General features: G+C 45.5%; 3 protein-coding genes across 13 annotated transcripts in view; all 3 read right to left on the bottom strand.

Annotated features, from left to right (window-relative positions):
- Synrg (synergin gamma) overlaps positions 1–10,106 on the bottom strand; it is a 76,706-nt gene extending 66,600 nt beyond the window's left edge. For all 7 annotated transcript variants that reach the window (XM_036195182.1, XM_036195184.1, XM_036195188.1 and 4 more), the window contains exons 1-2: positions 10,080–10,106; positions 1,357–1,397 (exon numbers count right to left, since the gene is read on the bottom strand). In XM_036195182.1, the coding sequence (XP_036051075.1) occupies positions 1,357–1,393 (37 nt within the window). In that variant the 5' untranslated portion in view covers positions 1,394–1,397; positions 10,080–10,106. The remainder of the gene's footprint in view (positions 1–1,356; positions 1,398–10,079) is intronic.
- A 2,320-nt stretch (positions 10,107–12,426) lies between these two features.
- Positions 12,427–36,228, bottom strand: Ddx52 (DExD-box helicase 52). Of its 2 annotated transcripts, none has more exons than XM_036197691.1 (15): positions 36,096–36,228; positions 35,048–35,237; positions 31,092–31,228; positions 29,525–29,710; positions 27,340–27,483; positions 26,173–26,284; positions 24,735–24,807; positions 23,751–23,954; positions 22,784–22,874; positions 19,856–19,978; positions 19,615–19,765; positions 18,996–19,071; positions 17,297–17,368; positions 15,243–15,329; positions 12,427–12,858 (listed from the first exon to the last, which is right to left on the bottom strand). In XM_036197691.1, the coding sequence occupies exons 1-15, from the start codon at positions 36,180–36,182 to the stop codon at positions 12,801–12,803; spliced, it is 1,791 nt and encodes a 596-aa protein (XP_036053584.1). In that variant the 5' UTR covers positions 36,183–36,228; the 3' UTR covers positions 12,427–12,800. The 2 variants fall into 2 exon arrangements, with proteins under 2 accessions (XP_036053584.1, XP_036053585.1); XM_036197692.1 differs by lacking the exon at positions 35,048–35,237 and adding an exon at positions 34,934–35,005 and having other exon boundaries at positions 36,096–36,111.
- A 35,107-nt stretch (positions 36,229–71,335) lies between these two features.
- Hnf1b (HNF1 homeobox B) lies at positions 71,336–125,824 on the bottom strand. Of its 4 annotated transcripts, none has more exons than XM_036197182.1 (9): positions 125,313–125,824; positions 120,480–120,679; positions 115,002–115,266; positions 112,824–113,059; positions 94,424–94,584; positions 87,951–88,083; positions 83,801–83,995; positions 81,233–81,351; positions 71,336–72,297 (listed from the first exon to the last, which is right to left on the bottom strand). In XM_036197182.1, exons 1-9 carry the CDS (start codon positions 125,654–125,656, stop codon positions 72,277–72,279), a joined length of 1,674 nt encoding a protein of 557 aa, XP_036053075.1. In that variant the 5' UTR covers positions 125,657–125,824; the 3' UTR covers positions 71,336–72,276. The 4 variants fall into 4 exon arrangements, with proteins under 4 accessions (XP_036053075.1, XP_036053077.1, XP_036053074.1 ...); XM_036197184.1 differs by having other exon boundaries at positions 115,002–115,188; XM_036197181.1 differs by having other exon boundaries at positions 87,951–88,086; positions 125,313–125,656.
- Between the last annotated feature and the right edge of the window lie 18,355 nt (positions 125,825–144,179).

Here is a 144,179-nt window from a genome sequence, read left to right as displayed (position 1 = left end):
GGACACCTGAGCAGAGCTCGCTTAGGAAACACATACACATGTGCACAATGAAAAGAATACAAGTGACCCTTGGAAAGTTGGCCTGCAACTCAACCTCTCCCCCTGATGGAGACAAAGTCAGAGTGAGCTAATTCCCACTGCTCTGAGCGCCCTTTATCTTTCATCTCTCCCGGTGACCTAGGAGTTTCTGTTCCCCCAGTGGGTCTACCCTAGCCAACCAGCACCGGCTCTGTGAGAAGGGCCACTTTTCAAAAGCAGCTGGGGACTGAGAGGAGTGGAGGGGAAGACGGTGGAGCTGACGAAGGAACAGAAAGAAGCAAGACAAGTGTAGGCAATTCTTCCCTCAATTTTCATTTGTAGCAGAATGATCAAATTTTATCCCCAACTCTAGGTGCCTTTGAGGTATGGCTAGAATTGATAACCAGTGGGCTCCAGTTCTCTAACCAAGAGATGGGGTGTACTAAATAGAGACATTTCCAGGGATATAACTGAGACTCAAATCTTTTCTTTTTTATTGATAGGGTTTTGCTATAAAGTTCAGTCTGGCTCAAACTCACAACCCTGCCTCAGCCTCCCAAATGCTAGAATTATAGACTTGTCTTTCTTGAGACAGGGTCTCACTATGTAGTCCTGGCTGGCCTGGAACTCAATTTGCAGACTAGCCTCAAACTTAAGAGATTGGCTTAGCTCTACTTCCCAAATCCTGGGATTAAAGGCATATATTCCCACTAGCTTGAGACTTAAAGACTTCTAAATTGAAATTTCAGATCTCTTTCACATGCATCGTTATAATAAGACTGTGACGTACAGAAAAAGCATGCACGAGATACTAAAGAGGTTTGTTTATTCATTCAACAAACAGCACATGGAATCTACCACACATGCAGGCAGGGTGCTGGAGACATTGGGGAGCACAAGGTAACAGCTCCTGCCTTTGGCACAAACAAGGTGGAAGAAGACCAAACAGGAAGACAAAAGAATTAGAGTGTCATCACTTGCTCTTAATATTCTTGCCCTGAAAAGTTTGCTTCATCTCCGAGGTTAAATAATAACCTACTGATATAATGGGTGAGTAAGTCTGGGAAACATGAAGAGCGATCCTTTTCACTCCCCAAATTAAACATTTTTTTAAAGAAATTTTGAGGTGTCATATAGAGTTAAGACTAGGATAATTTGACTTCATTGGGCAGCAACATAACTTATCTTCTATTTATCCATTTAATTTCTAAGTTCAGAAACAGAAAAACAGCCTCAGTTTGGGGGCTGAGGATGTGGCTTAGGGGCAGGGTGCTTGCCTAGAGTTGCGAGACACTGGGTTCCATTCCAGTACTGACAGAAATAAAAGCTCTCACATACCTTGAGGGGGTCTCATTCCACCTGCCACAGGAAACATGAAGCTGAAACAAGAACAGGAATACATCAGTATCTTCATCTGTATAAGATTTCAAACAGAGCCTGATTCTCACCGAATGAAAGAATCAGACAGAGTCTGGTGTCAGGTCAGAAGTACAATGCTGACTTATATTTATACATTTTTACATGTGTGCTTTGCCTCCGTGTTTGCCTTTGCATTGCATGCGTGCCTGGTGCCCACAGAGGCCGGAAGAGGGTGGTGAATCTCTTAGAACTGGAGTTTCAAAAAGTTGTGAGCTGCCATGTGGGAGCTGGGAACTAAATCCAGGTCCTTTGCAAGAGCAGCCAATGTTCTTAACTGCTGAGCCATCTTTCTAGGCCCAGAATTATTAACATTAATAAAGACTAAATTTCCCTGATACAAAGTATGAGCTTGCTAATGTAGAGGGAACTTTGGGGGGGGGGGTTAGACAGAAAACAGAAGGCCCTGACACTATTCTTGGACCTCCCTGGAGTCAAAATTCTCCATCTATGAAATGGGAAGGCTGGGTTCATGTCCATTCAGTGAACATTTAATGAGCATCTACTATATGGAAGGACCGAAACAGCCTGCAATCTTGAATACACAGGTGCAGACAAACAAGCAATTACACAGCAAGGTAAGTGTGCTATTTTAAGCAAGGTCCAAACACTAAGAGGTCAGAAGAGCAAGGTTAATTTTTAGGTTATACCTTGGGAGGATTTACGGAGGTAGCTTTAAGCTTGTTAAAAGGAAAAAGAAGAGTTGTACAATATACAGTTTTGGAAAAAGTTCTGAGGTTGGAGATGCAGGACATCAATCAAGATGATCTGTGGGGGCTGGAGAGATGGCTCAGAGGTTAAGAGCACTGACTGCTCTTTCAAAGGACCCAGGTTCAATTCCCAGCACCCACATGGCAGCTAACAACTGTCTGTAACTCTAAGATCTGATACTCTCACACAGACATACATGCAGGCAAAACACCAATGCACATAAAATAAAAATAAATAAATAATTTAGAAAAAATAGATGATCCGTGGCTAAATATATGATTTAAAAACAATCAAGGGGTTGGGGATTTAGCTCAGTGGTAGAGCGCTTGCCTAGCAAGCGTAAGGCCCGGGGTTCAATCCTCAGCTCAAAAACAAAACAAAACAAAACAAAAAAAAAACCCACCAAAACAAAACACCAATCAAGACTGCCAGGGTGCAGCTCAGTTGCAGAACACTAGCTTGGGCAAAGCCTGGGGCTCAGTCCCCAGTAGAGGAAGAAAGGACAGACAGATGGATCTTAAGCCTGGTGGTGCACACCTTTATTCCCAGCAGTTGAAAGGCAGGGAAGGTGGGTATCTGTGAGTTCAAGGCAAGCCAAGGCTACACAGTGAGATCTCATCTCAAAAAAATATTTTTTTTTAAAAAGAAAGAAAGATTATACAGTCTATTTATTCTTTAAATAGGGTAGGGTCTCATGTGTCTCAAGTTATAGTATAGGCTAGCCTAGAACTATGTAGTTCAGGTTGGCCTTGAACTCACAACAATCCTCCTGCCTCCATTTCCTCAGAGCTAGAACTACAAGCATGAGTCATAACACCTAGCCATAGGTCTTTAAAATGTTTTTTTTTTATTTTGAATATTTTATGTCAGAAGCTGGTATGTATATTCAATATATATTATGTGTATATATTATATGCGTATGTGTATATGTATATCGCAAAATGTTACCATTTGAATACTTTCAAGTACAAAGTTCAGTGATAACGGGAACATTCACAATGTTGAAACCATTACCACCATCCGTGCCCAGAACCTTTCCTTCCACACAAACTCTGGCACCATTAATGGTAGACCACCACACCCCAGCCCTGCTATTCCTCTTTTTGTCATTTATGAATTTGTCTATTCCAAGTCTAAGTGTTAAGTAGAACCAGCAGCATCCAAATTATTTCACGTAGGCAAACTTGTTCCAGGTTCATCCACACTATAGCATGCATTACATCTCAGTCCCTTCCACAACTTTGATCCAACTCAATGTGCACATCATGCTGCTTACCCTCCCATCTCTACACGGGTACTTGGGATCCTTCTACCTTTTGGCTGATGTGAATAGTGCCATAAGCACTGCTGTGTGAGTGCCCGAGTCTTCCTTCCGATCTTTGTGATAAGTACCTATGAGTGAAACTGCTAGGTCATACGATAATTCTATGTGTACTTGAGAAACTGCCCAAACTGTTTTCCATGATGGCTGCACCAGTACACATTCCTACCAGCAATGCACAGGACTCTGTTTTCACATCCCACACAATACTCCCCACCCCCACCCCGTGTGTGTGTGTGTGTGTGTGTGTGTGTGTGTGTGTGTGTGTGTGTGTAGTATATTGGTCTCTTGCCTGCATGTATGTCTGTGTACTATATGCACACCTAGTACCTGCAAAGGCAAGAGGAGGGAGTCTGATCCTCTGAAAAACTAGAGTTACAGATGGTTGTGAGCTACCACGTGGGCCTGGGAATCAAACCTGGGACCTTTGGAAGTGCTGCCAGTGCTCTTAACCACAGAGCCATCTGTCAGCCCCATATAAACATACACACATACAGATATACATATATGGACACATACACATTATGTAAAGCCGGCTACTCGAAAGGGCATGAAGTGGTATGCCACTGTGGTTTGGATGTGCCATCTGTGCCGTGACTGGGAGGTTACTTTAATGATGACAGCACAGGGAAAGACTTGAAGAAAAAGAACTGGCCAAGAAATTACCTCAAGGTTCCTAATGAGTGATTTAAAAAGAGCGATAAAAGAGGCAGGCAGGATGGAAAAGTGGGCAAAAGCCAGGGAGAAGGAAGACTCAGGAGAACCTGGCAGCTGCCAGGGTGGGGACCAGCGTAGGCAAGCAGAGAACGCTGAAGGGGATGCTGAGCTGGGACAACTGCAGGGGTATGAGAGCCCGGAGTACAGGCCTGCGGAGCGAGATGCTGGGGAAGAGATGGCCAGGACCACCCATTAAGCAATTAGAAATGTTCTCAAGCTGAACCTAGTGGCACAAGGCTTTAATTCCAGCACTCAGGAGGCAGAGGCAGGTGGATCTCTCCGAGATCTGAGAACTCTGTGAGATCTTGAGACCAGCCTGGTCTACAGAGCGAGCTCCAGGACAGCCAGGGCTACACAGAGAACCCTGTCTCAGAGAAAGACCTGGAAAAATCCAGAGATCCAGATAAATCTTTTAAATAAAGATTTTTTTTTTAAAAAGCACAAAATGCAGTACATCAGCAAGGAAGTGGGCACAGGCAGCGAGATGACACCCCAGGCAACCCTGGAGTCTTCCACTGGAACCTGAGCAAAGAGTGGTCACTGAGAGGCAAGGGAGCAGCTCAGAACCAAGGATGGAGTTCACGACAGCAGCTCCAGTGTCCACTGCTGCAGAGAAGCTTGTCCTGATGAAGACTGAGAAGAAAGCCACGACCCTGAGAAGGACGGTCTTCCGGTGAGGGGAGCACCGGCAGCAGAATGGTCCAGGGGGTACACATGGTATCCTTACTGCCTGGGAAACACGGTTTCTGAAGGACGGGGGCTAATGAGCAAGCGGGATCTGCTTTGAGAAACTAGTCCATTCGCTGAGGCTGGGAAGAGGACAAGTCAAGAAAGGCTTTTTTTTTTTTTTTTTTAATTAAAGACATTATGTGTAGGGGTGCACATGACTTTTTTTTTTTTCAAGCAATGGCCACAAAGGCCAGAAGAGGGCGTCAGATCCTGTACACTCCCTTACAACTGCTTACAAGCCAACAAGTGGGTGCCGGGAATCAAACCTGAGCCTTCTGCAAGAGCAGCCAGTGCTCTTAGCCACTGAGCCAACTCACCAGATCAAGAAAGAACACTGGGACAGTCTCTCAATTTCAGAGTCAAAGACTTGAGAGTTCCTGTGTAGCTTAGTGAGCACCAGAAACTCTGTGTCAAATTCAGGAGCTCTTACATTTTTGAAATTTACTGCACAGGTCCTCCCACTTCCAAGAAAAAGTCTGAAACTCAACTTTATAGGGTCCATGGTTTTAAAGCGTTTTAGTGTTTTGTTTTGTTTCCTTTTAACTGCAAAGTGGATTAGCATTCTAGTTGGACATCTATCTGGCTGCATGTTACTTATGGCTTTTGTAGAGGGGCTGGGGTCACTGAGAATCTTGCTGCTGACAAGCAGGCCCCAAGAGTAAGCAAGCCCTCTTCCTTAAAGGCATACAAGAGGCAATAATAGCTGAGCTGTGTGTTAACTGGCTTATGTCTGACCATTTAAGATGGAACTCCAGGCTCAAGCGATCCTCCTGCCTCGTCTCCTGCGTAGCTAAAACTATAGATGTGTGCCGCCATGCTAGGCTCTGTCCACTGGAGAACATGGTTGAGTTGAAAGAGTGTTTCTGGTTGTCATCTGTTTTAGAAGGCATCACATACTCACCGGGATGGGTAAACTCAGTAGAAGGAATGCAGGTAAGTAGTCACCTGTCAACTTTGCCAAACCAGCTGTAAAAATTCAAGTAACCAGTATGGCAGAGCGGCTGGGTAAAAACTTGGTGTAGGGCTGGAGAGATGGCTCAGTGGTTAAGAGCACTGACTGCTCTTCCAGAGATTCTGAGTTCAATTCCCAGCAACCACATGGTGGCTCAGAACCATCTACAATGAGATGTGATGACCTCTTCTGTCATGAAGATGTACAGGAAGACAGAACACTCACACACATAAATAAATAAATAAATAAATAAATCTTTTAAAAAACCTTGGAGTAAGTTGTATTCTTTTATCCAGTTTCAGTCCCCTTATCACCCCACCTGTCTGCTTTCTCCTCTGTCAAGTGAGGACACAGAACCCAGCGTTTGTCAAGGTCCCAACTAAGTCAACCACAGAGACAAGATGTATCACAGGGTGGGAGAGATTATTAGTGAGCTGCTCTTGTGCAGGACGTGGGTTCAGTTCCCAGCATCCACATGGTGGCTCAAAGCCACCTGTAACTACATTCCCAAGGGATATGTCACCCTCTTCTGACCTTTGAGGGCTCCAGGTATATGTGTGGTGTACACATGTAGGCAAGAACCCATACACATTAATAATTTTTTTAAAATGATTTTAAAAGAATACATATTATAAATAAATAAAAACTACTTGAAAAATTAAACACACATAACAATGAAACTGTATTGATGACTTCTTCTAGTAAAAATTTAACAATCTAAAGTTGCTTAGTGACCCCAGTATTTTTATGAATGAAATATTTAGATCACTAAACTAACACTTTTTGTTGTTGTTGTGTTTCTGCCTGAGGATACTCGAGGAGCCCAAAAGAGGGCATCAGATCCCTGGAGCTAGAGTTACAGGCAATTATGAGCCTCCTCCCCCAAGTGAGAGCTGGGAATAGGATTCGGGGACTTCTGGAGGAGCAGTGAGTGCTCATAACAGAGCCATCTCTCCAGCCCCCTAACATTCTTTTTTTGTTGTTACATTTTTTTATTGTGTGTGTGTGGGGACGGGTGGGGAGGTGTTCATGTGGAGGTCAGAGGACAACTTGGGGGAGTCAGTTCTTGGATCCTTGTACCATGGGAATCCCTGGGAATGGACTGAGGTCATGAGGCTTGGCAGCCGGTCCCAAGCCCCACCCCCCAGGCAGACCCTGACAACTAATTCTAAGACTGGCTAGACAAGCAGCTAAGTAAGATGCTGATAAGACAGCAAAGCTCGAGGGAAGCACAGGCACGGGCTGAGGTATGGGGTGTGAATGACAGCAAAGCTTCCAAGAACTTGACTTGAAGGGACAAACACTAACTGAGCTGCCAAGTCTTTGACCTGGAGCTCTTACTTGTCACAAGCCTTTGCTACTAACCTACATTTGCTACCAGCTTTCAGGTCTCAGGCCTGGCCTCCTAAATAATAGTCTTCTCAGCCTCAGGCTCTGGTTTCTAACAGTCAAATACAACACTGATGAGAGGCATCTTCTAATGGGCTATTCAGTAAAGATCCCGTGAGAAGATGCATACAGCATTTACCTTAGTTCACCTTCATGGCGTTCTCTGACTGGGCATACCTTTCCCTTCCTTTTTATCGCACCAAACTCTTCTTTGCGTCCAATAGCAGCCTATTTGGCACTGCAGATGTGTTGTTGCTCCCATAATGCTTGCTACCCCCACCCCCACATGACAATCTCAACTCCTTCCTCCCATCCCACTTGGTGCAGCCGAAAATCAACTTCACTATTGTCCATTTTGGTGGAATCCACAAATATTTACATTAAAAAAAATATTCTAGCCGGGTAGTGGTGGCTCACGCCTTTAATCCCAGCACTGGGGAGGCAGGGTCAGGCGGATCTCTGTGAGTTCAAGGCCAGCCTGGTCTACAGAGTGAGTTCCAGGAAAGGTGCAAAGCTACACAGAGAAACTCTGTTTCGAAAAACAAAACAAACAAACAAAACTCTAGACACTGCAGAAGATGGAGAGACAAAACACTTGCAGAGCTTATAAGAGTGCAGGGAGACAGGAGTGCTAAGGTTTTTTGTGCACACTGTGAGTACTGGAACATGACTCGAGTCTTTTGAACCCATTAGAGCATTAAGAATAATAACACTCAGCTGAGTGTGGTGTTGCCCACAATCCCAGCACTAGTGAGATGGAGGTAGACAGATCACAAGTTTGAGGCTACCCTGGGCTATATGTTGAGTTCAATACCAGCCTGAGCTATAAGACATTGTCTCAAAGAACATTTTCAAAACAGTACTTTACACATACAGGCATTTAATGACCACACGCAGGGTCACTAAAGATTTTTTTCAACTTTGCGGCTTTACTTGGTTAAAGGCAAATTTTGTCATTTGTATGTCATTTGTAGTCTCAACTATTTACTCAAGGATAGGCCCTTCAGTGTATTGGTCAAAAGCCTCTGTTTGCATATGGCTGCCTTTGACTAGCCTTTAGAAAACTAAGTAGCTTAAAGAAAGTACTCAAGTAGTAGTTATCTCAGGCAGAAGAAAGGCTACAAAGTCATTTGTGGTTTGTAATTTTTTCCCTGAAGGCTTAGAGAGAGTGTGCTGGGTTTTCCTTCAAGTATACTATACTACGTTAGTTTTCTTATCAGATAACTTTAGCCTTCAGTATTGCTTTCCCAAAACCAAAATATGCCTGACTGAATATACAGTTTTTCAGCCTAATTATCTAATAAACATAACAACACAGCCTTTCAAAGGACCATTGTAACCACTTCTCTGTCCTTATATATTTGGTACCTGTTGGAGTGCACACACGTTTGCTGTCCTTGTTTTTTTCCTAAGACAGGATCTCAGGGTGCCCAGGCTGACCTCAAATTCTCCAGATAGCTGAGGATGTCTTTGTACTCCTGATCCTCTTGCCTGCTCTCCTTACAGCTGGTATTATAGGCATGCATCAGCACACCTGGTTGGACTGGTGACATTAAAATACTATAAACCAAACCGAAGGATGCACTTAACTAACCGAGGGATGCACTTGACTTCCTGTACCTGTGGTTCTTCCTTTTTAAAATAAAAATAAAAATAAAGAAAACACTTGTACCTAAAATATAAATTTCTTTCAAAATTCTTATAACTGGTCCCATTATTAATCATACATTTGATTAGACTAATGCCATTTAGGAACATTTTAGGAATTGTCATATGTATATATTTATATTCTGCAGGCAAAAATGATTTATAATGACCACTAATGAAAAACCCTAATGAAACAGTAACAAAAACAAAGGAGGAACCAAAACATTTTAAATTAAAGTCAAAGATTCACAGAGGAAGTGAAAAACCCCGTCACACACAGTTGGTTTATTCAAGTGACTGCTTTTTTGCTAGTGCGCATGTGTGTGTATATATATCACATATATGCACCTGTAAGAGGTGGTAACTTTAAAATCCTTTACACATTTAAGAGTGTGATTCTAAAATTAAACTACACGTGAAAAATAACCCCAAACACTTCACTTTCCAAAGATAACTTAGGATATTTAAAAATTAAAAGCTAATTTTAACTCAGAATGTGTGTGCTGTACATGTTAGCTAATTAAACAAACTCAGACCGAGTCATGATAGAAGTGGGGTGCAGACTTTCTGGAATTAAAACAGTTCATTAAATGATAATGACCTTAAGTTACAAATGCTCCTTTACCATTCTGGATTCAGGAAACACTGGCTAATAATTATCTGAAATATAACAAAGGGCAGATTTTTTTTTTAAGAGCTCAATAAAGTCGGGAAGCTTTTGTTGTTAACAGGAGCATAACCGCTTTTGCTCAGTGAATTCTTTGTTTCAAAATGTCTTTTTAAAAAGGTGACAGACAAGTGTTGAGTTAATCTACAAGACAAGCTCTATCTCAAGACAATTGCTGACTCGAAGATCTTCAGATTTTCCTATCTGTACGTGAAGAAAAGAAAAAGGACAGGACGCTCTAGAAGAGGAAAGACAATACTCTACAGACTCTCTCAGGACGGTTCCTCCAGCTTTGTGACCAGATTGTCACAGCCTTGGCTTCAAGTGCAGCTCAAGCGCCCGAGGCCCCGCGACAGGTGCGGCGGTGCCTGCACAGGAGCGCGCTCCCCGCGGGTCCCCAGGACGCCCGCGCCCCGCAACCGCCGCCCCTGAGCCCGGCCCCACCCGCCCATCCCGCCGACCCGCCTGCGGGTCCCGCCGGCCCCGCGCCCCGCCCCGCCCCGCCGACCCACCTGCCTGCCCCGACAGGCCCCGCGCCCGCGCCCGGCGCGCCGCCGGCTCCTGCTCCCGGCCGCAGCGCCATCTTGGTCGGGCCGCCGCCGTGCCAGCAGCTGTCAGCCGAAGACAGGCACTTCCGGGGCAGACACCGCCCCGCCACACCGGGGCCGAGGACGGGGCGGGGCCGCGCGCCCACGTGACTCCAGAGCCCTCGGGCACGAGCGGCGCGCCCCCGCCTCACGCTGCGGGATTCAAGCACAGACCTTTGCAAACGCGGGTCGGCGTTAGCGGAGCTAAGTACTGACTTCTGAACTGGATGACGGAACACAAGTGCCCCTTTGCTGATCGTTTACACAACAGACGGCTTCTGGCGGCTTTACAGCTGTTTGCCCTGGCACTTTTCAGTATCCATCACGGGCACTCACAGTATTTAAAATCTACTTTAGTAAGCCAACCGAGAGCACACGAACCCAATACACTCCAAGGTGCACTACTCTTGTTTGATGCTGCTACCGTGTCGGGTAGTGTTTTCTCTTCCCTGGCAAGGCGCAACACGCACAATTCTGCAGAACCTATGCAGGGTATGTTTTCACTTTGACACCTTAGGCCCTAATCAAGTTACCTGAAAGTAAAATGTATTCAGAGTAAACTTTGCCAAGCTCCTAGATAATGGATTAATTAGTCAGCCCCTGCCACGGCTTGCCTTACAGCTTTCACTGGCAAATTTTTAGTATGTTATTAGTTACTAGACATAAACCACCAGACAGGAATTTTTTATGCATTTAAGTCTGGTGTCCCTATGAGTTATTGCTGCTATTTTAGAAATCAGAAAAATCAATCTTGAAAGAACTTCATGTAATATGCCTAGATCTTAGAGCTACAAGCTGCAAGACCAGGCAGGATTCAAATCCAGGCCAGTCTGACTCCAAAGTCCTTGCTCCTTTACCTAGCACCATGCCAAATACTTGTAGGATCTTTTTTCTTCTTATTGTTTGGTTTTGACTCTTCACCATTTTCAGTCTTCCTCCTCCTTGGACAAAGCTAACATTTATGTAGCAGAGCCCTGACTGACAGACAGGAACAGGAGTTCAAAGTCATCACTGACCCTTTGACCATCTAAGCTGATACATGTTTTGCAGCTACTGCATGGATTAGGTGGTTGCTCGGCAGAGAATAAAGAGAAAATAAGGAAGTAGATTAGGGATTATCAAGAGGATCCATTAGCATCCCTATCTGCAGCCTTCCATGACATGCCCCATCTGAGTTAGTACTGCTCAGATACTTCAAGATCATGGCCTTACACACTCTAGTCCTGCACTTTACTTCTGCTGCTGAATTGCAGGAGAGGTGCTGTTAGCAAGCCCCGTGTTCCTAAAAATAATAATGATGACCTCAATGTCTGTTGAAGACATTTGTTGTGAGTTTACAAAGCTTCAGACACAGGAGTCACTGAAGCTCTAAGAAACAGCAGGTGAACAGTCCCAACAGTTGACCCGCTTCCAGGAGACACACTGACTGGGAGATCTGCAAGAATAAAAACCTATGGGCTTTTATTTTTTACTGCCTGGAGCAATCAGTCTATTTAAATAAATTTTGATGAAAAAAAAAAATCTTTGTTCCATCTATTCAAGATAGTCTCCCCTCACGTCTGTATTCTCAGTAGTAAAGGGGTTGAAACAGGAGAATTGCTGTGAGTTCCAGGCCAGTCTGGGCTAGAGAGCCCTTCTCAAAACAAAGCCACATTAAAAAGGTCTCCTGTGCCGATTTTAGAAGTGAGGCATCGACCACTGAGAGAAAAGGAAACGGATTTAACCCAGACGCGGGCAGTCATCTGCACTGCAGTCGCTGTGGCAGCAAGGATCCCAGACAACTCTAGGGACCAGCTCTAACTACTGCAGCTTGTATCAAGTCTCTGAATTCTACTGCACAAAACCTGTGCATCGTGCATTGCCTTGATCCGAATATGATCGCACTCCTTTGGCAGAGGGTGGATGAAGGCTATCAAGCCTCAGCAAAGATAAACATCTGAGAAAATGAAGCCAGGGGTATCATGTAACAGGACCGTTCTTCCTTATCAAGATAAAAGACTGTTATCAGATTTCATCATGAATGGAAAGAGACAGGAAAGAACATGGTTAAATGATGGAGAATGAAGTCAGAGAGGGAGAGGCTGATCAGACTGAAGTTTCCAATCCTCAGAAACTTGGATAACCATAGATAAAAGCACCTCCTGATTGTGGCTCATACCATAAAGGCCATTAACAAATAAACACTAAAGGGAGTGCTAGGCTTCTTCCGAGTGGATGGCCTGTGATGCTCTTATCTGCCTCCCACACACACACTCCATGCACACAAGTGTGGATGGTGCATTCAAGCTCAAGATTTTATTTTAAAATTCTGTTCCAGATGCCTCTCCACAGCATGCAACACACTTGAAGGGCAAAATCCTTAAGAGTTCACCACATTCGGGTGTTATTTTAACATCAACTCTTGTTCTTCTATAAGAAGCATCTCTCCGGGTTCAGGCAGCAATGTCAATGCATGCTATTTCCATTGTATAAGTTTCACCTACAAGGTGAAGCTTGTCCTGATGCATCAGTAAATTAGGACCATTGTCTTTTCTCATGTCCTTGTTGATTTAGTATGTTTGGTAAAGATGGTTGTTAAGTATCCATGAGAATTCATGCTGAGCTCATAAATTACACTGCGGGGATAGCCTTCTAAGGTGTCTGTTTTTAACTTTTCTCTTCAAGAGTTTCTTTCTTCTTGCTGTTTTGGCCAGCAACCTTTCTCCTGTAAAAAGGAAGACACATCAAATCAGCAAATCTATATATATTACTTTTATAACTAAGGGTGTAAATGAACATGTGCTGAAAGTTAGTGTACAGCAAAGCAAATGAGGCACTGAAACAAAGATGTTAACTAGTTCTCTGCGCAAGCATAAAAATCACTGTCCGTATGAAAAACATCACAAGCAACTACACTGTTACACAGCACAAAGGACAGTCTGGTCTTGACCCTCTGGTTCAGTGTTAAGTACTAGACACTGCTGCTAAGTGTTATCTGTACATGCATTAACTCAAGGGACCTTCCTAACAACCCACCACTCTCATTTTACAAATGAAGTCAATGAGGCAGAATGGATAAAAACTGCCAGTCATCACACATTAGTAATACATGTTGGGCAAGAACACTGACAGTCTGATTCTATAGCCCAGAGAATGGTGAATGCCTTAACTAGTGTCACCCAAAGTCACCCAAGAAAGTTCCTATTACAATCGATTTTTAGGCTCCAAATTTAAATCTGCCTCTCATCATACCAGGCTGGGTCTATAGGTCCTGAAGTGAGGCCCTCTAGACAACAGAGAATCAGGTTCCAAGTCTGATGTGGAAGCTGAGCTGAAGACATGAACTTCTATGCCCCAAAGCAACCCATATCTGCAATGGAGGAGGAGCAGGAACTAGATCGTGATGTATCCTGTTCTTATGCTAAGGACAGTCTTTAAATTAGAAGAAAACAGAGAAAGCCAAAGCACCCTAACTGTGTGGCTGGTACCACAAGACTGATACCAGTAACCCCAAAGTCCTCTTATAGCTAAGTTAATTATCCCAGAAGAAGGCTACAAACACAAAACATTTAAAGTGCAGTTAACTCAAAACAGTGTTTTATCTAAATAAAAAAAAAAAATACTGCTGCATCCTATTAAAATTCAACAGCCCCCATCTTCTGCCCCAGCTGACTTTCGCCTCTAGAAAAACCTCCACCGGCTTCTACACAGTGCCAGAGGCAGCATGTGTTATCTTAGCTCTCAGTTCTCAGCTCCCCCAAGGAGTAAGACTAATGATGCCTAATAGTCCTCACGACACTCTAGACAAAGTCTATGCACCACAAAAACTGTACACACACACACACACACACACACACACACACACACACACACACGCACGCACACACGCGCGCCCTACAAAATTACATTAAGAATTCACAAAACTGAGAAGTACCAATGGAATTTAAACTATTAAGCTTCCAAATCTTTATAAGTTTGTGATGCTTATTCCTCCTTGTTAAATCTTGAGAATACACCCAAACTCTGGGACACTGCACTTTCAACACTTGGAGTGAATATCATTTCCACAGTACTATTACGTTGCGCAAGACTCTTCTGCTTACAAGGGTGGTACACACAGCTTCATACCTTTGCATACCTTGTTCTTTCTAAAGACCTACATCTCATCTGTCCAAAGACACATCTACCTCCTTGAAGCTTCCTGTAACTGTACCAGCCCTTTGTTTAAGATACTCTGATGTTCTCACATGACCAGTTTTATAGTCTATCATACTGGCATCAAGTGTTCTATAGTGAATGGTGCTGGTCTATGGAACAGTTTGTCTAATGGCTTTCCCCACCTGGTTTAAGGTAATGGAAAGAAGCATTAGCTTAGTTCACCACAGCATCCTGGGACACTAACAACACCCTCAGGAACACACACATAAGAAATCATTAGAACTGAGCAATTATGTTAGAGCAATTCTGTTAGTTACTCTAGTACTGAGAAATTTGTGAAAAGTACCATATTCTTTAACTAGGGTAATGGAACTCAGAATCTTCTGGCAAACTCCTACTAAAACATGTAGCTTCCTAGTATTAATAGACGAAACATACCTGTATGTATCCTACAAGACCTATACTAACACCTCCTACTCCCCCTAAAAACCCTGATGTTTTAAGCTAAGCAGTACTTTTTAAGTGGTGCAGTACACCTCAGTGTAAGAGAGGATTATAGGAAACCCTGCTCAGAAGATGGAGGAAGCATCAAGAAATGCTCAATCAATGTCACAGATCCTAACTACTGGCTCAGTAGCATGGCCTAATGCAGATGGTGCAGAGAGTGTACAGTACAATTCTAATTCACAGCAAACTGTAATCTATTTTTAAACATGGGGGGGAAACCCAGATGATTAACATATAGATACAGAAAAAATCCAACACTGAAAAATGCAAATTCCTAAATCAGAGGCAATCTGAAATACATTACTATTATTTCCTATAATGGATCACCTATCTATTAATTTTACTTCTAAAAATGTATCTTAAGGAAAAACAATGTCCACCTTGATTATGAAGTACTTTTCTTACCATACACACACACACACACACACACACACATATACTTACTGTTTAGCTTGCTCTAAGAAATACTTCGGAGTTGTATTAATGCTCTCCCTTTTCAAGGGTTTCTTAATCATCTTTTTCTTTTGTTTGCTGGACGTTAGGAAGTAAGAGAGGAAATTAATTAAACACAAGTTCATTTAGAGGGTAAAGTTAGGTGAGGCTATACTCATTTCAATGGACCAGATTAGCTGATAGCACTTACAACTATTTCATAAGGATACAGGAAATCAACCTTTAAAAACACACTGGCTGTGATTAAAAAACACTCTGGGACAACCTCATATCCTATGTCCATAGCCATTAACAGCCTGACTCTAGTTTTTTAAGAAATCTGAATTTCAAAGACAAAAAAGCCGACAAGGAAATAATATATTCTAAAGCAAAATGTTTAATAGCATCACTCACAATAGATGTACCATGGAGCAACCTAAATGACAGACAGACAGATGACCAAGGCAAAATGTAGTTGGCGCTTTGAGGGAGGAAATTCTGACTAAAACACATTGTGCAAAGTGAAATAGTCTACCACAAAAAGAAAAATACTGTGTGATTCTCTTATATGAGGCACCCAAACAGTTAAAACCAGAAACAGGAAACAGAACAGTGGTTGCTAGGACCTAGGAAAAGGTTAAAACTGTTTAAAGGGTGCTGCTTTTTTCTTTGAGGGGGGGGTTTAGAGACAGGATTTCTCTGTGTAGTTTTGGTGCCTGTCTTGGATCTTGTTCTTTATCCCAGGCTGACCTTGAACTCATAGAGTTCCAGCTGCCTCTGCCTCCCGAGTGCTGGGATTAAAGGCATGTGCCACCATCATGAGGCCAATGGGTGCTGTTTAATGGGTACAGAGGTGCAGGTTCTGCAAGAGGAAGAGTCCTGGAGACAGGTGGCGAGTACACAGGGCTGTGAATGCAATGCGTGCCACTCAGCACACCCAAGGGAAACTAAACGGGCGAGAACAGAGCTCAGCAGCACATCTAGATGTTGCTGCTACAGAAGCCACACTACAGAAAAGAGGGTGACAGATACTCTAGCAAGGCGTGGTGATCTACGACTGTAATCTCAGTAATTAGGACAGTCAAGGCAGGAGGATTGCTGTGAGTTTCAGGCAAGCCTGAGTACAGAGTGAGACTCTGTCTCAAAAAATCAAACAAAATTACATAAACCCCAAAACCCTGCAGTACACTGGGTTACTACATTAAGATGTTTGGTATAGTAGATGCATTTAAATCCATTTTCTACTTATAATATCTTCAATTTACAATGGGCTTAGTGAACCATAACCCTGTTTTAAGTCAAGGACCATCTGTATGTAAAATTAAAAACATGTAAAATTTGTCAGGCATAGTGGCATATGTCTTTAATTCCAGTCCAGGACAGCCAGAGCTACACAGTGAAACCCAGTCTCAAAAACAAAAAACAAACAAACAAAAACATGTAAAATTCAACAATGCACCATTCTGGGATATACACACTTAAAACAATGATGAACTAAATAAAGGCAAGAGGTGTAGTAGAGTATTGTTTGAAGGTGTGCTACTCTTGTTTATGTTGCATTTGTTGAACTCTGTGAAATGTGTTACTGTGCTGTCTAAAACACCTGATGGTCTAATAAAGAACTGAACGGCCAGTAGCAAGGCAGGACAAAGGACAGGCGGGGCTGGCAGGCAGAGAGAATAAATAGAAGGGAAATCTGGGAGAAGAGGAGCTGGAAGCCAGAGAAGGAGGAGGAAGACTCCAGGGGCCAGCCACCCAGCTACACAGCAAGCCACAGAGTAAGAAACAAAAAAAGGTAAACGGGAATAGAGAAAGATAAAAGTCTAGAGGCAAAGGATAGATGGGATAATTTAAAGTTAAGAAATGCTTGCAAGAAACTAAGCCAAGCTAAGGCTGGGCATTCATAAGTAACAATAATCCTCCGTGTGTAAATTTGTTTGGGAGCTGGGTGGTGGGCCCCCAAAGAGCAGCAACAACAACATAGAGGGAAGAAACGAATAAGCAAAAAGCAAGAATGCATGTGTAAAAACCCAAAGAGAAGGCTTCAAGGAAGTTTAAATGCATACCTTAGCAGTTTCTGGAAACCTTTTATGTATTCAGGCACAGGACAACCAGCCTGCTGGATAACATTGGCAACACTGAAAAAGGAGCCCATAAACAGGAATGTGTCTTATTAAACTAATGTATAAAATTAGTCATGTTCAAAGCCTTCTGTACAATATAAGAGGAACCAAAACTATTCTAGCACAGTCTCAGCGAATACCAATTACCGCCAAATGAACCATACTGGATTCCTGAGAGAAGCATTCACGGGACTGAAATCAATATATCGATAGTAACTTTAGGTAGCAGCTATTTCAAATCCTAAAGGAAACTAGAGGTAAGCCTCAAGTCATTAAGTGACAGTGCTTACCAAAGGACCGGTACTGCAAGGCTTCTACATATAATAACCTAGCCAATCATCACAACACTCTATGTGAAAGTCTACAATCCAGTCTCAGGGTGGAAAACTAAAGGTCACAGTTACACTGATGCTGGGGTCATCAGGCACATCCTTGTGGTTGTGAAGACCTTAGACCCATTGAGGCTCTTGAACACACTCCTCCTTATAGACATGGAAAAGACAAATGGGACAGAGTGGAGGCTTTGAAGGTACACATCACACTCATCAGAACTCACAAACAGACAAGAGTACAACCCCTCTGCCCTAACTGCATTTCATTTGTTAGAAATGTGAGGTGCTATCGGTTATCCTTTAACCAAAAATTACTGTAGGCAGTGAAAATGTAGAGAACCTGTACCTTTATAGCTGGGAGTGTGGCACAAAGCCTGTAATACTAGCACTTAGGACAGGTAGACTGTGAGTTTCAGACCAGCCTAAGCTATATAGTGAAATCCCATCTCAAAAATAAAAAATAAAAAAAAAAAAAAGAAATCTGCATAAAAATCTATAATGACAGGCTAAATTAAGACCCGAGAGTCTAAAAGTGTATAATACCCAGACTTCAAAGGGCTACAACTGACTAAAAATAAAATGTGTCATTAAAATACTTTTTCCTCTATGGCAAGTGATTCTGGGACTAAATATAAAACTCCATCTGGCCCCAAAGAAAGAGAAAGGATGCATCATGGTAAAAGAGAGTGTTGATTGGTCCGAAAAGACACGTATAGTATTTGATAACTCAAAAACTTTACTAATGAAGCCAAGTGTGGTGGGACACTCCTGTAATCCCAGGATTTGAGAGGCTCAGGCTCTAAGTCTGAGGATAGCCCATGCTACTCAGAGACTAAAGCCTGGGGTACACAGTAAGGCCGTGACACGCGCACACGCACACGCACGTGCGCACATGCACACACATACTCATTTTCTCTCACCCTTAAGATCCTGCAGTAAGAAGCACTGTTCAACTGCTGCTCTCCAGTGAGTCCTGTTACTCTGAAACCTAAAACTGAATATTTCACTGTCAACGCTCCCAAGTTCTAAAAGAGGAAGGGCAAAAACAAAGCCCCTGGATCTCTCCCATGATTCTTGGGACAGAGTTTCACTATAGAGCCTCTTACAGAATTTGGGACACAGCCATTCTGTATTGTCTAGTAATAAAGTCCACATACAAAAATAATGAAGCAAGTTTATCAACTGCAACTAAAATACTAAGTTATGTTTCATAACATACATGTTCTTAAGTTTGGGAGAGGAGTGATGCTGGGATCAGAATATGCCAGACCAGAGCTCTACACTGAGCTGCATCCCAGCCCCTAATTTACCTTCTTAGCAATGGTTTATCATCTTCAGTGAAAAATGTAACAGCCTTTCCCCTATTCCCTGCTCTTCCAGTTCGACCTAGGAGAAAGCAGACCACAAGTTCTTGATTTTTGTTTAGTGGAAAGAAACTCTCAAGGTTCACATCATGGTCACTGAGGGTTGAAGAGATTGCTCAGTGGATATATCATTTGCTGCACAAACATGACAACAGGCGTTCAAGTCCCCAGAATCCATAGCAAAGCCAGAAGCCCTAAGATATGTCTATAATCCCTATGACCCTATGTTAAGATGGGATGTAGAGAGCAGGGGATCCATCCATGGAAATTCACAGGCAGCTACCCCGTTGCATACAATAAGGACAAGGAAGTCCCTGCCTCAAACATACTGGAAAGTTGAGGACCAACACCTGATGTTTTCCTCCAACTCCCACACCATGAGCATGCTCACATACATCGTTAAATTAGAAAAATGTACACACACACACACACACACACACACACACACACTCACACGCCACTGAATTTTCACAGAACCAAAACCCAAATAGTGAGTATGTCTAAAGGGAACAGCAGAGTGCTGAGAAAGCTGAGTGGGCAACAGGCATGAAGACGAAAGGCTCACCTATCCTATGGATGTACTCCACTGAGCTGGTTGGGAAATCGTAATTGATGACCAGGTTTACTCCTTTAAAGTCAATCCCTCTTGCGAGCAAGGCTGTACAAATAAGAACCCAGATTTTACCTGCTCTGAAGCTGTGGACTGTGTTATCTCTCTGGTAAAAGAAGACACATTAAATGCTTTAGTACCATTCTAGAATGGAAAAAGGCAGTGCATGATGTTTGTAGTACAGTAGACTTTCTACCTGCTGCTGTGTTCTTTCTGCATGAATGACGTCCACATTAATACCTTCATATATGAGCTCATGAAAAAGTTCTTTAGCCCTTTCAATGGACTGAACAAAAACAAGAACAGGTGGATTGAAACCCTAGGAGAAAGAACCAAAAATTAACACATATAACTTGTAAGAAAGAATACAATCAGCATCTCATAATGTGTCTTCAGTTCACAAATAACCCCTTCAATTTAGTGCACCGTCCTGGAAAGTTTTATGTCAACCTGACGTAAAACCTGAGTCATCTGGGAAGAGGGACTATCACCTGAAAAAACCACCTCCATAAGATTTGCCTGTAGGCAAATGTGTAGTGCATTTTCTTAACTAATGATTGATAGGCCAACCCACTGTGGGTGGTGCCATCTCTAGGCAGGTGGTCCCAGAGTGCTATAAGAAAGTACGCTGAACAAGCTAGTGAGTAGCAAGCCATTAAGCAGCACTCTTCCATCACATCTACATCAGTTCCTGCCTCCAGGTGCCTGTTCTGACTTTCCTCAATGATGGATTCTGATGTGGAACTGTAAGCTGAAATAAACCCTCCCTTCTCAAGTTGCTTTCTTTCTTTCTTTCTTTCTTTCTTTCTTTTTTTTTTTTAGATTTATTTATTTATTATGTATACAGAAGAGAGTGGTAGATCTCATTGCAGATGGTCATAAGCCAACATGTGGGTGCTGGAAATTGAATTCAGGACCTCTGGAAGAACATTCAGTGCTCTTAACCTCTGAGCCATCTCTCCAGCCCCAAGTTGCTTTATTTTTGGTCATAGTGGGGTTTTTTTGGGGGGGGGTGAGGAGGTTTCAAGACAGGGTTTCTCTGCAGTTTTGGTGCCTATCCTGGATGTTGCTCTGTAGACCAGGCTGGCCTCGAACTCACAGAGATCTGCCTGGCTCTGACCACCAAGTGCTGGGATTAAAGGTGTGCACCCCCCCCCCCCAAAAGCTGGTCACAGTGTTGTATCACAGCAATAGAAATTCTGAGACATGCACTTTCATTGCCAGTGGCTAAATCTGCCTCCATCTCCCTCATCATCTGCCCTCTACAATGGGTTCTTTTCATTGTCCTTGGACTATATTCTTTATCTACTAATTCCAATATACCTGCCTTCCTACAATAATGTATACCAATGTTAAAACCACCAACTCTTAGCCCCAGAACTTTGATTCTGCTCATAATGTAAAAATCACTTCTTTATTTCAGAGCTTACCCTAATTTTAGAATTTCCCTTTATCTTAATCTTTAGTTCTAGTTGTCTCAATGTAAACAAATAAAATTGCCAATTTCCAACAGAATCAAGTAATACCTGAGCATTAACTACCAGCTCTCAGCACACTGCTTCTACGTCTGCTGTCATCCAACACTGCCGGGCCTACCCCACCTCATCTTTCCAGATGTTCCTACCAGGGATTCTTCCTTTTTGCTTTGCTTTATATTCTCTTCTGGGATCCAATGAAAGAACGAAGTGTTTTAACTGCAAGTACTTATTTACAAAAACTTTTACATATCATTTCATGGATTTCAAGACTTTCCAGAGATCATATATGGCTAAAAATCTCTGATCTAATTTCACCATATGAATACCTTCAAAAACCTTAAATTTCCTAGAGGTAAAAAGATATCCTTAAGAATATCAATAAAGGTTTAGAGAGATGACTCAGAGGTTAAGAGCACTGGCTGCTCTTCCAGAGATCCTAAGTTCAATTCCTAGCAACTACATGATGGCTCACAACCATCTATAATGAGATCTGGTGCCCTCTTCTGGAATGCAGACTTACATGCAGGCAGAACACGGTATACAGTAAATAAATCAATAAATCTTTGGGGGGAAAAATCAATAAAATGAGGGTGTACATGGTAGCACACACCTATAACCCAGAACTCAGGAGGCTGAGACGAGGATTCTGTTATCAAGGTCAGCCTGAGCTTTAGAGTGAGATCGTAACTCAATAAAATAAAAATAATCCCAAGTAGGAGTAAATATGCACAGGCAAACATTATTATAAGTACTGTGTATAACACATTAAATATTAGAATAGCTCTTTGAAATAGATATTACAATATTTTACCAACGTGAAAACTGCAGAGTTAGGGTGTATAGGAGGTGAGCTGTCCAAAGATAGAATGGTACAATACAGGTAGAATCCCCAGGTCGCTCAATTCAGAAGCCCATGTCCTAGCTCCTAAGGCCTGCCTCATGCACAGCCACCAGTGATGCACAAATGCCTTTCTTTTCCATCTTCTAACCATCCTAACTGCTCCCACTAAGGCAGTTGCCATATTGTGTTCACCTGTAAGAATAGATTCCAAAAAGCAGCCTTACAATTTATATTTCTTTTTTGCTCCTTTCCCTGAACCCACTAATAGTTGATTTATTTTTAAATTTTGAATTTTTATTTTACGTGTATCAGTGTTTTGTCTACATATATGTATGTGACCATGTGTGTGCCTGGTGCCCACAGAGGTCAGGAGAGAGTGTCAGATGCCCTGGAACTTGTTAGGGATGGTTGTAAGGCACTATATGGGTGCTGGGAATTTAACCCAGGTTCTCTGCAAGAGCAATAAGGGCTCTTAACCCCTAGGCAACTATCTTTTAAACTTTCTAACCAAGGCTTATATTCAGTACTTACTTTGGGATTAAAAAAGGAAACCAGACTCAAGGCATTATTCATTACTAAGTGCCCCAGATCATCTCGAGCAAACCAGCAAAGATGAGGGAACAAAGGGGATGTGGCTAGGCAGAGGGAGAATCAAGGCATCACCAGGTAGGTCTTCTACTCAAGCAAGGAACAGAAGACTCACCATCACTGGGTCACTATGAATGAACCAACACTAAATATAATGCTGGATGATGATAGAACATGAATGCCCTTTAACAAAAGTCAAGAATATAGTCCAATATACCTTTTTAACAAGTTCTCTCATGGCTAGAAGTTTTCCAGTCTCAGAACCAACAAAGAGAAGTTCTTGTTCAACAGTCTCAACTGCAGAATTCCTGAGAAGAAAATGCACCTTTTAAGAATCAACTTTTAGCTGGGCATGCTGCGAGGACCTGCAATCCCAGCGCCTGGAGGCTGGCCCAGGCTTCTGTGAATTTAAGGCTGATCTGCTGGGACATGGAGTAAAGCTTTGTCTCAAAAAAACAAACAGGCCAGGGGATGGCACAGAGGGTAAGGGGTCTGCTATGTAAACTGGTTAACCTGAGACTGATTCAATTCCTGACAGTGTCCTCTGAGCACCATGTATGCACCTGTGTGACACATCACTAACTTACCCCAAGGCTGGGATCTAACTCTGGTTGGCAGGCTTGGTGGAAAGCACCTTACTGTTGAGCCATCTTGCCAACCCATGTTTTTCCTTGGTCATTTTTTTAAAACTGTGATTTTGTATTTATTTAGCATGAAAGGCCTATTTACCTCAAACCCTTTTTTAGTGCTGAAGAATGAAACAGAGATCTCATGCTAAGTAACTGCTCTTTCTATCACTGAATTATACCTGGCACTTAACAGAATCATGTTTTGTACCAGAATTACTTATCAAGTGGTAAGTAACACCAGCTTTTTCCATGTGGTCCTACTTAAACAATCAAAGAAACTAAGTAGGAGTGGCCACAGAGCTTATGGCATGTTTTGTGAATGAAATAAAGGTATGATGATGGGAAGAATAACATGCAAACATGAGAATATTTCATTGTGCAATTCTGAAAATAAATCCTTAATTTTGACTTTAAAAAACACATTTCTATCAGTAAAACTTTTCTTGCTCATTGGTGTCACGCCAAACAAACCTCTCATTGAGTCAAAACAAACATACAAATCAAAACCTTACTTTAAGACAAGTGTGGGGATAATGTGAAAGAATAATTATTTACCTTGCTCCAATGGATACGGTAACGACATTGTCCAGGTTGAGTCTGCACCACTGCTCAACATCATATGCAAAAGTTGCACTGAACATTGCTCTTTTGACCTTGTGGGATGTGCAGGCCAGGAAAATGGAAGCCAGCTGGTCTCTAAACCCAGTTTTGCCATCTTCAAACAGTTTGTCTGACTCATCTACCACCAGCCATTCCACACTAAGAAACAGCAAAACAACCTGGGGTTACTGAACTTGAAGATCTGGGACACTTCACCAAACTGTCAGGATACATGGAAAACAAGTCCCATAATGATGCTGTTTTGATTCACTTTATCAAATGAGAAAAAATGCACAAGAAAAACTAGCACGAAAACATTATAAATGTAGCTTAGTCACCTATTTTAAATCCTCAAAGATAAGCTGTACTAGCCACGACAGAGATTCCATTGCTTTTGCTGAAAGACGTGAAAAGATCTGAGGTCATGTACTGTTTATCAAGAGTGTCATTTTCTTCCTGACCAGTTGTTTTTTCTACTAGTTAATTCAAGCTATCACATTCTCAGCACTACACCGACACAAGCTGGCAGACAGTATACGCCAAAGGACAATAATAAAAGCAACTGAGAACAAAACAGAACTGTGATGGATGATATTGACTGTCAACCTGACTGGATCCAGAATCACCAGAGACAAGCCTCTGGGCTCGTTTGTGAGAATTATCTAGACCAGGTTTACTGAGGTTGGAAGACCGACTGTACAAACCACACCCCTGGCTGAGGTCCAGCACTGAATAAAAAGGAGAAAGCAAGCTAGAAACCAACAGCCATCATTTCCCACTTCTTAACTGTGGCTGTGAGGAGACCTGGTGCCTCACCTTCTGCCCCAATAAATGAACTCTATCCCTTCCTCCTTAAATCACTGTTTGTCAAATGTTTAGTCACGGTAAAGAGAAAACTAATAAGATAAGCAGGTAAACGAAAGATACAAAATGCTGTACCTTGTCAGGTCTATCCCTGGTGGATCCTGCTTTAACAAGTAGATCAGTCGATTTGGAGTAGTCACAAGAATGTCTACAGGAAAAACAGATGGAGGAAATTGTAAAAATAAAATGCATTCCTTTGACACAGAATTAAGCCTTCAGAAATTAAGTGGGAAGGGAAGAGCAGTTAAATAACAAAATTCTTGCTTGTTAGTAAGCCAGTATACATTTTTTCCTCCACCACAGCATGAGACTCTCTATTTCTACTCCATTATACTTGAGCAGCTCCCCAACCTTTTCACACCTAAGACAATCTTGCCGTGAGGTTCAGACTCCCTCAAACTCATGACCATCTTATCCCCGCCGAGTGTCTGTTGGCGCTGCGCTCCTCCCCGCCCCAGAGCAAAAGCCAAGGCCTTCTATTCCACATGTCAGGCAAGAGCTGCACCACTGGACTATACTGCAGCCATTTCAACTTGCAACAGCCAACACTGTGTCATCCTAAGCCCAGGCTGCCCTAAAAACTCCTCTGATCCTCCTGCCTCAGTGCTAGGACTGCAGGTGTGTGCCACCATGCTTGGCTTGAAAAATTTTAAATGAAATCTTTCTCAGAGCTCAAGTTAAAAGCAAATTCTCTGGTTCAAAGAAGGGGAGACGTGTAATCCATTCTTACCTGCCATGGCATTTCCATGGCAGGTAAAAATCAAGGGCATGAGGTGGGATTTCCCAAGCCCAGCACTGCTGACATGTTGAGTTACACAACTTTCTATAGACAGCTGTCTAGGGCATTGCCTGCTTCATGGTATTTCCAGCCTCTATCCACAATGGGCTATTGGTTCCCCAGCTGCAACAACTACAAATACCCACATACAGCCAAATGTCACTGTGGTGACTGGTGGGGAGAGTCATCTGGGATGCAGGCAGAAGATGCAGTCTTCTGGGTGAAATGGGGAGGAAAATCTATGTTCAGCTTCTTCAAAAATAACTAATTAGCCTGGTGGCGGCGGCGAATGCCTTTAATCCCAGCACTGGGAGGCAGAGGCCGGAAGATCTCTGTGAGCTCAAGGCTACTTTGATCTACAGAGCTAGCTAGTTCTAGGACAGCCAGAGCTGTTACACAGAGAAACCCTGTTTAGAATAATAACAACAACAACAAAACAAAAACAAAAACAAACTAATTAAAGCCAGGCATGGTAGCCCACGCCTTTAACCCCAGCACTCAGGAGTTTGAGGCCACCTTGGTCTACAGAATAAGTTCCTGGACTGCAAGGAATACACAGATAAACCCTGTCTCAATAAAAGAAAATGACTAATTAAACCCTGACTTAAAAAAAAATTACACACACACACACACACACACACTCACCTGACTTGCACTGTAACAACTCTTATATATAACAATTAGGACCATTATTATTTCCAAATCCCTTAGACACACCAAGCAGGAGGTTCTTACCAAACTTCTTAGATGATTTTGGTCCAAATTTCTTAGCTGCTATTGCAGCTTTGTGGATCATGTGTATTCTGAATCCTGTACCCTCAGATATTTTAATTAATTCTCTGTGAATCTAAAACAAAAAAGTGAGGAAACAAAGTTGTTCAGATACTAGGCCAGAATGCACAGCTTCCCGTATGCCTTTGACACGTCTATAATCAACCCACAGTGCTCTGCAGGCCGACATGTAATGCTGAAAAGACTCGACAATTTCCTCAAGAGTAGTTCCATGAAGCAAAAGCAAACTCCTTTCCACTGCTGCAGTTCTCAGAGTGCAGCATGAGATGTCCTACTGCACAGCATGTGCTTACTCTACATATGGGACGGTGAACTCATCAATGGAAAGGTCTACTTTCTCAGAAAAATGAGGTAGTTTCTTTTATTTTCTTCTTTTCTTCAGACAAGAACAAAACATGTATTTTTCTTCTCATTATGTAGCTCTGGCTGGTCTAAAGCTCAGAGACCATCTGCCTCTGCTTCCAGAGTGCTGAGACTAAAGACATAGGCCACCACACTCAGCTGTTTTCAAAGACAGGGGTCTTGTGGGACTAAAGTTGAAGATGATTCTGAAATACTGACCCTCTTTCTTCCACCTCCCAGTGCTGGAATTATAGGCACGAGCCACCATGCCCAGCAATATTTCACTTTTTTAAATGAGAAAAACCAATCTCAGCAATGACTGTATCACTGGACCCTTTCCACCTCAAAGATCTTGAAGCTTTTACAAAAGAAGGATAATTGTAAAAATCATGTTATAGAAAATTACAGACATTCCAAAGAGCAGCCCATATGCTGTACAGAATACTCTCTACAGGACACTGAGCCATGATAGAAGACATTCTGAGAGCTTTACCCTTAAGCAAGAAAGTTATCAAAGCAAACATGAATGCCTTCTCTCAAAATTCTAAGTCAGCAGGGCAATGGTGGCGCATGCCTTTAATCCCAGCACTCAGGAGGCAGGCAGAGGCAGGCAGAGCTCTGTGAGTTCAAGGCCCACCTGGGCTACAGAGTGAGTTCCAAGACAGGCACCAAAACTACACAGAGAAACCCTGTCTCGAAAAACCAAAACCAAAACCAAAAACAAACAAACAAACAAACAAACAAACAAAAACCAACTCTGGGTCATACCTGGCTGGCAAGTTCTCGAGTTGGGGATATAACCAGGGCTCGAAAGCCTTTATTTTCGGGTTGTCTCAGCTGCATTAAAATGGGAATGCTAAAAGCCAGAGTCTTCCCGGATCCAGTAGGAGCAGAAGCCAGAAGTTCCCGACCCTAACAACAGAACACAGTAAGTACAGGACAAGTTCATCAAGTTTTCAGAGCCTGGTTAAACAATGTGAGCAGCCATGGAAACAACAAATAAACTGAATGAAATAAATCCAACTCACAACCTACCCACCTAAAACTGAGTAAAATAGATCCACCTGTTCACACCCTACCCACTTAAAACTGAATGAAATAAATCCAACTGTTCACACCCTACCCACCTCTCTACTTCCTCATCTCTTGTTTTCTAACACCTCAGCCTTGCCACTGCTGCCCCAACAGTGTTTCTGTGCACTTCCACTAATGTATATTTGGATGTAAGCAACACAGACAACTAAAACCCAAAGAGAATTCGAACTACTGTTTCAAGTTTTCTTTCCATTCAACTCTATTCCAAAGCACATACATCATTGACCTTTTTTTTTTTTTTAAAGATTTATTTATTTATTATGTATACAGAAGAGGGTGCCAGATCTCATTACAGATGGTTGTGAGCCACCATGTGGTTGCTGGAAATTGAACTCAGGACCTCTGGAAGAGCAGTCAGTGCTCTTAACCTCTGAGCCATCTCTCCAGACCCATCATTGACCTTTTATCCCAGTATGTGTACTGCTCAATCCCTTTGGGAAAAGTTTGTTAAATAACACAATGAGTGAAGATTAAAATTAAAAACTGGTAATGACCTAGGCGCCAAGAGTATTTACAGGTGACAATCTTCAAAGGAGTCACTATAATTCTTAAAGCTTTAAGCTGAAATAATTGTAGAAATAACCGAAGAGGAAATTAAGTGCAAATTCAATAAATGTGAGTCAATAATATCATTCAAATGAGTATATTCTCATTTCAATCCACAAAGCCAAGAACCAATATAATAGGTGAAAAGATGACTCCGATTTCCATCTACCTGAACTGAAGGCCAAGCTGGTGATTTTGTAAATGGGGAGAGGGAAGAAGGGAGAGAAAAGAAGAATGGAAAGGAGAAAAGGGGGGAGAGAAAAAGGGGAGGGAAGGAGAGAGGGAAGTAGGGGATTTTCCCCATCTATTGTTTGTTTGTTTACTTGGTTAGTTGGTTGGCTTTTTGAGACAGTCTTTCTGTGCTGCTTTGGCTGTCATGGAACTCGATCTGTAGACCAGGCTGGGCTTGAACTCAGAGATGCTCCTGCCTCTGCCTCCAAGTACTGGGATTAAAGGCGTGCGTCACCACTGCCCAGCTGTATCATTGTTATTTTTTAAAAGTCCTCAGAAAATTTTAGTTTCCAAAAATCTCAGCTAATTTACAGATCTATTAACAAGTGATTTGATAAATACATTGTTAATATATTCATACAATAGAATGCTATTTAGTAACAGATGTGTTATAAGTTTCAAAAACATTACGTAAAAGAAGTCAAGATTAGTGACAACCCTACCTGAAATCCTAGAAGTAAAACATAATATGGTAATCAAAATACTATTGTTGTTATTTTTCTGGGCAGGGTAGGGTATGGAATGAACAGCAGGGCACAACAGAATTTTCTGAGGTGTACAGAAATGTATGCCTCCATTGGAGAACAATTACATTACATAGATTACACACTGTTCAGAATCACTAAACTATGCTTAAAGTCAGTGTGCTTTATTGTATGTAAGGGATATTTCAATAATAAAGAGTATTGGGGAAAAACTAAGTTGGATTATGTATAAGAACTTTAAAAAAACTAAGAATGAAAAGACAAATACAATCTCTATGCTCAGAGGGTTTAAATGCTTCTTGAAAAAGAATACTTGAGCATCAGACACAGTAGCACATACCTAAAGTCCCAGCACTCAAGAGGTTAAGGCAGCAGGACAATGGATTCAAGGCTATGTCTACACACACAAGGTACTGATAAAGGAAATGATCACATCTTCTTGTAGTAAGCAGGTTTTATGGGCACAAGCACTTGAGACAGACTTACAAAGCAAATGAAGGATTTAAAGGGACCAAAGGTGGAAAGGCTTTCAGGGGACAGAGAAGAGAATGAGGACACAGGGCAATGTCACAGGCATCCGAGATCTTCACACTCACATGCAGCATAACTGGAATGGCTTGCATCTGAATTGGTGTGGGCACTTGAAAACCTGAGTCCAGAATGTTCTGGAGCAATCGAGAACTGATTTTATATTCTTGGTCAAGTTGCTGAAATGTTGCAATTGGGTCAGGAAGATCAGTTCCTTGTACATGTATCTTGTGTTTGTTCCGGAAGAAGTTGATCTGTAAATTGAGACACAGAAGCCACCATGGATATGGCCAAACAATAACAACAACAACCACCTTAGAGATTCTAAAACAGCCGTAACAACAGTTCTGGAATAAGCTATGATGACACATGAAACTTTCTGCTTAAATTCAAGACCCCAATCAGCACAGACACTAAGTACATTTTGTGGTATTCACAGCTGGAAGACCCTCACAGATGATGAGACCCACCTGTCTGTGCTTTCAAATTGAAGTTAAGAGATGTATCATGCACTGTAATGTGTTTCCGTCACACTTGTAACTTATATGACTTTACAGAAACTTTTAGAAGGCAAACACTGAAATTATGTTTTCAATCTTAGCATACAAATGCCAGTGCTCTTTAATATTTAAAAACAAAAACAAGCCAATCAGCCCTTGTGTTTCCTAAAACTGAGTGACAAGGGTAGAGTTTAGTGATACTGACTAGGCAACTTCATCCTCCAGTCCACAGAGAGCCACATTTTGGCTCCTGGGTTACTGAAGCACAGCACCACAGCCCCTGAAGAAACACTACAATCTCCACCAGCAAAGTGGAAGGGCACAGGAAGCGATGGTGCCAGTCACTGTTTTTTCATGACCTAGACCCTTATCACAAAGTGCCCTCCTTAAGAATTTTAACCCTCCACAGGTACAGTGGCACACACCTGTAATCCTGACAGTTGGGAGGTAGAGGCAGGAGAATCAGGAGATCCTATCTCAAACAAACAAACAAACAACAAAAGGAATTCTAACCCTAAAATCCCTGCAGGAGAAAATACTTTTAAATCAGTAAGTTTAACACCAAAGAGAAAGGGAGCCATATTTCATGTTTATCAAAAGGTGTTTAAATATTTGAATTAAAAAATTAATTTACCTTATGTATATGAATGTTTTTGCCTGTATGTATGTACGAACACGATCTGTTTGCCTGATGCCTGCAGAGGCCAGAACAGGGCATCAGATCTCCTGGAGCTGGAGTTACAGATGGTTGTGAGCTGCTATGTTGGGGCTGGGAACTGAACCTGGGTCCTCTGAAAGAGTAGCCAGTGCTCTTAACCATTGAGCCATCCCTTCAGCCCAAGAAACTTGAGAACTTTAATTCTAAGCACACCATTACTCTTGAAACTTGAGGAGGTCAAGAACTATGTACACACACTATGTACCTATGAACAACTAGAACTAAACTCTTTCCACCTGATCCACTTATAATCATAAGCAAACACTTTCAGCACCGCACAGATGGCTACAGAAAGACATCACTACAGTAAAACCTAAACAAATGTAGTTAGTCTTCCATCTTAACAAAGAAATCCACAAAACAAAGTCCAGGGAAAACTCTATGAATTCTTTTGGGAGGTCAAAATATTTTTCAAACCTTTTCCTTCCTGAGATGTTCCAACTTTCCTGACGTTAGCTTCTTTTCTCCTTTGGCTTTTTTCTCTTCTTGAATCTTTGCTTCCACAGAGGATGTCCACTGTATAGTAGTGTCAAAGTCTTCTTGAGCAGTAATTTCTATATTTTTAAAATCAAAAGTTACCAAGTGCAACAGTGTTAGGTGTGCCACACTGGCTACACGTCACACTAAAGCAGAAAAAGTATCAACAGATCCCACTGGGGAAGCAAGGTTAATAGTGCACACAAGGCTAGAAACAGGTGAGCCGTACTGGTGGTGCAGTCAGGGCTTGGAAGCTCGCTCTCTTCCTTTTGTTGGTTGTTTCGGTTGTCTTCAAACAAGAGATGAACTGAAAATTACAGAAGTAATACGGCAGCTTCTGTTTACCAAAAAACAAGCTAGAAAGAATGATGATGACAGGAAGACTTCATGTGCAACAGCAGTAAAACCATAATGCGTAGGGCTATCCAATATTATAAAGACGGCGATTCTCTCTGTATTTATAAAGAACACTGGCTCAATTAAAAGCAGACACAATTGTCTTAGAGACCAGATTAGCTATAATGTTTGCATGGTAGAACAAATATGTGAGAATAATCTAAAAAAAAACCTCTATGAGTAGTGAGCAAAGATCTTTATTGAATATTTTGTTTTTTATAGAGTGTCATTTAGCCCAGCCTGGCCTTAAACTTGCTATGTAGGTAAGACTCACCTTGAACTACTCAATTTCATACCTCCATCAAAGTGATGAGATTATAGGTGAGTATCACTACACCTGGGTTTCTAATTGATATATGTTTTTTAAATGTGTATGGCTGTTTTGTCTGTGTACCATGTATATGTCATGTATCGAGGGAATCAAAAAGAGGGCATCAGATCTCCTGGAATTGGATTTATGGGCAGTGTAAGGTGCCATGTGGGTGCTAGGAATTAAACCTGGATCCTCTAAAGAAAGCAGTCAGTGCTTTTAACTGCTAGGCCATCTCTCCAGCACCTCTATGGAATTTTAAAAACACATTTTTTAACTTCACTGAGACATAACTGACATTCAATAAAACTGCATATATTTTAAAGTATAGACTGGGAGATTGGGGATCAACGTATATGTATATGAGATGTAGCTCAGGGCAGAGTGCTCATCTAACTTATATGTGGTCCTAGGTGGTCTCTAGCACACTACATATGTGTGCGTGATAATATGCCTTGCCAGTCTGTCTGCTGTTTTGCTTTTTGTTTTATTTTTAGATAGAATGTCACAACAATTCAAACAAGTGATGCTTGTATGAGAACACAGGAATATAAGTCAATCGAATAGAACAGAGTCCACAGACAGTCTTGAATAAAAAGTGGAAAATAAGTTTACAATAAAAGTTATATTTGAGCTGTGTCTCTCCCAGCATAAGGGAGGGAGAGACAGGATCTAATAGGCAAAAAAAACAAAAAACAAACACAAAGCTATGGAAAAAGACTTTAGTTCCCTGTTCATTCTTTTTTCTTTTCTTTCTTTCTTTCTTTTTTTAAAGACAGGGTCTCACTATGTAGCCCTGGCTGACCCAGAACTTGATATACAGACCAGGCTGGCCACGAACTCAGAGATCTGCCTGCCTCTGCCTCCCAAGTACTGGGATTTAAAGGCATGTGCCACCACACCCATCCCATTCACTCTTTGTAACAAACAAACCAACAGAATTGAAGATATCAATGTTACAAAATGAAGCAACAGGTAGGAAAACGTAAGAGAATCTTTTACTCTGAGCTAATTTTTATAATATATGAAGTTTATTAAACTATGAAGAAATGGATGAATAACTTACTACAAAAAGAATGTGAAATATGAAGAGACAAATTTACAGAAAGAGAAAACTCCCTGTATTTCCAGTAGGTATCTCAAGGAAGAACAAGGGAGGGAGGGAGGGAGGGAGGGAGGGAGGGAGGGAGGGAGGGAGAGAGAGAGAAGGCAGTGGCAAAGGGATGGCCCTAAGTTTAAGTCCATCTTGGTCTATATAGCCAGTTCCATGCCAGCCAGGGCCACCATGCAAGACCTTCTCAAAACAGGGGAGGAAGTAGGAGTAGAGAGGAGGGGAAAGGTTCATAATAGAAAGTATATAGAGAATTTATAAAGTATATAAGCATATGAAAATAGCATACCCATGGTTTTTTGGGTTTTTTTGTTTGTTTGTTTGTTTGGTTTCTTGTTTTGTTTTTCGAGACAGGGTTTCTCTGTGTAGCTTTGCACCTTTCCTGGAACTCACTCTGTAGACCAGGCTGGCCTCGAACTCACAGAGATCCGCCTGGCTCTGCCTCCTGAGTGCTGGGATTAAAGGCATGTGCCACCACCGCCCGGCTTCATACCCATGTTTTTTGAAGAAAGATATAAGGGAGTGTGAATACAGTACCTCTAGAAAAATATAATAGAACTAGGGAACAAGAGATAAATATTGGAAAAGAAATTTACTCAGCATCATTGTATAATTTAGGTATTTATTTTATAAAAAAGGTAAATGGCTAGGAAACTTAATAGACATAACACATAAATGCTCCTACAAAGCATTTTCTATACAAGAGAAAAAAAAAGAAAGAAAAACTATGGGAAAGAAGAGATAACTCACAAAAGCTGAAATGAAGCATCCATAAAGCATATAAAAAGATGTTCAGAGCCAGGCGGTGGTGGCGCATGCCTTTAATCCCAGTACTCAGGAGGCAGAGCCAGGTGGATCTCTTTGAGTTCAAGGCTGGCCTGGTCTACAGAGCGAGATCCAGAACAGGCACCAAAAATACACAGAGAAACCTTGTCTCCAAAAAAAAAAGTGTTCAAAGCCAGATAAAGTGGCGTGGGTCTTCAATCTTAGCACTCAGAAGGCAGATACAGGCAGATCTCTGAATTCGAGGGCAGCCTAGTCTACATAGTAAGTTCCAAGACAGCCAGAGCTACAGAGAAACCCTGCCTCAAAACAAACAAACAAACAAACAGATGTTCAACTTCAATTATCAAGAAAACACAAACTTTAAAAGGGGGAGGGCTACAGCTCAGCGAGCAGAGTACTTGTCTAGTGTGCATGAAGCCTAGGTTCAATCCACAGCACAGCATGAAACCAGGTGATGGCGCATATCTAAAAAAATTACAGCACTTTGGAGGTGGCGACAAAATAAGCATGTGTTCAGGGTCACTCTTAACTATCAGACAAAGTTAAAGGGCAGCTGAGGGGACAGACTTTCTCAAAATAATAATAATAATAATAATAATAATAATAATAATAATAGTGATGATGATGATGATGCTAAAATCTACATTAAGATCTAAATTAATCAAAAGTTTCATTAAGTAGATTGGCAAAAAAGAAAAAAGAAAAATTAAGACCATAATAGTACTAGGCCAGATGTGGTAGCTCATGTCTGTAATCCCAGCATCTGGTTAACCCCAGGCCTTGGTTTAATGAAATGTATTATTAGTGACTGGGGTGGGGATGGGGGGACTGTGCCACAGCATGTGTGTAGAGGTCAGAGGAAAACATCGCGGAGTCAGTTCTATCCTTCCACCTTTATGTGGGTTCTGGGGATCAAACACAGGTCACCAGGCTTCTGTGGCAAAACTGTTATCTGCTATCCCATCCCACTGGTCCAATCCCAGCACTTGGGAATCCTTGTCTCAAATCAAAAACCCAGTACTGACCAAGGTTTGGGAAATCATTTTGTGGTACCTATTCAAAGCAATTGTGCATAACCTTTCACAGATTGCCTCTACTTCGGGATATTATTCTACAGAAATAGCAACCCCTGTACAAAAGGCTGTGTGAGTATTTATGGCAGCAATTAATAGCCAGTACCTAGATATAATCCAAATGTCATCAACAGAGGAATGCGTATGTGTCGTCTAATTTACCGGCTTGCACTTGCAACTGAAAAAAGAAAAAAAAATTAAACAGAAAGCCAGCACTAACCTGAAATCATCTTCTTTCTCTTTTTCTTCTTGGGCTCCTTACTCCTTTCCAACAGGCCCTCTTCTGTTTGCTCCTCATTTTGGAGTGTTGGTAATGCTCCAGACTCATCTGAGACAGACTTCTTGTTTCCGAAGAAGTCTAGTCCTTGCAGCCCCTCCGAAGAATTGCGATCGTATTTCCTTTTTCCTACCTAAAATCCCCCAGATTTAAATGAGATCTACTGCCAGAACGGTGCTGTTTTCATCCAACCACGACTATCAGTATGGAGGACCTGGGTTCAGTAATTCATCATTTTAAGCCAAAAGGTTAAAACCAACAATCTGTTGTGTAGTGTATTTAGGCAAATGGAATACAAAAGACAAACAAAAACCCACACCCCTATTTGGCCTCCTTACAGTAACAACAATGACAGCAACGAATAATGAATGCTTACATACACTTACTACATGTCAAGCAAGCTTATTAGATATTAAAATCACTTCATCCTCACAACAGTTTAACTACAGCACTGCAGTCAGGACGAAGAAACACAGACAGCTCGCTTCACAAAGACTCTGTTCTTCTACAGTAAGGTTTATGTCCAAAATGTTCCCCAAGTGGGCCCCGACTGACTTCCCTTCGTGCCCACTACTTCTCTAAGACTCCCCTCCCCGCATCTCAACACCACTCTTCTGGTTGGTTACTTAAAATGCCGCTGGTTGGAACGCTGAAAAGAACACTAACAAACCTGGGTAGGCTTCCGTCAAAGACTGTTTTCGAAATTCCTTTCCTAGTTCCTGAGAAGGGGCCGTTGAAAGGATTCTAACTTTGTAAGTAAAGTAAGAAGCCAGGAAACAAAGAGTCCGTGCCAGGCTCAACTGAGTCTACCAGGGCTCAGCAAATAGTCATCCAGCAGTCTGGAGTAGGTCTGAAGTCAAGCTGAACCCTAAAGAAGGGAAATGCCCGGGGGTGGTCGGAGCCAGGCCTCCCGGGATGCAGGGCGCCCGCTGCCTCACTCTACGGACCCCGCCCCTTCCCGGGTACTCGGCTCCCCGTGTACAGTAAGCACCTGGAATCGAGCAGCGTCCGCCGAGAACCGCTTCACGTCGAACTTGGCGCCGGCTCCTAGCCGGCGAAACAGATCATAGGCATCCATCTTTACCCAGAATGCCCCGCAGCCTCACAGAGCCCGTGTACACGACTTCCTCTCCGCGACTGCTTCCGGAGAGGCCGTAGGCGGAAGTAGCTCCAGAAGGCGGAGCCTGGCTGTGGCAGGCGTGGTGGAAATTTGACTTGTAAATTCGTTCACAAAAGAGACCGGTCTTGTGCGCGGGAGTGTTGTAAACTTTTGGGGATAGTTCGGTGAGCAACACGCTCACCTTCTGCACTTAAGGTTGCAGTCTAGTGGGGACGGAGATACTATTAACCAGTTCCTGTAACTTAGGAAAATGAAAAGTGCTGTGAAGCAAATTAAAAGGTTTGATGGATAGAGAAGGGGTGGAGGCTACTTACAGTTAGATTGGTCAAGTTTAATCAAGTGTTTGAACTGAGAAGGGGCCACTTTTCCAAGACATGGGAACAGCATCCCAAATAAGAGGAAACCCATCTGAACAAGGGAAAGGGTCTGAGACATTGCTAGAACAGAAGTTGCTCTTCGGTACCACAGAAAGAAGGAAAGACAAAAAGAAGAAGAGGGGAGAGGGGAGGAAGGAAAGAATAAAAGTTTGCTGGAGCTAAGCTTACAGATAAGCTTGAAGGGGCAGACAAACCAGATCTCCAAGCACTGTAACGGCATGGTGAAGTATTTGGATTTTAATGTAAACATGCTACAAAACCAAAAGTATTTATGGAAGGGGCAACTATTTTAATTTATCACATTTGATTTTTAGTTTCATCCTCACTGTGTTTGAACTACACCACACACACACACACACACACACACACACCCGCCCCCTTTTGGTTTTTCGAGGCAGGGTTTCTCTGTGTAGCTTTGCACCTTTCCTGGAACTCACTCTGTAGACCAGGCTGGCCTCGAACTCAGATCAGAGATCCACCTCGCCTGCCTCTGCCTCCGGAGTGCTGGGATTAAAGGCGTGCACCACCACCGCCCGAGCCCCCTTTCCTTAACCCCCCTTTTTAAACCTTTGTATTGTTTCTCTCCTGGAATGTAAGTCCATTAACATGAAGATCTACTTTGCTTTACTGTTGTATCACCAGTTCTTTATGTTCTCGATAAATGTTTGATGAATGAATGTATGAAAGTGTCATACACGATTACTCTAGTTATTTGAAGAAGGGACAGAGAATAGAAAAGAGTGGAATGGAGAGTGAAGTAGAAATGGTGTTGCCTTTGGGTTGATATCTGTGCAAGTGTGGACAGATTTGGGATATAGTTTGGAGGTTGAGTTTAATGTCTCTGAGGGATTTTGTGCTTGGGTGAGGAAAAATAATCAAAGATAATTAAGTACTAGGGCTTGGGCTGGGTTGATGGCATGCCACTTAGTGAACTAAGAAAAAGGAAAAGCAACTTTTTTTTGGTGGGAGACATAAAACATGGAATTGTTATGTTTTATACATATGAAGATTTCTAGTCAACTAAGTGAAGCTATTGTAGGGATTTAGACCTAAGAATCAATGAAGGTAAAGGTTGAAGAAGCAAAATTGGGAGCCATCAATATATAAATAGTACAGGGCATATACTCCAAGTTCACATATCTATATCATATATAGAGTTAAACACACACACACACACACACACACACACACATATATATATATATCACATATATCACATATACGGCAGGACAGAGAAAAGTAAGTTCTGATGAGACTTGCACACTCAAGTAGAGCAGGTATTGAGTGAGCATGAGATGAGAGGGAGATTTCTTCTCTGATTCCTTCTTATAGCTTACAGTGGGGATATCTTGCTGTTTTAGGTATATTACTCCCCCAAAATAGGACTTTGAGGGGACTGGGGAGATGATCGAACAGGTAAAGACACTAACTCTGTGAATTTGATCACCCTACTTTGGTCCTGGGAACCTATGCAAAAGACCACATAAAGAAGTGTGTAGCCTTTGGCTTAGCCAGGGCCAAAGTTTATTCAGGTAAATACAGTGGAGGTTACTGTGGCCCCCCTCCAGTTATAGCCATCTGACATTGATGTTCATGGAGAGATAACCTCCCAGGAGCTGAGAAGGCAGAGGAAAGTCCTGTGGATGGCCTTGATTTCCAGGAAATGTTCAACATTATACCAATGACCCAGCTTGTGCCCCTCCTTCAGAGAATAGAGTTGTATTGCTCATTGAATTTGGGCTCTATATCTATCACTTGAAAAGTGTGGGCTTGGAATTCAGTCTGAATCTCACAGAGATCCATGTGCCTCTGCCTCCCAAGTGCTGGGGTCAAAGGCATGCACCACCACACCTGGCTGATGTGCCTCTAAATTTTAGTTCTTTTCTTACTGCACTGCACTTATAGCTCCACATTTGTCCACGGTCTTTGCAGTTTCTGAGACTGAGGTCATATGTCATGCCTCTTCTTAATATATTTGCTGAGTGTGTAGTCTGTTTCACAATAAGTGATCAATAAAGTGTGTGTGTGTGTGTGTGTGTGTGTGTGTGTGTGTGTGTGTGTTGTAGTTTGTCTGTTTGGTCTAAGTCCAGATTTGTGTGGGTGAGTGTACACATGTATGTGTGTGCACATAAATGTATGTGGCCAGAGACAGACATCAGGTGTGTCTCCTCAATTGCACTTCACCTTGATTTGCCTTTATTTATTTATTATTAGATTAATTTTGTGTGTGTATGCATGTGCTACAGCACATGTGTGGTGATCACAAGACAACTTGCAGGAATTGATTCTTTCTTTCTACCTTGTAGATACCAGAAGTTAAACTCAGGACTTTAGGCTTGGCAGCAAGTACCTTTATTTGCTGAGTCATCTCTCTGACCCTCCACATTCTTTTTTAGATTTGCTTATTTTATTTTATTGTTTGAGTGTCTTGCTAGCATGTATGTATGGGCACCATATGTGTACCTGGTTCCCCCAAAGTCAGAAGAAGGCACTGTAATTGGAGCTATAAGTGGTTATGAGCCACTATGTGGATGTTGGGAACTGAATCTGGGTCCTCTGTAAGAATAATAAGTGTTCACCAGGCGGTGGTGGCGCACGCCTTTAATCCCAGCACTTGGGAGGCAGAGCCAGGCGGATTTTTGTGAGTTCGAGGCCAGCCTGGTCTACAAAGCGAGTTCCAGGAAAGGCGCAAAGCTACACAGAGAAACCCTGTCTTGAAAAATATAAAATAAAATAAAATAAAAAGAATAGTAAGTGTTCTTAACCACTGAGCCATCTTTCCAGCACCCACATTTATTTATTTATTTATTTTCCAGACCTGAGGACCGAACCCAGGGCCTTGTGCTTGCTTGGCAAGCGCTCTATCACTGAGCTAAATCCCCAACCCCCCACATTTTTTTTTTAAGTTCCCTTACTAAACCTGAAGCTCATCCAATTGGCTAGGTTTACTGGCCAATGAGCTTCAGGTATCTATCTGTCTCCAAAGCCATCTCTCACCCTCAGTGCTAGGGCTATGGGCACATGCTGCTGTACCTGGCTTTGAATGTGGGTTCTCTGATTCTGAACTCAGGTCCTCTTGCTTGCATGGTGAGCCACTTGCCAACTGAGCCACCTTCCCAGCCCAGTGAACCTTACTGAGCTAATGAAATGGGATGAAACACACAAAGATCTTTATGAACTTATCAGTGGACCTATTTCATTAGGCTGGTGCTTTGTTTTAATAGATTTTTGGCAGACCGGAGAATGAAACCAAATGGAAGCAGACAAATACCGTTGCCTGCCTCAACAACATCCAGCTGACTCATTAAGAGAACACTTCCCCTTGGGGAAAAACAAAACAAAACTATTTGGAAGTATCGTCAATAAAAGTGGAGAGGAAATTGAATCATGGCTCTGTATAACTGGAATTCCTCCAAAAACTAGTATGGTGTGATTGTTGGACACACATGGTTTCTCAACTGTAGCCAGCGAACACAAAGTCTGTGCAACACCAAGGTGGCAGCTGCTTGGGACAGCTTGTTGTTATGAACAGAGTGACCACTCCATGGCCCAAAGGTGTGTTTCGGAATTTTTTTCTCTTATACTCCCTGCTTATCATTCAACTAGCTTCAGCGTGAGTGTTGTTTTTACAGCGTTCACCTTAGACTGTGGCCTGGGCATGCAGAGATGAATTAGACCATCTTTGTTCTCAAGGAGTAGAGTATTCTAGGGACCTAGAGCTCAGAATAAGAAAATGTTCTAGAACCAGCAGTAGAGGATATAGGGAGTGAAGGAGTTGGCATTGGGAGTTGGGGGTAATGGCATGGGCATAGTAGAACATTAGGGTAGGTTTTGTAGAAAAGATGAAGTTGGCACAGCAGGCTGGGGACATAGCTCTGTGGTAGAGTGTTGCCTACAGTTCATAAAACCCTAGGTTCAGTCCCCATTAACTAATAAACTAGGCATGGTGATACATGCCTATAATCCCAGAACATGAGAAGTAGAGGCAGAAGGGTCAGAAGCTCAAGGTCATCAAGCTGGTGAGATGGTTCAGCATGTAAAGACACTTGATGCCAAACCTGGTGATCTCAGTTCATTCCTGAGAACCCACATGGTGGAAGAAGAGAACAGATTCCCACAAGTTGTCCTCTGACCTCCACATGTATGCTGTGGCAATCCACATTCTCAATAAATAAATTTCTAAAAAAATAAATTCAAGGGCATCCTTAGCTATATAGCCAGTTTAAGGCTAGCCTGAACACTACACAAGATGATGTATTAAAAAAATGTTCTCCAAGCCGGGCGGTGGTGGGGCATGCCTTTAATCCCAGCACTCAGGAGGCAGAGCCAGGTGGATCTCTATGAGTTCGAGGCCAGCCTGGTCTACAAAGTGAGTTCCAGGAAAGGCACAAAGCTACACAGAGAAACCCTGTCTCGAACCCCCCCCCAAAAAAAATGTACTCCAAAAGATGGGTGGGTAAAGGTATTGAAATAGAGCAAACAGCTACAATGAATGTAGAGTCACGAAAAACAGCCTGGTGTGTTTGAGGCTCTACTAACAATTCCAGAAAGCTGGAATCAAGGATGCAACAAAACTTGGAGCTGGACAGGGAGGTGGGTGCTTCCTAGTGAAGAGCCTTACGCATGCTTGGAGGTAGTGAGAGCCATTCAAGAGTGTTAAGCCAATGATAGAAACACTCTGAAAATTCAAGATCACAGCAATGCAAAAGAGAGGCAGGTCCAAAATCAAGGAAACCAAAGATGCCAAGGCCCAAAGATTGTAGTGAGTTCAAGGCCAGCCTAAGCTACAGATTGAGAGACCATGGCACTCCTATTGAAGTCAGAGGACAACTTTGGTGTCAATTTTTGCTTTCCACCCTGTTTGACATAGGGTCTCTTGGCTGGCCTGGGAGCTGCCAGAGACTCTCCTGTCTCCACCTCCTAGTTCACTAGAGATGCACTGGGATTACAGGTCCACACTACCACACCTGGCTTTTGGTAGGTTCTGGGGATTTCAATGAAGGACCTCAAAGCTTGCATGGCAAGTGCTTTATTTACTAAGCCAACTCCCCAGTCCTGAGTGGAGTTTCTAATGGTCATTTGGAGAAAGGAATTGTAATGTATCTCCAAGGACAAATAGAGACAGAGACACCTGGACCATAGCTCTGGGGTCTCAATTAAAACCTAATTTATGCAGAGGATGATGGGCTATAGATAACAAACCCAGCAGCCATTAGCACAGTGACACCGCTTCTCAGTTTCTTTGAAGCTAAGGTCTTAATTCCAAATTATCAAGATACACCAGGACTGCAGAATACAGATAAAGTGTTTGCTTTTTCCTATTTTTTTCTTTTCTTTGCCATGAGAGTCAACAGAAATCACTCTGTGGGTTTTACTGTAAACAAGACGCAAGGGAGAGTTGACTGCTCCTGTCCTTAGGAAAGAATTCAAAGAAATAGCACCTGCACCAAAGTTGACCTCACGGTGGCACTCCAGTTTTGCTGGAGTACAGGCTCTAGACTCCTCTTTCTAAGTGGACTGTCCACAGTGAAGAGCTGACATGAACTCTGGATCCATAGACCCCCACAGCCTAATATCCTGCAGTGAAATGACATGCACAGCTTATGATGCTTTCAGACCAGCTTTGACCTGCGAGTGGGCAAACAACACAGTGTGTGCGTGTAGAATGACAGAATGTGTCTGTCTGGAAGAGAAATTATGTCAGAGTTCAAAACTAATTAAAGCAAATCTCTTCGTAACTACTGACGGCTATCGCTTACTGAACATCTCCCATTTGCTGCAGTCCTGGGTACTTTTCAGGTTATATGAGCTCTCTGAATTGTTATAACAGCTCTAACCCCGCACCCTACCCCCCTAGCCCCCCAGCCCCCCAGCAAAGAAACCAGGGCTCAAAACTATGAAGTAGCCTGCCTCTCATTCCCATACAGTATAAGTAGCTACATTGGATATTGAACCCCATTTGTGTGATTTCAGGGCTGGAGCTCCTGGAACACAGCTGGTTAGTAATGTCACAATGGCAACAGTAATTAATAAAACATGGCTTCTTGGTTGCAGGAGTTGGCATGAGTTCATTTGCATAGAATAAGGTTTAAGGGGTCTTTGTGGGGCTCCTGTTGTTATCTCTTCATGAAACTTTGTCTCGAATGAGAAGGGAAATATTTACACAGTCACAGAGAATATCCCCTGGGGTATTTGTTACTTACAGAGAGAAAAAGAAGGGAGTTTACAGTGGAGAAACCTGGTAGACAATCATGTGAAGGAAATTATTGAAGTATAAAGTGGCTAAGCAGATATGGCAAAGTTGTACCATGGGAAGATTTGTTTTCTTTTACAGTGGGAAAGCCAAAGGAGGATTTTTTTTCTTTTTCTTTTTCTTTTTTTTTTTTGCCATTGTTGGTCAGCAATGGAAGAGATGAGTGATTCCTACCTTTGCTCTCCAGCTGTGTACGTCCCAAATTCCAGAGATTTCCAAATGGAATCTTTCTCCTTCAGGATAGACGGTCAGTGGAGCATCTCTACCCTGCCTAAGGGAATCCATCCCAAAGGAAGACACAAATAACAAAAACTCAGAATAATGTCGTTGAACTGAGCATAGTCATGTTAAGATATAGCTGTCCTTGCTCCTCGGATGCCCAATCAAGAGTGTCCAATCACAATTATAAAGCATTTTTTAATACCCTGCCAACTTGAAAGCCGTGGTAATATCAGCCTAAGATAATTACCAACCTGTATGTTTATACATACATACATACATACATACATGTATATATATGTTCTTATAGTGAGAAATGAGATGTATAGAGAAGCTTTTTGTTCAACATATCGGTGTGTTGCATGATTTACAGTAAGTACAACTTATCAGCTCTGTGGCACTCTCCCATCAGCTCCTTCACTATCCATCACAAGACTCCAGCTCTGTGCAAATGAAATACCTTCTCCTTGGAGGTGCAGAGATATCCTGACTCAGCTCATTCCCACAGGCAGATGCCACCTGTCCTTACCTACCACTATTCCTCTGATCTAAGGGACCCAATCTCCAGTGTTTTTATGCAGTATTATTCTTGGAGTTAAACTAAATGAATACATGTGAGTCTAAATCTTAGGAAGGGGTTGTCAGTCAGTCATCATCAGAACGTCTTTGTTAAGGTGTATCTATATTGTGTGAAAGACATAAAGTGGCTGGGTGTGGTGGTGAACCTTCTACACCCGGCGCTCAGTGGGCTGGACCAGTGCACCACAGCTTCTAGAGTAGCCTGGGCTATATAATGAGTTACAGGCTAACCTGGGTAATATAGTTAAGACCTTTCAAAACAAAATATGTTATACAACGTCCAGTGACTCAAAATCTAAAACAAAAAGTACCCATCTGGACAAATATATAATGATCATGATTATAGTATATATAAACACACTGAAAAATGTTGACTTTCAAGACAGTAATCCTTCTAAGAACTTACCCTGAATAATTGCCTCCAACAACATGAAATACACACGCACAGGGTTATTTGTTGCAATATTTGTATTTATACTTGCAGAATAATAAATCCAGCCTAAATAGACATGTGGCGGTGTGTGTGAGAAGGGTAGTTGACTAAATCATAGTATAAGCACATTCTATACATCTGTAGAAAAGAATCAGGAAGAAATGTGTAAGAATGATTTCTAGCATATATGATTTAGGGGAAAAAACGCAAAGTGTAAAAGAATATTTCTAGTATGCTTCTATTGGGGCAAAACAGACCAAAAAAACAAAACAAAACAAAACAAAACAAAACAAAACAAAAACAAAAACAAAAAAAACAAAAACAAAAAACAAAAACAAAACAAAAAACGGTGAGAAAATATGCTTTTGTAATCAAAAATGAAAATCTGGGAGGATGAATCAGAAACAAATAAGACTAATTACCTGAAAGGAGTGAGTGGGAAGGAAATAAAAAGGATGAGGGGCTGGAGTGAGTAGAGGGACAGGCATGACATTTCTCTCTTCTCCCCTCCCCTTCCCACTCCCTTCCTCCTCTAACCCAGGTCTCAGTAGAGTCTTGCTATGTTGCCCAATTCACTCTGCCAACGTAATCCTCCTGCCTCAGTCTCATGAGTAGTTGGTACTACAGTTATGGATTACAGTTCCTGGCTTATGACTATTTCTTTTTGTGTAGTTCTGAGTTTTAGAACCCTGTTCATATGATACCAAAAAATTTACTAAAATGCAACAGAAGTAGATAAGATAATAAAATTACATGGAAAAGCAGCTATGTGTGTAGTGAGGACCCACCCAGCCCAAGGAACTTTATATGCAATGTTGTTTCACTAAATACTCTTAGAATAAATAAAAAGGAAACTATAAATTAATATTAAACTCTAATGTGTTTTCTTGCAGCAGTGGGCCTCTTATTTTTGGCAGTGATTCATTCTGAGTATTCTGGGATTAGGTAAATAAGTAATATACTATAAATAACGAAGTTCAGTTTCCTAACAGAGAGAAAAGAAAGTCACTAATCTGGAAAGGGAGAGTAATAGAATTCTACAATGGTAGTTAGGATTGAGCAAGGCAGTTTAACTCATGAATTAAAAATTGTGTGTGTGTGTGTGTGTGTGTGTGTGTGTATGTATGTGTGTGTATATGTGTGTGCATTGTATGTATTTAGATATGTGTGTAGTGTATGTGTGTATGTATACGTGTGTATGTATATGCATGTGTGTGTGCGCGTGCGCACCTTCGTTAGGGTTTCAATTGCTGTGACGAGACACCATGACCACAGCAACTCTTATAAAGTTTATGAGTTTTATAAACTTTTAACTTATAAATGTTTAATTGAGGTGGCAGCTTATAGTTTCAGAGGTTCAGTCCATTATCATCATGACAGGAAGCATGGCAGCATGCAGGCAGGCATGGTACTAGAATAGTAGCTGAGAGTACTACATCTTGCAGGCAATAGGAAGTCAACTAAGACACTAGGAAATATCCTGAGCATAGGAAACTTCAAAGCCCACCCCCACAGTGACATACTTCCTGCAACAAGGCCATACCCACTCTAACAAAGCCACACCTCCTAATAATGTCACTCGCTATGAGATTATGAGAGCCAATTATATTCAAATCACCACAGTGTGTGTGTGTGTGTGTGTGTGTGTGTGTGTGTGTGTGTGTGTGTGTGTGTGGTGTGGTGTGGTGGAGCATGTGGCTGTCAAGAGGTGATGTCAGGTCTCTTTCTCTATCACTCTTCACCCTGTTCTTTTGAGACAGGGTCTCTTTCTGAGGACTTACTTGTTACTACCCTAGCCTCAATGCCAGCACCAAGATTACAGGCTCATGTCACCAGTCAAGTTGGTGCTGGGGATTTGAATGCAGGTCCTCAAATTTATACATCAGGCACTTTACAGTTTAGCCCTCTCCCTAGCCTCTAAAATCATGGTTTTTAGTATAAAGCTGTGTGTGTGTGTGTATGTGTGTGTGTGGTGTGTGTGGTGTGTGTGTGTGTGTGTGTGTGTGTGTGTGTGTGTGTGTGTGTGTTTCCTTGTTCTTAGAAACAATACTCAAACCTTCCACCCACATTTTGGCTTCTAAATTCCTCTTGCTACTGAAAGGAATCATAGCTCCCTAGCAAATTGGCTATAGTTTGGAAAGTAAAATATGTTTTTAAACAGTTGATTAAGCCAGTAAGTTAGGAATCACTCAGAAAAAAAAAAATCAGGATGACCAAGAGAGTCATCCTGAAGAGATTCTGATTGGCCAAAACTGGGGTAATTAGTATAAAAGTAGTGGTAATAATGAATCACAATCTACTGAGTAAGATATGTAGCTATACAAGCAATCAAGTAAATAAATATGGGAGAAGGCAAGTGAGCCTTTTTGTTAGATTGTCAAGGGGAGTGGGTGATGGGTAAAGGGGCTTACCACCAAGCTGGATGACCTGAGCTTGATCCTAGGGGATCCACATGGTGGAAGGAGAGAAACAACTCTGGTAAATTGTCGATAGACAGACAGACAGACACACACACACACACACACACACACACACACACAATGTAACAGTAATAAAGAATATTAATTAGTAAATGTAAAATAAGCTGGGTATAATAGCACACATCTGTAAGCTCATTACTGACAATATTGAGGCAGGAGGATCATGAGTGAGTTCTAGGTCAGCATGTGATATATAGCAAGACTCTGTCTCCACAGAACAGCAAATATATAAAATATAGAAAAAGTGTGAAATTAGAATTGGAAAATAATCTTTGGACACTCATCAGTAATAATATAATCATCTATATATGGGAAGACTGGTGGGTGAGATTCAAATGAAAAACAGGATACTCACATTGTCACAAAGTCTGTCCCTACCAGATTTTTATTCATTACAAAGAGGAAAATTATGCTTCGAGAAGAGCTAGCCATCAGACACCATATCAATGAAATGATCAAAGTACAGATGTGAAAACAAATATGGTACCCATATCTTAAAACTCTGGGGGAGTACACAAGGTTGGAGTACTATCTTTACACAAGTTTGAAGTTGTACTGAAACAGGAGGCATCTCGGAAGATGTGGGTAAGGGACAGCAAGACAAAGGTTGTACTACAGGAAGTTACTTCTGCCCACCTCCTCCGCCCAGCAGCTATGGGAGCCACAGCTGGACTTCGGGGTTGGAAGAAGAGGAAAAGCCCTATGTCTCCTTAAACACAATCTGGAAACACATCTTGACTTTCAAATGATGTAAGCTTGTTGCAACACAGTTTTGAATAGATAGCCTTAAAACCTCTGCTGTGGACCAGAGACAAATTCTATGTGTCTGATTGTGGAAAAGTGGTTGAAGATTTCAGTCTGAAGATCGAAGAGTTAAAGTAGAAAGAAATGGAATAAGTAGTTGATAGTAAATTTAACCCCAAATGACTGGTAGTAACAGTAGCTATAAAGTTTTATTGTTATTCACGCAGACATACTCCAAGGTCTTTGTAGTCTCACACAGAAGTGAGAGTAGGATTATTGGAGTAACGAAGTCATGGAGCAGTAATGCCCAGCTTTCTGATGCCATCCTGAAGAAGACTCTGTACGTTAATTCACTCAACAGCACAGTCAACACATGCTTATCATTCTGAGACCCAGCTTACAGTAGAGAAATGAAGATTGACAAACATCCATGTTTGTACTGGCTTAGCCATTTTTTTTTAAACAGCAATTCAGACTAAAAGAAATATTGTTAAGATTCCATATATTGGGCCGGCAAGGTAGCTTAGCAAGTAGAAGCCAAGCCTGATGACCTAAATTCAATCCCTGAGGTCTACATAGTAGAAATAGAGAACTGACTCCTGCAAGTCGGCCTATCATCTCTACATGTGTTCCCTGGGATGCACACATTCACATGCATGTGTGTACACCCCTCTGAATAAATGAAATAATGAATGAATACATAAATGAAAAAATTTGAATTTTATATATTAAGCTATTAGACCCAAATATCTCGATACATGTTTATGATTTCATAACATAGTAGCCATTTGAAGACATAACACATAATTACAAAGAAAACATATCTTAATTTTATTTTAAAATATACTCACTCACTTGCTAGTGAGATGTATGAGTGTCTTGGCTATTGCACAACCACTTGGATAGTGCCATATTTACTTCACATTCCATACTGTAATCCATAAAGTTCTTTGTTTTCCATTATGCAACTGCAGAAAATACAGGTTCACAAAGATCCGAACATTAAATGGAGAACAGTTGCTGGACGTGGTGGTGCACACCTTTAATGACAGCACTCAGGAGGCAGAGGCAGGTAGATTTCTGTGAGGACAAACCATCTACATTGTGAGTTCCAGGACAGCCTGGGCTACATAGAGAGATCCTGTCTCAAAACAAAACAAAACAAACAAATGAATAAATGAATGAATAAATTTTGAAAAATGGAGAGCAGCCAACCACTAAAACATGATCTATTTTCTCAACTAGTGATTTATACCATTCCTAGTAGACTTTTTCTGTGGCATCACTGACAGATTTAAATAGTCTTTGTTGCCACAGTGGACTTATTGCCATGCCTTCCCAGGATGTTTGGGGACCATGATTGTACAATTACTGGGAGCAAAATTCTGAGGAAAAAATCCAAATCAGACTGTCATGTTTAATATCACATAATAGTGTTAACAAATGACTCAATACTTGCAAAATCTTTTACATGCATGTCCTTTGTTCCATCTAATTATTTTTGGATAGCCTTCTATTTTACTACACCAAAACAGAAATGGAAACATTTGGAAGGAAAATAAAATATTAGCATCCTATAGGTCAAAGGTAAATGCCTGGCTAGGCAGTGGTGGCGCATGCCTTTAATCCCAGCACTCAGAGGCAGAGCCAGGTGGATCTCTGTGAGTCTGAGGCCAGTCTGGTCTACAGAGCGAGATCCAGGACAGGCTCCAAAACTACACAGAGAAACCCTGTCTCGAAAAAACCCAAAAATAAAAAAAAGGCACATGCCTGCAGGTAAGGAGCATCTAATGTTTTGAACTCATTGTTTCACAAAATATCTCTTTTTAAGAGTTATGGCACTGGCTCAGTCAGCAAAAATGCTTACTAAGCTTCGATTTTCAGCATCCATGTAAAAAGTGGTCCCTGACAGCACCAGTCTATAACCCCAAAGTGAGGTGGAGACAGGCAGATCCTTGGAGCTCAATTGGCCAGCCAGCCTAGGCTGTGATGAGCTCCAGGGTCAGTTAGACACCCTGTCTCAGAAAATAAGGTAGACAGTGATTGAGGAAGACACTTAATACTGACCACTGTCATCCGCATGTGCACAGATACATGCGTGTTCACACATGTGCATGCACAGCCATACACACATGTGCAAACACACATACACATGCACCCGAACATACACACAAACATCTCTTTGCTGGGTGTGGTAGTTCACCTGTGAGGCTGAGGCAGGAAGATTACAAGTTCAAGACCAACTTTAGTCTACAATGATGAGTTTGAGGACTACCCATGTAAACATAAAGAGACCCAGTCCAAGAAGAAGGAAGAGGAAGAGGAGAAGGAGGAGGAGGAGGAGGAGGAGGAGGAGGAGAAGGAGAAGGAGAAGGAGGAGGAGAAGCAGCTTTGTTTGTTGTTCTATGTTGCATTGAGTTTTCTGTCTTTTAGAATAGGAAGCAAACCTTCCCTCTGTATGTGTATGAAGGGAAAATAAGGATGGAGAGAAGCAGTGAGTTCACTCAGCATCATGCAGTAGGAAACAAGGAAGTATCATTTACTTACCTGGATTAGGAAAATTCAGGTAATTAATAGCTAACAACTATAGACGTCTTTGCAAGAAGATGATGACATTCAGTAATCAATAAACAAAGTCAAAGTGTCTGTTTTGACATGCTCTTATACTAGCATTAGGTAGAGGTGACTTTTACCTGAGAATTTAAGTCAGCGTGGACATTAACTCTACAGTCAAGATGATGGCAGCAGATAGAGCAGCGTACGAGTATCATGACAGGTACAGGGAGGAGGGCTAAGGAGATGGCTCTGCGGAAAGAGCCTTCCTGTGCAAAAGCCTGAAGACCTGGGTTTGGCTCCCTGACCCACATAAAAACTGGGCACGTGCCAGGCGGTGGAGGTGCACACCTTTAATCCCAGCAATTGGGAGGCAGAGGCAAGGGAATTTCTGTGAGTTCATGGTCAGCCTGATCTATAGAGCGAGCAGGACAGGCTCCAAAGCTACACAGTAAAACCCTGTTTTGAAAAACAAACAAACAAACAAACAAACAAACAAAAAAGGCTAGACACAGCAATCCTTGGGCTCCTATGGGGAGATTCAAGGCCAAGACAGGAGCCTCCCCAGAAGCAGGGACAGAGAGTTTGTAGAAGACAGTGAAAAAGCAACCAACAGCCCTTTCTGAAATAGGTGGAAGGCAAGGATTGACACCTGAGGTGGTTTGACCTCCATATGTGTGCTGTGGCAGGAACACAACCATGACCGTGTTTACACACAGAGATGTAGATACACACACACACACACACACACACACACACACACACACACACTAAAAATGATGGAAGGAAATGTTTTTTTTCTGTTTATATAGCCATGACAAAAGGTATTTTGATCAGTTTAATGTCTATTTACATAATAGAAGGACTTCTCAAAATGTTTCACTTTGGGTTGGGAGGTAGGTTGTAACTCAGCGGAAGAATGAATTTTTTCTCTAGAACTGAAAATAAAACTGACCCAATAGATCTGAAGTTTCCAGAGCACTGATTAAAAAAATATCCCTGGGACTTCTTTGTAAAGTGGTTTTGTAGCCTCGCTGAAACCACAGGACCATATTGTTCTGCGCAGTGCACTGTTGTAATTACCAGGCAGCCATAGACCTCAGCTTCCATGCCCATTAGCTGCATGCTACTCTTTTTCTTTTCACTGGTCTGGCTGTGCACTGGGTCTTGGAAGAGCAGAGAAGTTTAAGACAACCCCAACAGAGAGGTGGTCTTTTTCTCTTTTAGACCTGAATACCAGGAGTGGTGTGGACCATTGTTCTCAGGACTGCGAACCACAGTGCACCATCCGAAGTTGAGTTGAAATAGCATGATGAATTGGCTGCAGAATGGATGGGAAGGAATATGAAAAGATTTGTATAACAAAGCACCATAAATCATCTCTGGTACAGTGGGGCCCCCATTGCTCAGCCTGTGGGCTTGTCAGAGGAGCTGCAGGGAGGAAGAGAGAGATGAGGGGGGACAAAGGGGGTGTCCAAGCTTCGAGGTGGCAGCATCTCCTAAGCCAGCGAGGCCACCAATCAAATTCTTCTCAAGGTGCCCTTCACTTGTTCAGTTTGGAAATACCTATCAAGAGTCTTGTTCGTGGATGGCTCTATTCTGGAGCTATTGGGGTGAGATGGATAAAGGAAAGGCTAGATCACGGTGAATCAGATGCAGTTCCTGCCCTACTGTGCTTAGACATGGTTAAGACAAGGACTCAACTTAATATCAACACAGAAACATAGCAGGACGTCCTTAACTTCAAGGAACAGATGAATTGCTAAGCCCTTGAGGCATGAAGGTGAATTTCCATTAATTTCTTTATAAAGCTGTCCTTGCTACCCTCGGTGGGAATTTATCTCTGTTGCCCCTCTGTTCCTGTTACTCTGTGTGTATGTGCCATATTTTCCATAGGCCTTTCTGAGACAATTTTTATGGAGTAGGAATTGGAAGAAACAAAGGATTTGGGGTAGGGTGTCAAACAGATTCAGATTAGAATCTCACTCAGTTCTTCTACTCAGTAGCTATGTGTGGCCTGTGTCAGTTTCTTATAAGGTTTTTATCTTTATTCTTAGTTATGTGTATATGTACACCTGTCTTTGTGTGGGTTTTTGCATGTGAGTGCAGTGCCCATGGAGGCCAGAAGAGGGTACAGATTGTTGCGTACAGTTTGCAAACAGCCAGATGTGGGTTCTGCAAACAGAACTCAGGTCCTCTGCAAGAATAGTAGGAGCACTTCAGGCTAAGCCTCTCCCCACTCACCTGGGTTAGCTTCTTAACCTCTCTGTCTTAGTTTCCTGCTTAGTAAATTGGGGATCAAAGCTCCTATGTATGGGAGGTCATGAGGGTTAACTGAAAGAAGGTATGTCAGCTGCTTTGTTAGTCTTTCTTATCTGGTGCTGTACCAGGTGATTATTTTAAAGGGAGGAAAACAACATTTGTCAGGGTTAAATACCTTAAGTATTTCGTAAGTTGGAGGGAGCATCACACAAGGCTTCAGAATTCTGGAGTCATGCCTGCCTCATTCATGTTCCTTTCCTACCCTTAACTGCTTACACAGTCTTGAGCCAGGGAGCTGGAGAGATGGCTCAGTGGTTAGGACCACTTCCTGCTCTTCCACAGAACATGAGTTCATTCCCAGCTACACACCGGGCAGCTCACAACCACTTGGAATTCCAGCTTCAGGAGACCTGACACCCTCTTCTGGCAGCATAGGCTCATCTATGTGTACACATACCTACACATAAATAAAAATAAATCTTAAAAATAAAATTCTGAAGCAGTGATTTAATTTTTCTTGACCTTTGTTTCTTGTGAGAGAGAATGATCACTAATCATGACACTGATCACCTCACTGTTTATTATGACAGGCCGAGACGAGGCAGTGTGTGGGAAGTGCTCTGCACAGAACACACTCTGAAAATATGGGCAGTCACTCAATTAGCCAGGAACAGGATTTGGATCTAAAGTGCCAAAGCACTTGCTAGGATGACATTATCAGCATCGTTTTATACCAAGCCAGAAGAAATCTGAGGGTCGGTAGATGTTGTGAACACTTGAAAGGTTTTATCAAGTGTAACAATGTGAGTTGACTTTCTTGTTTTGATGACTGCTTTATTAATGCTTATTCACAAACTATCTGCATATATGTATAATCTTGAACTTTTTAATATCAGACTATTGTACATATACGAACATCATATGTAAATAAATACATACAAGCTTCATAAAAGGCTAGCCAGGATTGCAAAGGAGCAATACTACTCACTGACTTCACCCAGGTAGATACTTCAGAACATTTGTTTTTCAAAGAAATCAACACCCCAGGGACAGCTTTACAGCATTGCAAGGAATAGGATCAAAACTGGTTTGGTGGAAAGAAATCCAAGGAACAAGGAAAAGCAAGAGCTGGCTCTCATCCTCCCAGCAAGCCCTCCTTGGGATACAGCCTCTCCTCAACCCCAGGAGGGTTGAGCACAGGGTCAAGGAGTGGTGACCAGGTTAACAGAGGGAGGGGACAAAAGAGCAGAGAGTAGACGCGGAGGGCCCAATGCCTGAGCATGTTTCTTTGCTGCAAGAGAATGGCCGGACAACGGCTCAAACTGTGAGAGAGGAGGGTGGAAAGGGAAGGGGACAGCTAATGGATGAGGTGGCCCAGCAGGGGTCAGAGGTCATGAGGGCACCACAGTGAACTAATTGGCCATTCCGCATATTCACTTTCTGCATCTAGCCTACAGCTGGGTCCCCAGAGAAAGGCACGGGAAGAGGCTGCCTTTATTTATTTATGCTCCAGATGTGAGGCCGACTCACTTGGTGCCAAGCAACCCTGATGGAAAAGGGAGACAGGAAGCCTTTCCTCCTCTCGGCACATGCTCTTCTGAGAGGGAGATGCTAACATCCCACTTCCTTCATCCATTCATCCACCTCCATAGGCCAGTTGGATGCCCCGAGAAATGTGGTGGTAGTACATACCAGATAGAGGTATTGATCTCTGACTTGGAAGCTAGATTACCAGAGGTAAAACATACTGGTTTTGAAAACTTGCGCAGGCTGGTGTGGTCAGCCTCTAGCTGAGAGAGCCTGAGCTAGAATTTCAGCAGTTAGCTCCGTAGCCTCAGAATAGAGCTTTGGTTTTAATTTTTTAAATACCAGTTTTTTCTATTGTTTAAAAAAACAGGATTGTTTTGTGCATTAAGGAAGCTAAATACACGTAAAGTTAGAACACACTTCAATATGTGCTATCTCTTGCTGTTGCTTTAGAGCCCAGTGGAACAAACCTTGGCAAAGGGAATATCAATTGTCTTGCCTTATATTGTCTGTGAACCACCTGTCCCAAGGCAAAACTCTCCATTCCTATTTCATAAGACTCCTGAGACTAGGAGAGAAACCTCTGAGTCCTTTCTAGGGTTTTGTGTGAACTTCATATAGACCAACCCACTTGGAACAGACCTTTTTACGAGGAATCCCTACAAGCCAAGAACTTAAAACTGGGCCAGATGCATAGGTAGCAATGAGGACCAATGAGAAGTCCTTTGCTAGTGTAGGGACTCAAGCATAAGGTCAGCTTACACTTAGCTAGGGATGGAGAGTGATCACAGGTCAGGTAGAGGTTAGACAAGACGAAGTCTGAGTCTAGAAATTTCTAGTTGCTGTTCAACTTGATACAACAGACTACCCATCTCTTCACAGAGATGGCAAGCAATTGTCACTCAGTTGTCACCACAGCCCACCAACTCTGAACACAGAGAGGCAGAAATAGTGTCAGCATGGCCATGAACATGGATCTCTATGGACCTCCTGCTCGTTATCCTCTATCACAGACATCATAGGTTCACAGAGTGGGAACCCTGAGTTCCTACCTAACATTTAATTTGGAAGTTGCTTTTTGTCACAAGTTCTCCCCACTTCCCTTCGTTTACTTAATCATTCACTCATCACCCATTCATTTATTCTTGTGTCTACTTTCTTTTTACTTTAAAAAATCTATCTGTCTGTGTTTATCTATCTATCTATCTATCTATCTATCTATCTATCTATCTATTATCTATCTATTATCTACCTATTATCTATCTATCATCTATTATCTATCTATCTATCTATCTATCTATCTATCTATCTATCTATCTATATCTATCATCTATTATCTATCTATCTATCGCCTATGGAGACCAGAAGAAGGTGCTGGATCCCTTGGAACTGCAGTTATAGACAGTTGTGAACCACCATGTGAGCTCTGCAAGAGCAGCAAGTCCTCTTAACTACTGAGTCACTTCTCTGGCCTTCTTTTTACTTTTTAAAGGATATAATATTTTTACTAATTCTTTGAGAACTTCATACACTGTATTTTCATGCTATTCACACCCCACTTCTCCTCTAGCTCCTATAGTCACTCCTTCACCTCCCCATCTCTTCCCAATTTCCATGTCCTCCTGAGAACATGTAACTCACTGAGTCCAATTTAAGCTGTCTCTGTATTCGTGCTTACAGGGTTACACACTGGAGTGTGGCTGATTTTTTCTTTATGGGCTACACCCTTAAAGAAAAGGGATTCTGGGGTTGGGGATTTAGCTCAATCGTAGAGCACTTGCCTAGCAAGCACAAGGCCCTGGGTTTGATCCTCAGCTCAAAAAAAAAAGGGGGGGGGGATTCTGCATCCTCCAGAAGCCACTGTCACTAGTTCCTCAGGAGTAGGGACTATCAAGCCCCTCCCCCATCCATACTAGAATTTTGACTGGTTTTATGGTGTTTTAAATTTTTATTTGTGTGTGTGTGTGTGTGTGTGTGTGTGTGTGTGTGTGTGTGTGTACATATATGTATGTTTGTACCATAGTTCACCTGTGGGGGGTCAATTCTTTTGAGTTGGTTCTCTCTGACACCTTGTGCAATCCAGGGATTGAGCTCAGCTCATCCGGCAAGAGCAGCGAGGGCTCTTAACCACTAACCATCTCTCCAGCCCTTGTATTTTAGGTAATAACTACTTTTATTGTTAAGTTTTCACGTCATAAGCCAAATGTCATCTCCCTCCATTTCCAAAATTGTCTTTGCTATTCTTTTGTTGTTGTTTGAGATAGAGTCTCACTATGTAGCTTTGGCTGGCCTGGAACTCACTAGACCAGGCTAGCCTCAAACTCAGATATAAGCCTGCCTCTGCCTCTCTACCTCCCAAATGTTGGGATTAAAAGCAGGGGCCACCATGCCTGGCTTGTCTTTGGAATTCTTGTTCCCTTTTCTGTTTCATATTTTAAGATTAACTTGTAAGTTTTCTATATGCTGAAATCTTCAAGCTGAGATTTTTATTAGAATTACATTGAATTTATAAATTAATCTTTTTGTTTTTTGAGACAGGGTTTCTCTGTGTAGCTTTGGAGCCTGTCCTGGAATTCACTTTGTAGATCAGACTGGCCTCGAACTCACAGAGATCCACCTGGCTCTGCCTCCCGAGTGCTGGGATTAAAAGCATGTGCCACCACGGCCCAGCTAAATCAATCTGTTTTTATAATAATGGATTGCTCTCCTTTTAAAGAGCCTTTTATCAAATGTCCTTCAGTCAACTTTTATAATTTTCTCAATTTCAGTGAATTCTTCTCTTAGTGGACCCAATGCCAACAACTTTGAGTCTTTGTGTATATAGATAGTGACAGGAACTTACAAAGGTCATATATATATATATATAAAACTCTTTGGTTCTGGGCAGAGATCTACAGCATCTAGAACTCAGATGATGCCAGCAGCTGACTAGGAAACAGCTGCTTGGCCAGGGGCTCGAGAGGTTAGGACTGCTGTCCCGGGACTGAGTAAACCGTCCTTAAGTCTAAGAACACCATTGCTCTGGGAATTTTTACTGTGGAGTTGAAATTCAATTCCTTGCATGAAGTAATAAGAAGTCTCACGATCTTTTTGAACCTTAACTGATGATGGAAAAGCCCTAAAAAGGGACCAGAGATGACACAGGGTGTAATTTTTCCCTCAGCTCAGCTTAAGCACTCCTAGTTGAGTGGGGGTGGTCTTCTACCTTCTGCTGGAGTGGCACAAAGTAACTCCCAGATGCCTCTGAGGCAGAGATTCCAGCTACCCCTATATTTAGGACCCCTGCCCTTCTCACGAGGCATCCCTGCAGACCTCGGAACATTCCCCGACTCTTGACACGTGTTCTCAACATTTACCCAATGCTTGTAATTCTGCCCATGCCTTGTAGTGTTTATAAGAGCAGCGCTGTAGATATCTAGCTTGAGAATTCAATAGTAAGAGTTGTAAACATTCATGTGGCACCGTGTGTCGCACAGAGCACTTCCGAGCCCTTATCTGTGTTAATCCACTTCATTGTAACCATAGTTCTCTGTGGTTGATGCTGTGATGATCTGTAGGTAAGGGGAATGAGGTGCATTGATAGTAATTAGTGAAGGGCACATGCTAAAAGTGCCAGGGTCCAGCTTCAGCGCCTGGGCTCTTAGCCGTTATGCTATGCTACCTCTAGCTGGGAAGTCAGCAACAGTGGATGTCCTCTGTGTGGAGTCTGCAGCCTAGACCTGGTGATTCTAAGAAATATTCTTTGTCATCTTGTTATAATTGTCATCTTGGGCAGGGCAGGAGGGGAGAGGACAGGGGAATCCATGGCTGATATGTAAAATGAATTAAATTATAAAATAAAATAATTGTCATCTCGCCAGCCAGTGGTGTGGCACACCTTTAATCCCAGCACTTGGGAGGCAAAGGCAAGCAGATCTCCGAGTTCAAGGCCAGCCTGGTCTGCCTAGTGAGTCCCAGGACAGTCAGGGCTGCACAGAGAAACCCTGTCTCAAATGAAATTTGTTATCTTATAATTACCACAGCCAGCATTTTCGTCTTTACTGTTGCTTGTTTTTGAGACAGGCTCTCATGTAACCCATGCTGGCTTTGACTTCACCATGTAAGTGAGACTGGCCTTGAACTCCTAGTCTTCCTGCCTCTACCTCCCAGTGTTAGGATCCTAACTGTGCCCCCGGTTGAGAACAGCTCTTTTCCCTGGGGGCAGGGTCTTCTAGAAAGTTCTATTTCTTTAAAGAGGAAGAAACAGGCTTGGAAAGTTAATGCTCTTGGCGCCATGTGGGGAGTGACTGTACCAAGGTAGGAATCCATGTTCTGAGTGACCCTGTGACCATAAGCTTCATGTTTCCGATCACACACTTCCTCCTTCCTGAGCACATGCTTACAAGGGGCTGGGACACTCTTAGTGCCTTTTGCATGGGGTGGTGAAGGCACAGAAATCGAAGGTCCCTCTTTAGGAAAAAGTTACATCATTACAGTCATGTAGCTGAATGCTAAGTCTAGAGCTGTTTTCCTTCCTTCCTTCCTTCCTTCCTTCCTTCCTTCCTTCCTTCCTTCCGTGTGTGTGTGTGTGTGTGTGTGTGTGTGTGTGTGTGTGTGTGTGTATCTCACGTGCATCAGATCCCCTTGAACTTACAGGCAATTGTGAGTCATCCAATGTGAGTGCTAGGAATCAAACTCGGGGCCGCTGAAAAGCAGCAAGAGCTCTTAACTGCTGAGCCATCTCTCTAGACACTAGGGCTGCTTTTCAGTCCTTAAAATAAGAGTTCCTGGCCAGGCGGTGGTGGTGCACACCTTTAATCCCAGCACTTGGGAGGCAGAGGCAAGTGGATCTCTGTGAGTTCGAGGCCAGTCTAAGCTACCAAGTGAGTTCCAGGAAAGGCGCAAAGCTACACAGAGAAACCCTGTCTCAAAAAACCAAAAACAAAAACAAATCAACAAACAAACAAACAACAACAACAACAACAACAAAACCCCCGAGTTCCTGAAAGGATGTATGTTTCATCAGCTGCTCAGGAGAATTAGCTGGAGGGTAAGTATGGCTCCCGCCTGTCCAAAAACACATCTCTCCATCTCTAACACTGATAGACCTCTCTCTCTCTCTCTCCTTTTTCCCACCCCTCTTAAAGATTTATTATGTGTATGATGTGGCTGTATGAGTTTATGTGTGCCATATGAGCTCAGGGAGTCATGACAGGTGTAAGCTGCTTATATGGGTCCTGGCAATTGAACCCAGGTGTCCTCTGGAAGAGCAGTAAGTGTCCTTAACCACTGAGCTATCTCTCCAGGATCTGTGCTGTTCTGCCACACTTTTCTCTGGCTTTTGCTTTTAGACCAAGCATCCATATTTGCTTTCAGAATAGAAGAGCACAATGTGGCTTTTGGGGTGACTAGAATATGCAGGTTCTCATGCATGCTCACTTATAGAACTCACAGACATCTGGCACACACATTGTCATGTCCTGGGGAGTCCCTGCAAACAAGGGATCAGCAAGTGCATGCTGCAGTCACCATGTCTGGGTGTATTGGCAAGATCAGTCACACGTTGCTTTGGAGGTAGGAGCTGCCTGTTCTCTCTGTCCTGAGCCCTGACTAGAACAGTCTTCACTAAGGTGTGGAGTCACATTTCCCATCAGGCCTGTCTCACACATTCCCCTGTCCTTGGATCAGCAGTGCAGGCTTCAGGGAATGCCTACCTCAAAGCAGGATTCCATGCTCAGGTCTGGCCTCCTGGCCAGCCGTCCTCCAGCAATGATGCCAGGGATGCTTTCTCAGGTCAAAAGGGAAAGCATTGTTGCTGCACTGTGGCCAGGCAAACACATTGTTGGCTTTGAAGTCTCAGGGGGGATTTGCTCAGGCTGGAGTTGGGAATCTGAAGGAGAGGCCTTGCTGTGTTTGTTAACTCCAACAACACGTGAGGCCTAGTGTGTTTGATGTCTCTGAAGAGCAGGAGGAGGGAGGTACACCCTGGGAGTCCTCTTAGAGGACTCTTTCCCTTGTGCTGAGCCTGCAGTCCGCCCAAGTCCAGAAGGGTTAATGGCAGACCTTTACTAGAAGGAATAATGGTTCCTTCCCTTCCTTCAAGCTGGTCTGTAGGAGTGTGGCTCAGGGTGAATGGCTGCTTTCCTTGGGCTCTGGAGGCATGAAGTGAGGAGAAGAATTAAGGGAAGACCTGAAATCAGGGAGGCTTCAGGCAGCAGCTGGGGCCATCAGAGGACAGACAGGGATTGGCTTTGCTTGGAGATCCCTACTTGCAATCTCCTCTTTTCCTACCCCCTACCATTAGCCTCTCTGACTGTGGTGTCCCACTTCCTCTCTGCCATCACCATGGCAGCCTGAGTGGGGAGTTCACCCCTTTTCCAGGACCTTTCTGCAGTTTTCCTGCCCCAGAAGGGCTAGGTAATGACCAGAAGCACTGCCAACAACATTTAAATCAACAATAAGCAGGAGCCAGGCCAGGACAATACTCCCACGGCTGGCTCTCTGGGCTTGTCCTAGGATTTCCCCAGGTGCCAAAGCGTGTTTACCACCTTTCCTTGTGGGAATGGGGCAAAAAGGAAAGCATTGTTATGAACGAGTTCAATGTCCCATACAACAATTTAGCCAAGAATATCTCCACCACCCTCCTCCAACTCTCCCACCTGTGCATCCTAACCGTACACATTGCTACCAGATTCTCCCTCCTGCCCCCAATTCCAGACTGCTCCTACATGCCTACCCCTTTACCCAGATCCTGCAATTGAGAAAGGCTTGTTTACGATAAGGCCTTGAAATCAAGAGTTATAAATCCTGCCCAGGACAGCAGCCCTATATCTGTACTAGGTCGTGCCGAAAGGAGGCTCACCTGCTTGTGACCCATTCCCTGTTAACGGTGGCACCCCCCACCCCCAGCTCCCTGTAGCTCCTCTGCAAACACAGGACAATGGGCAAATGGGAGTTAACCTGTCTCAACAGGTGTCATCTGGGCCTCACTTTCCTACAGGGTGATGGGAGGGTCATCCTCAGCCCACCCACTGTGGGCATTCCTGTGATTGTGAACATCTATCTTCCAGCATGGCCTCTCCTCCTCCAGATATCTTTAGCCACAGGAGACTGAGTCCACCTCAGTAGATTTAAGGGTCCTCCTCGCTTTGGCTACTGAATCCAAGTGAGCAGACAGCTACTGTGCTGTTTGTTTCAGAAGCGACTCTGCTGTGGCACTTTCGCCATGGGCACTGGCCAGTGCCCACCATGATGCATGTTTTCTGCATTAGCCTTCCCTGCTAAGCTACAAGTTTCCTGAAGACACAAAGTCCAGTGTGTGTGTGTGTGTGTGTGTGTGTGTGTGTGTGTGTGTGTGTGTGTGTGTGTGTGTTGTTGAGGTCAAACCCAGGGTCTTGAGCATGCTAAGCAAGTGTTCCACCACTGAGCCATATGCCCCGAGCCTTAGACTATTTCTTATTCATTACTGAGTCCCTCTGCCCAGTAGACTGCATAGAATATAATTATATAAATATTTATGACCAGGTGAATGCTGTTGTCTCTTTACCTGTAAATGTTTGCTGAAGGCCTCTTCTGTGTAGGGACTCCACTAAACAGTAGGGGCACACAGTTTAATGAGATACTGTTTTCATCCTCAAGGAGACCCAGTGGTACTTTATGCCTCAAGAGGAGGAAGCTGCCTGGGGCTAGGGGACCCAGGGAATCTGCTTTGATGGTCAGAAACCTGGAGACTTGAGAACATTTGCCTTTGAGAGAAATAACTTAGAGAAGATGCTCCTGAGTCAGAGACCTATCTACTCATCCCCAACCTCAGAACATTTCAGAGTAGAGTTGATTTCAATACCATCTTCTCAAAAGTGTGCATAAAAGTCATTTCTGGGAATGGGAAAATGGCTCAGTGGTAAGAGCACTTTCTCTGCAAGCATGAGGACCTGAGTTTGAATCCCCAGCACCCATGTAAAACCTGGGGCATTGCTGCCTGTGTCTGTAGTCTCAGCCCTGGAGAGCAGAGACTCACAGATCCTGGAGCTCCCCCTAGCTTGCCTGGATGAACCCCAGGTAGAGTGAGAGATAAATTTCAAGGGAATACAGTGGAGGGTGACAGAGGAAGACATTCAACACCCTCCTCTGGCCTCTATGCACACGCACGCACGCACGCACGCACGCACGCACGCACATCCATGCATGCAAACCCCCCGCCCCCCAGAACTTAGCCTTTGTCATCATGGCCACACACTCCTCCAGCTGAAAACTACAAGATTGTCCCTCTACCCGTGGGCTTATCCTGGTACGTTTAGCAGGGTATAGGGATCACGTGGCCAGGAACTCCATTCTCCAAAGGCTTGAGACAGTGGCTCTAATCATTTTGGCTGGCTGGGTGTGGTGGCACATGCCTGTAATCCCACCTCTGCAGGAAGCTGAGACAGGAGGATCCCTTGAGCTCAAGAGTTCAAAGACAGCTTAGGTAACATTATGAGACCTGCTGCAGTACATAATGAGTGAATGAGTGAATGAATGAATGAATGAATGAATGAACCTTTTTGGGGTCCTTTACAAGAAATGAGTAGGGCAGATCAACAGCAAGTATGAGATCCAGAGGAGAGTTGAACAGCTAAAGTGGATTCTGAATGGGATGATTTTCAAAAGGGTCCTGTGCTAGGGACTGTCCTACAGCTATCTTGGTTGGCTTCTTTTTGTTGTTGTTGTTGTGTTTTATGTTTTGATTTTTGAGAGAGACTTTGCCTGTGTAGCCTCTGCCTCTCCAGTGCCGGAATTAAAGGCATGTCGCTACCATGCCTGGCTCCTCGGTAGGTTTAAGGCACCACTTTGTTTTTCCTGAAATGACAGCCTTATATAGAGAAGGAAACTAGGAATCAGAACATCATGCTTGTTTGGTTCTGAGGGAGTTTGTTATGGATTTAGTATATTAGCTCTGAAATATTAAATATTCGTATGTGCATACAACCCATTCATGTATTCATTGGTGCACTAATGCATGTCTATCCACTCCACAAGTCTCCACAGAGAACCTACTCTGCAGCGGGGCACCATGAGGTTGGAGAGGTAGTAAAAATGGCATGCTGTAGAGCTGGGGAGATTGCTCAGTGGTTAGAGCACTTGTTCCTCTTGCAGAGAACCCAGGTTCAATTCCCAGCACCCACATGATGGCTTACAACTATCCCTAATTCCAGTTCCAGGGGATCCAATGTCTTCTTCTGACTTCAGTAGATACCAGGCACACATGTGGTACATATACATTATCTGCAGGCAAAGCATTCATACACATAAAATAAAAATAAGTAAATCTAAAAAAAAAATGGTATGGTTTGTATTCCCTTATAACTCGTAAGGGAGAGGCAGAATGCAATGGGTGGTCTCCAGGGAAATAGACATAACTTCAGTTGGGATCAGCAGCTCATGGCCTTCTTCAGGCAACTGCTCCTGCCCCTGGCTATTCTGCTCAATAGCATGGGTGTGCAGTGTGTCAGTCCTAGACTAAGTCAGGGGGAGTGATAAGTGGTCCATGAGTAACCATACAAATATATATTTTTTAAAAAAGTAAAGTTTCCCTCCAAGTTCCTCTGCCACTCCAGAGACCCTCAGTGTATCTACACCCTTACAAACGAGACTTGTCTTTCCATTTTACTCTCTCTCAGAGCTAGGCAGCATCACAGTGTCCTCCACATCATACACACAGAGCATGGAGCCGGAGAGATGTGAGGACAGAGATGGAGTCGGAAAACAAGGGTGAGGACGTGAGTCTTGATTCTACAGAAGGGTGCTGGGCTTCAGGCTGCCAGACGGACCCCCGTGGTTCTGGAGACTCCAGCCACCATCTCTTATCTCTGCTCCCTGTAGCGTGTGCAGATTGGACATCTTCAGGTGGTGAAACCTCTGGACTCTGGAACTCAGCTAGGGACTTGCAAGACAGATAGAACAATGAAAGCAGAGGCTTTGGAACATTTCCGAACAATCCACACCCTGTCCCCCTTTCCCCGAAACTACCAAGCTGACTAATGACTTCCAAACCATGGTTTGCACCTGCCTGACAAAGGATTGCCCACCCTGGCACACTTTACTTTGATCTAAGCCCCTACTGCACTAAAGGAAACGCAACTGAATTTGGACTGAGTTTGGTTACCTGGCTACTTATGTGGAGAGTCACCTTCCTATGACATTAAGGCCTCCAGGAGGGCCACTGCAGTCTGTGCGGTCTGCTAATTCTACCGCAAGAAGGAATGTGTTTATTCTTCCAAGAGGCAAAGATTCCCCCACTCAAAATGACGCGGCCACATTGTGCAACCAGGAACATGGGCTGTTGCTGATGTAAACAAGTGACCAGGGCAGGCTCACCCAGGGTCGGGTTCTACTTTTCTCAGAGGCGTTTCTTATGAATGACTGTGCCCAGTGAAGCAATTTCCTGCCTTGTAAACTTCTGCCCACCAAACCACATCTCCTATCTATCACTGCCTGGCTCAGGGTCATAAAACAATTCCCCTCAAACCAATCAGAGTTTGATCGAGAGTCCTTGAATAGCAGGAAAATTACCTCTCCATCTGCACATGTAATGACACTTTGCAAGTGAGTGCTCTGCAGTTTCTGAATGTAAACATCATGCGCCTTACACCATGCCCTGCCTCTGCTCATTTGAGATGTGGGGCCCATGGATTTGATTCTTAGCCTTCGGGTTCACTCTGCCAAGGCACCGGCTGGCTAGTGACCCATTCATTACCTTGACCTGAGGACCCCACAGCTGGGACAACACATTTCACTGTGTCAGATCATGATTTACAAGAGAAGTTCATGTAGGGGTACCAGGTCCATGGGGGTGGCTGTCAATATGGACATAAGAAACAATTTCAGGAGCCCTTTGGTTTGGACACGCACTTTGTAGCCTGTGATTCCTCAACCCAGGATATCTCCGCCATCCCTTGTCCTCCTGGTGGACTGTCACTCGCTTTTCATGACAATCCATGATCTACCAAGGAATGTTTTCTGCTTCCACCTAGGCAGGGCTTCCTCCAGTATGCCGCCACTGTACCTTCTGAAGTCTACACCTGTGCTCACTTGCCTGCTTCTCCAGGCAGCCTCGAATCTCCCTCAGAACATCTTGGAACTGTCTGCTTCTGCCGTAGTGCCCACTGGCCCAGAGTGAGTGGGCACAGCAGGGTCACAGAACGAGTGTGGCAATGAGCACCTAGGTAATTTGCATATTGAAAAGGTATAGAGAATATGTTGTAGTCAGTGAATTAAGTCCTGGGTTAGGCTTGTACACAAGGCACGACAGGCTCTCCTTCTTTAAGAGGTCTGAGATCTAGGGGCTGAAGAAATGACTCAGTAGTTAAGAGTACTTGTTGCTCTTCCAGAGGACCTGGTTTGGTTCCACTAGGAACCCACATGGTGGCTTACCTTCTGCACATTTAAGGATGCAGGCAAAACAATCATATATAGATGAAATAAAATAAATATCTTCAAAAAACATTTTTCAAGGAAATCTGAGACCTAATTATCTTTCTGGACATGGTAGCAATATTGGAAGGTGGAATTCAGAGTGGACCTGAGTAGGTGGAATCCTCCCTTCTCCTTCCCTTAACCCCCCTCCTCCCCTCTATCCCCTCTTCCTCTCCTCTGCCCCCCTCTTCTTCCTCCTCTGAATTGCCTGAACCTCAGGCCTAGAAGCTGATATGGATCTGAAAGAGGCCCATTTTTCTCTTTAGTTCTCTCCCGGGTTTTGACTTTCACTTTTGGAAGGTTTTGAGTAAGTTACAGTTATTACTTCTCACAACTACAGTCACCATCAAGTACCACCTAGTGCCACCATTTTTCCTGTCTCCCCATCCCCATCTACAGAGCTAACCAGTGACCAGCTTCTTGCTTTGACTCCCAGAAGCCCCTAGAGATTCCGGGGTGATGATATGTATTTGAGTCCAACTTCACGACATACTTACACAAACACATTCAAAAGATTATTACCGAGTGCCTGCCTGCCATGTCCCAGGCGCCAGATGCTGGTGACAAAAATGAATGAAACAGCACGTCTCTGCCTCTCTGAGCATCGATTCTAGCAGGGAGACACTGTGTGTGTGTGTGCGCACACACAAATAGGGCCTAGCCATCATGAGACCTCCCTTGGTCCTTCAAGTGCAATAGAACGCAAGAGCATATTACAGGGCACTTTCCTGTGAGCCTGGAAATGAGTTTTATGCGCTTGTATCTCATTTAATCTGCAGCCAACTCCTTTTTCAACTGCCACTCAATGATCCGTTGGCTAATAAGTGGTAGAGCCAAGACTGAGTAACTTCCCAGCCTGAGATTATATATTTATATCTTTGGAAGTGTTAGAGATCAGATCCAGGGCGTAGTGCACATTAGGCCAGCACTAACCACTGGACTACTCCAGAACAAGACTCAGTTCTATCACTGCCAGGTGGTAATGGCGAATGCCTTTAATCCCTGCACTTGGGAGGCAGAGGCAGGCAGATCTCTGTGAGTTCAAGGCCAGCCTGGTCTGCAGAGTGAGTTCCAAGACAGGCTCCAAAGATACACAGAGAAACCCTGTCTCGAAAAAAAACAAAACAAACAAACAAACAAACAAAAAAAACAAACAAACAAAAGCCTCAGCTCTCCGTGGTAGCAGTAAATGTTTCCTAGAAGAACAGAGGAGATGAATGGTTAACCCTAACTACTGGGACCGCCTGTTGCTCTGTCTCCACGATACAAACATGAGCAACGTCCTTGAGTTTTTCATTTACTTACTGATTTGAGCCACTCTCAAGTATTTTTGGCTCCTGAAAGATTTTTATAAAGATTAGGGAACAAGCATTTTTCTTGCTATCAATCACATTTTCTGAGCAAAAAGAAAAGAAAAGAAAAGAAAAGAAAAGAAAAGAAAAGAAAAGAAAAGAAAAGAAAAAGATGAATTGTAAAATGTTTTACAAAAAAAATGAGCACCTTAGATTCTATTTCTGAGTTTGGAATTAAAATCTTTGAATGAGACTGACCCCCAAAAGCAGTGACTTATAAACCTTGGACCTCTTTAAGTGCTAAGAAGAAAAAGGGTCTTTGCAAATGTGGTTAAGGAAACTTATCTCAGATAATATTATGAACTCCAAATATACTCAGATATATATTTAAAATATGGAAGGAGGGAGATTGGACACCGAGGGGAAAGCAAGGTAATCACCGCGGGAGACTAGAGTTATATGACCACAAGCCAAGGAATGCCAACAAGCCACGAGGCCCTGGAAGAGCATGGAATGGTGGCTTGCTTTGAGGGTCTCTGGGGAGGGAGGATGCCAGCCCAGCAGCACTGATGTTGGCCTTTCTGCCTCCACGTGGCACACTCCTTGAGAGATGTGGGCATACGGTACAAGTTTGGAATCCCAGCTGCTCAGGAGCTGGAGGCAGTCAGATCAAGAATTCGGCCCATTTTAGGTGACACAGCGAGACTTCATCTCAACAACGAACAACAATAACAAAATCCCCAAACTGCAGGGAATATAATTCAGTGCAGAGTGCTTGCCTTGAGTGCACAAGGCCCTAGGCTGGAGTCCCAGCAGAGCAGCACCTCTTCCATCTAAAATGGTCTTCCGCCACCCCAAATGTGAGAGCAAAACTTTCTACTTTCTTTTTCCTTTCTCTCTTTCTTTCTCTCTCTTTCTTTCTTTCTTTCTTTCTTTCTTCCTTCCTTCCTTCCTTTCTTCCTTCCTTCCTTCCTTCCTTCCTTCCTTCCTTTTCTTTTTTTTCAAGCATCATTTCACCTTTTTTGAAGCCATTGTTCTAATCCCTTGAGGAGAACGGGGCAGGGGACACTTCTTCAGCTGCCCCTTCAGGTGATCGATTATTTAATTTGTTTATTTATCGCATAGGTGTGCATAGGTCAGAGGAAAACTTTCAAGAGTTGGTTCTCTCCTTCAACCAGGTGGGTTCCCGGGGATTGAACTCAGGCCATCAGGCTTGGCAGCACGTACCCTTTCTGGCTGGGCCGTCTCACCAGCTATGCACATGATTCTGAAGCACGCACACAGAGATCTCTCCTTGGTTGGATGGCCAGTGACGCCTTTGTTGGAAGACAAAGGTAAAGAAAGTACCATTCAGAAATGGCTTGCTCTCTTTTCTTCCTCAGCTTCTTTTCTTCTTTCAAGTTGTATGACCACTTGGCATGTTCACTTATTTCATATGTATTTATTATGTTGATTATTCAGTTATTGTTGGCTCCAGGAAGAACTGGCCTTTGAGTGTGCTTGCGTGGACACATATGCAAGTATCAGAAAACAGGGTCTCTTTCATAGCCTTGACTGTCCTGGAACTCACTATGTAGACCAGGGTGGTTTCAAATTCAGAGATCTACTTATCTCTGTCTCCCACATGCTTGGATTAAAGGTGTGTACCACCACACTGGGCTCCTTTTTTTTTTTTTTTAAGATTATTTTTGTTTTATGTATATGTTTTGCACTATGTATGTGCCATACTATCAGGGGCCAGAGAGAGCATTGGATCCCTTGGAACTGGAGCTACGGATGGTTGTGAGCTGCCATGTGGGCACTGGATATTGAACTTGGGTCCTCTGGAAGAACAGCCAGTGCTCTTAACTGCTGAGCCTTCTCTTTAGCTCCCATTTTATGAATTTGGAATAATTTGTATCATTTTATTACAGATGTCAGGACAATAGGACACAGGACAGAAATCTTCCTTTGGGAATTTAACAGTACATATAATGTGAGAAAAGAAAATACAAAAGAAACATCTTTGACTTCTGTGGTATGTTGGCATAAAAAAAACAAAACAAAACACAAGTAAGCCTTAGGAGACTGCCTTGGGTGACTGCTTTTGACACAGTCCCCTCTGTGTTTGCTCTGCTTCCTCTCCCTTGGAAAGTGTTTTTTCTCTCTACACCCAGGAAAAAGAGTTCATCCAGGTGTGTGTGTGTGTGTGAAGTCCTGCACACGCCAAGGATTCAGTTATAAAACAGTCATGTTGTAAGTCTCAGTAGACACCAGTATTTGCACAGTGGAATGACCCCTGTACGCAGGAGGCAGAGGAGGGGAAGTGAGAGGCAGAGACAGAAAGGGGGAGGGAGGAGACGGAGAGGTGGTTAGTTCAGCTGATTGCTACCCATAGCAGCCCAGTGGCGGGTTGGGAGAAACTGTGTCTCCGTCGTCATCCTCCTGCACGGTCTGCTCTTGACAATCGCTCATTTTCCAGAGTGGCTTTTGATGCATTTAATCCCTGATTCAAAGGGCGCTATCAGCCAGCTTTACCTCTAGCACAGCTGGCTCCTGCCTCCTCCTGACTTTGCCACTTCCTGGCATTCAGAGTCTTCCTGGGACTCCTGTTCCCTGCCCCCACCCCATTTAAGGAATAGGGACAAGTTCCAGCCTCCTGGGGCTCTCCAGAGCCTCCCCTGTGTCCCATTTTATCTTCTTTCCCTGTGGGAGACAAAGACTCCCCAATCAAGCCCTCTCTCCTTGGATTTGCTCTTCCTAGCCTCAGTTTACCACTTCATTTGCCTTATACCATAGAAACAAAAGCATTTGACCAAATACCCAGCACCACACAGGTGACTAGGAAATCTTGATTGACATTTGGAAGCATCAGGCCAGCCCAGGAAACTTTAGGAAGAAAGAATGCATACTACTGCATACCAATACAGTATGCACAGGTTTCAGAGTCCCAAGACATTAACATTAGCCCTGTCATTCCTCAAAGGACCTTAAAAATCCAGCATGATTATTTCCATTGCGGCTTTACATATGTCCATGGTGCTGATCCTAATCAAGGTACCTGGACTCCAAGAAGTATATCAAAGGCCTCCCCCCAACTGTGAGTGGAAGGCTTAGGCTCTCAGCTGCATTGTATTCTTATCCACCTGAATTCCGCAGCAAACAGGACAAGCTATCTGTACTTTGGGGCAGGGGGTGGGGTGGGTGGTGGTGGGGGGGTGGGGGAGTAGAGAAAGACAACCACTGGGCTCAGAATAGTTCAGTAGACTCCAAGGCAGGTTTTCATTTTCTACCTATGGATGTTAAAAGGAAGAGGTTCTAACTCAGGATGCTCCCTAGTCCATGAGCGGGTCCTGGGAGAGAGCCATCTGTGCTTGGTGGGTAAAGACAGAGCTTAGAGAATGCTAGTGAGTAAGGGAGGAATGTATGAGGCTTCTTCAAATCTTCAGAGCAGGCAGTTTCCACCTGGACCACCATACAGTGGGTACCTTTCTCCCTCTTTCAGTTGGTGAAGGGGTGTTGGGAAGGGCCTGCTGGTGTTCCAGGGACTGTCGGTTGCCTGGGTGTCCCTTCTATATAGCTTGGTTCAAACAGGGTTTGGTTAAGAAAAGTTAAGACTGTACCTAACTACACTCCCTCCCTCTCCTTGTACAGACGACCTCCTGGATCAATGTTCCCCAAACAGTGGGATCTGCCTATAAGGCTCCAGCTAAGGTTGAGGCTTCATGCCTTTACTGGCTCTTTCTGGAACTGGACATGCACTCTAAAAACTTTTTTAAAAAGGTTTTATTTATGTGCTTGTATCTGCTTGTCTGTACATGCACACCCTGTGCCCTCTGAGGCAAGAAGAGGGTGTTGAATCCTCTGGAGTTGTAATTATAGGTGGTTGTGAGCAGCTTGATGCAGGCACTAGGAACTAAAGCCAGGCCCTCTGCATGAATAGCAAGTGCTTTTTTTTTTAAAGATTTATTTATTTATTTATTATGTATAGATCTCATTACAGATGGTTGTGAGCCACCATGTGGATACTGGGAATTGAACTCAGGACCTCTGGAAGAGCAGTCAGTGCTCTTAACCTCTGAGCCATCTCTCCAGCCTGCAAGTGCTTTTAACAGCTGAGCCAGACCCTGGACATGTCCTTTTAAGTCACCTGGAGTAGTGCAAGGGAATCTTTGCTAGCTATGTGTGTGTGTCCTGGCTTCATCTCATCCTAACTATGAACTTCCTCTTAACTACTTCAACCCCAATACAGTCCTGGCAACCGAGGAACCAGTGGGGACCAGTATTTTATATCTATCTGCCCTTGCTTTGAACACACTGTTAGTCCTCAGCAAATTTTCCCAGCTCTCTGAGAATGGCCATCTTCCACTGTATTGGGATAGATGGAAACCCTGCCACCCAGGGACTGTCGCTGTAGTTTTCTTGCCTATACGTTCTCTGGGAAATACTTTGCTGGAAAGTCAAAAAAGCACAGGCCAGCGGGAATTGCCGTAGAAGAGGAGACAGAACTGAGGCCAGGGCAAGGTCCTTCCTCCCAAGTCAGCACGGAATTCATTAGTATCATCAACAGAGAAAGGACCAAGGAAGTGGTAGCATCCATAAGAGCCCCTTCTCCTGGGCCCAGATGGTCCTATGGGAGGCAAGAAGGTAGCAAGAAGCCCAGAATTAGTGATTAACATGAGAATTTAGAAGTTCATCACTACATTTTTTTCCCTTACACTTTTTGTCTTTATGACCACAAGTGACTCAGAATTGGCTCTATGGCCTTGTCCCTCTGGTGTCTTCATGGCGCAATGACTGTTCCCCACATGAAGCATGAGAAAGCTAAGATGAACCCTCGAAGAAGACGCAAGTGCAAGCCAACCCAACGGATACACACTGTGTCTCCAGTGGACTCACTGGAAAGTCTCGGGGACCAGGCCAGGGGTTCTTGGTGAAACCATAGCAGGGGAGGAGGTATGAGAAATGCGAGACTCTGCACGGTGACAAAATAAATTGCTTTAATGGGAGGCTTCCTGAGATGGCTGCCAGCCAGTGCCCCTGCCCTCAGATTTCTTGGAGGACCCACCGGCTGAGCCCCAGACCCACAGGAAGCTAGGGCATCATGCTGCCGCTATGTCCCACCCCTCTAGAGATCCAGAGGTGTGTCTTAACATCAGGAGAGCAGAGATAGCTGGCAGTCTGTCCAAAGCATGCCATCCCTGTGGCCGGAGGGGTGGTGAAGAGATTCATTTCCCACTGTGGGTGTTTTCCCAGAGTGGGGGTAGGAGGTTGGGGGTGGGTGGGAGAGGGGACAAGTTACTCTTGGAATTTCAACTCTGACCTTTACAAAGAAAAGTGATAGACACTTTAGTATTATATACAGGGTGGGGGTAGATACCTGGAAGGGAAATTGCACTTAATTACAATAGTTTATAGTTTACACCCATTGGACAAATTTACTTCTTTAGAAGAAATCTTGAGATCATCTGGGACGGGAGAGGGGTTCTTTCAGTATTTACAGGGTCTGGCTCAGTTCAATAGCACACATCCTCCTCGGTCCTCCTCATCTCATTTCAGTAACAGATTCAAGTTTTTGTATCAGTTTGTTCGATGAAGGATTGCAGCGAAGACGCCACCATTTTCTCACGTCCTGCTGCGCTGTTTTGCACCAGCCATCTCTGGGAGAAACGAGAACACTCGGCATCTCGGGAGAGGCATCATGACAATACTGCAGAGAAGGGAAGCTAGGCTTCGGGCTGCACTGCTAGAGAGCAGGTTGTTCAAGGTGCCTGCCGGGTGTCAGGTAAGCAGGGACCTCTCCTGGACTTCCCCGGTGCTCGTCAAGGTCACTGGGTTTTTCTATGACAGCTGCCCAGGGAGACTTGATGGTGTGGAAAATGGGGTTCTTGTTGCTGCACACAAAGTGAGTGGTTATGTAGGCATCACCAAGCTTGTAGTGGACACTGCAGAGGGAGAGAGAGAGAGAGGAGAAAGAGCTTAGCTGTGTGCATGCAGGCCATCAGCTTAGCTTCTTCAAGGGAGCTGACACCCAACTCAGCCAGCAAAGTCCCTGGAGGTGGGGGGCTGGGATGGGGTGGGCACTCAGCTGCATTGTGGTTGTTGAAGCACATTCCCCTTAGGAAAGCTTTCCTGGGCACTTCTGAGGAAAGAAGCACACGGCTGAAGACCCTGACATTGTCCTAATCTGCCAACCTTACCTCTGAAGTGGAGTTTTGTGAGAACGACATTTATACAGTGCTCAGGGAGATCACAAAGCAGCAGGGTGGTGAGCTCTAGGCCTCTTGTGGAAGTCTCTTCCTAAGACCTCTAAGAGCATGGTGCCCTAGACCACTACTTCGCAAACTTGGATGAACAACCAGGACAAGGATCCTGCTAAAACATAGATCCATTTCTGGTTCTTAGGCCTGGCTTAGGTCTGGGAGTTTGCATTCGTAGTTTAAAAATTATTGACCCTAATTTATTTGTGTGTGCATGCACTCACAGTGCACATGTGGAGGTCAGAGGACCACTCACACCAGTCAGTTCTCCCCTTCCACTATGTGAGTGCCGTGATCAAACTCAGGTTGATGGGCTTGGCTGCCCCAGGAGTGCACATTTCTAAGAACTCCTGGCCTCTGCTGACATTGCTGATCTACCAGAAGCAGCAAGGCCATAAAGCAATCGAGGAAATGCCCCTTTACTCACAGAGTTTCCACCAAGGAGAGGGCTTTGGAAATCCTAAGAACTTTCAAGGGTTGTTCCCATTAGGAAAAGATACCAGAGGACTGGAAAAAGAAGCCACAGGCTGACGGTGTTTGCTGCCACATATCTGGGTGGGCCAGGGAAGGCGACCCCAGAGTGTCTGGAGCCACCCTCTGGGAGGAGCCACAGGACCCATGTGAGGCAGCCTCCCCTTCCGGAGCTCAGGGATTCCCCGGGATTATTTCAGAAAATCACAGCTCTCCTTCCAGAGTCCCCCTTGCTCTCCTTCTCATGAAGGGTCTCCTTTCAGCCTAGAGGACCGTTCTCTCAGGATGCTCCCTTCAAATGCATCACACCTGTGAACTCGTAGAAACACAGGCCCATTACCCCATTACTTTCTTACTAATCAGTGCTCTCAGCGATCACCCCCATGAGGTCATCGTAACACCATGACAGATCTAAAAAAGCAAGGTTCAGAGTGAGCTGGGACGGTCCAATGGTTCAGAACCAGGAAGCCTGGAGCCAGCGCCTTGGGTTGCTTTTGGGTGACCTCCAGCATATGTCAGGGGCTAAGCGCATTCTTCCTACTTAGCCTTTGTTCTCAGTCAAACTGCTCTTGGAACTTCAGTTTCTTCCTTTACAGAAGGGAAGCTACAGCGGGCAGGGCTGCGCCAGTGCAGGTGAAGTTGCCTCAGAGGTGTCTGCATGGTCGTTATTAATAATGTCCAGCACGGGCCCCTTCCCTCAGTTCATGCTGCTCTTGAGGGCTCGTAAGCGTGGGCCTGAGCTATGCATTTGTGTGTGAGGAGCTGGTTTTCTGGTCCTCCTACATTCTTGAGGCCTTGGTCAGGATCTCCTGATACCCTTTGCCTCCTCCTCTTGCCTCTGCCCAACCCCCACTCGCCAGTCCCTCTACTTCCCACTCTCAAGCCCCTCCCCTTTTCCTTCCAATTTTCAGATTTCAGGTGGAAGAGAGAGAAAATGGCTGGTGACCTCGCAGGTTTCAATAGAAGAGCAAACAAGAAGGGTAGATAAGGAGACGCCAGTGAGATTCTATGACCTGTCATTAGGGATGGGCTTCCCAGCTCTCAGATGTTTGCTCACATAATAAAATGGTGGCAGAGCCCTAAATGTTGTCAAGGGAACTGGAATTATTTGCTCCCCTCAGAGTCTAAACATAAACATCTGATAAGATGTGCACTGGGGTCCTAGCACACCCAGTTTCATGGGGTGGGGGTGGGGGGCTGGCCCAGAAAGGTGTGGTAGCTGAGGCCTTCATCCTCAGACAATTTGTTACATAATGGTGGTAGCTAATGCATACTGAAGTCCCATTGTGTGCAGACACTATATTTAGGGCTTTGCACACACAACTTTCTATCTATCATCATGTTTTAATAACATCTATTTATTGCAAGCGTGCAGACAATTCACACAAGCCACAGCTTGTGTGTGGAGGTCAGAGGACACCTTGCAAAAGTCAATTCTCCCTTTCTACCATGTGGGTGCTGGGGATCTACTCAGGTCACTGGTCTTTACCTACTGAGCCATCTTGATGGCCTCCAGCTACCCTTCGAGGTAGGTGGCTGTTATTTATTCATTTAACCCATTACTGAGTGCCTGCTATGTGTCCAGGGCACACAACTGTGAACAGCTCTGGCCTATAATTTCACACAGTTCACATTCTGGTGAGTTTGGACAGTATGCCACTAAACATCACATTATATCCTATACCACCAGCTTTTAGGTGGAGATAAATACTCTTAGAAAACAAGTCTGGTAAGTTAGGCTGACTTGAGGGAAAGGGGGAAATAATTTAGGGAGGTAGTGACATTTGAACTGAATTAAATGTAGGAACAGCATGTAAAACCCCACAAATTGTGTTCCAGGCAGAAGAGGCCAAACCACACTGAGTGTGGTTACTTGCTGGCTGTTGTGAGTCCCTGGTTCTGCTAAAGCCTAGTGAGCAAAGGAGAAGCAGAAAGAAGTATGGAGGTGGTAGCAGCAGCAGCAGCAGCAGCGGCAGCAGCAGCGGCAGCAGCAGCAGCAGCGGCAGCAGCAGCAGCAGCAGCAGCAGCAGCCTGATCACCCAGAGCCTTGTTGCAATGAGAGGAGTTTGACAGGGGAAGGATATGCGTGATTTGTCTCTTGAAGAGATCCTCTGGGTGCGACGATCAGACCACAGTGTTGTGTCTAAGAGTAGAAATAGGAAATCAGCTAGAGACAAGAGAAGCCTTGGGCTAAGACGGTGCCCACGGGAGTGGGGAGGAGTGTCAGCTTTAGGATTTATTCTAAAGGATTCCTAGTAGAACTCAAATGATGGGCAGGATGTGGAGTATGGAGAAAAGAATGAAGGCCTCTTGTAGGAAAAGGAGGGCAGGGGTTTTAGAAAGGGAATTGCAAAACAAAGAAGTAATCTGGGTAAGGAGAAATGGGGACAAATGAAGAGTTCCTACTTTAGGTGGGCCAATTTGGAGGTGTGCTGCACATATTGGGCATGCATGCGTCTCACTAAAGATAACACTGTCACCACACCTTCAATGGGCAGGACTGCCTTGGAGAGAGATCACAGGTGCCGTCAGTATGTGCACTTGACCCAAAGTCATGGCACTGTGGTGTGAGCACTGACAAGAGGCCAAAGAGTGATCCTTGAGCCGCCCCCTCCATGCGCCAATGTTGAGAAGATGAGATACCAGCTAAGGGCAGAAGAAATACTGAGTGTTGCAGGATGAGATGGTACCCTAAAACCCAAAGGGAAAAGGAGGGAGTGATGGGCTGTATAAGGTATGGTACACGAAAGCAGCCACTGGATCCACAACATGGAGGTGGTAGTGATCTGGACATACTGGAGTATGAGGCTAGAAGCCATCCTGCACTGGTCTCAAGACTGAATTGGAAGTAAGGGAAGAGAGAAGGTTGGTGATGACAAACAGCTCACTTCTATTATTAATTTCCATCAGGTTAATGTAGCTCTATTCAGGGAAAGTATTAATTATATTTACAGTTTTAGAGATGTGGGAACTGCAGTCTACTTTGACAATAAGTAAAATGCATAAGGACTTACAATGGCAAAGCTTGCACACTTAGTCATGAGGTAAGATCATCGCCCCGGGGCTAGAGAGATAGCTCAGAGGTTAACCTCACTTGCTGCTCTTACAAAGCACTGGAGTTCAGTTCCCAGTACCCATATGGCACTCATAACCATCTGTAACTCCAGTCACAAGGAGATTAACACCTCTTTCTGGCCTCCTTGGGCTCTACCTGTGCATGGTGCTGATATACACAGGCAAAACACTAATACACATAAAACAAAAATAGATACATTTTTATAAAGAATCTGAGTGAGACTATAGGTGGAAATAAATATTCTTGGTCATTTATAAACCTCTGTCTCTTACTCTGGAGACATCCAGGGTCATTGGCAGGAGAAACCAGATATGATCCAGCTTCCATGGACTGGATGCTCCCTTGAGTCAAACACAGAGGGATACATTCTACTGGGGTCTTCTTGCAGCCAGTCCTCATGATGATCCCATGAAAGAGATTCCACTATATACAGAAGGAAACTGAGACTTGATGTACTCCCTGAGGGCACATGGGTAGAAGGCAGTAGAATCTTGAGTCTGGATCTGACCAACTCCCAGGCTTAGCACTCCTAGCCACCAGACCATTTTGCTTCCCTTACCCCAACAGTGGAGAAGAAGTTTGACAAGAAGCAGCCCACCTTCCCTTGCCAGCACCTCTGGGGGCTTCTCTTGACCTCTCCATGAACTAGGACGTCAAAGAGTGGGTAGAGGGAGCAGGAGTCAGCTCACGGCCTGCACACCCTGGTTGTGACTGAAGCTGTTGCTTGTATAGTCTCTGCTACACAGGAGCTCAGACACAAACCCTCTCAGAACAGAATTCACAATACTCAAGAGTTGAAGAGGAAGAGTCTCTGGAAAGGGCAGGTGGCAGAAGACAGCAGGAGCTAGAGAAGGACCCTTGGTAGCCAAGTGCGCCTGAAACTCCATCCTGGAGGACCCTGAGGCAGGTCTGTAGTAGCAACAGTAAGTATTGGAATCAGACAGCTACAAGTTCACAGTCTAGATTTAGCCTTATACATGCACATCCCTGCATGATTATTACGGTACTTAAGCATGCATAGCTATCAGAAGCCAAGTATGGTGGCACGTGCCTGTCCACAGCACTTGAGGGGCAGAGGAAGGAAGATTGCTATAAAATTGATGCCAGACTTGTCAGTATAGCAACTTCCAGGGCAGCCAAAGATCCTTCCTCTTGGATCTAGGCTCCTAATCACTGTTCCCTTTCTGCGAACACATATGCATGCTCTCTCCCATCTTCCAGGAGGACAGCAGTTGGTTCAGAGGCCACCCAAAGCACTCGAACCATCATCTCAAAATTAATTAATTAATTAAAAGAAAAAAAGAGATCTTGGGAAATGAGTGCTGTGGATTTATAATTGTGTGGAATTATTCATCTCCCTCTTCATCTTTGAGCCTTAGTTTTCTGCATAAAAACTCTACCTTGCAGAAGGAGTAGGCAGGCTAGCCAGATAATACATGGTAAAGCAGCAGCTTGAATGTTTGTTGGAAATTGGAGGTACTAAAAAGTACAAGTTCTGCATCCATTCCCTCTTTTATCTATCCATCCATCTATCCACCTATCCATCCACTCACTGAACATTCACCATAGCCCAAGCATTTGGCAAAACACAAAAGGCTCAGGTACTCCTGAACCACTTGCTTTTTTGCTAGAAGGTGGGAGAGAGACCCCATCTGTTAGCAGTGAGGGAAACGGTGATCTACAGCCTAGACCCAAGATGATGAACCTTCGGGAGAGATGGCCACAGTCTTGAGATATGTTACTGCCAGGGCCTTCTATGACCACATATCGACCAAACACTGAGGTGGACACTGGAGAAGGCAGAAGGGGAGACAATGGCCTCATAAGGTAGCACAGAGAGAAGAAGAAATATAGAGGGAGCTTCCCTCCGCACCTGACTATGCCCCTGACACCCTGCTTCCCCACTTATAAAGCAAACAAAAGTCTCAGTGGGAAAAAGCTCCCAAAGCAGGAGCTGGCAGAGTCCGAATTAACTCAGGTGTCCTGGCCTTTCCTACCACTATACAATACCTGTAGAACAGCACTGTCCAGGTGTATCTCCATGACCCAGGCATGGCATGCCCTAGTTGCTGGTTCCACACACACATCATCAGCACATGGGCTGTTCTGAGAAGAAGCCTTCCCAGCAGGCTCTGTTTAACCTAGCAGTTCCTGTAACATGCTCGACCAAGGACCCATCCACTCCCACCCCTAGCAACGGTTCTGAAACCATCTCTCTCCTTCTATATTCCTTCTTCTGCCAGAGCTCCTTCACAAGACCACTGTCTCCTTGTGGAGAACAATACTTTAACACGAAGAAGGAAGAGAAGCCGCCCAAGTCCCTAGTGCCCCAGGAACAGGGAGGATGCAGACCATCATCGCTTCAGTCTGCCCTTTTCCATCCTTCCTTCTGCTTTGGTTTGAAGGAAGTTTTCTGTTTGAAACTAAGCACACATGTTTAAGTTCTACTCTGGTTCCTAACCACTTACAACAACAAAATCATTGACGATTACTATGGGCATTTTCAAGAGAGAGGGCAGGGGTTTAAACAGAAATAGGATTTGGAGTCAAAGACTGAAGTCTGAGGGCTAAGTTCATCTGCATGAGCTTGGGTAGGTCACTTTCCATTCTGGGTTTCAGTTTATGTCTCTGAACTTAGAAGATCACAACTGAATGAAAATCATGAGATAATGGTCACCATAGAGAGGTATAAACCATAAAGCCAATACATTTTCTTTTTGAGACAGTGCTCCTCCTGTCTCAGCCTGCTGTGTCCTGCATGTACCATCATGCCCACCTGAGAATTTTTAAAAAATTCTTATTAGTAGCTGGGCGGTGGTGGCACACACCTTTAATCCCAGCACTCGGAGGCAGAGGCCGGCGGATCTCTGTGAGTTCGAGGCCAGCCTGGGCTACAGAGTGAGTTCCAGGAAAGGCGCAAAGCTACACAGGGAAACCCTGTCTTGAAAAACAAAAAACAAACAAAACAAACAAACAAACAAACAAAAATTCTTATATAGTATAATAATATAGTTATATTTAGTATAATAAACATCTTCAACATTGCAGAGATGAGGGTCTGGTCACTAATGAGATGTCCTGGTGGAATATAGAGACAACTTCATAATAGGTCAAGGAAGCTGCTCATGCAACTTCAAGGTTGACTAGCCACTCTGCCCAGTGGAGGGCAGAAGCCATGTGGGGGCCAATGGCAGCATCTCTGGAGCTTCTTGAAGCAGGTTAAGAGACTATTTCCTGGATCCAGAGGACTCATTTCAACAAGCAAGCATCAAAGTCAATGTGGGAAAGACAGGGATAATTAATCACTGCCTTGTCTAGGGCTGCCCAAGCGGTAGATGGATTGATAAACCTTTAAAAGAGGAAGGTATTCCCAAGGAGGGCTGCTGCGCCTGGCTGCCCCCTCAATGAGATTGGTGAGCACAGATAAATGTTTTCCCTGATGGCTACAAGGAGTGGGAAATGGCATGGGAGTAAGGAGTCGAAGGGCAGGGCAATGGAGGGTTGGCTTTTAATCTTCTATTGGGTGAGAGAAGAGTGGCAGAGTGGGTCCCACACACCTCTCTTTCCACCTCCAATTTTGGAGCCCAGTGACCCAAACTATGTGTTTAGCATCTAAGATATGCCAGGCACTTAATACACAGGACCTCTCCAAATCCTTGAAACAAGCAGAAAGTACCACTGTCATTTTCAAGATGAAGAAATGAAAGCTCAAAGGAAGCAGTAGAATGTGCCCTACTTCACTCTAGGGCAGTGGTTCCCAACCTTCCTAGTGCTGCGGTGACCCTTGACTATATTTCCTCATGTTGTGGTGACCTCCAACCATAAAATCATTTCATTGCTACCTCATAACTGCACTTTTGCTACTGTTATGAATCGTAATATAAATATTTGAGACATAGGATATCTGATATGCGATCCCATTGAAAAGGTCATTCAACTTCCAAAGAGGTTGTGACCCACAGGTTGAGAACCACTGCTCTAGGGCCAGATGAAGATGAGGCAAGGAAAGAGTCATAAAAGAACACAATCAGACGCTTATAACAGTGGGTGAGGTGTGACTTACGGGGCTCAGGAGTGGGGTGGCGGGGGGGGGGGGAAGAGGGGGGAGACGATCAACAAGATTAAACCTTGATGAGTGCTTCTGACATGAAGTTCAAGGTTGTCGCCTCCTTATCTAGCAATCGATGGAGGCCAAACAGTTCCCACAGTACACAGATCCTGGCTGCTGAAAGGTCTTATTGTGTTACTCTGGAATCCACAACTGTGTTCAGACATCTTGTCCTGTTTACTAGTTTTCGGTGTCCCATCCAGCCGGCTGAGCTACAGCCCTCCCTATTGGCTGGTTGTCTTTATTACTCCATCACCTCTTTGGAAGGTGGGAATTACTCATCCTCTGGGGTGATGATGACTAAGCTGCCAGACCTCCCCACTTTCTGTGCACCAGGAAGCTGAATTTAAGTTTCTTAATAAATCATCAAATGGGCACAGACCTCTGAAAGAGTCACACTGTCTACTGGGGAGCCCCCAAAGGGTTAGCACAATTAAGTTAGTCCTTGGGCTTACAGTGCCTGGGGGTGGTACGGGCTCTAGACCAAGAGAATCAGTCCCAAGACCCCCGATTCACCTTTCTCTTTCCCCACTGACCACCTTTGCAAAGCTGACCACTCAATAGACAACCTGACCTTCCCATCCCATCCTGGAAAAACCCTTTCCATGGATCATCAACCATCCCAGTCAGGAATGCTCAATTCTGATGTCTAACAGCATTATGTCAGCCAGACTCCAGTGACCCATCCAACTTCAGTCTTCACTGAGTACTCTTGTTGGGGAGCAATAAGTCCTTTTGGCTTGTGGCCCATCCGTTTTGCCCTCTGACCTCAGGGATTCTCTTTAGCAGGTAACTGAAGAAGAATCTCATAAGAATATAAGAATGAAACCATGGCTGAGTATATACTCACTCCTTTGGTACCTTGACAGTCTGAGTCATCACATGTACACACACACACACACACACACACACACACACACACACACACACACGTTCACACCCTGGCCCCATCCTGTTGGCATTACCTGTTTACTAGAAGACATGCTGGTGAGGGTATTGATGCTACCGGTATCTGTGACCACCATTGCAGATGGAAACCGGGAGGTGTGGGAATACTGAGGGGGTTCCTGTTTATGTGCATACACTGGAGAGACAGAGAGAAGACAAACTCAATATATACACACAGACACAATGCTGCCATAAGCCACACTGTCGCTCCAATTTCTCCTATGGAGAAATCCTGGTTCTTCAATCAAGGTACATAATCTTGGCTTGGTCTCCTCCCTCATAAAATAAGGGTGATATCTATTGTAGGAAGGTAATCACATTTAGACTGCCTTGAACTAAATATATAGCCTTGTGCACACTTCTGTTTCCCTGACTTTGGGTGAAATATTAAGAGCCTAAGCATCAACAAGCGACCTTGTGCATATGGAGTACATCGGCTGGCCAACACGAAGCATCTGCCCAGGTGTGTGCTTACTGTTTCTGCCACAATTCAAACTCCAGGTTTCCTCTTCGAGTAGTGGACAATGAACAAGAGTAATTAGATGCACATGTAATTAACTGTATAATTCTGGGCTATGCCAGTTTCACTACAGTGATACCAAAGCCTTATGATGTCACAGAAATAAGGAGGATAAACAAAAGGAGACTTGACTCAACAAGACCTCCAGGAGCACGTGACTCGATATTTAGTTGTTTTAGTATTTGCCCACCACATCTGGAACCTTGTGACTCATGTTGGCTGTCTTTAAGAATCATGTGGATCCTAGGTCACCTGCCTAATGAAAACATGTAGATGCTTGGCCATGAGGGAGGGACCAGCATGTTCCCAAAACATGGACCCTACCAAGGAGGCCTCCAGTATGAAAAGGAGGTGAAGGTCACTGGCTGCTGGTTATTTCCTGGTCTAGCCCCCCTGGGCTCTCACTTCATGGAGAGTCAGGTCTGCTGGGTTTGAGCAACCCCATGGGTCATGGTGAGCACCGTGATACTATCCCACCCAGGCCTATGAGGTGAGGAGAGAACATACTACTGCCAGACTCTAGAGGAAGAAGAGGGAGGCACATGTGGGTCCCAGACCCTGCTGCAGTCTGTGGCAGAGTTTTAAAAGCCAAAGAGATGTGATTGGAATGTGAGGTGTTGTTTAGAAACCTGCCCTGCAGGCCTGACTCAGGACTGAGTCCTGAGGAGAGAAGGCTGAACTGCCATTCAACTGCAGACCTGTCGCTTGTCAGCGGCAGCTGGAGGAAACGGCTCAGATCCCCTTTGCCCTCCTTCCTCTGAAGAGTGACTTAGTAAACACACATGCATTTCTGCAATGCTTTATGCTTGTGAAAGGCAGGTCACCCAGATTTTTACCTCATGTTCATAATTACTCCATAAGCACACTATTCCTGTTTTATGCATGAAGAAAATGAGATTCAGAGTAGCCAGTGGCTACATAGTTGTTTAAGACTAGTCTAGACTGGATACTTCCTGAAGCAGGCAAGATGTCCATCTCCCCATCCACAAGGTCTTCCTTAACTTGGAAATTGGGGCTACCGCCAGGTTTGGCCAGAACAGTGGATGCCTGAGATCAGGATGGAAGGCAGGGATATGTAAATGTAGGGAGGCATAAAAGCTGAGTATGGGGACCCTCTGTGCAAAGGGCAGAGGCTCTGGGCTCCTTGACTTGGTAGAGGACAGGTAATACTTTCCATGTCAGTTGATGGCTTTAGTTTGTTGGGTTTTTATGTTGTGTATATGCTCACGTATGTGTGGGTGCACACGTATATATGGGTGTGTGTGTCTGCCTGCATGCATGTGTATATAGGCCAGAGGGTGATCTTAGTTATTGTTCCTCTGGTATGATCCATGTTGTTTCTTTGAGACAGGGTCTTTCGCTGGCCCGAACTCACCAAGCATGCTAAGGTGCTGTCTAGTGAGCCCCAGGGATCTACCTGTCCCCATTCCCCAGAGCTGGGATTGTAGGCATATGTCGCCATACCCAGACTTTTCACTAGGGTTCTGGAGATCCAAGCTCAGGTTCTCATGCTTGTTCAACAAGTGCTTTACTGACTGAGCAGTCTCTCTAGCCCTTGTCTGTTTTGTCCCCAATGCCAGGGATTGAACTCAGGGTCTGTTAGGTGAGTGCTCTAGCCCCGAGCTATATCTCTACCTCAAGCTTCATGGTTTTCAATTAGAGATTTCAGGAGTGTGTAGGCTATGGGCACTTAAGACTCCAGAGAATCCATCTGTTTCAGAGAGGCAAATAGACCACAAGCTGTATGCCAACTCTGACCATCTGAGGATGGCTGCAAAGGTGATGCTTAGGGAACCCACTGTGGCTGACGGGTGAGATTTTTCAGGGGGCTGGCATGAGAAACCGTTCTATGTATTACATGTGCTTTGCCGACTTCAACAGTAGGCCTACATTTTCCTCCACAAACTCCCCACTTAGAGTCTTGTGGCCAGGGAAGAGGACAGAAAAATAAGACCACCACCCTAAGACCTGAGCTTGAGAAATCTCCTTCGTTGCTGATAGATAAAGAAAACCAAGCCAGTAATCTTCCAAGAAACTTCCAAGCCCAGCACGCTTGTGTCCTTACTGTGGGAGTTCTGTAGCTGAGTCACTGCAGCCATGAAGGGCTGCTGGGCCATGTGGCTGCCTGGGCTCTGCTGCATGAGGGGCTGCTGGTGAGGACTGTGTAGCTGTTGGGAGAACTGGACAGGCTGGAGGGCCGCCAGGCTGCTGGCCACACTGTTGATGACCGGAACACTCTGGGCTTGGGAGGTGTTGAGGCCTGTAGGAGCGAGAAAGAAAAGTCAAGAGTGGTACCAGGGATGAACAGACGTGACTGGACAGCATCAGCCACAGATGGAGCCCTGCTCAGTGTGTATGTCATTGGGCTGAGCCTGTCAGAGAAGAGACTGTACGGAAAATGACTCTACAAACAAGGGAACTGAAACCTGGAAAGAGAAAACTTGCTGAAGCCCGTGAGTCTCTCCAAATCATCCTATGACCTCCTTTGAGGTCACCAGAGCCTGGGAAAACTGGCTTCGTTGGCCAGCTCCACCCATGCTGGACTATGAGAGGCCTGCCCTGGTGTCCTCTGGCACAGTTAAGGAGGTACACATTAGGATATGGCTTATTACCCAGATCTGTCTTTCCAGTAGAGGGCAGCAGTATGCAGCAGCCCCCTCTGCCCTGTACATCCTGCTTACCACCCCCTTCCTCCACCCCCACCACCTCAAGTCAAAGGAAACCAAACCTTCTTCACATCCTGAAAGGAAGGAGTCTAGGATACACAGTAGAGCCTGCAAGGCCCCTGGAAGAGATTGTACTGACTCTGTTGGCAGTAGCAGAGAGAGGGAGAAAACGCCAGAACTCAGCCTGTCTGTGAAGTGGACATATGCTAGGGCTTTTGGTACCTGAAGAACTAGGTTGGAGGAGGAGGAAGCAGTAAGTTAAAATTTGACGCTAGGCTGGGCGGTAGCACATGCCTTTAATCCCAGCACTCGAGAGGCAGAGCCAGAAGGATCTCTGTGAGCTCGAGGCCAGCCTGGTCTACAGAATGAGATCCAGGACAGGCACCAAAACTACACAGAGAAACCATGTCTTGAAAAACCAAAAAACAAACAAACAAACCAAAAAAAAAAACCCAAACAAACAAACAAAAAACAAAAACAAAAAAAAAAAAAAAAAAGGAAAGAAAGAAAAAAAAGTGACAGTAGATCTATCAGGCCTATATCCTGAGACCTCTTTTGAACCCCAGCCACTACTACAAGGCCTAGGTCTCCTTGTCACCATACTCTAGGTGCTCCCTGGCATGACTCTGGGGAAGACAAGACAGGATCAGAGTGGACACCAGAGGAGGAGAGAAGATCTCTGAGTCTCTGCCAATATTCCTTAGTCCTTGCTTTCTGGGAAGTCAGGGGTGAGGGGATGTGATGAAGAGGGGGATCAAGAAAAAGGTCTGTTGTAGGTAAGTGCAGAGGGGAGGTCTGGAGAGCCTTCCTGCTAGGGAGAACACTTTGAAAGCTTAAGCAGGATTGTGGGAAGTCCTCCAGGGAGACAACACAATCTTCAACAATTGCCCACTTGGAGCTCTAGCAGATATTGTTATCAGAAAGTTAAAAGGTGAGACCCTTGAGCAGAAAGGAAGAACAGATAACCCTCTTCCTGGCTCCCTGGGTGGGACTTGACATCCAGGGGATCTTCTGACCACCCTCAGAGTATCACTAGAATATTACTTCCTTGGAGGACTCAGCTTCTCCACAAGTGTGCATATCACCTAAAACCCTGATAACTCTATTTCAATTTCCCTCCTCTTCCTGATGGCCTCTGGCTCCCAGGAAACCCTATGAATTTTCTGCTTATCCAGGAGCCCATGCCAGCTACTCTCGTAGGGAAATCTCTGCCCAGAAAAGAATATTAACCCATCTAGACTGGATGACATTGGAGGGCACAGTTCAGAAACATGCCTGAGCCGTACACCCAGGAGACCTCTTTAAGAAATATACATTCTTGAGCCCCGCCTAAGACTCAAATGAGTCGAAACCTGCAGAGGTGAGGCCCAAGAATCTCATTTTCAACAGTCTGAGATCCCGGTGTGCTTCTGTTCCAGGTCTGAGGACCTCTGAGGTCATCCTAGCTCCCCCGGTGTGCGTGACTCGTGGCCTTTTTATCCGGAAGAAGCAAAGATAATGAGGATTTGGCAGTGACAAGTCACTTGTCCAGAGTCCTGCAGTGCCGAGGGAGGGGACCTGTGCACACAAGAAAACAAGAAACCTCTCTCTAACTGGCTCTCCCTTAGAGGAGGGCACTGGGGCTCAGCCAAACTTCCTGGCAATCCTCACCCTGCTTTATGCTCTGTCTACCCCAGTGTACATGCGCACATGTGCCTGAGGTCAGTGTGAACCCTGTCCACATGCTAAAGGAGGCACTGTGAGGAAGCCGAGATGCATGGGTGCACATGATGGGAAGGACCAATGTGGAAAATACAGAATGGCCCTAGGGAACACTTTAGTTCAGACAGCACCTAAACTAAAACAGTTGAGTGTGTGTTGGAGTCAAAGCTCGGTGTGGGAAGAAAGAAAGTGGGGCAATTTGTGTATTATTTTGCTTGAAGAAGTAAGGGAATAGATAGTTTACCCATTAGGCCTTTTTCTTTTCATGGTGTGTGTGTGTGTGTGTGTGTGTGTGTGTGTGTGTGTGTGTGTGTGTGCACATCTGTAGGTCGAGGACAACTTGCAGGAGTCGGTTCTCTCTGCCTTTACATGGGCTCTGGGGATTAAACTCAGACTTGGTGGCACAGGAGCACTTTTACCTGCTGAGCCATCTCCCCCAATGCCATGAACGCTTTAGGAAGGTAAGCAAGCTGGTTTTAGGCATCTCACTCTTTATCCAAGTCCTGGTGTTAGTTTGGTTGCCATAGTCCATGTACCAGAAGGGCCAGTGAAATGGAAGTGAAGTAATTTTTAACTTTGGAAATCTCCATTTCCCTTCTGCAAAAGTAAATGCAGAGTGTGCTTCCATCCCAGCAGCTAAGGACAGGGTGAAAGTGGCACACAAGTCATTCAATAAATCCCTGTGCTTTCGATGGTCCCTGTCCTGCTCTGCCCTCAAAGGAGGCATAAGTCATTCTCTTAATGTGATTTCAGCTCTTAGAAGACAGGAGAGGAGGGAAGCAAAATGCAGGAACAAGTCAAGGAAGGAATCAGCATGGGCCCCTAAACACCGGGATGCCAAGAGGACCACAGGGCAGTGCAAAGTTGAAAAATTATGGCCGACAAGCCACCTGCAGGTATCTCTGGATCCATCTGAGGAAGATCTCCCCAGGTCACAAAGATGATTCTGAGAAGCTGACTTGGCCGAGTGGTCACAGTGAAGTGGAAACATGTTTAAACCCTCAGACATTCAGCAGCAGTGAAGCTGAAGGGTTCAAACACTCTGTTTTACAGCCTGCCTTCCCACAGCCAGCAATGGCCCACCTCGATGGGGCAAGGCAAGGCTGGCTGCAGAGCAAGAGCCTCTGTGAGCTGGAAGACCCCCATCTTCAGGCATGCTTGTGTTGAACAACCCACTTCTCTTTAAAATTCTGAAAGCTCAGAAATACTCGGTCAGTGGCCTTCTCTGGGTCCTCTGTATTTTTACAGGACTTGTCTCTGACATGAAAGGACTTCTTCAGAAACCCATCAAAGCCTTGTTCCATCCTCACCAACCCCAGGAGTTTCCTAGACGATACTCGGGGATAGGAATGAACAGGAAACACACGTAGAAGCCACAGTTATGAGAGGTCTTGCTTTCTAGATTTACACGCATGTCTATATTCCTTATCACTGAATAATGTTAACAGCTCATTTTATAGATGAGGAAATCCAACCCCAGAAAGGTTTAGCAATTTGAACTGGCTGCACAACTGGTAAAACGTGAGCTGGATTCAAAGCCATTAGAAAAATAGCTCTTGTGGGACAAATGTGGGAGAGACGGCCTAGAGGACAGAGAAAGAGCCAAAGTCAAATCAAATCTACAAGTGTGCTGAGCACGTCTGTGACCCCAGCCATGAGGGAAAGTGAGGACGATGGCTGCAGGGCCACGGCCAGCTTGATAGTGATGCCCTGTCTTAGCCACCGGAAAATCCTCTAAGGGCTGGAGGGGGGTGTCTCACAGGGGTGCTTGGTGCCTGTTCCTGTCCTGCTGATTTGTTTTTCATTCCCCCCCTGCTCCCAGGTCTACTGGCCAAGAGTGGAACTTACTCTGTGCAATGGCCATGACTCCTGACAAGGGCGTCATGATGAGGTTTTGAGATTGCTGGGGATTGTGGTGGGAGAGGCTGTGGATATTCGTCAAGGTGCTGACGGGGGGCAGTCCTCCTCCTGAGACAGTGATCTGCTGGAGAGGGAGAAAGATCATCGTGAGTGGGGTTAAACCATGAAGGGCCGTTTCTGGAATGCTACGGCTTAGCTAGCCACTTACTCATTCACATGACAACACAAGTTTACAGCAGGGCAGACTGCTCTAGAAGCTGAGGGCAGAGCAGTGACAGCCAGGGTGCTGTCCTCATGGCGACTGTATCTGTCCATTCTTTGAGTGGCTAGCTTGCTTCAGGAATTCCTCTGTTCAAGTGACTGTCACCTGCTCACAACTCAGGTGCCCTCCAACCTGGTTTCCTACCTTTTATGTCATTGATGCTAGAGATGGGTGACTGTTAAAAATAAAACCGAGGCAATGCTCTAGGACTCCCCAGTGAGGGTAGACTAGGAACCAGGAAGGAGCACAGAGCGCTCCCTCTGAACCCTGGTCACGCATCAGCTCACTGCAGTCTCGGGAGTTCTGACATGCCCATTTCCCATATGAAAAACCGAGACCAAGACTCGAGATGCATCCTGCCTGAGGTCCTGAAGCTAGGAAATGGTACACCTGCTCTTCAAGTCAAGGTCAGTCTGACCTAGAATCTATTTTTTTTAACCTATTTTAAAGAAGAATCTTCTGACTCTCCCCACACTAATTAATTACTAAGAGTAGGGGGAGTTAAGACTTGCGCTTGCTAGGCAAGCACTCTACCACTGGACTACATCCCCAACCCCAAGGCTTTTATTTTTCCCCTAAACCTTCACCATACTTTAAAACTGTTCTCCCCTCTTCCTTCCTTTCTCCCTCCTCCTCCATCTCCTGTCAGAGAGCCAATACCACTAACAGCAAGACAACCAAATCGGTCTCCATTGTCTTTTGCCACTACATTTTAATGACAGATTCAGAGGTGAAAGTGACTAATTCTTGCATATGTATCTGTACATGACTGCTGTATGTAATTCTTCTATTTGTCCCTACTAATATCTTCTCCTACTTTCATCTTTTGAGGGGTATCACTGTATAACAAGCATCAAATCCTACCAGGGGCTTGTCCTTGCTTTAACAAATGTGTCCAGAAGCTCACTGACTGGAACTTTCTCAATAGTACTAAATAAAAACCACTGTAAAAATGTGTTGTTTTGCTGGGTGGTGGTGGCACATGCCTTTAATTCCAGCACTCAGGAGGCAGAGTCGGGCGGATCTCAGTAAGTTCGAGGCCAGCCTGGTCTACAAAGTGAATTCCAGGACAGCTAGGACTATTACACAGAGAAACCCTGCCTCGAAAAACTAAGAAGTATTGTTTTGATCCCAATATTAATCAGAAGTATTTCTAATGTCCTCTTACTAGTTATAATCATATATAAAAATCAGTTTTACATACATATTTTTTCATAATAGTTTACCATTCACAGTTTTGAAATAATTTCTAAGTTTTGTTTTTTTGAGATAAGGTTTTTCTACATAGCCCTGGCTGTCCTCCAACTCAGAGATCGGCCTGCCTCTGCCTCTCAAGTGCTAGGATTAAAGACGTGAGTCACGGCTATCCAGCTCTAAATTTTTTCTTAAGAAAAGACCATCTCTCCTCCTAAGCAGACCCAGATATTGCTGAGAGCACTAGGAAACCTGAAGGGGGGCTGGAGAAATGGCTCAGTGGTTAAGAGCACTGGCTGCTCTTCCTGAGGACCTGGGTTCGATTACCAGCACCCACATGGCAGGTCCTAACTGTCTGTGACTCCAGTTCCACTGGATCTGACACCTTCACACAGACATATACACAGACAAAACATGAATGCACATGAAATAAAATCAATAAATTATTAAAAAAAAAAACCTGAAGAGGGTCCATCACACACTCACCTCCCTTACTTACATCTTTCTGTTTCCTAGAATCCTTCAGATTCTAGGTCTCACACTAGTACCTGGGAAGATGACAGCTTCTGCCCTGTCCTTCTGGTCAACCCTATACTTTCCAAGGTTAACTTGAAAAAGGAAGGAAGAGGGGTGAGTGGGATCTTGAATAGGTTTGTTTGTGTTTTTAAAATTAACATCAAGAAATAAGTTAGAGGTCACATGACCAATAAGGAATTTTGACCACATCAAACAAGAGAGAACCAGCCTGTTTGCTGGACTTGTTTTTCAAAATGTCAGAGTCGTTAAAAAAAAAAAAAAAAATCGGTGACCTGCCCTCAGACCAAAATCCCTTGGGTAATACAGTTTTTTGGAGAAAGTCATGGAGCACAGGTCATCTCTGCAGCTGCACTTCAGTTTGATGGTGCCACAGAAATGTGGGTGTTAGTGACAAGAAATGATTATGTGTATAGCTTTCCTATTTGTGAACAACTTTCCCAGAAGTCCTCAGACCATAATGACACAAACAGGGCAAGCATTATGATTTCTGTCCCAGGGTTACATATTAAGAAACTGACCCTCAGAAGAGACATACGGATGAGCTGTATGTCACTGGACAGTAAGCAAGGGAGCCGAGTTCAGTTACATTTTGCTGGATTTTCAATCTCATCCACTTACTGTGCTTGGCAATCTTGGTCAAGCGACTTCCCACTCTAAGAAGCAGCCATTACTTTCCATTTGCTTCCAGGATGGATGGAAGCCAGAGGGCTGCCAAAGATACCATGATGACCCTTAACACAACAACATGGAGAGCCCAGATTATATACTACTTTCGGATATGGTAATTTCTTTATGTGCCTGTAACATGTGAGGTTAGGTCTATCAGCCCTATCTTGCAGAGAAAGAAGGTGAAATTTAGAGTTTAAGAAATGTCTCTAAACTTTCTTTTAAACAAAAAGAAAGAAGGTCTCTAGTGGTAACACCATAGCTGAACACAGGTCTGACTTAATATTGCCGAAGGATTGTATGAATTAAAATTTTAAAAATCAGCATATACAAATTACAGCCTTGACTAGCTAGGCTATTTTGGCACAGGGGAGGGCTTACTCCCAAACAGAGCTGTAAGCAATCTTTACACCAAGTCCATCACACAGTATTATTTCTCCCATTCTGCAAGTGAAGACATTGGATGGAGCTAAGCAATTCTTTGACCCTACTGTTGGTGCATGTCAGAGCCAAGATTGCACATTGGGATTCCCTTGCCCATGCTACATCTATCTATCTATCTATCTATCTATCTATCTATCTATCTATCTATCTATAATATCCGTGTGTGTGTGTGTGTGTGTGTGTGTGTGTGTGGTGCCACTTGCTATGACTTCAAGCACACACTCCACAGTGTAATTAACATGTGTGGTCAGAGGACAACTTCAGACTTGGTTCTGCCTTGTTGGTTCTTGCCATTCTAATGCCAGGCTGGCTAGCTAGTTTAGCTGGCCTGCAAGCTTCCAGGGACTCTCTCATCCCCTCATCCTACCCCCCTCCTGTCCTACTGTGTCTAGTGTTATGTGGGTTCTGGGGATCCACACTCAGGTCTTTATGCTTCTGCAGCAAGTGTGTCACCCTCTGAGCCATCTCTCCAGTTCCATCACGTCCTTTTCAAGCCATATTCCACTCTTGCATTGGTGGAACACGATCTGGGATGCACTTGTTATACATTAACAGAGAACAGGCTCTTGAATTTGGGCACCCAGAAACAGTGACATAACATCTGAACCATGGTGTTGGAGACAAGTGAGAAGCTGGTCCCTGCAAACAAACTTGCAGACATTTGTTAACATTGAGGTGTGCTGTCTTGGTCAATCATCAATCTGATAGCACATTGCCCAGTGCAGCCAACGCTGAGAAAAGCACAAGAACGTGTCTGCAGGCTGTATATGGAGCAGCCTGGACCTGGGCAGTATAGCTTTGCCTTAAGGAAGAACAAGAGAGCTCAAAGAGAGACTCCAAGACCTTTAAGCAGTAAGAGATAAGACTTGGAATTGTATTTTATTTCACTTTTTCAGTGCTTGGGACCTCATCCCTCTATGCAAAGCACCTCTACCACTGAGACATCCCCAAACCCGAACCTGGGAGTTTATTATTAATATTTTATCCTCTGTATATGAATATTTTGCTTGTATGTCTGTTTATTCATCAAATGAGTGCCTAGTGCCCATGGAGACTGGAAGATGGCATCAAATCCCATAGAACTAGGGTTACAGATAGTTGTGAGCCATTGTGTGGATGCTGGGACTTGAACTCTGGTACTCTGAAGAACAGCCAGTTCTTTTAACCACTAAGTCACCTGTCCAGCCCCACCTAGGAGTTCTTGGTCCACTGAGAGTAAAGACCTCTTCTGCAAACCTCTTCTTGCAAAGAAGCCTGTGTAATGCTTTAACCATAACTTGTGTGTGCTTCTATAGGACTGTTAAACAATCATAAAGACTGAGGCCCGGAGAGATGGCTCACGGGTTAAGAGCACTGGCTACTCTTCCCAGGGGACCTGGGTTCAATTCCTAGCACCCACATGGCAGCTCATAACTGTCTGTAACTCCAGTCCCAGGGGTTCAATACACACATGGGTAGGCGGAACACCCATTCACATAAAATAAAAATAAAGATTAAAAACATCAAAAGAGGGGTGGTGGTGGTGGCGGCGGCGGCGGCGGTGGCGGCGGCGGCGGCGGCGGCGGCGGCGCACGCCTTTAATCCCAGCACTCGGGAGGCAGAGGCAGGCGGATCTCTGTGAGTTTGAGGCCAGCCTGGGCTACAGAGTGAGATCGAGGACAGGCACCAAAACTACACAGAGAAACTCTGTCTCAAAAAATAAAAACAAAAACAAAAAACACAAATAAAACACAAAACAAAACAAAAACCATCAAAAGAGAAAAGAAACCATAAAGACTTAATATACGGCTCTTACAAGCCAGCAGATACAAATTGTTGGGAGGGAGGGAGGGTCTCTCTTAGCGGGTAGGGAAGAGTACAGAAAGGTTGAGAAATGCTTCCTACCAGGTTGCCTCATCATTTTTGTTTACAAAGACTCCTACTAGAGGCCAGCTCAGGTCTCCTGAAACTGGAGTTGTCCAGACCAGGGCCCCGCTTCAAGACCTTCATGTTGTTTTTCTTCCAAGGAATGGAGCCTTGGTCAGCTGTGACTCACACCTCCTGTGTTGCCTACACAGCACACACACCAAGGACTAAAATGGCCAGTGCTCCCTGCCACCCTCCAGCTCCCACGGGCCATGGGAGGTGGGGTTAGGGCAGACACCTTGCGGGAATGTGTGCAGCTCCACCTTTGGTGTGGAAGGCAGGGACCCGAGCTCCTCCCTCCCATGAAACAGAGCATGACCCAGAGAATAAAGTTTTCCATTTCCTACCCCCACAGTTGGTGTTGTAATATTCCTGTTGTCTCAAAAGCCCTCTTCCGTGCCCTGTGTTGCCAAAGACATGAATTGGGGAACGGGTCTAGGAAGGCGTGAGGGGCATGGAATAAAGAGGAGTTCAGAGAAGATGGGGGTGTGTGTGACAGGAATCAGAATACATTCTATACATGTATGAAATTGTCAAAGAACAAATTCATTAAAAGTTAAATTTATTAAAAAAAAAAAAAAGAATTAGAATCTTGGAAATTCCAATGAACCCCACTGAGCAGTTTACAGGTTCATACGGTGTGGGGCAGTGGCTAGAGCAGAGAAAACTTCCACGAAGGTGGCGTCGACACTGGAGGAACAGCGCTACCATTCATGAAATATTTACGATGCTGAGTGTTTTCATATGCGTTATCACACTTCCTCCACAACACCATTGCTGTTACCCCCATTTTATAGATGAGGAAAAGTGAACCAAAGTAGTTCCGTAATTAGCCCAAGGCTGCACCACTATGAAGCGCCGGAGCTGAGATTTGAGAGGAGGGAATTGTACCTCCAGAGTCACTGTTTCTTGCTCCAGGCCCCACCCCACAGCACCTGCACCCTTACGTCTTCCTCTAAGTTCAGGAAACTTCTCCCATCTCTTGCTATCCACTACAACCCGATACCGTCCTCATCAGGACCAAAGGAGTTGGGAAAGGAGTCTGGGGGCTTGTTTCAAAGTGAGGTGCTCTCTGGGTTAAAAAAAAAAAAAAACAATCTGGTTCTGGAGGCCTTGGAGGGAAGGATGAATGAACATTTTATCAACACGAATGTCATTTGGCAGCCCCAAAACAAACAGCGTCCCACCCGGCTCGCTCCTTTATGAGGCATTCAATCAATAAAATGAGAGCAGAGCTCTGTCAGATTTATTGGCTGGGTTCAAACTGAACACCTCTCTACCCGCCAAAGGCTGGGTCACCAGTCTACCTTTCCGTTCCTGCTCTGGACAGCCCCCATTTTTACCCCGTGGGGCTACAATGGTTCATTGTTTGAGGCAGGCCTTGTGAGAAGTTGTATTTGTTTTGCCTCTTATCTTATCGGCTCCAGCACTACAATGGCCCAGGTGTACTTACCATTTTACCATCAGGTGAGAGGAGACTGTGGCCTGGGTCCAGGCTGCCTGGTGAGACTTGCTGTAAAACCGACTGGCTGGTCACCATGGCACTGTTGCCATGGTGACTGATGGTTGAAGAGGAAGTGACCTCATTGTTCCCCTGCTGGCTGTAGCGGACTCCTGCAAAACAACATGAACCCAATAGGAAACATTAGTGTCACCAGGGCCTCTGGATACTGACTCAGTGCCTCTTGTTTTCAATGGTGGGAGACAAGAAAACAAAGTTGTTTTCTCCTCCCCATCCACTCACAAGAACTCTCAGCTACCTTCCTCTGGGGTAAGAGTGGTGTGGCCTCTACTGTGACTGTAGAACATAAAATCTCTGAAGGGAGGATGTTTTATCTTTTTGGTTATGAGCCTTAGCCTGTAATGGCTGAGCTATCTCTCCAGCCCAGGGTAGGACACATTGATTTATTGTGTTTTGTTCTTTGTTCAATTCCAGCATTTTAGCAATTGATAGTCATTCAGCCAACTTCTGTGGGAGCTTGGAGGGATACAGGAGAAAGAGGGCTGATCCTTCTGAAGAGCTGACATCTCTCTGAAGGCAGAGTCAGATCAGTCAAGGGTGGGACAGAGTCCCTATCAATACAAGGAAGTTTTCTAGCAAGAAGGGGCAGACTTCATGGTTTAGAAACAGGCACATGAGGGTTCAAATCCTGTCTGGGCCCTGCCCCTCTACCTTCTCTGATGAAAGAGAGAGAATCGAGGGCTAGTAGAGGATCGAAGACAACCTCTCTCCACCTCCCAGCATAATGCCAAACACCCTGGGACTCGGGTGGAAGATGCTTGGCAGGGTGAGCGGGCAGTAGAATAGATCTCAAGACATGGATAAGAAGATTCTCGAATTCTAAGACTCCTAAGGTCAGACTCTAAGCGCGGATGGAATGTTCTGGTAGAGAGCAGCTTCTAGAGGCTCTGCGTTGGCAGACTGATTGATGCATCGCCCAGGGTGCAACTTGGCAGGAGGCCTGGCTGCCGCTCTGCTGCCCTTTCCTTCTGAAGCATCTGGACTTCACTCCTGTTCCATCTGCATGTTTTGACTCCCCGACCAGCTATTTACCTCCCAAGATGCCCTGCTCCCGAGAGATGGGAGAGAGCAGGCGATAACGCTGGGAGTCAGGTGTGTGCTCACCTCCCAGCCTGTCCTCATCATCGATTGGGTCTCAAGTCAAACAGTCCCTGGACTTAGCCTATTTAATTTGGCTGAAGGAAAAGGGCCAGCCCTCTGATGATCAAATATGGGTCACAGGGAGGCTTCTCCCCTACTACAGGCCACACGATTATTTATTTAAAAATAATTAACTAAGGATATCCATGGGAAACAAAAGCCTTCACAAGGGGTACTGTAAGAGCCCAGAGCTTCCCTTCAGAGGCTAGGCCGCACAGCCCAAGGTGGCGACAGCTCACAGGCTTTAATTTTCCCCGAAGAACTGTGTTGTGTTGTAGCAGCTGTGCTAAGCACAGATGGGTCTCAGCACTTCCTCTTTAAGATCTCTAGCTCTCCAAACTTCCCCTTTAAGACCTCTGGCTGGGAGTTAGAGAATCCCTGTTTTGATCACAGCTTTACCATCTCTCTCCTGGGTGAGCTCTAGCTTCCTTATCTAGAAGCTGGAGGATGATGTGCTACCCCGGGAGGGGACTGTCATCAGTGTGGGATGGAGGAATTAGGCGGGAGGCTTGGTCAGCTCTGGGTCCATCTGTATCCCTTCCCCACTGATGCTCCTCTCACAGATGTGACAGCCACTGGAGTTATCTTCTGGGGGCAGGGGCAGGGATGGACAAGTATCATGCAAGTGTCCACAGGTCACACACCAGGAATATATGGCTCTCGTTAGAGAAAGAAAAAGAGCCCTAGTCTTGGTATATTTCATGAGTTTGGAAGAACACTCGAAATGGCAATGATGGAGGAATGCAAAGTGTAGAGGCTCTGGAGCTAGGTGACCTGGGCTTAAATCTTGGTTCCACCATGCCATAGCCATGGGGAGGTGATGTGCTCTCCCTGGACTTCAGTTTTCATACTGTTGACAATATCCACCCCACCCCTGTTAGGTCTCCGGGCAAAGAACACAATGAATTAGTGAATGTGCAAGTCCTCCGGTCATGTTGGGCATATAACGATTGCTCCAAGTATCTCCCTCTCTACTTTCGGACCATCTTCATCCAAATATCTGTGGGATGGCTGAGGGCACACAACTTTACTGAGCACCTATTCATCGCTTCAACACTGTGCTGGGAAACTTCATTAAGAGGTGAATGATCTTTCCTGCTTCAGTCACCATCCCTAGCTCTGGACATGGAGAGAGACAACAAGGCCTCTGGGTTAACCTTGATTTACTGAAGACACCAGATAAAGTGTCATAAAAGACACAGATGAGAAATGGCTATGGCAGATCATGGCCACATGCCTTTCACTCACTACCTGGCTCAAATCACTAATTAGTCATGTCCTCATCATGGACCCTATGAGCCACAGAAAGTAAGTCCAACAGCCAAGGTATCCATACAAGGTATCAGGGTCCTAGACGCTACTGTTCCCTGGGCATCATGGGTTATTGCTGAATTCCCAACAACCTACAAAACAGACAGGTCACCTGGTTTCAACTCAGCAAGGCTGGCTAGAAGTGTCGAGGATATATATAGCTCTTCACCCAGCTGTACCCCCGGATTTTTTTTCATGTGCATGTGCATGTATAAGTGGAAGTCAGAAGACGACCTTGAGCATTTGTCCTCAGGCTTTTTTTTTTTGAGAAGGTCTCTCACTAACCTGGATCACACCAGGCATGCTGGGTTAGCCAACCAGCAAGCCCCAGGAAGCTGCCCATCTCTGCTTCCCCAGCACTGGGATTACATGCCTCTATCACCATGCTCAGTTTTTGTATGGGGGTCAGGGGAGGTAATTGGAGATAAAATTCAGGTCCTCATACTTGCAAGGCAAGTACTTCATGGACCACATTACCTCTCTAGCCTCTCTGGTCAGATGACTCCTTGCTGGTTTCTGAAGGAGCCCTGCTATCTGTGACTAGCATAATGGTCTTGTGTCTGCACTCTGCCTTATTTGAAATACATCATCCCTCACCACACTCAGTCACCTCAGATCAGATGGCTGTGCCACTGCTTCTGTGCCTTGCCTGTATTGTTCTCTCTGTTTGGACAGTTTTTTCCTATAGTGTCTCTGGGACAATGTTCTTCCTTCACCTCATTACTTACTGGTTCCAACCTCTGTGCTTCCAAGGCTCTAGGGAAGTGGTTCTCAGCCTTCCTATTGCTTTGACCCTTTAATACAGTTCCTCATGTTGTGGTGACCCCCCCCCCAGACATAAAAAAATTTTCATTGCTACTTCATAACTGCAATCTCGCTACTGCTATGAATAGTAATGATATGCAGGATATCTGATACTCGACCCCTGTGAAAAGGGTCATTTGGCCCCCAGAGGGGTCATGACCCAGAAATGATGCTCTGGAGATTCGACATCAGGAGCCAGCCTCGCTGTACTCTGATGTGTTTACTTTTCTCTCCCTCTCAAAGGAAGAGATGCCATACACATTGTTGCTTCCTCGGGCTAGCAGAGCACTTGGCATTGTGCCTATTTACAGAATGAAGGAACGAAACCTCAGCTACTTTGAGGATCCATGCCCCAGATCAAGAACAAGCAGAAAGAGAAAGTAGAGTCAGTTCTGTATTGATAGTGTAATTCTGTCCCGGGTCTATTGCTAGGTGATCGCTAGAAAGTCACATAAATTTCACAGTTGAGAAACACCAGATGAATTCAGAAATTTGCAGAAGGCTGAATGGGACCACATGGAATACAATGAACAGCCCTGTGCATGCACACACGCCCCTTGAACATCTGCCAGCCACCTCAGTCACTCGAGAGCTGTAAGCCACATCCATGCCCATCAGGAATCATACATAGTTCCCCCTGACTATAGATAATCCTCTGTCCACCACTTCAGGATAATGACCTGCAACTCTTCTGACAGTTGCTTCCTTAGGCAAATGTCAGGACCCTTTCCAAGCTCAAGTGCCACATTGATTGTTGGACAGCATTGGCGATCCTTTAACTATCTAGTGGATGCAAAACTGTTAATGTTTCAATGGGAGGCTTATCATTTTCAAATGTGTCACTGACAGTGTGATTTTTCCCACAGCCCTGTCATGGTTCTTGTGCTATCTAGCGTGTGGTGTTTTTAGAAGTCTAGGTTGGTTTACATAGGGCCAGCTTTGTGTGTTCAGAGCCAACCCTGACTGCCTTACAGGAGACTCCAGAGAAGAGCTGTTCAGGGTGTCCCTGACTACATAGGTGTGTCAGAAATCTATTTCAGGGCTCCCCCTCTATAGTTTATAGATCCTTGACTATGGAGCCCACCTCTCTAAGACCCTCAAAAACCAGCAAAGACTTCATTATGATTTTGGATCAATCAACTTTTTAGGCTTTGATCTTTTAAAAATTCTTTTCCCCTGTAAAATGGACATAAAGATTTCCTCCCTCTGGTGACAGTGGATTAATAAAATAGTGTAAAGGAAACACTGGGCTTTGCTGGGGGAACAAAATGAACAGAAGAGTAATGCCAACCAGGAAATCATGTCTGGAATTTCTCTTGTATTAGGAGAGAGAGGAGAGTGGGGACTCTTGGGTAATATGGGTTCAACTTGTCTCTCACATGGCCTTTGTCACTGAAGCCTGGGGGCTCCCTTTCCTGGGATATATAAGCTGTACCCAGCACCTGATGGGATGCCTTCACCCTTGACATTTCATTCTGAAGCCAGCTCTATTCGTGATAATGCAGGAATGTTCCTCCAGTTGGTGGACCTAGGCCAGCTCGAGTGAGCGCCCCAGCCACCAACAGAGTAAACATTACTCAACTGGCCAGGGCTCTGTCACACACATTTTTCCTCTGTGTTCCTAACCTCATGCAGAGCACAGCCCAAACCCATCAGGTCTGAAAACTAGATATCTGAACCAGGGTAGGAGGGGCATGTGAAGGAGAAAGATCTTCCAAAATGAAGCTATTATGTCCATAAATCATGTGCAGACACAACTGTGTTTCTTGTGAAGCCCCAACCTTGTACTGGGAAGGGGAAAGGAGGACATTAAGCTGGTCTTAGTGGTCCAGCCCTGTGTCCTCATACCCACCCCCACCTAAGCACCATTCACTTTTCCTGAGGACAGAGGCAGAGAGATGGGCAGCCTGGTGAATTCTTCAGACACTCGTTTGCCATTAAAAGAATGTGAACAATTCTTGGATTTACAGTCAGGGACCCCAGAAACCAAAGCTTCCAAATGAATTAGTGCTGCTGCCTCTGTTGTTTCTCAGTGGGCAGCAGCTGCCTCAGTTTCTCCATGGGCAGCACAGGACTTTTACCGTTCTGAGTACTATCCCTAAGGATAAAGACCTGGGTTTGCACAGAGTTTAGGAGACTGAAATTCTGAAAGCCTATGAAGAGGAAACTGAAGGAAAAGGCAAGCAATTTAAACACTAGGGCGGTCTCAGTTCTGGATCCTAAAGGCCTCAGGCAGGAGCCCCATTCACGGCATGAGAAACGCAGACAGGCCTGTGAGGACGGCAAACATTCTTGACTCAAGGGCCAAAATGTTGAGTGACACTTCAGGGAAGCCCACAGACTGGTTTTCTTATTAAAAGAAAAAAAAAATCAAAGTAAATGCAAGCAGTGGGGAAAGGAGGAAAGAAAAGAAAGCAGCCAAGAGCGGGTGCTCATGCGCATGGTGCCTTCAGACATAACCTACAGGCAAGGAGGAAAGAGGGACAGACACCCAAGTCCTTCCTTCCACGGGGTTGGCCTTAGTAAGTACGTCCTCATGTCCTTGCCAGAGAGCTGGTTTCTACAAGCAAACACCAGGTGCTTTGCAAGTTCACTTCAGCCTGGAGTCCAAGGCCAAAAGAACCTCCCTGGCACTGGAGCATTGCCTCAGGCCTCATCCAGGAGAGTGTTTTATACTGGCTTCTCAGTGGGCCACAGATGCCCATGTGACACAGAGGACAGCAGTTCTGAGGTGGTCACCTAGCTGGTCTCACATTCTGAAGCTGACCCCTTTTCCTCTTCCTTATAACGCCCCAATGGGATTCCTGATATGTGAAGTTACTTTATCATGACCCACGGATAGTTTGAAACAATTTTATGGATTGGCAGCCTCGTATCTTGGCTGCATCTCCCATGAGAATGTATGTACCCGGAGGGCAGGCTGTCGGCACGGTGCCTGGCCTGCACCAGGTAGGTACCCAAGGATTTGCAAAAGTCAGTGGAAAAAAACAATGACCTGACAGAGGGCTCTCTGAGAAGCCACTGTAGTGTGTATGTATCCTCCAAGTCTCCTCCTTTTTTTCTGTAGTGAAGAGAGACATATTGTTTAAGGACAGGGAAGAAAAAATTAAAACACAACCCAAAGAGAGGAAACATGAGAGATATGAGCAGTTTCACATCAGAAGGCATCAGAGAGGAGTGGAGAGGGGTGTGTGGGATGCAGCGGGCTGCCTCTGCACCTGAGATCTCACCCTGGGCTTTATTTTGTGCTGAAATAGATGGTGTGTGTGTGTGTGGCGGGGGGGGGGGGGGGGGGGTCGCTCCCTAGTCTTGCAGCCCAAGCATAACATCTGTTCTAAGGGGACGAGAGAAGTGCTTTCACAATATAGTTTGACTGTTTCTAAAGGGAGGCTTAAAAGTGGTAACACATGCCCCAGGTCATCTTACTGCTTAGCAAGGCAGATTCAGGGGCCTCGTAGAACTGTGAGATGGCTACGTGTATACTTACCAAGTCAGAAATCCATCTATGGTCTACTGGGTTGGTTTTTGAGGTAAGGAAAAGGATCAGTTAATGCGCACTTACTGTGGCAATGTGAGTAATTTAAACACCCTTTAAAAAAAGAAACTAAGGCAAAAACCAAGAAGGGTTAATGATGGACATCGTTAGTCTAATGCCTGTGGGGGCAGACAGTGTCCTGCTGCAGTCTGGCTCCTGGGGTCACTATTTTTCTGAGAGGCTGCCTTTGCAGGCAAGGGGTAATATGGCTGCAACAAAGGCTCCCAGGTTTAGCTGACAGGGATAATGCTGATGCTCCTAGTGGGCTGGGCAATGTGAGGAAGGCTATAAAGCCATCAGAAGACCGAGCCACTGGCTGTCCACACAAAGTAAGGACCTATAAACAGACATCTGTATTGTGACTGAAGGGCTAATAAAGTTGCCTTAGAAAAGAGAGGTTTTTCCACTGTGACCTATTCATAAGCAAGTCCCCCCACTAGGAGGGAATACCCAGGGATAAGATCCTTTGAGGACTGACAAGTGTTAGAGCTGCCTCCTTAATGGGGGTTTGCCTGGTCAAACCCCAGCCTCTTCATCACTATCATTGCGACAGCTCCATCATCATCAGCATCATCACCATCATCATCAGCATCAACACCATCAGCATCAGCATCATCACCATCAGCATCATCAGCATTATCAATGGTGCCGATCACCCAGTAAGCTTATGAGTGGATGCTGGATCCAGGGAGCACCAGGTATCAGACACTGAGACTTTGGCAGGTGGATGATGACTGGCTTCTAGCCTGCTCAGAGAAGAGGAGCACCAGGTGAGCACTTAGGTAACACCATCAGAGAATGGACAGCTAGCTGCTCAGGGCCTGGCTGATTTTCTTCTCTCTCTTCAGGCAGCTCAGGTGTACAGAGTCTAGGTCTCAGGTCACTCAGTGGAAACTCAGAAAGACCCAGTCTCACACTTTTCTTGTTCAAGGAATATTGGAGATGATAAAAGGATCTAAAGCGGTAGACCATGAAACTAGCTAGTACAACTAAACTAAGTGGGTGGTCTAAATGAGTAGAATCCAAGCTAGGAGAATATGAAGGAGAAAGCCAGGCTGTGTTCTTCGAGAAGTTTCTGGGAGCATTTAGTATTGGCACTATTTTGTGAACTGTAAATCTGAGATAAGAGATGGAGCATCAGGACATTGTTTTCAGAAAAGAAAAGCTAGGCTTTAAATAATATTTACAGATGCCTTAGGAAAATGAATGTTACGCTCAGTTTAACTACAATGTGGACTAACAAACTTAAAATGCAGAACATTCACGCATTAAGCATTTGGTCAGAAACCTCTCTATAACAGAAACATTCACTGCACAAGTAACCAGAATGGTTGCCACGGTACCAGGTCTAGCAGGGAGACAGTGAAGAATCCAGTAGGGGCTTAGGTAGGGCTCAGCTTGGAGGGGAGAGTTGGGGGGAGGGGTTGGTTCCACCACTCAGGCCTCCCTTTACTATGGGAATAAAGCAGAGCCTCTTGTGTTTTTCTTTGACAGGAAGGGATGTGAGCCCTAGAGTAGAATTCTACATAACAAAGCAGATAAGTTGCTCATTTCTGTTCCCATCTGTAAAATACCCAGAGCTCAATGAAGTACTTATTTCGGCCCACTATACAAACTGCAGGTGTTGTTTAGAGAGTTCCTGTCCTGGCTGCACACGTGCTCACCCAGGCTTCATGGCCGGGAGAGTCCAACAGTGTTGACTAAGAAGAGGATCCTGCCGTGGACAAGGTTCCAAGGCACGGGCCTACAGACTGCCACTCAAAGGCCCCGGAAGCGTTAACCTCTGGCAGTTATAGGTGTCTTGTTTATACCCAGTATAAATCTGTTTACTGTGACTGGCCCCACCCAATCTGCTGATGTTGTAAAGCCCTAATGGTCCCTAATAAAGGTGGAAGGCTTCTAACAGTTCCTGAAACAGGGACGGAGTGAGGGAGAGAGAAAAAAAAAAAAAAAAAAACAGAGGGGGGAGACAGATGATGAGCCTAACAATAAAGCACCACAGCAGCAAAGCTCTCTCTGTACTTTAAACAGCAGAGTCTGGGGCCTCGAGACCGGAAGCAACACACAGTCTCCAAGTAATGACAGGTCAGAATCCTCAATACATGTAATGATTTTCTTTCCAGCATTACTCCTGTTTGTTATTGGTTCTGGTCTCCTGAATCCAGGGCTCCTGGCCCCAGTTGCCTCTCCTCTTCCAGCTGAGCAATGAACCACTGGATCACTGTCAACCCTTCAGAATGCTCCTGTTCTGTCTAGCCAAGTGACAGCCAACCTCTGGCTGTGTACCCAAGTGTTTTGGGCCACGTGTCACAATGCTCTACACCCAAGTAGCACAGCACCTCAGCAATTTTGATTCTATAGGTTGTATGTGGAGCTACCATGTGTATGTCTAATGAGCTCCCCAGATTACTTGGATGAGCTCTAGGAAGGAGATTTGAGAACCCCACATTTTGCCGGCGTTTCAGTTTCATGGTTTTGGATGTCCAAAATGAAGACCAACGTTCATAGAAACTGCAAAGCCATACCTCATCAAGAACCCAAGGAGATCTAGAGTTCTCCCTTGGTCAGCTCAGGAGCTCTACAAGGGCCCTGAATCTTCCTTGCCAAGCAGTAAGATGACCTGGGGTATGTACTATCACTTTGAAGCCTCACAACAGCCCTGTGTAGGTAATAGGATCCCTATTGGGCCAAAGAAGCCAAGGAGCTTATTTGAGAACACACTGCCAGGGAATGACAGAGTCAGTTCAAATGAACTCTGTTGAGAGCTACACCTGACTTCTAGGTACATCCATCTCAGTGTGGTCCTAAGGAGGGGTTGTCTGCAAGGAGTAAACCTCATGGCACCCCACATTACATAGACTCCCTTTGGAAAAGCCATCAAAGGCCTGAGCCCATCTCCAAGATGTGCCTCCAACATGCAGAGTATGCTACCCAAGAAACCTTGCTCTTGACATCTGTCTCCAGAGTACTAGAAGGATAAAGTCCTCCCAGTTGAGGACTCTGTAGCAACCAAAACTACTCACTGAGCTACTACTGTGGGAGCTGCTGAGTCAGAGCCCAGGAAAAGAGTAAGCTGATGCTCAAGGTGAGTAAAGTTGCTTCCCAGGCACTTTGAGGCTTCCTGTGCTCACTGCGGGCTGGCGTCCACCCCTCCCCCCTTTCCTGCACTGCCTCTGCCTGAAGTTGGAGTCAGCTCTCCTTCTGGGAACAGAGGGCAGCAAGCTTCTCAGATGCAGCCTCCCCCAGGAAAGCACCATCCCCTCCCTCAGGCTAGCAGCTTCCATAGCCTAATTACACACAAGCAGTACACACAAGTAGGGTACTCCATCTCCTTTCATTAAAGGAGAAAGATGCCCTACTAGGTACAGGAAACTTTTGGTCATCTACTGCTCCTGACCTCCTAATGCGTGGTCCTGAGCCCTTGTCCCAACATCCGTCCATGCACATCACAACCTCTTTTCATTGATACTAAATGCCCATGAGGCCGAATCATCTTAGAGATGTCACCAAACAGTCCTAGGGGAGAGGAGGAATTGCCTTACATCCACTATGTGACAAGAAGCCAGCCTGATTCTATTACAGACACCAAGATGAGCATCTAGTTTGGAAATACCCAAATTCTCTAAAAATCAGGATTGAACAAGATCTTCACTAGAGACAGGGAAATAAGGGGACCCCTTCCAAATAACAACAAACAAATCTTCTTTCAGATAACAGACAGCACAAGCCAGCCTCTGTGGGGAATAACAATAGCCACTATTTACGAGAGCCTGCTATGTCTGGGTGTTTTGCCTATATACACATGCATCATACCATTTCTTCCTCCAGCTTTGTAGGTGGGTGTGCCCACTGTACACTGAAAAACTGAGGCTTGGATTCCAGAAGCTTGCCTAGGGTCACACAGAAATAAGTGACTAAGGTTGGAATTTGGGTCTCCTCCGTGACCCATGGTTCTGTCGCTGGGCCCACTGAATTGAGAAGAACTTGTAAAGACACATTAAACAGGATGGATGGTGGTCAGTCAAAGGGAGGTTGGGAGACAGAGGGAGATGAGCTGCTAATGGAGTAGCTCCAAGATGCTCACTACAGGCAGTGAGGCCCCTGAGCTATCCCCTCTGCCAGCACCAAAATACAGAAACATATCACCCCCCCCTTCCTCCACCTGAGCCCCATTTGGAATATGCATTTTGACACATTCCAGGTAATGGACATGCACTTTAATATGGAGAAGTTTTAGAGTTGGTTCTCAATTCTTGGTAGTACACTGGGCTCACCTGGAAGGTTTTAGTAGCTACTGAAGCCTGGCCTAGTTCCCTAGAGAATCTGACATAATGCTGGTATTTGAGCATTTGGCTGACCCAAGCAACCTGCATTCACATGATGTGTGAACCAAGAATGATATGTATATATGTGTGTACGTATGTATACATCTACATATATGTGTGTATATATGTACAAATACACACACTTTTTAAAAATTATGTGTGTGAGTTTGTGAACCTGCCCACAGAGACCAGAAGTGTTGGATGCCCCTGGAGCTGGGGTTGCAAGTGGCCGTGAGCTGACTGACATGAGTCCTGGGAACTTAACTCAGGTCCTCTGGAAGAAGAGTATTCACTCTTAACTACGGGGCCATCTCTCCAGCCCTGGTTTTTTATATTTTTAAATAGCTGGGAAAAAATCCAAAGGAGACAATGTCATGATATGTGAAAATAACATGAATTCAAATTTCAGATCCCATAAGGCTGTGTCGGGAGACTGCCACACACTCACTTGTGCACAGCCTATGGGTGCTTTTGTGCTACACAAAAGGGTGGAGTGGCTGTGACTGAGGCCATATCGCTTGAGAAGCCTAAACTATTCACTTTTGGCTCTTTACTGAAAAAGTTACCTGACTGTTCTAGAGGACCTGTGAACAGCCCAGGATCATTAGGAGTGAATGCTTCATTTGACTTTATTTTGAAGACAGATTGTATTATATTAATATATAATATAAATATTATATGTAAAATGTACACATATATGCTCACATATATATGCATATTATGATACATGTACACACACACACACACACACACACACACACACACTCATGCTCACTTCCCCCCCTTGCTTCCGCATTTGTGTTTTCACTTCCTGTTGAAAAGTGAGTAGAGGCATAAGGCCAGCTCTTGTGCCTTCTATTAAGCAGGTGGCTTCAAAGGTCCCTGCCCAGACCTCTGGCTCTCTTTCTACCTCTAGTACTTCATTCTCTCCAAGTTTCTGTTACTTCCCATCAAACATTTTACAAACAGATTCCAAGAGCACTTCTGCCATAAGCCGCAGGCTGGACTCCATGCTTCCTGGCAGCTTCCTTCCTCTTCAGAGGGGATGGGAGTGGAAGGAGGTGGAGGGGGGAGGTAGCAAGGAGTCCTCAAATCCTCTGAGGATCCTTCAGAGGGATTAGACCTAGCCAGTGGGCAGCCTCGGGTGATAGGAGTTCATCATCAGCTGGGGGTCCCTTTGTGCTGAGTCCAGAGCCCACCAGTGCCTTGCCCTGTGTCTTTGTATGCAGACCCAGGACTGGCCCCCTAGGGGGCTGACAGCAGAATGCCTTTAAGACTAGGCCTCTTAATCTCATTAATATCCTGATTGTCTTCCCCAATCTAGTGGGAGTACCCACAAGATAAAATGACCTTCAAATTCAGGAGATAAAATGACAGTTAGGGATTAAGTCCCTAAGAAGCAGAACATTGGAGCCCTGTCCACCTCTGAACCGCTGGAGCAAGCCAGGATTCCAGGCCATTCTGTCTCTCCTTCTACTAAGGGACAATAGAGCTGGTTCATTCACTCTGGGAACCTTTGCTGCTGAGATGAATATTTTTTATAGCTGCCCTCATAAACCCCCAGCCTCTTGTCTGCTGCCCAGGGAGAGGGTGGAGCTCCCAGAGGTGAGCTGAGGTGCCTACCCTGTCTCACAGGCCCCATTAAGTTGTTAAAGCTTTTAGTGCCCCAGACAGGGCCGAATGCAAGGGCAGTTCAAATCCCCATACAGATAGAGATGGGCTTGGGACAGAGAAGCCAGCATTTCTTTCCACAGAACGCACCTTGTTCAGGGACAGCAGCTGGGGAAGAAACAGTGAACTGGGTTGGCTCTCAGTCTTTGCCTTACCTCATCTTGGTCATTCAGATGGGAACAGCAGACGTATAGAAGAAGGGTGTGTGTGTGTGTGTGTCTGTCCTCATGTTTAAAAGTTTTTAGTGTCTGCATAGAACAAATAAAGATAGATGGGCAGTGTGCTACAGGTCAAAACCTGTCCCTGTGCCCTGCTGACTAACTCTATGAACTTGGACAAATTACTCACATTCTAAAAATTTTCACTTCCCTTAGTTGACAAACGAGGATATCACTCCAAACAGCACCCATCCTCCTACATTTTGGGAAAAATTAAATGAGACAAAGCACTCAGGTGCCAGCCCAGGGCCTGGGACCAAGGAAGTGCTGAATCCACAGAGAATGTGATTTCTCATCTTTAGTCTGTCTTCTCTTGGGTATGGCTGAGGTCTCCTTGGGTAGGGTATATTTTTGTGCCATGGAGAAGTGCAGCTATCCAGGCCATTTTTACCTTGACCAGGAATGAATCTGTTTTGTCTAAGCTGTGGGGTTAGAGTCCTACAGCCACTGAGGATGCTGCAATGGAGGACTAAGAGAGAGACCAGAGGCAGGACTCTGTGTTTCCAAGTTCTGACACATGTCACGGAAGTCTGGTTGGCTGGGCTGGGAAAGGAAAGGATAGAGTTCAAAGGCAGGAGAAAACAGCAGCCATGGAAACAGTATGTCCTTTCAGGCTGTGGCCCAGAGGCCCAAAACTTATCCTAGGGAGGTGTCTTCTCCCTTCTGTGACTCACTGACTTTGTTGAAGAACAAGTACTCATTTCCTCCTGAAAAGATCATTTAAGAAGGAGGACATGTGTGGGAGAGCAAAGGCTGATGGGGACCGTGTGTCCCTCCCTTGCCTCCTTGGGGAGGTAGCCAGGTGACTTAAGACTGAACAAAGCCACTCAGATCAGGCTACAGATACCAGTCTGGGCCAAGGCTAGCCCAGTTCCCATCCCACAACAACTTCCTCCTCCTCTGAGCCAATCAATACAAGTACCAGTCTCCAACCAGCTCCTTTTTCTTGCCACAGCCCTGCCCTCTGACCTTTCAGGGGCCTTTTCCTTGATTCAGCTCCAGAATGGAGGTAGAGGCCATCACTCCGAGGCTGCTCAATGGCCCCAGAATGGGTGTCACAGGGTCCTATAACCAGGGACAGCTCCTGCTGGCCGGAGCTGGAATGGGGAGGGTGACAGATGAAGGCCTTCCAGTCTGAAGATAAATGGCTCCCGCAGCCTGCTACAGTAACTTTAGGCCCCCAAGAAGGAGAGACAAAGGTTGCCCCTGTGATATTCACTGGAAAGACGAAGGCCTGGCAGCAGCAGCCAGGCTGGTTCAAAGCCCCAGCTTAATTGTCAATTAAGCATGCATAAGGGAGACAAAGCCGTGACAACCCCTGGCTGCATGCTGGTGTGTGATTGTAAAGGCCAAGAGGGGCAAGGCTGGAAACAGCTGATTCTGCTGACTGTGTTTGCAGGGTACCTTGTAACCAACCGGCCGCTGACAGAGGCAAAGTGCCCCTCCTGCCATCCCTATTGTGTGGGACATTCCAGGACCAGGGTCACACTGTGGTCACCGTGGGCAAGTGGGGCACATGCAGTAAGCATGGCTGGGAGGAAAAGGGCTTGCTTAGGAAGAGGAGGCTCAGCTCTCCAGGAAGAGGATTCTGGGGGAAGGTTCTTCTCTCTGGTGCTGCCAGACCTCCTCCTGGCTCAGGTGCTGGGGTTCAGAGAGAGACAGTACAGAGCAGGGATCTGGGACCTTGAGGTCTGGTCCCTCCCCAGCTCAGCCTTGGAGATCGCCGGTGTTAGGGGCTGGGGACCTGGCTCAGGGATAAAAGAAGGCAAGCATAAGGACCAGAGTTCATGGCTCCGGCACCCACGTGAATGCTGGGCGGACATAGGGTTAGTCTATCATTCTGCACATTGAGAGATGGATACAGGGGTTCCTCAGAGTAAGAAAGCTACCTGAGTAATTCTAGGGTAATCTCACCAGTAAATCTAATGAGCTCCTTTTGCATGGCAAGATATACTGACAGGTGCAGTATTGGCAAAAAAATATTGTATGGCATATAGTCAACCACTTTCTGGTAGGATTTAAGTCCTACTTAGAGGAAGAAATACATGTCTTTTACTGTAACTCTGGCCAAGATTCCCCCAGTCCATGAGTGAAACTGATAGCTATTTTGCCAAGTGGACATTTATTAAATAACCCTCTAAATTTGTATTTCTCAGGCTATATGCTAGTACATTTGTCAGACCTCGTCAGAGAAGGGGTGTGTGTGTGTGTGTGTGTGTGTGTGTGTGTGTGTGTGTGTGTGTGTATGTGTGTGTATGTGTGGTGTGTGTGTGTGTGATATGTATGTATGTGCGTGTGTGTGAGTGTGTGTGTGTGGTGTGTGTGAGTGTGTGTGTGTGTGTGTGAGTGTGTATGTATGTGTGTGTATGTGTGTGTGTGTTCAAGTAAGAGGCCCTGCCTTAACACATAAGGTAGACAGCCATCAAGAAAGACCCTGGCCATCAACTTCCTACTTCTCTCTTAGCCTCCTTTGCACTGCATCTCCAGTGGCTTACAAGAATGTCTAACCCCATGGCTTAGACACCACACACACACACACACACACACACACACACACACACACACAGTGTTTATGCTCATAAATATGTGAGTATGCATACACACATGTATGCACACACCATACACATGCATGCACATGAACATGTGAGCAAGAGAGTAAGAAAGAGATAGACAGATGATAGATAGATAGATAGATAGATAGACAGACAGACGACAGACAGATAACCAGTGCTGATACTGAGCGTTGGTTCCAAGTTTTAGGTTCCAAGTCAGCTACGATTTTGGTGTGACTGGAGAGGCCCCACTGTGGGGAGGGTACAGTGAGGATCTGCAGCCCAAATTTGAGCACTGCTGTCTGACCTGGGGGAAGTCCCAAGAGCCTTTCTGACAGTCTCAGAAGGCCATGTAGGGTTCTAACTGCACCATGGCAGAGCACAGTCTGCCAGTCCCAGGGTGAGAACGCATCTCACTACCTCTTAGGATTAATGTCCACGTGTGTGAAATTAAAAGGAAACAGGTTCCTTTTGCCTGCCGTTGTTCTACCGCCTCACTTACCCTCTGCAATACCGAGATGACGGCAGTGCTCCCACTGTGGTTTGCTGGGTGTACCCAGCATCCATTTGATGCACAGGAAACTCAGGACTTATGTGAATTAGTCACACTCATCACCTGTCTACTTAGCACTGAGGTTCAAAATGACACCCAGAGAATCCAGTACCTGGGCAGTCAAGGACTACCATGATGGACCTTGCGTGAAACTTAAGGCCTAAACAGCCACTGAAAATATCCAGCGTCCTGTAAGAATACTGCACCCACCCCACGGGACAGCTGTAGGATCTTTCTCTCCCTAGAAAAGCCCCCCCATGTCCCCAGAGATATTCAATCCAAGCTGATCCTGGAGACTCAATGTTGGTGAGAGGTCCTCCCTACAGGGTATAAATTCTAAGATGCAGGCCCCTGTATCCCCAACATTTTCCTTTTCCTCCCTGTTTAAACATTCTGGCTAGGCACATACTCCATCACAAAGCTACGACCCCAATTTATATTGCCAGGACTTGGTTAGCACTTAATGCATATTTATGTTGCAAGAATCAACAGGCCAGATGTCTAATCACCATCGTGTGAGTTTGGACAAATTATCTCTTTCTGGGCCTCAGTTTCTTTCTTTGAAGTTCTTCTGGGTGCTATCGGAGTAATTTTCACAAAGGTCCAGACTTTCGGGGCAGCCCAGAGACTCCATTTTCAGTGGACCATACCCTTTGCAGATGCCCATCTGAGGCTGTCTCCTGCCCTTGTTCCCACCTCTGCTCTGTTCCTGATGCCCGGCCCTGCTGTTCTAGCTCTCTAGCTCTCCAGCCAGGGCTCAGAGAGCCTAAGCTACTGACCCTGTGGTGACCTCGGCACAACCTCAGCTTGTCAGAAAGCTGCTGGGCCTTTGTTTGGTTTGCGGGCTCCCTGACTTTGGTGTGGAGATCACAGGTCCCAGCACAATAGCCATTGTCTTCCCAACAATGATCCTTGCCCCAGACCACGCCCCCCACAGCTTCCAGATTTAGCTCCTCGGATCACCGCGGTGGGCGAATTCTCCAGCCCTGCTCAGTACCAGCCATAAGCCATTCACTACCTACTCGCTGAACCTTGCTGTATTGCTGTAGAGGGGCTAAGTAACTCCGTGGTCAGGCCAACCCTTGCTCCCCTCACTGCTCTCAGCTTCTTTGCCTGTCATGAAAAAGCCAAATTTCTTTTGGGGTATCTGAGCTCTTCCTTATGCTCAGAGCAGGGCCTAGAGAAACTCCAGCAAGGTCCCAGGTTCATGCTGGTCAATTTCAGGTCTTAAACTGTGTCTCCTGTAAGTGGCAGGCTGGGAACAAATGCCTGCATATCACCCAGTTGGTACTCAGACCCATACCTGCTGATTTGGATTACCCAACATATGGGTCAGCTCCCAGCCCTTGGGCCTTTCCCATCAAAAAGATAACTAGCAAGAGAGAGGAGGAAGGGACTTCAGAGGACAGTAGATTTCGATAATGGCTGGCTTTCCTTTCTCAAGCCTTTCCCCGGATCAGAAAACAGCATTGTTTGGTATACATGGGTACCAAACAATCATCTATAAGCATCTCCTCGTTTCTGGTTAAGATGACTTTCTTAGGAGAATTAAGGCCCAGGAGAAGAAGGCATGGCTGATACAGTGCTTGGCAGATAGGAGTCCTTTCCCACGTGAGGATATAGGCTTCTAACTCAACACATTCAAACCCCACAGCAGAGACATTCTGATCTGGGCCAACATGGCACAACCTCCTTAGCCAGTCATCACAGGAGGCCTCAAGTGACAGGCCCATCTTACTCCTGGCTCAGCACAGAAGAGACTGCCACCTAAGTGGCCTTTCCCTACCAACCACTAGACTCCTCCTGTTGAAACGAGAGTGCCAGATAGGACAGGGCCTGGCATGACGGAGGATGGCCAGAATGCCGTTCTCCATCATACTGACCAGTGATCTGTCACTAGGATCTCCCTGCCTGCACCCCCAAAAGGCAGCCTTCTCTGGGGACAATCTGTGCGGCTGAGTCAGCAGCCACCCAGAGAGAACGAAGACAGACGGAAAGGGCAAAGGGCTCCTTGAGGGCCGAGCAGCTGAGCAAGGAGTGGGAGGAAACCTGACCAGAGGCGGGTACTTCTCTTTCATGAGAATGCTCTAGTGACAGGAGGAAAGTGGGTCTGTCGCCATCTCAAAGTTATCGGCGCCTCTGAAACACCAGGAACACCATGAGGCTGGCAAGGACAGCAACAGTTAGTTCTGAGGCAGTGAGAGGCACTGCTCTCCACTTACCTGACAGCTTGTTGGGAGGAGAGGAGCTGGGCTGGTGGTGAGGGGAGCCATGGGTGAGCAGGGGGTTCAGGTTATGCGTCTGGTTGGAGCTATAGGCATCCATGGCTAGCTTCTGCCGGAAAGCTTCCTCCTTCCGGCGGTTTGCAAACCAGTTGTAGACACGGACCTCTGTGACCAAGTTGGAGCCTAGGCCGTGGGCTTTGGAGGGGGAGACCCCTCGTTGCAAACATTCTGCCCTGCAAAGAATAGAGGGGAGGGATGGTGAGTGAGGGTGGCTGGGGGGATTGCATGTGCATGTACAGTCGTAGTAGAGGCTGGGAGAGAAGCCTGTCCAGAGAAAGGCCATCCCCATCCTCACAGTATCTGAGAAGGCTGGAGGGAAGCTTTAGTGCAGGCCCCAAGCAAGCTATGTTACCTAGAAGTCTGAGCATAGGCCCCTGTGTGGCTCCTGTTAGGTGAGGGCAGGCCAAGGATCAGCAATTTCTAGAGAAAGCCCAGTGATCGGCATCCTGACACCTTTATCACCCCACGACAGGCAGAGTCCTTCGCTGACTCTGAGTCTCTTCCAGGTGCTACGAGAGACGTCTGGGCTTTGGGGATTTGGATAACCCCCAAAGGATACAGGGAATCTGGATTCCACATTCATATTCGGGGGCAAAGAGCTAGTGGAGAGGGGCGAGGTCATTCAGGAGACAGCCAGAGAGGGCAGGTCTCTGATTATGAGGGCCAATGAAACCCCCCAGCACACTGTGAACTATGCTCTTAGACACCACTTGATGGAAGACCTTGTGTCAAACCGAGGCTGCTTCAACACTGGGCTTCCCTGGCTCTCTCTTTTCATTGCCAAGGCTGCTCAGCTGAGAGGCATAGCAAAGGCCCCACAGGTTTCTGCCAGAGCAGGAGTGAACATTCTAGAGAGTCAAAATTGGAATGAAAGAGAATAGAGAAAGAATGAAACCAAAAGGATTCTCCAAGGACTTCCAGTGCTTGCTTTAAAAAAATTAAACTTCGTTAAGAAACAGAGAGGAGTCTGTTCTGTCCATAGAGACGGAGCCAGCCAAAGAGATCCAACCAACTCTTACTCTCTCGTTACATTTCCTTAATTGTGTGCTTGAGACAGGGTCTCACTCTGAAGCCCAGACAGGCTTCAAACTCTCCATCCTCCTCCCTTTGCCTCCTGAATGCTGGGATTACAGGTGTGTGCCACTATGCCAACTGTTCTCACAAAAACCTTTGCCAGGCCCTAGTTTCTTTCCAGTCACATGGGGATACAGTTAGTAGAGGCCAGAGCTAAGGGACAGTTTGGTGCTGACTGTATGGAGTGGAAACATCTCTCTCCAGCATCATATTTCATGTCAGAGCTTTTAGAATATCTCCCCACAAATAATCACTCGTGGGAATAATGATTTAGTATTTCACAGAAGTGAGACTCCATGATTGACAAGCAACAATGCTACACAGGCCCCTTAAATGCTGGGTGTCTTGGATCTTTCTCTTGCTTCTTTTAAACATTCATTTTTTTGGGGGGGAGGCACACACTCACACCACAGGACATATGCCAAATTTAGAGAACATTTTGCAAAATTTGGTTCTCTCTCCATCATGTGGATTCTGGGGATCAAACTCAGGCAGTCTGGTTTGTAGTGGATAGCCATCCCAGCATTGGCCTGGAAGTTCCAACCCCCATTGAGGCTTCGGTAATGGTCACGCTCACAAGGCAGGGCGGAGGAGGAAGCGGAAGACCACTCTCTTGGTTCCTGGACTCTGGACGCTGGAGGTAGACGGAGCAGAGTTCTCCAGAGAACACGGCCGGACTGCACTATACCCTTGCCAGACCCTGTAACCTACCCCCTCATTTGTAAATACCCCACAAAATAAACCTCCCTTTTAACTACATGGAGCGGCCTTAATAATTTCACCAATGCAGGTTTGGCAGCAGATGCCTTTAACCCTCTGAGCCATCTTGAGCCAGTCCTCGGAGCTTTTCATATACTAAAATAACCTGTGACTCCCGTGATGTGTCTCAAACCTACTTACTAATGAGCTGAATGTGGGGTTCTGGAGAACACACCCTGGGAGACCTTTATTTAGCCACACTTGGCTGGATGACCGATATGTCAATGTCACCGGACGGAGGGTGAGCCTTCCCCGACGGCTCCAGTGGGCTCCTGGCATTACCTGTTGCACTCCTCCACTAAGGCCTCCCTCTCCTCCTTGCTGGGGTTCTTTTGCCGGTCGTAGGCCTGGTACAAAATTTGCTGGGATGCGGGCCCCCATTTGAACCGGTTACGGCGCATCTTCTTGTTGGCGGGCTCAGAGCAGGCATCCTCGGACTGCCCAGGCCCCTGGTTCTGTTGACTGAACTCTGGAAAGAGAAACAGCAGCTGATCCTGACTGCTTTTGTCTGTCATATTTCCAGAGCTCTGGACTGTCTGGTTGAACTCTGAAATGAGAAAGGAGTAGATTTGATAGAGCCTGCAGCCTTCACTCCACAGTCAGACAGACAGACAGACACAGACAGATGGACCAAGGGACAAAGACCCCTTGATTCCTCTCCCTTAAGCTTTACAATCTGCTATAATTTTATGTGGGAATAGAGAGGGAACAAGGGACACCTTATGGCAGGCTCCTCCCAGCAAAGCCACCCTTTCCTTTCTTGAACAGAGAGCTCAGATGTAGCCAAGACAGTGCTTTGGCTCATTGACCTTCTGCCATTAAGTGACACTCTGAGTCCTGAATGCTTGTATTTTTATTATTCATTCATTCACTTATTTATTTTGAGAGAGGATTTCTCTGTGTGTCCCTGGCTGTCCTGGAACACACTCTGTAGACCAGGCTGGCCTTGAACTCACAGAGATCCGCCTGCCTCTGCTTCCCAAGTGCTGGGATTAAAGGTGTGCGCCACCACAGCCCAGCTCTGAATGCTTGTATTTTGATGACAAGGGGATAAGCCCAGTCAAGTCTCAGGCCCAGGGGGACATTGTTCAAAGGTGTAATTTACACTTACCTACCATATTTAGAGGCAGTGTGTAGCCCTCCTGGTCTTTACTCTTATCTATCCTGGGCACCTGTATTCTAACAGTAGGTTCTTTGAAAACCATGAAACCCCAAACCTTTAAAATCATGCTTTGAAATAAATAGGGAGCTTTGTAATTGCAAAAGAAGATGTTCCTTAGACTTCTAGTATGATTGCAAAGGTAATAGTGTGTGTGTGTGTGTGTGTGTGTGTGTGTGTGTGTGTATGAGTGTTTGTGTGTGTGTGTGTGTGTGTGTGTGTGTGTGTGTGTGTGTGTGGTGTGTGTGATATGTGTGTGTTGTGTGTATGTGATATGAGTGTCCTGTGTGTGTGTTGTATGTGTGTCCCAGGGAACCTTTCATGAGGGAGATGGCTTGAGCTCTGCCCACATTTGAAAGATGGAAGTGCAGAGTCCCAAACAGAGGACCTTTCTAGGGATGACACTGAAGGGGCTGGACAAAGGTGGAAGGAAACACCAGGTTGTTACTTTCCAGGCCCGGACAGAGTAACCTTCAATCCATCTTCATCGAGTGAGTGAAAGGTGGAGACAGCCTGGTCCGGTAGTAACATGTTGGCTTATATGGTCAGAATGAGGTTTGGTATCAGCTTTATAAGAAGAAAACTATGTTGTCCTCTACCTCCTATCTGCATGGAGCGGGGTTCACAGAGGCACATACAACCAATGCATTTTCTAGCGCCTACTCCCCATCTTCCGGACCTTGATGCTTTCTTTTCTCAGTTCCCAGGATCCCTCGGAGTTCTCATAGTATCCAGCCATAACCTCTGGTGCCCTATAGTAACACCTCTGGGTGCACCATAATCTCAGACAACTGAACCACAGATCCACACTACTACACTACTTGGAACCTGTCCAACATCTCCCTGTGTACCTGGGATTTTATGGCCATGGGCTTCACTTCTGTTTTGGCCCATTCCAAGGCAGTGGTGGGCTTCTACCCAGCCTGGATTTGTCCAGGCTGCAGGTGGGGCTGCCTTTGCTTAGCCAGTGGCCAATGGCCAATTCAGAAGCAGCCTCCTAGGTGGATGGACGGCTTCTGTCACCGGAGCCTTTGATTTTGAGATGGTCCTGGAGCCACCTTAGGGCTCTGTTTGCACTGATGCCCACTGTGTTTTTAGAAACCAGAAACAGCCTCTGCTAAATGGAGAAGCAGAAAATCACAGGCTTCCCTGGGATGATGTGGGAAGATGGTAGCTCCTCCCACGGTCAGATGTTTCCAGGGGTTTGCAGCCCTTACATCACTCACTCTTCACAGCTGCTCTCTATGTGCTGTTACTTAAGGGTGAAGGTGGAGACAGAAGTCCCCTGTGCAGTGGGGGAGGGGACTACTGAATGTCTCCCCTGCTTCCCGTGGGCCCTGTGCCCCCACTGTAGAGTCCCCTATGAGCAATGGGCAAAACCAGTGAGGATGACCCCAAGTGTCTGGGATCCATTTGAGATTTTTTTTATTAGAAACGAACAGATGTCCCTGCCGTTCACAGGGTCTGGGCCACCTCTACAATGCAACACCCTCTACCTGTAACCCTCCACCTAATTCTCGCAGCCTTTCTAAGGGAGAGAGTGGCATTGCTTCAGAGTGGTTAGTGACATGTCCATAGTCACACGAGCCGAGGATGCTCTAATGTTCCTAGCCACTAGTTTAGGAATCCCCCCAACAGCAGCGCTCCCCAAATCTGCCTTAGGTGGAGGGGGCTTTTGCTACACACATCCCCCAGTATGAGGCTACGCTTTGGAGACAGCTGCTGGCACAAGGTCTGAACCCAGAGCATTTGTGGGCCAGTCAGGGCCTACAGACCTCAGGGACCTGCCCTAGCCATATCAGCGTTCGGAAAAACTAGACGCTGCAGGTCCACCAGCTGCTGACAACGCCCCTCCTCTTTCTTTCAAATTGAATGGAATAGAAAAGGTTTGGTACCCATTAAAATGGCATTGGAATGCTTGCTCCAGCAGACTCATCCTAGGCTTGGGAGCTAGTCTGGAAAGTTCTATACGTATAGACAAGTCCTCGAATGGCACCATTTATTAGTTTGGTTTTTCACAAAACTTCTATGCACCATCTTATTTTCTTCTCCTCTTTCTCTTTCCATTCAACCCAGTCATTTGATCCTCCTTTTAGGTATCTCCCCAAGTTTTGTCCTATGTGGATGTGTCTTTTCTTTATCCTTTCAGACTTGATAAGACTGCTACCTCCTCCAGTAAGTCCTCCAGGATTTATTTCTCCAGGTGACATTGCAATCACTCCGCTGCCCAGTGCGTGCCTTTTAAAGAGCACTTGGAAAGCAGTTGTCATTACTTACTCAAGCTTCTCAACTCCTTCAGGGGAGTAAGTCCCCAGAGGCACACCTGTGTGTCTTACAGCTTACCATAGTGCTTGGGACATGACATGCATGATAATTATAGGAGGAGGAATATATCCTTAGGTTCTGTCTCCTGTAACTTCAAGGCAAAAACAACGATAACACGGAACAAAAATGTCCCTTGGAGACTGACATCCACTTAGTTAATGACCCCTTCTTTTTTTTTTTTTTTTTTTTTTTTCCTCCAAGACAGGGTTTCTCTGTGTAGCTTTGCACCTTTCCTGGAACTCACTCTGTAGCCCAGGCTGGCCTCGAACTCACAGAGATCCGCCTGCCTCTGCCTCCCGAGTGCTGGGATTAAAGGCGTGCACCACCACTGCCTGGCTATAATGACCCCTTCTTGAGCATCCCGAAACTCTTTCTGGGACTTGCGTCTTGTTAGACAGTCCAGTGTCGTCTATGTCACCCTGTCTGTCTTGGGGGAGCTGAGTGAATACCACCTTGACGGCTGAGCCAGTCCCAGGGCTGTCTGGCCTTCGGAGACTGCAGCTCCTGAGAATGTTCTGGGGCTATGCAGGAACTGAAGAGCTGCTTCATGTCAGGAGGTCAATTCCTTAAATATCACCACCATGGGGGTGGGAGGTCAACTCATACTTTGAAGGATTGACTCCTCTATGCTGCAAACAGCCTCCCTGTGGCTTCTACTCTGTCCACACAATGTTCCACCTCAGAGTTAACCTCAGCCGGAGACAAGAGACCTCAAACCTTCCCTTCCACTGATGGCCTTTCTGCCTACGGACACTGGCACAATAAACACAGATGTGATCACTCGGGAGCAGTGTGGGAAAACACAAATCCAAGAGCAATTTGAAAAGCAACTGTCTAGCAAGAGGGAAGACATCCCTACCCAGAAAATGATGGAAATGAACATGTTGGCAAAGACACAGAGGCTCATAGCCTGGGAAGGGGGGGCAGGGTGAGAGAGAGTGAGTTGGGGAGGTGGCAGTGGCAGGGTGGGGGGAGCTAGAGGAAGAGTGAGTTGGGGGTGGCAGCAGCAGCTGAAACTGTTCTACAGAATGGACTGGGTCCAAATAGTTCAAGTGTCATGGCCAAGAATGATCTCCCCAAATAAAAACAGCTCAAGGTTCAAACTCCCCTCAACTTAAACACCCAAGCTCCTCAGCATTCTTGGGTGGAAGGAATTTAGGGACAGAAAGGAGACCTTGTTAAGAATTGAAATAAACCTGGCATAGTGGCACACGCCTTTGATCTCAGCACTGAGAAGCAAAGGCAGGTGGTGGGATCTCTGAGTTCCGGGCCAGCCTGGTCTACAGAGTGAGTTCCAGGACAGCCAGTACTACACGGAAAAACCCTGTCTCAAAAAACAACAAAAAACCTAAAACAAAATCCCAAACAAACAAAAACCCTGAAGCGATGAGACCTGGATCTGCAAACCACCACGTGTTACTCTGCACTAGGATAGTCCTCTACAAACATTATTATTAGGATAGTTGATGACATTTGAACAAAATCTGAGTTTTAGATGGTAGTAGTGCTCCATAAGTAATCTGACAAATTTGGTAGTTGCATGAAGCATGTGTTGAGTAACCCGTTGGTACGACACACTAAATGTAGGGGGACGGATTATGTAGGCAACTTGCTTCAAAATGAGACTCTCTTCCTATTTTTCTTTTATAATCCATTCCAAACTTAAAACAATTAAGAGTAAGTGTGTAAAACAAACCAGCCAACTATAACTGCATCCTGCCTCAGGCAGAAAGGCCGTCTTCACTAGATGGAATCACTCACAGCTGAGCCCAGATTCGTGAGAAAGCATAGCCCTTACTCCCTCCACCCCTGCCACCACTTCCAAAAGTCACGGTCAGGTTCTGGTTGTCTATACAAACACCTTAGCTGTTTATACTTTTTCCAGAGGAGAGGAAAGTAACAGTAATGGTGATCAATATTGCTGATCACTGTGTAATGTCATCTTTGGTAACTCAGACCTGTGGTCGTGTGTCAACCAGAGACAAAGAAAGGGATGCTGGAAAGAAGTTCTAAGAACACTCAGGGTACCCTGCCTACACTGAAGGGTTTGCAGAGCAACTAGCTGTGTAGCCAGGGGCTGTGTGAGAGCGAAACCATACGAGACAATCCCCTGTGCAGCATCTGTAAGGCCACCATCTACCTGCCAGCTTCTTACACTGGCCAACTACTTTAAAATGCTTCTCTGATGGAGGGGAAACCGAGCGTAACCCATGGGGGTTCAGAGTGAGGGCAAAAGTCACTGTAGGTTGAAGCAGAGGCAGGTTTAAAACACTTACGTCGGAGGATCTCCCGTTGCTTTCTGACATACCAGGTGTACAGGGCAGCTCGCTTCTGGGTCTTCATGGGGGTGCCCTTGTTGAGGTGCTGGGAGAGGTGGGATTGGTTCAGGCCTGTGACATCAACCACCTCCCTCTGGGGGATATTGTGCTGTTGCATGTAGCCCTTGATCATTTTGGCAGCTCTCCAAGGATCCTCACTAGACAGATAAGCAGACAATTAGGGTGCTGGTGGGAAATGCCCAGGGAAAAATATTCACCTGCTAGGTACAAAACTCATCCTAACATATCTCTCCACCTGTCCAAACTACAACCTTGAGCGAGGTGTACCACTAAAGAAAACAAAACGGAAGAGGAGTAGATGCCTCCCCCATTGTGTGCTCAGGACAAAGCTTGTCCTTCTGAGATAGGCACAGGAGAATGCCCACCCTACCCTATTACACTCCCCATCCCCTCATGCCCTGGAAGAAAAAACTCTTGCTTTATTCAGCTTTCCTTGGATTTCAAGAGACTGAAAAGCAAGAGTCCTACCGGAAAATGGAGGTACCTAGCCAAATCAGTTTTTCAATCTGCCCCGTTTCAGCCTAAACTTCCCCAGAATTTTTTTCTCCTTCTGAAAAGGAGGCCCCAGTCTGTTAAAAGAGGGGTGGGCTGGTGTGACCACCTCCTGGGACACAAGGAGTCTTCCAAAGAGTGCCTGGATGTTTAAAAAAAAAAAAAAAGAAAGAAAGAAAGAGTTTTTTCGTTTGATGTGTTTAGAAACCTCCTGCAAACCCAAACTGAGCTATTTCATAAATGTCTGTATAGCTGTGATTCCTTTTGTATTCAAATATTACATTGTTCTTGGAATTTTAGGAAAGTGTTCTCAGATACAATGGCAACACTCCCTCAGGCTGAAGAATCAGGACACTCGCAAAGCAGGTAAAGTCTTTTCATGCTGTTGTTCTTTGTTGTTTTGTTTTTTTAATTATCCACAGCCCCACCTCCCAAATAAATCCTAGTGAGGAAGAGTAATTTCAGTTTTGGGAGTAAGACATTAATGATCCCAAATGCTCCGTTTGCCTGTGCGATTGCCTCTCTCTGATACTGCAAGGCTGCCAGGGAGGTGACAGTTCTGTGGATTTCAAGTTTGGACTGAGAATGTAGTCAGGCTTCTGTGTCTCACAAACACAGGCACAGCCTGTCATTATAAACAAGGCACAGGGATGTCTTCAAGGCTTTTTTTTTTTCAATACAATGTTTCCAACTTCCGTTGTTACTTTTTCTTGCTTGTTAAATGCAATACTTAGAATGAGAACTGTCGTTTAAATTAAGAGACTAAGAAAGTAAAACAAGGTACAGATCGAAAAGTATTAAAGGAACAATACAAGTATGTGTACAATTTATTTAATGCAGTTACAGAAACAATCCTCCACTACATGTTGATATGTATAAGCATATATATATATATATATATATATATATATATATATATATATATATATATACATACATACATACATAAGCTTATTAGAACCTGAAAATTGGGTTCAGATGAAATAATAAAAATTGGTGTTAAAGCGGGGACCAAATTAGACACAGTGGTAAAACAATAATTTTCCAATGGTGCCTGTAAAATCAATTCATTTGTTTAATGCATTAAAAATCCCCAGCAATCAAGGGAAATATTTTATAGGCATTCGAATTGTGATATTTCATCAAGCTTCAGCTATTGGATTTGTGAGAAGCCAGGCTTTAAAAGAGATGTTCTTGAGAAATGTAAACTTCCACGTTAATTATACCTAAGTTAACAAATTTCTCAAGCATTTATAAAGGCACATAAAGTAAAACAACATAATGAAGTAATAAGAACAAAGGCAGAGGAAACGCGTTCCAGTGTCATACCTGGAGAATTCAGCGTGAGCGAGGGAAAAACACAAAACACGGCAATCAACATTTTAGACATAACCACGGTCGTCTAAATGCTCGTTGCTGGCTAACATTTCCAAAGATATTTTTTAGGGTGGAAAAACATTTCTAACAGACACGAACAATAGCTTCAAAAGCTAGAGAAAACAGTATTTCAGTTTTAAAAGTTAATACTGTATCGCTTTAACAGATCTTTTGGGCATTTCCCCTTTGTTTAACTGCTTTACCTGCTTCTGCCTGCCTAAGAAACTTAGCGAAATAGTGTTGTGTTCTAAGTGTGAATGGTTCTGTGAAAAAGGGGCATTAACTCAACAATGAGATGATTAAGAAAGAAAGAAAAACAAAACAAAACAAAACCCCGCACAAAAACCGTTGAGGAAAAAAACCTCAGGCCCGGAATGAAAAGATTTGAATTGGGGGTAAGATGGCGTAGTTACACCTATTTTTTTTTTTTTTAACCTCTCAGAGACCCCTTAATGTCTGTCTCGCGTGTTCCCTGGGAAGAGCTTTGAGGCCCCGGTAAGGAGCTATTGGGAAATACAGTTCCCTCACCAGGATAAACTTGGATCTTGAGGTGAGGTTGGCTTTTTTAGAGCCTGCGCAGGTGTCAAATGCCAGCCCGCGGTGGCCACTTTGTCCTCCTGGCCGTCTCCTTCCTCAACAATGACTTTGCTGTCCAGGAGCAGAGAAGCCCTGGGCCCCAGGAGCCTCGGTTCCTACTTTCTAGGTGGCGGCCGGCCGGCTCTGCTAAGCGCCCGGGACGCACTAGCTTCTGGGCCGGCAGCCGGGGGACCGCAGGACGCTGAAGTTTGCAACCTTTCTCTGTGGCTAAGCTCGTTCAGCCAGGGTGAAGGCGTCCAGGCGCACCATCCAGTGACCTTCCTCCCCCGCACACCTTTCTTTTCTTTCTGACTTACTGGGGAACAAGAAGGAGGGGAGGTGGGGTGGAGTGGGCAAAAGAGAGTGCCTGGTACCCTGCAACCGGCTGTGCAGTGACCTGGGAGCCGCTAGCAATTTCTTGAAAAATTACTTTAATAAAGTCGGAAGCTCCCGGAGGCCCAGGGGAGGGAAGGCAGCACCAGCTTGTGAAAGGGACAAAAACCTCAGGGTGTGTCCTGGGTCCTCACCCCTGCTAGAGTCTGGACTCCCCTCCATTTCCTCCCCACCAGCTCAGGGGAGGAAGAAGACCCAGGCCCTAAGACTTCCGACCCAGACAGGCTCTGTGCCGGTGGGGCCCTTCGGGTACTGGCTTCCCGGAGTGGCAGAGGGACCTGGGGGGCGCGCCCTGCGGCGCCGTGCGTGTGCCGTGCCAGCGCCCCGCGAGCACCCCCTCCTGCGTTTTGATTTCCTTTCCTTTCTAAGCCGAGTTTACAACTTCACCAATGAATAACCCGCCTCTCTTTTCAACCTAATCACGCTCTTTGTGTACTTTCTGTTGATGATTTATAGGAATAAATTAATAACACCCCAACTCCACGTGCTGCAGTTTATGTTACACCTCCTCTGTCCATCATAGCGTGGGGACCACACTAGAGAGGCGCACTAGGCCTCCCCAGCTTCCCTAGTTCGGCTCCGGGCAAACTAGACGGTGGCGCGGCCCAGGGCAGTTGGGAGTAAGGGCCTAGGCCCCAGTGGGTGTCGACGGGATACTGGGTAGCTGAGCCAGGCTCAGGACAACCTCCCTGCCACCCTACCGCCCCAGATGCTTGTCTGTACCGTCTACACCTGATACCACCCAGGCCCCTAAACCCGACTGGAGAGAAATCACCGACACATGGGACACATGGACAAACAGTGAGGGAAGAAACCCAAGCTTGTGAATTAAAGGAAAAAAAAAAAAACGGGAATTAAAAAACAAAACAAAACAAAAGTCCTCCAGATTGCCTTGGCTAGAGGGCAAGCGGCCGGGTCCCCGAAGCGCAAATTCAAATGCAAGGTCATATCCCACCTCAACCCTGCACTGCGGGAGAGGGAGCCGAGGCGTGGAGGCCCGGCATTCACTCCGGACTCTGAAACTTTGAAGCCGCAGGGCTTGAGTCAGAGGCCACGCGCGAGGGGCTCCTTCCTGAAGCCAAGCGGCTCGGAGAATCTCTTGGCTCCTTGGATAATTAGTAACTAGCTGTCAAAGTGTAGGCCAGGGCGAGAGGACCGGCAAAAGATCCCAGCCACCGGATAGACCGCCAGTCCATCCCCGGGTCCCCCCAGGATCGCCGGGGTGTCACTAGTGAGATGCGTACACGCCCACCTTTCCACCTTGAGACCAGGTGCTCTACAAAGTGGGGCGGGGGGTATCTTAGGAGCACGTACTCCACCTAGTCTCTCTTCCTTTCATTCCTGGTTTCTTTTGCCCGGCACGGGTCCATCGTGACCCTACAGCAAACTTTCTACTTTACAAATCTAAACCCGGAGCTCGCACTCTCTGCAGAAACCCGGACCCAAAGAACTTGCCTCCCAGGCCTCAGCCACCGTGGCTGCCAGACCCTCTCTGCAAAGAGCTGCAGGCCTCTGGGAGAAATGGCGTGGTTTGAGGTTTTGGAAGTGGTTGAGGGCGCAAGTCTGAGGTCCTAGGAGAATTACAGTTGTTTCCTGCACCCACCTGCACCCCTGTGATCTAGGGATCCGCACCCTCAGTTCTCCCGCGCCAGGGTACCACAACAAGGTGCTTGAGTCCCGGGCGCCCGCCTAGGTGGAGGCAGATGAAGCCGCGGTTTCCAGGTTACCCGGGTGAGGGACTGGTTCAATTGTTAACAGGGAAGTGCAGCACCCCCGGGGGATTTTTCCCATAGGAAAGGGGCTTGCGGGGGGCGGGGGGGGGAAACAGTCTGTCTGCACTACAATTTTCCAGCGCAGGGCCAGGAACTGACTCCAGGAACCCGCGGGGTGGGGGTGGTCCAGGGAGTATCCAGCACCTTTCTTGCAGCCTACCTGAGCATCCGGTCCACCTCGGCCCGCTGCTCCGCGGCCTCTTCGGTGTTGAGTGCCTGTAGCTCCTTGAGGATGGGAGGGGTGTCATAGTCGTCTCCGTCCTCCGAACCCTCGTCCCCAGACAAGCGGCCCTTGGCGTGGCCATTGGTGAGAGTATGGAAAACCGGCTTGGTGTCGAGATCCGTCCCGCTCCCTGGGGACAGGGGCAGCGTCTCCAGTTTCACCCCAAATTTCGGGGACGGCAGTAACTCCTCTAAGGCCTGGATCAGCACTTCCTTGGTGACTCCAGAGCTCAGCAGGGCGCTCAGGAGTTCTTGCTGGAGCGAAGTGAGCTTGGACACCATTTTCCAAGTACGAAAAGGCAGGGGGTGAGGGGATGGGTAGGTGTGACAGAGGAGGGTGGAGGGGAGTTTTACAAGAGATCCCCAAGTCCTGGAACCCCTCCACCCTTTAGACTCCAGACACCTGTTACTCCCCCGGGGCCCGGAGTCTCCTCCGAGAGGAGTCAGAAAACTTCTAACTTGCCATGATCGCCACCATTAGGCCATATAAGATATGCAAATGAGTGGGAAGGGCTCGGCTTTCGGCAAGATGCAAATGGTGGTGGGGAGGGGGAAAAACCGAAGGAGTGGGAGAGCCGAAGGGACAGTCCAACGGAGCCGGAGACTTGGGCCGGGATCGGGACTTGCCAGAGCCCATTGTACTCACCCTTGGGGGGGGGGGGGGCTCCAAATCTTCTCTACCGAGTCTGTTTATCAGCCAAACTTTAGCTGACCTTTGGACTTGTTAAGCAAGTGGCTTGCAGCCTAGGCTGGGTGGGGGGGGGGGTGGGCTTTTCCACTGGCGGCCGGTTCAACTTTAGTCCAGAAAGAAGAAACTGCGCTTCAGGGGTTCAGGTGAGAGAGCTGGAGAAAGATGGGGTGCCTGGGAAGAGGGAAGTCGGGGAAGGATGAGGTGTCCGCAGGTAGCAAACCTAAAAATGCATCGGGGTAGTGGAGAGTCCGGTCCTTTGGGAATGAGCGCCAGGAAGAAGACAGTGGCTCTAGGCATGATTAGAACGAATGGGGGGGGGGACGACGACTCTATTTTTACCTCGGTTACTGCTCTCCAGGCCCTTCTTAGCCAGGCCGGGTAGCTTGGATTTGCAGGATCGCCGGCCCAGACCGCGTAGTTAGGGTGCTAGAGGCCTTTGGGACCCTTGAAAGGAGGCGCCGGGCAGACTAATTTATGGCTGGAGGGAGTAGCGGAAGTGGAGCTTCGCTGCTTCAGGGCTGCACTAGCCCCTCCAAGGCAGGGGGAGCAGGACACCTGGGGCGCGTTCTCTAGACTAAACCCGGAACGTAAATGCACCTGGGCTTTGCAGGCCAAACTAGGGCTGCGGGGACTCTGGTGAATGCTTAGCGTGGCCTGTAGCTGGAACGACTGTTGCAGCTCCGGGTCACCCACCTGTTTTGGTTCTTAGATCTAGAACGTCTGCGTTAGGATCGGTGCCGGGAGTAAGAGACGCGCTCTAGTAAACTCAAGTTCACCGTGGCGGTGGTCTTGCATGCCACATAAAGCAGGCACTCCCAAAGCCAGTGAAGAAACTTTATTTTCCTCACCCAGGTCTGGCCCGGAAGGAAGCCATGGGCCTTTCGGCACAGCAGGAGTTTCTGCCACATCCCCCCCCTGGGACCCGGAGAGGAAGGAAGGAGGCGCAGGCCGCACCCAGACTTCCAGGCTGGGACCTGGCCTGCTAGGGAAGATACTGCTCAGATCCACACACAGTAGTAGCTCCCGGGGCAGAGGCCATTTTGATCCTCGGTTCCCTCATTTGTGAAATATACTCCTTAACAGCCAGGATGCAGGGAAGGTGTAAAAACACTGAGGAGGACCACCTGTGCAAAGCTGGCTAACACTTGTGTTCTTTCCGTCCGTGAAGATGGGAGGCCAGTTCCCAGCGGTAAAATCTAGCCCCGTGGAAGCTTAGGGTTCTCAGAACCAGGGACAGCGAGTCTGGAAGAATTGGACGAAGAAGGACAAAAGTCAGAACCATCAGGAGAGCAAAGGAACTTCTAAGCACATTCTCTTAACTGCTTGCACTTTTCAAACGCAACAGATTAGGAGGAAATCGCGGTTGGGTCAGAGGTAGAGATGAATAGTCACAAGGGAGAAGAGAGGCCCGCAGCCCTCATCTGCTAGGCACAGGGTCAGACCTCCTAGTGAGCAGACTCCTGGTGATTCTGAGTCAGGCTGCAAGAGTGAAGTTTCTGTGAAAGGCAGAGAGCCGCGGCCTGTACCTGATCGCCTGTGCTCAGAGTCTGGGAGAAGGAAGGGGTGGGTGCATGCATGGGATACTACCCAAGGATAAACACCTATCACTGTTTATCTGAGAAAGGGGTTATAAGTTCACAGAAGGGGGGGGTGTCTTCATTTCATCTTCTTGCTTTCTAGTTTGTTGTGACGTGTGACAGATCCTTCCCTCTTGTGAGTCTGCCCAGTAGAACTCTCTCTGCCTCCCAGCACCACTCAGGCAGAACAATGAAGTATTCAGAGTAATGTCTCTGACTGAAAGTCTTGTTTCCCCTGTCTCTTACTCAATATCATAAGTATAATGGGCAACAGTTTCTGTCTTAAGCCAGGAAGACCCATTAAAAAGGCCAGCATTGCCATCACTGTCCACTTATCAACACAGCTTTGATTTGTAGTTCTAGGTGGTGCGTGTCACCAGACTCCCAAACCTCCCTCCCTCAAAACTCAGGTGTTAACACATTCTTACCACCACCCCACCTCACACACACACACAGACACACACACACACACACAGACACACACACACACACACAGACACACACACACACACAGACACTAGCTACCCATGTGAATATACAGAAAACTATACCCAGAGTGCAGTTCACGTGTATGCAGGTAGGTCTCCTAGGTAACCTTGAAATTATCCTACCCAGAACTACAGTTTACTTACTTCTCCAGGCAATCAATATAGGTGAATATCAAGTAATTGCAATTACAGATGTGTGAGCAGATTTTATAGCCATGAACATGTATTGATTATTTTATTTTTATGTGAAGGAGTGTTTTGCTTGCATGTATGTGTGTATGTGCACCATGTATGTGTGTCTGATGTCCTTGGAGACCAGAAGAGGGTGTTGGATCCCCTGGAACTGGAGTTACAGACAGTTCTGAGCTGACATGTGGGTGCTAGGAATTGGACCCGGATCCTCTGTAAGGGTAATAAGTGCCCTTAACCACTGAGCCTTCTCTTCAGCCCTGTTGTGGAAATTTAAAAAGAAAAATACAAGCAGAACTGCATGACTAAATGAGCCACCTCATGAAAGTTTTACTCTGCAGTAAAACTTCTCCCTAAGAGAGGATGGGCTTTGGGAGAAGGAGAAGGCTCTCTAGCCTTCATTGCTTTCAGAGATGAGAAGGTAAAGCGAGGGTGGGGGGTGGGGTCCTAAAGGAGGGAGCTGAAGGATACTCCATAGGGATGGAGGACAGGCTTTGGAGTCACAGACTGTGAGTACATCAAGATGAAGATTCAGCATTGTGATTTATTTATGAGTTCTATGATATGAAATTCCTTAAAGGCCTTAAGTTCCTGAGACGTCCACTTCCAGATCTTTAGGCAGTCCTCTGTATAGTGGGAGACATGGGATTTTTCAGTGGCCCATGAGAAACTGCACCATAGAGAATTAGATACAGAGGGACAGGGACTTCTGGCCTCTTCCTCGCCATTGCCTAGAGAGCTGCTGAGATTCACAGTTGCTCAGTGAGATATCTGTGGAGAGAATGAACAAGAGGGCACCTCTGAAGGTACCATGAAGAATGATTGTGGTGACTTGTCAAATTTTCCTGGCCATCAGCAATGAAATTGTGGACTAAAAATAATAACATTCTTAGGCACAGACAGACAGATGCTTTGTGGTCCATTTGCATTCTGTTAACTAGGAAAGCAAACTCATAGTGGTGTATGTAGGTTACTGGTGTAGTAGGAAGGTTCTATGTTTGTTTGTTTTTTTATGTTTGCTTATTATTTTAAATGATAATTCGTTTTTATTGTTTTGTATTTAAAATTAACTTGTTATTTTATGTCTATGATTGTTTTTGCTTGCATGTATGTCTGTCTACCACGTGTGTGCCTGGTACCCATGGAGGCCAGAACAGGGATCAATCCCCTGGATCTGTAGTTACAAATGAATGTGAGCTGCCATGTGGGTTCGAGGAATAGAGCTGGGAACCCGGGTCCTCTGGAAGAACAGCCAGTGCTCTTAACCACTGAGCCATCTCTCCGGGTTTATTTATTTTTAATGTGTATGGGTGTGCCTGAATGTCTCTGCACCATGTGCATGCAGTGTCTAAGGAGGCCAGAAGAGGGCATCTGATATTGGAGCTGAAGTTACAGGAGGTTGTGAGCTCCCATGTGGGTGCCAGAACTGAATCCAGGTCCTCTGCAAGAGCAGCAGGTGCTCTTAAAAACTAAACCATCTCTCCAGTTCCCAATTTTAAAAAAGGCTTATTTTTATTTTATGTCTAAAAGTGTTTTGATTGCATGTGTGTCTGTGCACCATATGTGTCCTTGGTACCTATACAGCCAGAGGTGGGCAGCGGATCTAGGAGTCAACAACAACAAACAGTTGCCAGCCACCGTATGTGTGTTCAGAATCAAGCCGGGTCTCCTGCAAGAGCAACAAGTGCTTTTAACTGCTGAGGCATCTCTTGAGCCCCTGAAGAGTCTACATCTCTATTTTTGGCCTGGAACTCACTACAAAGGTCAGGCTGGCCTTGAACTCCTAGGGATCCACCAGATTGTTTCCCTCCTGCTGCGATTAAAGGTGGTCCTAGGTTGTGATGGACTTGGGGTGCATCTCTAGGACCTGTGCATATTGCTCTGTGTATTTGTGCACATTCCTGGACATAAGTTATAACTTAATTCAGAAAATAAAATCTGTTCCAAAGTTGTGTATGGTGGCACTTCGGAGGTAGAGGCGGGAGCCCCAGGAGTCCAAGGCTGGTTTGGGAGAGTTCAAGGCTTGCCTGAGCTATATGATTCCCTGTCTCAAACAACAACATGAAAACAATTCCAATGTATAAAATGTCAACAGTGGTGGTCATTAATTTACCCACCAATTGTTTACAGTTGGTATGTGGTCTTCTAGACTATTCTTCCTTCCTTTTTTTTTTAATTCTTTGTTTTGTTGTTGTTGTTTTGTTTGCTTGTTTGTTTTAAGACAGAGTTTCTCTGTGTAGCCTTGTTTGTCCTGGAATTTGCTTTGTAGACCAGGCTGACCTCAAGCTCAGAGATCTGCCTCCCTCTGTCTCCTGAGTGCTGGGATTAAAGGTGTGAACCACTACACCCAATTTAGACTCTTTCCTATTTACCACATATATCTTTCATTATCATTAAAATCTATAGGCTGGCAAGATGGGGTGATCCATCCCTCTAATCTCAGCAGGCCAGGCAGGAGTTCCAGGCCAGTCTGGACTGCACAGCAAGGCCTTGTCTTAAAAAACAGAACTAAGCCCAACAAAACCCTAGACATTAGTAAGTCCTAATAGTAACAATCTTTTCCCATAAAGGGCTAGATAGTAAACATTTTAGGCTCTGTGGGCACTCAGATCTCTCTACAGCTGTTCACTTCTGTTGCATACAATACAACAATGAACATCTGTGGCTGTCCCCTGGAAACTTTCTTTATTAAAGAGGAAACTGACTGACAATGTATTTGGTCCATGGGCCACACTCCATCAATCTCTGGTGAAAACACTTCTGCAGGCAAGAACCTGTAGAACCTTAGAAGTGGTCTTATGGGCTGTGGCATGGAGGCACACGCCTTTAATCCCAGCACTCAGAGGCAGGAGGCCAGCCTGGTCTACAAAGCAAGTTCCAGGACAGCTAGGACTGTTACACAGAGAAACCTGGTCTCGGGGAGAAAAAATAAAAGTGGTCTTATGTCCTTTATTTCCTCCTGGAGAAATAAGAAGTAAGCAGATATCTTATTTGGAAGAAGAAATGACTTTCCCAAGAAACATAATCCAGGACATCAGGAAGTCACTTTGGGAGTCAAGGGGAGCAAGGGCTTTCTGGGAATGTCTAGTTTGACTTTGGACAAGTTACTCAATTTCTTCTAGTTTTTATATCATGAGCATGTGTAAATGTTGATCGACAGTGGAATCAATGCCTCGTTAAATTGTTGGAAGAGTTAAATGATATAACTCAGAAAATATCTTGAATGGGTCAGCACAAGCCGGACTCAAATCAAGTGCTTGCTCAGTCATAACACGTGGCTTGGGAGTTCCTTCCCTCCCTCCCTCTCTCCCTCCCTCTCTCCCTCCTTCCTAACTACCCAGCATACAGGTAAACTCGCTACCTAACACTTTAAGTATTCAGTGTGTGAAGCCATCGGAAGGAATCACCAAATCCCAAGCCCTAGCCTCTCTAGAAATCACTCCAAGCTCCAAGCCTTTATTTATTCCCCAAGTCCACTGCTGCTACAAGATCACTTAGCCAGGGAAACTCCTAAGGGCAGATAGTTCTTGTCTTTTGATTCAACAACCCACATCTTCCGCTGGGTCATTTTTTAGAAATAGGGTGTTTCCAGCAGCTTGTAAAAGATTAAATTAAAAACCGGCAGCCTAGTGTGATATTAAACTAATAAATACTACACCTAGATTGAGGACAATAGCCCACACTGCTTTCTTCCTCGGCAACACCTGTGAGAAGTGGGACTGGTGGTGAGCACAGGACACGGGACGGTCCTCGGATGTTCACAGAACGTATCGCGGGCTCCTTACACAGTACCTATGGCATGAATGTTTATGGGTAAGTGATAGGAGATAGACCAAAGTGTACAGAGGAAAAAAAAAAAAAAACCAACAACAACTCTGTAACTTCTATTAACATTTCTTGGAATCTGTCCTCAGATTCATATTAAAATAAGTTCTGAGAGCCTGCTTGGAGGTTCTAGCAGGCAAATGCCCCTACTCTTAGACCCTTGCCCCACAACTTGTTCCCTAGTAGGGGAAGGTTGTCCTCTTCCAGCCTGAATGCAGGGAGGCTCATGGAGTGGTGAGGGAGGAAGGGGACAGCCATCTAGCCAGCCAGATCAGCTTCTCAAACCTGGTGATCAATGGGGTGACAGATGTCGCAGGCAGATGGCCCTCACACACCCACATGGGATATGATTTTGTGTATGTGTTTTCATTTGAAAGTTGTTTGCTTGTGTGTTGTTTGTTTTTCGAGATAGGGTTTCTCTGTGTAGTTTTGGAGCCTGTCCTGGATCTCGCTCTGTAGACCAGGCTGGCCTCGAACTCATAGAGATCCACCTGGCTCTGCCTCCTGAGTGCTGGGATGAAAGGCATGTGCCACCGCCACCTGGCTCATTTGAAAGTTTTCAATATTAAAGTTTATAAAAATGCATATAAGCTGAATCACATAGCAAATAAAGTAAGTTCTAGGCTGGTGAGATGGCTCAGTGGGTAAAGGCACGTGCCACAGAGCCTGACGACATGTTTGACCCACAGAGTGAAAGAAGAGAGCTGCTTCCTGAAGGTTGTCCTGTGCCCTCCACACTCAGGCTGGGGCACATGTGCGCCCCAGCACACACACACACACACACACACACACACACACACACACACACACACACACACACACACACAAGACATTTAATACAAAAGTCTTGCCACCCCACACTTTTTCTTCTCATAACTTATAAAGTTGGATTTACCATTCTCACTTTAATGGGGAGGAAATAGAAGCCCCAAGAGGGTAAGATTTGACCCTAGAACCTACACATGGCTAAGGAATGGAACCTACGAATTGAACTGAGGACCATCAGTGACCCCCTTAAGTATTTTTTTTCCTAGCAACAGTCCACAGGACAGGTTGAGCACAAGGCACAGCCTAGGTGTAGGAACAAGGTCTCTGAATAAGACACAGAAATGCCCATTTCACTCCTGATGCCATGCTCTAGAAAGAGAATAGCTCTTTTTATTTCTTCTCCAAAAATATGCCAGGAAAGGGTCCATTCTACGAGCCAGGCAACTCCACACCCATTCAGCTTTACCCTGTGTCTCCCTCAGTGAAGTCCCTTCCCTTCAAACCTGGAGTTCTTAGTCCTGAGCAGTGGGCTCTGCCTCTGTATTCTGCCTACGGTGCCCTTTGAGGGCTCTGGCCACAGTGTGTCCCCTGCACACAAGTGTGGCCACTCAGCCTTGCACTAAGGGATGACCAAGGTACCCTTTTGTGTCCTCGTGACCAGATGCAGACTCAGCTCCCAGGCCTGGGGGTAAAGAGCCTCTGGGGATGCTGAGTCAGCGAAGCAAGCATTTCCTAAGCATGAATCACATGCTGGGCTGAGCGTTGGGGGTCTGGCATTATTGGGACAGATTAGATTCAATTCCTGCTGTAATGAGTTGGAATGGAGATCCAGACATGTGTGTATCTTTCTCTACTGCTAGATAGGAACAGGCAGGCTTTATAATATGCACCAGACATCTTTTATTCTTAGGGCAGGAAGTATTATTCCTTTTACTGGGTTTTTTTTTTTTTTTTTTTTTTTGAGCTGAGGATCGAACCCAGGGCCTTGCGCTTGCTAAGCAAGTGCTCTGCCACTGAGCTAAGTCCCCAACCCTGTTTTGTTTTGTTTTTAACAAGATTTCTCTGTTTAGGTTAGGCTGGCCTCAAACTCTGAGATTAAAGGTGTGTGCCACTACCCCCTGGTGTTTTTTATTTTGTTTTTTTCTCTCTCTCTCTCTGTCTCTCTCTCTCTCTGTCTTTGTCTCTCTCTCTCTTCATTAAAATATTTTGTTTGTTTTTTTGAGGTTTCTCTGTGTAGCCATGGCTATCCTGGAACTCACTAGACCAGGCTGGATTCGAACTCATAGAGATCACCTGCCTCTGCCTCCTCAAGTCTCAAGTGCTGGGATTAAAGGTGCATGTCACCACCACCTGGGCAGGTTTTTTAGGTTTTTTTTTTTTTTTTTTTTGAGCTGAGGATCAAATCAAACCCCAGGGCCTTGCGCTTGCTAGGCAAGCGCTCTACCACTGAGCTAAATTGAGCTAAATCCCCAATCCCTGGGCAATTTTCTTAACTGATGCTCAGAGAGCTTGAGTTACAGGGAACTTCTCACACTGAGTTGAGATTCCAAAGCAGTTCCTCTTGGCTTCAATTTCCACACCAGCCAAGAGGCAGGTGCCTGTCTCTGCTGCCTCCTAGGCCGGCCTCTGAAAAGCTGGCCTCTCTGAACCTTGGTTTCTTCATCTATAAAATGGACACTATAGAAATCAGCAGGGCACATGCTATATGCAAACCGCCTGGCACAATAGGTAAACAGAAGGAAATCTTAATAAAAATAGGGGAAGCAGGACCTGGGCTGCTCAGTCAATAAGATGCTTGCTATGCCAGCATCAGGACCTGAATCCAAGCTCCAGCTGGAGTTGTTGCCTGTAATTCTGATGCTGAGGAGGTGGAGACAGGAAGTCACTGGGGCTGGCTGGGCAGCCTGTCCTGTCCAATGGGTTGAGCCCTATGTTCAATGAGAGGTTCTATTTCAAAAATAAATTAAAAATACTCTTTATTGTAGAGAATAGAGGAAGATACTCTACATCAGCCTCTGTTCTCAACATGCACACACACATAGGTGAGTGCACCTGCACACACACACATACACACCCAGGCATGTGTTTCCATCTTTAAAATGGGGGTGCAGCAATGGCTCTGCTGGTAAAATGAAAAGCCTAAGGGCCCGAGTTTTGATCCCCAGCACCCATGTAAAAATCCGGATATGAAGGAGGGCATTTGTCATCACAGCACTGGGGAGCTCCCTGGCCAGCCAGCCTAGCTAATCCCTGAACTCCAGGGCCAATGAGATACTCTGTCTCAAAACCAAATAAGCTGGAGAGAGCTAGAGGAAGTCACCTGACACCAAGCTCTAACCCCACATGCATGATCCCTCCACACACACACACACAAGCACACAGGTGTATACACAAAGTCCTAACAAAAACTTTAAAATTGACCAGGCTGTCAAAGGCGGCAGGGTACATCTTCAGTCAGAGGGAGCCAGGGACTTCATAGATGGAGAGTATCCAGGGACTTTCTGCCCTTCCTCAGGCAGGAGGTGGTGTAGGTCTGTTGGCAGAGTGGGTGCAGCTAGAAAAGAGAAAGCATCTGGACACCCTTCCCTGGTGTTGCTACTAATTAACCCATGTCACATGCCACTGCACCCAGTTTTTATGTATAAAACTAACATAAAAATAAAGGCGTTGACAAACATGAAGGAGGTAAGATTTGCTCCTGTCTCTTCTGTACAACATCTTGCACATTCCAACTTAGGGATCCCTATTCTCATGCACAAAGTTGGCGAAGTTTGGTGTTATTGATACTCATTTTTTTCAGGGTAGCATACAAAGCAATGGGCTTCACTGTGGCTTTTTCATACACAGGTGTCATCACATTTTGCCAAATTTTCTTTTACTTTCACAGATTTTTATTTTGTTTATTTTATGTGCATGCGTGCGTGTTTGTTTGCATGTATATGCATCACCTGATTGCCTGGTACCCCCCAGGAGGTCAGAAAAGGGCATCGGATCCCCTGGAACTGTAGTTACAGGAGGTTGTGAGCTACCACGCTGGTTCTGAGAACTGAACCTGGGTCCTCTGGAAAAGCAACCAGTGCTCTTAACCACTGAGCCATCTCTCCAGCCCCCTTGTTTTACTTTGAGATAAACAGAAACCTAGATAGACATGATCAGATAGCTGCTTCTCAAGAATCTTGTAAGATTTGAAGGGGGAAAAAAGTGTGTGTGTGTGTGTGTGTGTGTGTGGAAATGCTTAACAATATAGGGCAAGGGAAGCAGGGAGGGGGAGGAAGACACTGAGAAAGAGATAAAAGTGGGAGATTAGGGAGGGAAGAAAAAGGATTAAAAGAAAGGAAGAGAGGAGAAAGAGGGGGAGGGGAAGAGAGGGAGAGAATGAAGAGAGGAAAGGGGACGGGAGGGGAGGGGAGGGGAGGGGAGGGGAGGGGAGGGGAGGGGAGGAGAGAGGAGAAATGCCCCAAGGTGCCACTGTTTAGAGACAGCTGTCCCTTGAGGGGCCAGCCTTTGCTCACAGCCCTCCTCTTTGCAGGAATGCGGGTCACAGTCTATAGGCTGGACCTTGGCCTCTTTCCACATGCTCAGAACCACTGGTAATGAAGTGGACATTGCTTTCTGGTCCACATCTCTTCCCTTATAGCTAGTTCCCCTCCGTGGCCTTTCTCGGCGGGTATGTCAGCAGCGATGGAGAAGTTGACCTTTCCCATCCTTGTCCTACACACCTCATTAATTTCTCCATGCACCTGGAGCTGGCCACAGTGGAGCAGAGAAGCTGCCGGGTCTGCAGAGAGAGGAGCAGTGACTAGGTTCCCAGAAGCTTGACCTGAGACTTCACTGGAGTTATAGAGTCGTGCTCCAGGCAGGCTCCTAGGACCTTTGAAATTAGATCTTTGTTTAGAAAAACAATAAGAGAAGTCTTGTCGATGCAGAATGACAGAAAAGAAAATAATGAAAAAATGCTACATGAAATAATGACATGAAAACATACTCGCTGCTCATTGGATGAAATCTTCTTATTTTGGATTTGATGGAGCCCTGGACTGAATTACCACAAGGTGAAATTTTACAATAATATTGTGACATATGAAGTAGGCAGTGTCACTAGGCCTGGTGGCTTAGGTCTATCATCCCAGCTACTTGGGAGGCTGAGGCAAGAGGCTCATGATTTCAATGCCTGCCTCAGCTTCAGAGTGCGTTGAGGTTAGGCTGGGCGATTTACTGAAACTGTCTCAGATACCATAAACAAACAGCTGGGCATGTCACCTAATGGCAGAGTGCTTGCCCAGTACGTGCAAGGCTCTGGGTGGACAGTGTCTCTGAGGAAATGGGGAGACTGAGGCAAGGGGGCTCTAGAATTTACCATGGTCCCGTAGTGGATATGCGGCGCCAGCCTGTCTTCTGCTGTCACCGCTGACCTGCTCCTATGTGTCCCTTCTGTTTTGTCTGGGAAGCTCTGTCACTAGCCTATGTGTTCGTGTGAAGTTCCTCCTTTCAGACCACGGAGTTCAGTACATGCTCATTAAGGACCTTCGAAAAGACAGGCCTGGGGCAGACCCCTGTCCTCTGGACACTCACAATCTAGCAAGCCTGCCCTGAGCTCCGAATCTGTCACTGTCACTACTGTCCCCTTGTCTCACGATAGAATGCTTCTCTAGTCTATGAGCCCTCATTTAAAAAACAAATAACAAAAACAAGCCAAAAAAAAAACTTTAAAAATTACAAATGTTGGTCTAGAGACCTCTCAGTGGTTAGACCTCTTTCTGTTCTTCAGGGTTTGGATCCCTGCATTCAGGTCAGAGAACTCACAGCTATCTATCCAGCTCCAATGGATTGGGATTGGACAATCCTGGCCTTCATACACACATACACACACACACACACACACACACACACACACACACACATGACTTTAGCCACAACAAAAATCCACCATTTTTTTGAGGTTTGTTTTTGAGGTATTTTTTCTTTGAAGGAAGAAGTCAGCTTGTGTTTGTTTTTTCTCTCTGATCCCTGCTGACTGACCAAGGACTTCAGGCTGTTTACTTGTGAGAGCTTTAGATATGGTTATTTGTGTGGCATTGTATCAGGGCCTTCAAATATTTGCCGGGAGGTTTGGTGGAAAATGTCTAGACCAGTGCAAACACTGCAGGCCCCAGAGAAATCCCAGAAGCTCAAGGGGGCCATTCAAGACCCCTGCTCTATCCCACTGTCCTCACAAGGAAGCCCTCAGATTCCTGTTAGATACAGTGAGCCCATCAAAGGGTCCAAGTCCATTCCACCCCCACTCCCCACCCCCAGAAATCTTGATTGCGGGCTAACCAGCTCATTCATTCCTTAACCCGGTGAGGGTGCACTGGAGAACCATCGCCCCAAGAGTCAGGAGCACTAAATACTAACTCTCGATTGCCTCCCACCCACTGGGTCACTAGGGCATGCAAACGGCCCTCTCTGAGTTCTGGTTTTCTTGGCTTTAATGAAGGCAGTTGAAAAAAATGACCTCTAAGGCCCCTTTCTTTGATCCAATCTATCTATCCTTTAAGCACCTCTCAGACGGTAAAGAAAATAGGCTCACTGTGGAAGATTAAAACAATGGGACAAGATGGAGTCCCTTGTCTGAAGAAAACTTGATTTGTTGTTTAAACTTTTCATTGTGTTCCTCTTAGAGCAACTTCTTCGGTGTGCAAAACCTACAGAGTGGCCGGGTGGCGGTGGCGCACGCCTTTAATCCCAGCACTTGGGAGGCAGAGGCAGGCGGATCTCTGTGAGTTCAAGGCCAGCCTGGTCTGCAGAGCAAGGTCCAGGACAGGCACCAAAACTACACAGAGAAACTCTGTCTCAATAAACAAACAAACAAACAAAACAACAACAAAACACCTACAGAGTGTAGGGCAGCCAGAGGTGTGTAATAAATCACTTATTGATGCCATATTCATAGCTGGGTAGAAATCCGTCACTTATGTCTCCAGGCTTGTTGGCCACCTGAATTCCTGTACAGGTGCTCACATACATTAAATAAACATATCACAGCAAGCCAGGTGCTCTATGTGTAATAAGCACTATATTTAATGACCTTGTCTCATGGACCCAAGCTTGAGCTGAGAAGCCCCCAGGACAGTCTGGTGAGGTGTAAGGTTTTTATTTTTTACCAGACACCATGAAGCTAGAAGAGACTCCAGCCCAGCCTGTGTTTCTGTCTTGGGATCTGAGGTCCTTCTGCTGCGCTTCCGCTTCTGGATGTTGCATTTTTCAAAGTCCAGAACTGCAGAGTTTGAAGTTGAGTAGGTGGAAGCCCAGAGCCCAGAGATAATGTGCCCCAAATCCCTCCATGAGAGCGAGTGGAATGTGGGACTGAAAGCCAGGTGTTCTCAGTCAAAAAATTAGGAACTCCCCCCCCCCTCTGCCCCCGCCCCCTTTACTGTGTTGTGTGGGCAGCACGCTGGGGCTGACTCTTTTGTTTGTTAGTTATTTTATTTATTTTTGTGCTGGGATGGAACCCGAGCCTCCCTATCCCCTCTCAAGCTAACACTGAGCTACTCCGCCCCGCCTCCGCCCCAGCCTGCTGGCATACATTTGGATGTAACAGTTTTGAAACCCTCAGAGTTGGGCAGACCTATCAACACGTGTCTCTTGCCCCCTTGCTTGTACACAGCCTTCTATTTCTTTCCTCACACCCCCGTTTCTCAAGCAGCCTTTGCTGGCTCCATTAACAATTCCATCTTACTAGATGCTTACTGTCCCCAAATAGGAGTCCATCCTCATGCCTGAAGCAAACCCTTACAAAATTTTTAATTAAATTTATTTTTTATTTTGTGTGTTGGCGGCGGGGGGGGGGGGGGGGGGGGGGGGGGCGGGAGGGTGGCTCATGCCATAGCACACTTGTGGAAATTAGAGAACAACCTTCAGGAGTTGGTTTTCCCCTTCTATCAGATGGATCCCAGGGAGCAAACTCAGGTCGTCAGGCTTGGCAGCAAGCACCTTTACCCTTTGAGCCATCTTGTCGGCCCCCTGCAGCAAGTCCTAGTGGCTCTTTCTTGGGTATGAGCTGAAGGTCTGGCTATTCCTCAGCATCTCATCCTCCCAGTCATGCCAGTTATATCCACAATCATCTGTTATCACATTTGGTCCTTCTGATTCTTCCCTTTCCACCTGCAAGGCTCAGGAGGCTGAGGGATTGTGTTAAATCAACGTTGGATCATGCACGGCTGATAAATATTCTAATGGCGGGGTTGGGGATTTAGCTCAGTGGTAGAGCACTTGCTGGCAAGCGCAAGGCCCCAGGTTCCATCCTCAGCTCCAAAAAAAAAAAAAAAAAAAGGAAGAAAAAAAATATTCTAATGGCTTCCCAAGTCACTCAGAGCAAAAGCCCTGTGTGATGTGTGGACTCTGGCCTCTCGGCCTCCTTGCTATTCTCGGAATACGCCAGACACATGTCTGCCCCAGGGCCTTTGCACCTGCCATCTCTCTGACCTCTGGCACTATTCCCTAGAAGCCTGAATGGCCCCCTCTTCAACTCTACAAATTTGTCATCGCCTCCGTGAGGAATTTCCTTCCTACCCTTATTAAAAATTCAGCTTATCGCCTCAATGTTTTAGTTTCATGCTTCATTCATTATTTTGAAAGCATTTATCACCACCAGCCCAAATACGAACTGAGCCGGGCGTGGTGGCGCACACCTTTAATCCCAGCACTTGGGAGGCAGAGGCAGGTGGATCTTTGTGAGTTCGAGGCCAGCCTGGTCTACAGAGCAAGATCCAGGAAAGGCTCAAAGCTACTCAGAGAAACCCTGTCTCAAAAAACAAAACAAACAAACAAACAAAAAACAAATACGAACTGAACCAGCTAATTTTGCTTGTGGTCTGTTCCCCTGACTATAGCACATAAGCACCACCTAGATGGGGACTGTTTTAAGGGACAAGTGTGGCTTCCGAGTTGCTATAACCCCACCTCTAGAGTAGTGCCGCATTTAGTAAGGTTCAGCAAATGTTTGTTGACTGATGACTGAATGAAACTTCTCTGGCTTGGCAGGTATCTGAGTTTGGGCCTCTCTTCCAGGTCTGCAAACAGATGTTTCCATCTCGGCCCCACTGCCTCTTCCCTGAGGCTGAGGCCACCCGCTCTGCACCCGAGCCACCCCCACCATAGACACTCTCCAGAGAAACACGGGTGATCAGCCGCCCAAGGCCACTCCCAACCGCCCTGCATTCTGGGATTCTTCCAGGACCTCCACAAAGGCATCACCCCCAGCTCCTGGAGACCAGTCCTTACCTTCACAGACCTCACTCTCGGTTTCTGGAGACCACCGACTGTTAAATATTAGTTATTCAAATTGCATCTCCTTGTGTGAGAAGCACCCAGTCTCAAAGAGATGAAAATGAATCATGGTGAGCCAGAAAGACCAGCAAACACCCCCATCTTCCTCCCAGTACAGCCACACATGCCCTCTAATGATCCCCTGGGATTCTGGGGGCAAAGAGAGGACTGGGTTAGCTTTGTAATTTGCAAAGAAGAGTTATTTATTCAAGTTTCTGCCTGAGACACCTATCAATTCTTATTATTTTATTTGTTTATTTGTTTGTTTTTTGTGTGTGTTTGCACACATGTACTGTGGAGACCGGGGACATTTTGAGGGAATCAGGTTTCCTCTTCTAATATGTGGCAACCTTGGTAGCTGTTGCCTTTCCCCACCAAACCATCTCCCTAGCTGTACTTGAGACGTTTAATTACAGAGTTAGATGGGACTGCTTTGGGGGGGGGCCGAGGGTAATACTGCTTGCTGATGGAGAACAAACATGTCCTCCTCTTTTGTGATAGAGGTCACAACCATACGGAAAGACTGTGACTGTCCAAGGAGAACAATGTCCCAGAGAATTCTCTCCTTCGTAGAAGGGACAGTCATGTTCACCTTCATTCACCTGAATTTCCTAGTCACCTCTGCAGGACCGTGTCATCATGAAAGTTCCCACAGTTGAGGGGACAAGAGAGAGAGAGAGAGAACCGAAACTCACCAGCCACTCCACCCCCAAACAATGTTGAGTCAGGATGGGAGTACTTTAGAAGTGGCGTGGGTGTCCCAGATGAACAATCCTCAGAGGTTATCTGGAGTAACCTTTGAGGCCATCTTCACTCAGAGACACTGAGCCACAGACAGGTAGCCCCTATCAGGGGCTATGCCCAGGGTCCCTGAAAGGCCTTGGTGACCCGCTGCTCTGTCACACTCATGTCTCAGATGAGAGAACAGAGATGCATCGGGCTGGAAGGGCAGTGAGGCCAAGGTGGACTTCGGAGGCCAGAGGATCTACTTCAAACAGACCTTTGCCCTCTGCCTCCGTCGGTTTGAGTGGGCCTCCAGTTCTCCCTCTCCATCTTCCCTCAGTGTCAAGAGTCACTCAGACATCAGTTTCATCCTGTCCCTCAGGAAATGGTCTTGTGAACTTGAAAAAAACAAAACCCACATGGCCTGAGAGCAGTCAACCAAGTTAATTTCTGTACTGTCCTTTCTGTTCCATGCCAGTGTTTCTGTGCAGGGCTAGGGTCAGTTTGGGCAGAGTCAACATATTCTCCCAGAGCTGGGGTTTAGACTCAGAGCCGAGGGTCACCCAGGGCAGCCTCTCCAAAGCCACCTGCAGCAAATGCTCTGCGAATGTGAGCCAGGTGGCTTTGTCACACACCGTGTTGGAAGACGGCTAGACCATCGGTTTCACTGCAGACCCGCAGTCAGGCGTCTTGACCCAGCCACTGTTGGGGTAGAGTTATAGCTGGAATTGTACGCACATCAAAACACGTGTTTGTGTCCTCCAGTCTCGGTCCTGGCGGCCTTGGAACTTCATCAGGAAGCCAGTGCTATGGCCCACGACACACGCTGAACAACACACGAGACTCTAACCTCCGTGGAGCCAAAGCAATGGCAAACCCTCTTCATTATCATGGGAATTCAACAAGCCACAGCCACACTTGTCTCTCTTTGAGCGGTTACCATGGTTATTACTGGCAATGCACTAGGACCTTCACAACTACGGTCTTGTCCAAGTCCTCCGGTCAGCACTGACAGTAGTCCTTGCCCAAGGTCACGTGGCCAGAGGGGTAGAGGTGGAATTTGAAGGCATCCCACCCTACCCACCCAGGCCCACACCAAAGCCACAAGCTTTCACTCTTGTTGCCCACAGGTCAGCCTTCTGCCCCACGCTACTCCTGTGTCCATGGTTTCTCAAAACATGACTCTACCTTTTAAACTGTTTCTTCTCTGGTCAGCAGGTTTGGGTCCAGGGCCGTGGCTCTCAACAATTATATGTCACCTCCCGTATAATAGAGGGCTGAGATGAAGGACAGATAAAGTGTACCTTCTCATGACCTGTCACCCGTTTGGTTCCACCCCAGCTGGAAGTGAAGGGCAGTGATTCTGTCCCAGCATCTTAAGTTGGGTGGAAAGGGATTGATTGAGACATTGCTCGTGGCTCTCTCCCCACGTGCATACACTCTTTCTGAGGCTAATCTTGCTTTCCTGAGCCCGTCTTAAATGCTAGGAATGAATTCCCTCAAAAGATCTGGTAGCCAGCTCTTCCTAACAGATCAAGGGGGAGTTCCCTATTTCCTTGGGGGCTCTTCCCACTTCCTAACCTAGCCATCCCCCCCCCCCCCCCCAGGAGGGTTCAGGTACATGAGCTCCAAAGCCCTGCCCCACCTTGTGGTGGTGCCTGGGAATTGCAACCACCATGTTCATGAGACCAAGTTGGGTAAGTCCTCTCTGAGGATTTGAATCCAGGCCTTACTCCCATTCTGACTCCCAGAATAGAGTCATGTTAAACTGCAAAGATTAGAGGGTCCCATCACCCTCTAATGTAGTAGAGGGTGCTACTACATCTCCCTCTCCTGAGGCTGCAGCTACAGAAGTCTCACTGTGTGCGTGGCTTGTAGCATCATGACCTGAAAGTTGGAAACATCATTATGTCTGTTTTACAGATGAGACATTGAAGACTCGGAGAACCCCGTGAATTGTCAGAGTTCCCCCTGCTGGTGAGAAGTGGACTGAGAGGTGAATTCAAAGTGTCAGTGACTTTGGGTGAGGAGGTTAGCATCTTCATTTATCCAGGCAATCAATCAAGTTCATTTTTGGAGGTTTCTACTTGCACATCTAGGTTCTTCTCAGTATTAAATGAGACGATGTCTATGAAACACACAACAGAAAGGCTGTGGTATTATCATCCTTATTCCTACAGAGCCCACGCCACTTTTTTTTTTCTTTTTTCTTCTGTGTGTTTGTGTTTGGACGTGTT

The sequence above is a fragment of the Onychomys torridus genome, chromosome 8, assembly GCF_903995425.1.
Source record: "Onychomys torridus chromosome 8, mOncTor1.1, whole genome shotgun sequence".
Classification (NCBI taxonomy): Eukaryota; Metazoa; Chordata; class Mammalia; order Rodentia; family Cricetidae; genus Onychomys; species Onychomys torridus.
The sequence above is the reverse complement of the archived record's forward strand: the minus strand, read 5'-3'. Positions and strand labels throughout refer to the sequence as shown.

Bases quoted from the DNA above. Each gene is read 5' to 3' on its own strand.
- Ddx52 (XM_036197691.1), bottom strand. From the start codon at position 36,182: ATGGATGCCTATGATCTGTTTCGCCGGCTAGGAGCCGGCGCCAAGTTC. The intron at 27,484-29,524 runs GTGAGTGTGAAG...TTCTGTTGTTAG, and splicing joins CCATTCCAGTTATGCTGCAT to GGTCGGGAACTTCTGGCTTC. The intron at 26,285-27,339 runs GTATGACCCAGA...TTTTTGTTTTAG, and splicing joins CTCGAGAACTTGCCAGCCAG to ATTCACAGAGAATTAATTAA.
- Hnf1b (XM_036197181.1), bottom strand. From the start codon at position 125,656: ATGGTGTCCAAGCTCACTTCGCTCCAGCAAGAACTCCTGAGCGCCCTG. The intron at 94,585-112,823 runs GTAAGTGGAGAG...GTTGTTTTGCAG, and splicing joins TCCTCCCAACAAGCTGTCAG to GAGTCCGCTACAGCCAGCAG. The intron at 83,996-87,950 runs GTAAGTTCCACT...TCGCTCCTACAG, and splicing joins AGTCATGGCCATTGCACAGA to GCCTCAACACCTCCCAAGCC.